Source organism: Stegostoma tigrinum, chromosome 1, assembly GCF_030684315.1.
Source record: "Stegostoma tigrinum isolate sSteTig4 chromosome 1, sSteTig4.hap1, whole genome shotgun sequence".
NCBI classification, from domain to species: domain Eukaryota; kingdom Metazoa; phylum Chordata; class Chondrichthyes; order Orectolobiformes; family Stegostomatidae; genus Stegostoma; species Stegostoma tigrinum.
This window is the reverse complement of record NC_081354.1, coordinates 23,719,124-23,863,302: the sequence shown is the minus strand read 5'-3', so window position 1 is coordinate 23,863,302 and position 144,179 is coordinate 23,719,124. Positions and strand designations below refer to the sequence as shown.

Genomic DNA, 144,179 nt, shown 5'->3' with positions numbered 1-144,179 from the left:
GCTGAACCAAAGACCCCACTAAGCTAGGGGGACAGTTTAGCATAGGGGATGAAGTTTGGTACAAGAGTGGCAGGAATGGCCCTCCATTGGTAGCAGATATGGTTGTTGCAAAGTCAGGACCAGTAACACATAAAGTTTGGGTCAGTGCAATGGTCCTGAATAAGCACATGGACCAACTGTAAGTCGTGAACATGCAAATAGTACAGGAACGAAAAATGCCCTGCTCCTCTGAACTGTCAGAAAGGCTCCCAGGACTCTCTCCATTAAGCATTGATGAGATTTCTGAATCCGAGACAGACGTGATGGATGTAGCCACATCAACACCTATGCCGGTGGAAGAAGAAAGTGAGTTTGCACCAAGGTAATCCTGGCACAAGAGGTGAGCTCCCATGTTTTACACATATTTTTGCTTGTATCAGACACTGAGTCAGAGGATTCTGATCCAGGCTAAATTGTCCCAGGAGACTCTCCAATAGAAAGGACTGACCTATGTCCTCTGACTCAGAGGGGGAACAGATGTAGCAATGTTAACAAAGTCAGCCAGGAATATGGTTTCCCTGACAGGGGCTTTTAATCTGGTCCAATCAGGGAGCCACAGCTGACAGATAAAAAGAGGAGCATCAGAGTTTGCTGACTATGATTACAAAGTGACAGAGTCAAGAACTTTCCACGATAAATAAAGGGGGAATTGGTAACGGGATACCAACCTCTATGGACTTTTTTTCACACAGGGTAGGCTGGGGAGATCTGAATGACTTATACAAAATTACAGGAGGTATAGACAAAGTAGCTCATGATAATCTCTTTCGCATGGCAACGTGCCTAAGACCAAAAGGAATAAGTTTAAGGTGAGAAGAGAGTGGTTTAGCTGAGATAACAAAGTGTGGAGCTGTATGAACACAACAAGCCAAGCAGCATCTTGGATGCTGCTTGGCTTGTTGTGTTCATCCAGCTCCACACTTTGTTATCTCAGATTCTCCAGCATCTGCAGTTCCCATTATCTCTGGTCTAGCTGAGGTCTGAGTGAATTTTTTTCACCCAGATGATGGCAAAGAAATGGAATGTGCTGTCTGAGAATGGTTGAGGCAGATCTGAACATTTAGAATGCATCTGGAATGAATACTTGAAATTCCAAGGCATAGTCTCGATATGAATCAAGTGCAGGTAAATGGAGTTAGTGTAGTTTGATGTTTGTTGGTCATTATAGACATAGACATATATAAGGGCCCATTTCTATACTGTGTGATTCTATGACTAGCCAAGAAAACACATAGAACACCATTCAACAGCTGAATGCAGGCACAAAAACAATGAATCATAAAATTTCAAAACGCTTATGACCTAAGAATACAAGTCAGTAAATTATTGCCACCATTAAAGCGTGAAAGTGGGACAACAATGCACTAAATTTGCAAAGTTGAAAATCATTTTAATTACCACCTTGCATTCTCTCGAGTTGATCTGAACAGACATTTTTGAAAAATGCATTATGTACAAAATAACAATTAAATTGATTGATACAATGCGTCTTTAAATTAGCCGTATCAACACTATTTTTATTAAGACCTTTTTTTTGCATAAATTAAGACCTGAGACCTAACTGAGACCACAAGATAAGCTCCACCACTAAAGAACTCTTGTTGGTTAGAACTAACCAGCTGTCCGAGTGTCCTAACCAGTACCAGAAGTGTTATTCTTAGTGTTAACACCATATAGCTAGTGTAGCAATGTATACTTACTCTTAAGTTTCATGCATCACAAAAGAAAACTGTCCATTTTTGACTAACGTAACTAGCTATTATGTAATATGGTACAAGACTGGTTTATTCTTTTTAAAAAAAGGGCCATTTCTGCCTAAAATGCTTTTTGGGTACTTGTCTTTCTCCACATGGTAACTGTAATCCCAACGAACAGCAGCTAAAAGGATTTGCATTGGCAAACCCACCCGAGGCATCCCAGATGTTCTGGCGAATGGAACTTTACATTAACCACATCTGTGTCCCTCTGAGAAGTCTGAGACTTGGATTTATGGAACTTGACAAAACTTTAACAAACTGATTAAAATATACTGTCAAACTTACATATTATTATTATTAGGTCTACTACTTCCTAATTTATTTTTCTAACTGACAAAAACAACGCTGTCTTTTCTAGGAGTGTACCAAGCTTGCTGTTTGCAAACCTGTCCGATTCTTCCACCAGTGCAGAATTACTAAAGATTGGGGCGATCTTTTAATGTAATATTTTAGTAAGCTTTGTTTTGTACAAAACATTTTTAAAAAATTAATAAACTTCAGTAATTTCGGCTATTAGAATAAAAGCAGCGGTCTACACTTCCGGCTACCATTCAATAAGCATCACCTGTCATGAACGCTAAAGTAAAATACTGCAGGCTCTGGAAATCTGAAATAAAAGAATGCTGGAAATATTCAGCAAGTCAGCAACATATTTAGGAGGAAAAACAGTTTTTCAGTGCACAGATGCTACCTGATTTGCTGAGCATTTCCAGCAAGATATTTATTTGGCATATTACTAAAATGCGACACTGAAGCTCCAATGTGCCTACAACTGATAGCTGAGCAAAGAAGGTAAGCAAATGCATGCCTAATTAATGAATCAGTTGGAAGGATTGCAAAATGACTACCTGTATGAATAAGGAAGTGCAAACTAAAGCATCAAATCAGATACCAAAAAAAATCAACTGTTTGAATTAATAAGAGAGAGAACAAGGTAGAAGTAAAATGTTAAACATTATCACGTTAATTTTTTTAAAAAAATCTCCAATCACAATTAAACCTGAAGAAATAAGATTCCATACTAGTAATAGCTAATTTCTGGCATTATGGAGTTTGATTGGCAGTAATGAGCACTTATTACATTGTTAACCTGGTACTTATGCTTGAAATGACAACTTTTTTGTCGTGAGTTCAATTAAATACATTCCAAGTATGGGAACTTTATGCTGTTCATGCATCTGACTGGGGATCCAGGTTATCAGATGCTGCCCTCATGAAGCTAATAGTAGAGTGGCCCAATTCCTTCAGCAACTTCTTGATTTCCAGGTTTAACTGCTCATCAATCGTTGCTGTTAGTCGGGCTAATGTCAAAGTTCTATATTGAGCAAATAAAGAAGGCTTTTGCATAACTGATTAAAACTTTCAAGTTGAAATCTCATTTGTATTCTGTGGTGCATTCTAAATGGTTATAAATTCATTTGTAATTGTATTTTGCAAAAGTTAATGGGGGATGGTGGGGAAAGTCTCCGGGCATGGGTAATAAATTCTGTGACAACTACCTTTATTTAAGTTAGGAGGCAGGTGTAAAGTGGTGTCTTTCAGTAGTATGAAGTATGTTACAGAGATGTTTTGCCAAATATACAAGAAAATAAATCACAAAACCAATGGGGACGTGCACCCATTTGACAGACTGGATAAATAACTGTTGCTTCTCAAGACAGAGATCAGACATTTCTTTTGTAACTGTGGAATGTGAGTAAACGTGCACAGGAGAATTTTTAAAAAATCAGGAGATTTTTATACTTCATTCTTTTCAAACCAACTCATACAAACATTTTTCATAATTCTTTCAGGATTAGGTTTGTCACCTCTGCCCCTGCAGTTCCATAAACATTAGTTCTGAAGAAGGGTCTCGAGCCAAAATGTCAAACTTTCCTGCTCCTCTGATGCAGCTTGGCCTGTTGCGTTCATCCAGCTTCACACCATGTTATCTCCTTCCACAGTTGTGTAGCCTCTTGCTTACCATGAACTAATGACACAGGAGATCCTCCACAACACTCAGGTTTTCAGTGGTATTGCTCATTACAAGATGATTAGGGACAGCAGCATTGTACAATGAAATACACAATCATGCTGGAAATCCGTAGGCATGTGATCTTGACAAAACATATCCTCCTAGACAATAGTCTCTTATTGTCACGTATACTCCATTTCAGGAGTACAGTGAAAAACTTTTACAATGTCTGCCTTTTTATGGTGACATCTTTAGGTACAAGTACCCTAGGTACAATTCTTGGGTGCAACACAGGAATAAAAGTAGGTGCTTAATTACAGTTTTGAAATTAAGTTAAAAATATTAAGGGGTTAATATTACAGTGTTCTAAGGCTAAGGACTGTCCCCTCACACAGGTCTCTGTCCAGGACTCGCTGCCTGCATGCTGCTTCCCATGTGCTGCTCCGGGCTCACAGCATACACACTGCTCCAGGACTCACTGCTTGCGGTGTTCTGGGCTCACGGAGTATGCCTGCAGGTCCCAGAGCACAAGGTTATGCTGCTACTGCTGGTTCCACCAGGTACTCAGCCCTGTTCACCATGGGTCTCGGCCTGTGTTGTCTCCTGAAGGAGCATCCATTGGTGATTCCAGCAAACTTTCCAGGGGCAGGAAGTATTCCCAAAGTTGCAGCACTGTGTCTCCTCGATGGAGGCATCTCACATGCTGACCTCTTCCCAGAGGTTGCAATGTGTGGTCATCTGTCCTCAAGAGTTTTCAGTTTCTTCTCCTCCTGACGAAGACAGATGTATTCATACATTTCCCCTTCATTTTTTTTAAGTCAGCATTGTTCTTCTTTTCAGCTGTAGACCATAATCAGCCCTTTGATGGGCTTGGAAGATGAAAATAAAATCTCCCAGAAAAGTAGATTTCATGCTCCCTTTCTACAATTGGTTTTGTTCTTGACAAACCTGCATGGAGTCAAAAGTCCAAAATTGGTCCAAGCTAGAAATGTGACCTCATTTCCAGCACTTTTGGAACTTTCTTGCCCAGGTTGTGGCAGGGATTTGCTGGAAGGGTTGAGGAATTTCAGGTCAATATGTTAGTTGAGATGCAGTGGTGTTGAAACAGTGGTAAGATCATAAAGTATAGATGCTTTAAGAAAGCTCAGCCAGAGATTAAACAAACAGAGATGAGGGAATTGCAGTTTGGAAGGTTGTTTCACATATTTGGCTGCAACACAGAACAAAACAGCATGAAATAACAGCTTATCTTTTATTTTCTATCATACTGATGACATGCAAATTTTGAAAATTTGCAATCTCAAAGCAAAGCTTCATGTGGCAGAAGGGCTACAGATTTGTGGGAACAGTGTAGCTCCAAGTTCTTTTCCATTTCACAAAACATCCTGGGATAGACATGCATGATCATTATCATCATTTGGTCCAAATCCTTCGTTATTGAGGAACACTGTGGGAAGACCCACAGTGTGCACGTTTTCAAGAAGCAGTTCAATACCACATGCTGAAGTGTAAATAGAGACTGGCAATAAATGTTAGCCATGTTCACACCATACCCCAAGAATCAAATTTCTGAAAGCATATGTTGGGAATTTGGTCAGTAGATCAATTCTCCTGAATTGATCATTAATTCATAAAACATGCATTTTTAAAATACTACATGTGCTGTGAGCTGTTTATATACAATAAGTAGAAATATAGATAATCGTGGAAGACAATTATTTATTGTAACAATTAGTAATTGATGCTGATGCTGTCCCAATGCATTGTTCATTGAATTCGAACTCAGAAGTGGTAATAAGTTACATGAATTTATATTTGCACAATGTCAGACTGAAATGCAGTTTCATCGGATGTACACACAAAACTAATGTGTATGGATGTATTTTTTGGATTGTATTTCTGTTTAATATGTTTTGTTACTTCATCTGTGTACCTACTTCAAACGCCAATAGAATGTGCTGACAGAGCATCATGAACTTCTCAAACGAAGCAAGGGTGATGTTAGAATAAAAACTTTCACACAGTAAGTAGTTAAGGCATGGAATGCACTGCCTGAAAATGTAACGGAGCCAGGTTCAATGTCTAGCATTCACGAGGGCATTAGATGATTACATGGATAGAACTGATGTGAAAGGATACGGAGGAAATGCAGGAGATGAGCATATGGACGTACATGGAATAGTGTAGGTTAGATGGGCTTCAGATCGGTATGACAGGTCGGCACAACATCGAGGACTGAAGGGCCTGTACTGTGCTGTAATGTTCTATGTTCTATGTTCTATGAGAACGGCACTAAGTAACAGAGCCAGTACAGGCATGATAGGCCAACTGACCTGCTTCAGCGCTATAATAATTCTATAATTCTGTGATTCAGTACTGTACAAAGCAATTAAAAATGAGATTTTCAAAGAAGTTGTCACCAGCTTAATCAAAATGGTGAACTGTAAGGATGATCTTAAAGAAGAAAAGGGAAGGGAATGAATTTATGGAAGGAGTTCCACAGCACAGCACTTGAGAAGCTAAAATCTTCACAACCAATGATCGCATGAAGAGAGGAGAGAATGCATAAAAAAGGCAGAGCTGGAAGAACTGAAAGATTGCTCTTGATTTGCAGCACTGATAGAAAGTTGGTAAAAGCAGACTTGGTTGCTTATTATTTTTGAAGAAGGGTCCTGACCCGAAACGTCAAGCTTTCCTGCTCCTCTGATGCTGTTTGGCCTACTGTGTTCATCCAGCTTCATACTGTGTTATCTCTTGATCGCTTATTAAGTCTGCTGGCTAATATTTCTTTGCATTGAATCAAAAGACAGGAAAATAGAACAAAGTGTAAAGCAGGCAGCAATTCACTACTGCCACTTCTTCCTGTTAACATACTGTATTAGGGTGGTGTCCTTATTTTTGTATTGTACTCAGACTGAGAACAATCAATTCTCCTGATGCTCTACATATTGTACTGAATAACCCTGTCTGATTTTGAAAGCAAATTTATTGTAGACAACTGATGGGGGCAATGTAGTTTTACTTGGTCTTGCCTCCAGTATCCCACCAATTTTTAGATTGAAGAAATCAGAACCATCTTGAAATCTAAACTCTATTTCAGTAGAACCAGAAAGATTCAGTTGCCAAACTGTGAATGCTGCAATGTGCCAGTTGCTGGATTCAGGCTGATTGAATATTGGGCAGCCCAAAGGCCACTGAAATGGCAAAGAAATAAATCTGATGGGGAAGGAAGCAGTGTGCATTGTTTTGCAATCAATGACAGAGGCAGTCCAGGGCAACAGCGACATGGTGTTTTTGGTGGAGCACTGATACTCCTCCTCGACCTACATCAATAATATGCAAATCAACCTTTTTTTTGAATATTTTGGTTACATAGTCAATAAACTGCTTGAAGAGTGCACAGCTGTGCACTGAACAGTTTTCATTGATCATGGCAGTTGTGGTCCATTGCATATCATAAGATCTGGATTTAGTAGTGAGCTATCTAAACGAGGTTGGTGTTTTGGTTTACCACTACAAAACCGTAAGATCTTTTCTGAATTGCAGGCCATCATTGGGTTGCAAACAGGTTCCAATCTGGAGTCGGCTTGCAAATCAATTTGTATGCTAGTTGCAAAACAATGCAGGACAATCTGAAGGAGCCATCCATAAGTACTGGAAATATTCATATGTTAGGTCTTTAAAATTACACTCCGTTGAGATCGTGTGCATGAATACAAGCATTGTAAGTCAGACGTTCATAAATCAGGGTCCCATTCATTGATAGAAGATAATCCACACAATGGTCAGCAAATATCACCAATCTTTATTATGTATCAACTATATATTGGCAAGAGTAAGAGAGGGCATCTCTGGATACCTGCACAATTTTATGTATTGTGACATCGTCATGACCTAGTTCTGTACTCACATGTTTAATGACTATTACTCGCATATTACTCCTTTACTCAACACATTTGTGATTAAGCATTCCTCCTTGGAAGCTGTTACTGCTCTAATCATGCCAATTTCAGCCAACTAAAATTGTCTCCTGACTTAGCAGTTTAGTACAACATCTCCATTTATTCTGCATACAAAAGCATAACTTAAGGCTGTACTTAATTCAGTATCGGAGATAGCAAAAACTGCAGATGCTGGAGCCAGAGTCAATACAGTGTGGAGCTGGAGGAAGACAGCAGGTCAAGCAGCATCACAGAAGCAGGAGAGTTGACATTTCAGGTCGGGACCCTTCACCAGAACCCTGATAAAGGGTCCTGACCCAAAACATTGACTTTCCTGCTCCTCTGGTGCTGCCTGACCTGCTGTGCTCCTCCAGCGCAATGCTGTATTGACTTAATTTAGCATCATTGATTCAAATTACTATTTTTTTGCTTGACACAATGTACAGGTATAGAACATGTTACTCAAAAGCAGCAGTGCGCGCTATCTACAAATGCACTGTAAAAGTTCACCGAAGATCCCTAGATGGCACCTTAAAAACCCAGAACTACTTCCATTTAGATGGATAAGGACAACAGATACATGGAAATACCACCACCTGAAAGTTTCCCTCCCAGCTATCCACCATCCAGACTTAGAAATACATCACCATCTTTTCACTGTCCCTGAGACAAATGCAACCAGATTCAATCGTAAAGTACAGCATTCATTTCATAGCATTCATAAATGCTGAGGGTCTTCATTCTTCCCTTCTGAAACATCACTTACATTTGGATCCACCTCAGCAACACTGCTGCAAAAACCTCTGTTCACACTTTTGCCAACTTTCACCAAGACTTTTCCAAAGGATTTGTTAATGGGCTCTTATTCTCCATAAACTTCAACTGATACAAATACCAGCTGCATCCATCTTGTCCCATATGTTCATTATCCTTTATCTTCACTGATCTATTTTGTCATCCTGTCTTCAACAGATTCAATTCATATGCCTCATTCCTTTTCTAGAAGCCCTCCACTTCCTTATCTGACTATAAACATGAAAGATCCAACGGATTACACAACCCATCCCCGTTAGTCATTTCATTCCAAAGATTTCTCTCTGTTTTTGTTCCTTCCAATATCCTTCATTAACAAAGTCTTCGGCTGCCTAAGCACTACCCAGTTCAGTTTATTGAATAAAATTCAGTCATCTTCTATAAATAAAACCTTCTTCGAAACTTATCTTCTTACCTATCATGCAGATACATGTCGAATACCTTACCACACATATTTTTTTTAATGTATATATTTTGTTTTGCATTCCAGAATCACTCACAGAACTTTGAAATATTTTCAAGGTTGCAAAATCTATGGAGTAGTTACAATGGGGCTTTAGTTACATGAGCTGGGATAGTTAAACTGCAAACAGCTGAGAGGAGCAAAATTTACCAAAGTATGTTCAGTAGGATTTCTTCCTTTGATCTGTATGCTTTCAGTACAATGAGAAAGGATGCATTTCCGAATCTCACTTTCTGAAATGAGGTCAGTGAAGTGGATCAAATGTCAGCCAAGGAACACTGAGGTCACAGCAATCAATTTACCAAAAGATTTTGATTCCCTTTGGAAAAGAGACAGGATTCATAAGTTCACAGAATTCCTTATGAACAATGAACAATCTAAAGAAAAATACTAAATCAGAAGAGGGTAATTTTCACTGGGGCAAAACAGACCTGCCCAGGCAATTCGAATCTATGTTTGGCAGGGAAAATCCAACAGAACAAGGCATTGCCTTTTAAAAGACAACAGTTGTGTTAACAAAAACAGAAGTTGCTGGAAAAGCTCAGCAGGTCTGACAGCATCAATGAAGAAAAAAATCAGAGTTAACATTCTGGGTCCAGTGACCCTTTCTCAGAACATTGCACAGTTAGTACTGTTAAGGTACCTTCTCAGGAAGAATAAAGATAGGGTAACTGAAGCTAGATCCCCCTGGAATAATAAAAGCAATAGACTATGAGATGAAGCAGAAAAACACTGATGATACAAGATAGAACTAAACTGAACATCAAAGTTACAGGGGCAAACAGTAAATGAAAATAAGAGAAGAAAAGAGAGAGTATGAGAAAAGCCTGGCTTTTAAAACGAATAGGAATCCACAATGTATATAATGAATGAAACAATAGTAAATTGAGCTGTGAATAAAAGTTGTGAAATGCAGAAGGATCTTTACATGAAGATGGATGATAAGTCAAAGGTATAAAAGCCACATTTTGCACCTGTCATTATTAAGGCTGAAAATGCTGACAAGGTTGTAGTGAAAGAGAACGCAGTTGAGACGATAGATGTGTTAACAATTAATAAAGAGAGAGGAATTGCAGGGCTGGGAAAAAGGGCAGGAGAGTGGCACATCTGCTCTAGAAGACAGCCAGCATGACAATGTTGGACTGAATTGTCTCCTTCTATGCTGTACCCATTTTCTAATTCCATAATATTGTTGTCGTTGCAATTATGGAGAAAGTATGCATTACAACTCAAAATAATAGTGACTGTTAAAGGAAAGCACACAAGTGGGAATTTACCTTAACATTCCTGCAAAGATGGTTATTGGAAGGATCTCTGACAATTGATGAAAGTATAAGAAAAAAACCTTCGAGTTTCCAGTCCTCTTATAGCAAAACATTTAAATGCACCATTTAGCATGTTACGAAGCAATGCAGAGCGTTGTTAAGCAAAAGATTCCCACATTCAATTCCTGCTTTGTGCTGAATTGATCACAGCAATGTAGGTTATTGCATCTTGACTTCATTGCTGCTAGATTATGGAGGAAAAAACTGACCAAGGATACTGTTTGAAATCACTACGTATTCAGATTTACCAGATTGGATGTACAGATGAACTTTGTTTGAATACCAGGTCTGTCTCAGCTGTAGGACCCTAACTTGGTTCTTTAATGTTAGGCTTACAACTGAACATAGAAAAAGAAAGACGTGGATGTATATAGCTGATTTCACGACCTGAAGCCACCCTAAAGCATTTTGCTGTCAATGATGTACATTCACTGTTGAAATGTAGAAGTCATGGCAACCAATTTGCAGGTCCTACATAAAGCATTAAGTTAAAGATTATCTACGTTGGGCATGTTGATTGAGTTATAAGTAATAAGCAGAATACCAGTACAAATCTCCAGTAATTTTGTTAAATGCAGCAGGAGATCGTCAGCAACAATCTAAGAGGGTAGTCAGGCAGTGCAACACAAAAATATTAGCCTATATTTGCATTCAATTTTGTAGAGTGGGCTTTTGGCCCACAGATTTCCCGACCCAGAGACAAGAACGCTGCCACTGAGTCACAACTTGAGCATGCATTAAGTCACTGGTGGAATTTCATCGCCTGTGACAATGTATCAGCACTTTCAAGAGACGAATGAGGTTTTTTTTTCTTTAAAGAAAATGAATTAGTTGAGAAATTAACTGTAAAGGCTGTGTCATCCGATAAAGCGCGACAGATTTGAATGCATATGGTTAACAAGGAGCCTGCTGAGTTCCATTCTGTCTTTCAAGTCAGCATTTCTAACAATCTATGCAAAACCCAAAGGGAAACATGATCATTTGAAAATATTAAAAGCTGTATTTACATATATGACATATGCATAAAATGCAACTGCTTTTTTGATAAAAGTTGTATTTATATATATGACATATGCATAAAATGCAACTGCTTTTTTGATAAAAATTTTCCATCAGGGAAACGTGGAAGGCTTTGGCAACAACTTCTACAGAAGGCAGTGTAAAAATGATATCAATATTTTCAAAACCAGTTGACTCCAGGTTGCAATGCCAACCTGAAAATAAAATACACACAAATTCAGCTAAAGTCTCATCTATCTTAAACATGGCAGATTTATTTTTCCCAATGAACGAAAAGTATTACTGAGCATGCGTACATAGGGGTGAGGCAACAACTAAATTAAATCTTATTGTAAATTTCAGTAAGTTACATAGCCTATTGCATCAGGCTCCATTTGGATCACAGTTCACCTATAGCATCTCAGTAAATTCAATAGAATTCGACTGGTCTAATTAATATCTCTCAGCATTTACAACAAAAAAACTGTGGGTAGCATATTAATGAATACAGAGGTATAGTGAATTTAATGCTGATGAAATGTGCTTATGCTGATGTGTGGGTAACAACACTTCTTTGAATTATGTCACGTTGGTACATTGTAGCAGATGTATAGATTGAAATGGATGAAAGTTCAAACTTTCTGGGGAGGGAATATCTTATTTGTTTGGACAAGCACAGATCAAAGCAAGTTCTGCATAAAACTGTAAACAACAGTGTTGCAAATGGCATGTGTGACATTTTATTCTAGAAAAATGAACACTGCACCCAAGAGGATAAACTGGCAACAAACAATAGGCTTCAAAATCTGTGCACGTCAAGAAGATGAAGGACTGAAACAGAAAGGGACAGAAAAGGGTGAAGACAGATGTGGAAAAAAAATTATGTTTTTCATTTCCAAGTCACACACGTTAATTAAATTTTCACGTTTCCTCTCAAGGAATTTGCTTATTTCAGTTGTTACTCCTATTAACTACACATCAATAATTTGGTTAAAGAAGTAGAAATTAAAATCCATTTTTCTGCCCAGTGCTTGTAATGAGGGACACATCCATGCCTTGCAAAAATTGTAACAGAAACATGCAGCACAAAAACAGACCTTTCAGTCCAACTCATCCCTACTGACCAGGTATTCTAAACTGAACTAGTCCTATTTGCCTGTGTTTGGACCATATCCCTCTAAACCTTTCCTATTCATGTAGCTGTCCAAATGTCTTTTAAATGTTGGAATTGTACCCACCTCAATCACTTCCTCAGGTAGCTTTTTCCATGCATGCACCACCTTCTGTGTGAAAAATTGTCCTTCAGGTCCTTTTTAAATCTTTCCGCTCTCACCTTGAGCCTGCATCCACTAATTTTGGACTCCCTTGCCCTGGGGAAAAGTCCTCAGCAATTCACCTTATCTATGCCCCTCATAATTTTATAAACCTCAATAAAGGCCACCCCTCAGACTTGGATGCTCTAGCCTATTCAGCATCTCCTTACAACTCAAATCTTCCAGTCCTAGCCACTTGCATGTACATCTTTCCTGCATTCTTTCCTGTTTAATAACATCCTTCCTGTAGCAGGGTGATTGGAATTGTACCCAGTATTCTAAAAGTGGCCTCACCAATGTTCTGTACAGCCACAACGTGACATAAAGTAATACAAAATGGAAACAGGCCCTTTGGCTCACATTGATCCATGCTGAACCTGGTGCCCACACAGCTAGTTCCATTTGCCTGTATTTGAAATCCTGCTAACACTTCAGTCATTTGCCCTGCCTTATTTCCTAAAAGAAAGTCGAGTTTTGCTCCTTCTCAAGTATCTACATTCACACACTGAATAAGAAAATTGTCTTGAATACACTTAACAAATTCCTCCCATTCCAAGCCCTCCACACCATGGCAGCCCCAGTTAATGTTTAGAAAATTAAAGTTCCCTCCCATTATAACCCACTTAATCTGACAAATATCTGAGATCTCCTTACATATTTGCTCCTCATTCTCCTGGGACCTTCAATACAATCCATCAAGATGATCATCCCTTTCTTATTTCTCAGTTCCACCCATTCAGCCTCATTGGACTGTTCTCCAGGACCAGTCTCTCTAAGTATAGCTGTAATGTCTTCCCTAATCAAAAACACCACACCCCCTCCACTCTTGCCTCCCTTTCTATCCTTCTTATAATATCTATACCCTGGAACATAATAGCAATGATATACCAGTCCCCTGCTCCATCCATGACCCAAATTCATCTGTGCGACAGCTGTCCCTTTATCTTAGGCAAGAACAAGGTGTTTCACATAACTGTGTAGAGAATATACAAAGCAAGTGGGTAAAGGGAGAATTATGAGTGAAGAAAGGCATGTTTGCAGAACAAACTTTATTTAGATGAATGGGTTTCCAGGTTGGCTAAAAAGCCAGAGGATGTTTCAAAGGTAGTGTGGGTGACCCAAAGAGATAAAGATAAAGACCTGAAAATTAATTTACAAATTTTGAGGAATGGGTACCTAATATTGATGAACAAGTACAGGAATGATGGTCAAATAAGATTTACTGCAAAATCTAAAAGCATTTGTGTCATGATTTGCAACCATTTCTAATAAATTAGTATGAAATATGTTGAACACATACTATTCACATATTTAAGAAACATTGGCCACCATGTCTTAGATACTGCAACACTCAAGGCTGGCTCCACAAGATAGCTACTTGGAATATGCCAGGTGCACAAACACTGGTCCCCAGCCAAATCCTCCAGCTAAAGGTTTCTGAGGAAAATTTTAAAATGAAAGCCTTGCATTTATGCTGTGTCTTTCACAATCTCCCAATGTCCCAAAGCACTTACAGCTAACTAAGTTCTTTTGAACTATAATCACAATTCTAATGTAAACAGAATTGCTGCTTTATGAAGCAACGAGCCACAAACAGTAAAGTAATGCTTACCTGATAATCTGGGTTTTATTTTTAATGAAATCATTTGAAATATAAATGTTGATCATGACACTGTGAAGAACGCTGTCTTTTTCTAAGTAATATGAAGAAAACTTTCACATCCACTCAAATGGACAGAGGTGACCTTGGTTGAGCATTATAGAGCTGAAATGCATTACTCTGTCAGCCCAGAGTCTGGACTCTGTGGAGCTGAGTTGCAGTAAACTGGTGGAGCGACTAGGGGAAGAAGCCTTAAAAGTTATTTTCATCTATTTGGAGAATTTGGCTGCTGGTTCTGGTAAACTCATGCTGAAGTTGGAACAACTTCTATTATAACTGAAAAGCTGATAATCTTAAATTACTTCCATGCCCGGTCATTCATGTCCTTTTGCAACATAGGTCTTAATTTGTTGAATACCCTTTTGAAATGGGAACTTCTTACAAAAATATCTTCTGACATCCTTTCGCTCTTTTTTTCAGTGCAACTCTCATGCAGCTGCAGAAGTACTATTGCTGAGCATGTCACCGGACTTTGTCAATGCCAGAGTTGGAACAGGAACAGCCAGTTGAACTTGAAAAGGAATTAACTGGCTCCCACCCAAAACTCACTGACGAGTTATGTTGTGTAAGCAAAACAGTTACTGGAGTATGTTGGTACAGATCTGCCTTCACTGTCTACACTTTCAGCGCTGATAATAAAATGTGAGGCTGGACGAACACAGCAGGCCAAGCAGCATCTCAGGAGCACAAAAGCTGACGTTTCGGGCCTAGACCCTTCATCAGCTCTCTGATGAAGGGTCTAGGCCCGAAACGTCAGCTTTTGTGCTCCTGAGATGCTGCTTGGCCTGCTGTGTTCGTCCAGCCTCACATTTTATTATCTTGGAATCTCCAGCATCTGCAGTTCCCATTATCTCTGATACTTTCAGCACTGAGTTGTGTTACAACCTGCTCCAGCAAGTCCCTTTGCCACTGGCTTTTCCAAGCTACAGCCAGCCATACCTGTTGGATAACTCAACTGTCCATACACTTCCACATCAAATAGGTCACTGTAGGTTTGTTTGCTTCAGAAAAAGGTTTACCATTTCTGAATGGAAATGGGGCGGTGATGGAGAAGGATCAAGTACTTCTGCCAGTCAGCCAGGACCCTGGCAGTGTCTGGCACTGTTGATGATAGCAGGCTGCCAGAGTGGTCTCTTGTGGTGCAGTGGTACCACTGAGCTATTAGACTGGGGTTCAAGTCCCCACTGCTTCAAGGGTGTACAACAACATCCCTATAAAGGTTGATTAGGAAATTAGCTGTAAGACTGGCAAGGGACAATCCTGCAGCCACATTTGTGAACAAAAAGGAATGTCAGCACTTGACCCATCACCCTCCTGGAGCCCGCTGATGCTGCGGGGCAGTAATGCAGTTTTGCTTTGGTTCAATGCAGTTGACACCAAGATAGCCCGGCGACAGTCATTCAGTTCTTTATCTTTCAACAGGGCAATTAACGTTTGAGCTATTGAAAACAATAGGACACATGGCTGCTGCACACCTGGCGATATCAGACTGCGTATTCAGGACCCACTTATCCGAAGGGGGTTTCGTGTCTCACTGGAGTGTGTCGCAGAACGCACCTTTTGCCCACAGAGCCGGATGAGTGGAAGAGCTGAGTTCAGCTGGTGCCAAACTAGACAGTCTGCCGCTGCAGAAATCTATTAACCAAGATATTTAGTTGCAATTAGCTCTGTTCTATGTCTACTGGCTGCGAAGTCTTGCATCTGAATGGTGCAGGAGAAAAGAGAGAGAGATGGCCTATGGATGAGTGAGTCACTGGGAACAGAAATACCTGGCGATCTGGTGGTCCACCCGCAAATTGCTTTGGTTTTATCGGAAGAAGGAGAATTGGTTTGCTAAATCTTCCAAAGTGGAAATTTACACGTAATTTGGTAATTTCGTGGTTACGTGCAGTCGGTGACTGCAATCTGCTTGAATTTGCTTTAAAAACATATCCGAGGAGCCACAGAACTCCTCCATCAACTGCTCCCTATCACCTCCGTCTCAATTTACCCCCTTTCATATTCTCTATGTCCTCTGTACCGTAAACACTGGTCTTCTCTGGCGCCCACTCCCAGACACTATAGACGGTCCGTACTAGGCTCAGTACACTGCAGGGACCTTAAATAAACAGTGTGTCCGCCAAATCAATTGATTAAGGCGAGTAAAAGAGTTGCCCCCGATCAGCGTTTATGTTTTTAATTCAGTGCTCTGCTCAACCTGCTTAACAGAGACCTGCCCAGCAGAAAGGACCAGACGTTACCAGGCGATGCTGAAAAAAGGATTCCTGCGTTGTTAAGAAGTTAAATACAGTTTTAAGCTTTTGTTTTTGTTTCAACGTTTTAACCTTGGGGGAGGGGGGTTTGAAAAGAAACCCGACCATATTCTTCGACCAGCAACTGTTCGACTTGTCAAGCCACCAAAATTCAGTTGAGACACTAGGTGGCGGTATTGATCCATTTCTGATGCACCAAGTTTTGCGGTTTGGCTTTGAGAAAGCAGCTCCATCCATCATGACTGCAAAGATTCGCACAACCCCTGAGCGTAAAGGTATTTGATGCTTTTTTTAATCTTCATACGTGCCAGTTTTCCTTCGATTTACATTTGGCTGAACGCAGTGACTCATTCCCCAAATCCATAGGCGGTCTTTGCTATTCCTTACACATTTTTTTTTCATTATTATTGGCATTCCGATCAAATGTCCCCTTCACACCAAAGGATCAAACATCTACATCATTGTACTCTTGCACTGCGACCTTCGAGGCTCCTGCTCACCATCAAATTTTATTTGTCCTGGAGACTCTCCTCAATAGAAGCCTCTAGCTCCACTCTGGGGCACTCCTGTAAAATTGCATTGCCATGGGCATTATCAATCGCGCAGGTTAAAGCTTACAGGATCAGAAACAGAGAGAGAAATAGATCATGCTGGCAAGCACCTGTTGGAGTCCCGCAAATGCAGGATACTTGCATCTTGCTCCTAACTCCAAGCCCAATTGCGTTTCAATGTTAAGGAATAGCTTGTTTGCAGGGTGCAGAGTTGCAAGTAATAAGCATGCAGCAGAAGTATGCATTGTCTGCAAGCAATTTTATCACTGCTAGGCAGTCTCTCGTCTCTTTAACCATAAGATTTGGCTTCAGAGCGGCTTTTATTCGTGTTTGTATATCATAGATTTAACAGCAGTACTAACAGAAGTGGTGGATCGTATCACAATGACTGGAAGTGACTACGTTTGCCGACGCCTGCCGAGAACTACTATACAGTGCATTTGGACGAGAATTGTGGCGTCTGGCCGCTGCTTCTCTTAGTGCAGCCGGGATTCAATCAGATCTCGACGGGAACAGGGAGAATCGGGGCGTTCTGCAGAAGGGGCCCTAATCTGGGACTTAACATTCAGCTTGACCCAATATTTGTGGCAAACTGAAAATGTAAAGCAAATGTTCCTTTCGAATCAAACCTCTTTGTGTCCACTGAAAGAATCACAACATCCATTCGTCTCTGGTAAACAAATTTCCAAAGAAATGTCATCCTTCCACGATTGGAATTATGTCTTGATCAGAAATACAGTACTGTTCGCGCTTGTGACTGGAAACCGTACTTGCAGTTACATGTTTAAAGGAGAATTACGTGTTCATCATGCATTATGTCCTTATGACCTACATATGATGGCTCCCCTCTGTTATTTACATTATACAATGCAAAGGAAACAAAATGTTTCTTTTTAAATTCAAAAATAACAATTATTAGATAAAAATCAAAGGTATCTATTATCTTGATTTATTTTCCGATACAATCAAAGGTTGCAATACTATTTTTATTTTACCAGTCCTGTCACTAATCTTAGTGATATCACTGAAACAAATGTTGAGCAAAAGATACAACAATAAATTTGATTGTATTAGGGAACTGACAGAATATAAAATGCTACTGGTTTAGATCCGTCAGTGGGTGTAAAATATTCATTACAGTATCGAGGTATAGACGTTTCTGCACACAAGCAAAAATATAAAGTTGTTTCAGAGAAGGGTCTAGACCCAAAACATCAGCCTTCCTGCTCTTCTGGTGCTGCTTGGCCTGCTGTGTTCATCCAGCTCTACACCCTGTTATCAAAAATGTAAAGTACTATTTTTTTCTCTGTAAATCTGGAAGCAAAGTAACAAATGTTGAAAACACAAGGCAGGTCAAGCAGCTTTGCTGGAGACAAACTGAGTTGCTGTGTTAGATCATTGACTTTCTCATCAGAATTGGGAAGTTAGAAACATAAGCAATTTTAAGCAAGTGTTAGAGGGGAGTGTGAGGAGATGATGAAAAGGAAGATGCAGATGTCAGGTGGAATTGATTGACAAAAGGGTTGATGTTACAGGTCCAAAGAAACCAAAGAAACAAAAGATGAGTTCACAAGAGGTGTGAATGGCACAATAATGACAGCTGCCCATCTGGGAGAGAAAGGAAAAGAAGAGGCAGTGAGTGAAAATGAATGGCCAAAAAGAAAACTAATTGAATGGGGGAACATGTCATGGTTTGAAATAGTTGATCACAATGTTGAGGAACTAGAAGCCTGTAAACTGGCTAATTGGAAAATGATGGTGCTCTTTCTCAAGCTTCTGTTGAGCTTCACTAGGAAGCTGCAGTAGGTTGAGGATAGCAAGTTTGTTTTGAGGCAGAGGCGCTCAACTAAAGTGACAAGTAACTTGGAAGCTCAGAAGCATGATTGAGGCTTGAATGGAAATGCTGTGCAAAGTAATGACCCCATCTGCATCTGGCCATTCCAATGTGGAGCTGATCACTTTTCATCATAATGTCGTGGCAGCATCAGATTCAGTGAACTAAACCGAATGACACACATACAAATCATTGTTTCACTTTGATGAAGTATTGAGGGCTTGGACATTTATTGTGAAAGGGTATCTCTTCACTTTCATGGTTAGGTACAATGGGAAGTGGTTGAGATGGTGGAAACTGAGTAACAAACCAAGGTGTGCCTGAGGGAGCAATCCCTCTGGAATGCTATAAGAGGAGACAAGGCATGTTTGATTATGACATAATTCCTTGTACATGACCTGCAAGTGGATTGTAACGCATAAACTTTTGCTTCAGGGCCAAGAGTGCTACCAGCTGAACCACAACTGACATAAACTGACCAGCTGAGTGGTTAAAAAGAAATCTGTTCAGACGATACAAGGAGTTACCAAAGACATTAGTGAGTGACAAGGAAGGAGGTGGTGGTGCGAAGGTTTTACTGTGAACAGACCAGAGTGGGGTGAGCCAGAGGCACAACAAACTATAAGGAAAAATAATTCTAATTTCCATCCATGTCCTTTTTCCACCAGAACTAAAAACACAAAAGTGTGAGCAAATGCATTTTCTTCAATAAAAAAACATGGAATTATCCCTGGATATCAAGGTAATCCATGCAGAACTAGATGTTGCGAATAAAATTCATGTGTTTAAGCTATATATCCATTATTTCAACATCCTCAATAGTGAGACCAGCTGAGGTCAATTCAAATATTGTGCAATTCAGTAGTTTTCAAGTTGCAAAGTTTTCTTTCATAAATAAACCAATGGTAAAACACGATTCAGATCAAAATATAAATATACCCACTGAGTTGAATATTTTGGTTCCAAAAATGTGCCTGCAAACAACATGCCATGACCCAACCATTGTGGGGTTGCAGGCTGTTGTGTGTAATTTTCCTGTGACACAATTCCCAACAAAGGAACTTGGGGTTCTTGTGCATGAAACACCGAAAGCTGGCAAGTACAGCAGGTAATTAGGAATGCTAATAGAATTTTGGCCCTTGTTTTTAGGGGGTTGGAATGATAGAGTAGAGCAGTCTTACTACAAGTGTAAAAAATGTATTGTTGAGATCACATATAGACGACTGTGAGCAGTTTTGGTTCCTGTATTTAAGGATGATATTTATTTCATTGCAGGAAATTCAGAGAAGGTTCTCTAGGATGATCCCCAGTGTGAATGGATTGCCTTATGTGCAAGAGCTAAAGCAGGTTGGGACTCATTGGAGTTTAGTAGAATAAAATGTGATCTCATTGAAACATATAGAATTCTTCAGGGGCTTGACAACATAAATGCTGAGAGGATGTTTCCCCTCATGGGAGAGGCTAGGACCAAATAGCATTGTCTCAGAATAACGAGGTGCCAGTTTAAGACTGAGACAAGGAGGAATTTTTTCTGTCAGTGGGTTGTAAGTGTTTGTAACTCATTGCCACAGAGAGTTGTGGGAGCAGAGTCTTTGGCATCTTCCAGGCTGAGATACATTCCTGATCAGTCGGGGAATCAAGGGTTAAGGGGAAATGCAGGAAATTGAACGTGAGGAATGTAGAAAAGTTCATTTTCATATTGAATGGTAGAGCAATCTCAATAAGCCGAACAACCTAATCCTGTTCCTATTTCATATGGTTTTGTGGTTTATAAGATGCCATTATTCCGATGTGTTCTGTATGCGTCACAAATTCATCAGTAACAGGCTGATGACGACTAGCAGACTACATGTCAGTGCAGACCTTATTGAGCAATGGCAAAAATACACGATATGGTTTCTAATGCCTGGTGTATAATTTGCAAAGTGTTTCTTCATTTTCAGTATTTGTTCAGCGCCAGTGTGCCTTGCCCAGAGTTAACGTGTTGCAAATAAAGGGAGCTAGCATGAGGAGGGAACATTTTTCCAGACAATCATTGAATAGAATAACGCAGCCAGCACCTTTCTGAGGATATTTCCTCATGGCGTAACATCTCTCCTGCGCTTTCAATCTACATTCGGGGAAAATACACATAAAATGGACACGTGCCGCTTGCGCAGTTTACATACTGTCAGAATTCCCCGCTGGCTGAAAAATTGATCTTTACACAACACTGGTCACCCTCAAGATTCCAGCAAAAGGGATTCGCGGGAGGTAAATGGACGTGACTCATTATTCGGTCGACCCTTTCCAAGTGGGGCTATGTCCGCCAATGGGTAATTTGCCGTTTTGCATAGACGGCGTGCTGTGCATTGCAATGCGTGTTACACTTCTGCAAAAAAAAGTATTCACGCACTAAGCGTTTACGCTTCCAAATCACAACTGATGTATGTTAAATAATATAGGAAGGTCCAGCTGTCTAACGGCAGCTATTATCACATTCAAATCGGAATAGAATGCATTACAGATGGAACACCGGGAATCCCTGATCGAGGCTTCAGAAAGCGAGGTGCAAATGCATGAAGGAACAATGAGACCACATTGAGCCAGGCTTGCACATACTCATGTGTAAATATATGCACATAGACACAAGACCATAAGACATAGGAGTGGAAGTAAGGCCATTCGGCCTATCAAGTCCACTCCGCCATTTAAATCATGACTGATGGGCATTTCAACTCCACTTCCCTGCACTCACCCCGTAGCCCTTGATTCCTTGTGAGATCAAGAATTTGTTGATCTCTGCCTTGAAGGCATCCAATGTCCCGGTCTCCACTGCACTCTGCGGCAATGAATTCCACAAGCCCACCACTCTCTGGCTGAAGAAATGTCGTCTCATTTCAGTTTTAAATTTACCCCCTCTAATTTTAAGGCTGTGCCCACGGGTCCCAGTCTCCCCGCCTAACGAAAACAACTTCCCAGCGTCCACCCCTTCTAAACCATACGTTATCTAGTAAGTTTCTATTAGATCTCCCCTCAACCTTCTCAACTCTAATGAGTACATTCCCAGGATCCTTAGCCGTTCATCATACGCTAAACCTACCATTCCAGGGATCATCCGTGTGATTGTCCGCTGGACACGCTCCAGGGCTAGTATGTCCTTCCTGAGGTGTGGGGCCCAAAATTGGACACAGTATTCTAAATGAGGCCTAACTAGAGCTTTATAAAGCCTCTGAAGCACATCGTTGCTTTTATATTCCAACCCTCTTGAGATAAACGACAACATTACATTTGCTTTGTTAATTACAGACTCTACCTGCAAGTTAACCTTCAGAGAATCCTGGACCAACACTCCCAGATCCCTTTGCATTTCTGATTTGCAAATTTTCTCACTGTTTGGAAAATAGTCCATGCCTGTATTCTTTTTTCCAAAGTGCAAAACCTCACATTTAGTCACATTGAATTTCATCAGCCATTTCCTGGACCACTCTCCTAAACTGTCTAAATCTTTCTGCAGCTTCCCCACTTCCTCAGTACTACCTGCCTGCCCACCTATCTTCGTATCATCGGCAAACTTCGCCAGAATGCCCCCAGTCCCTCCATCCAGATCATTCATGTATAAGGTGAACAGCTGCGGCCCCAACACTGAACACTGCGGGGCACCACTCATCACCGGTTGCCATTCTGAAAAAGAGCCTTTTATCCCAAATCTCTGCTTTCTGTCAGACAGCCAATCCTCAATCCAAGCCAGTAGCTGACCTCAAACACCATGGGCCCTCACCTTGCTCAGCAGGCTCCCGTGAGGCACTGTATCAAAGGCCTTTTGGAAGTCTGGATAGATAACATCTACTGGGTTTCCCTGATCTAACATACTTGTTACCTCTTCAAAGAATTCTAACAGGTTTTTCAGGCACAACCTCCCCTTACTAAAACCATGCTGACTTGTTTTAATATGACCCTGCACTTCCAGGAATTTAGAAATCTCATCCTTAACAATGGATTCTAGAATTTTACCAACTACCGAGGTTAGGCTAATCGGCCTACAATTTTCCATCTTTTGCCTTGATCCTTTCTTAAACAAGGGAGTTACAACAGAAATTTTCCAATCTTCTGGGACTTTCCCTGACTCCAGTGACTTTTGAAAGATCATGACCAAAGCCTCCGCTATTTCCTCAGCCACCTCCCTCAGAACTCTAGGATGTAGCCCATCGGGGCCAGGAGATTTATCAATTTTTAGACCCTTTAGCTTTTCTAGCACTTTCTCTTTTGACATGCCTACCATACTCAACTCTGCCCCCTGGCTCTCCCTAATTGTTGGCATACTACTCATGACTTCCACTGTGAAGACTGATGCAAAGTACTTATTAAGTTCTTCAGCTATTTCCTTATCTCCCATCACTAGCCTCCAGCATCAATTTGGAACGGCCCAATATCTACTTTTGCCTCTCGTTTGTTTCTTATGTATTGAAAGAAAGTTTTACTATCATTTCTAACATTACTACCTAGCCTACTTTCATATTTGATCTTCTCCTTTCTTATTGCTCTCTTTGTTATCCTCTGTTTGTTTTTGTAGCCTTCCCAATCTTCTGATTTCCCAGTGCTCTTGGCCACTTTATAGGCTGTCTCTTTTTCTTTGATATATTTCCTGACTTCCTTAGTCAGCCATGGCTGTCTAATCCCACCCCGGATAATCTGTCTTTTCTTTGGGATGAACCTCTGTCCTGTGTCCTCAATTACACCCAGAAACTCCTGCCATTGTTGCTCTACTGTCTTCCCCGCTCGGCTCTGCTTCCAGTCGATTTTCATCAATTCCTCTCTCATGCCCCTGTAATTACCTTTATTTAACTGTAACACCATTACATCTGATTTTGCCTTCTCTCTTTCAAACTGCAGACTGAACTCTACCATATTATGATCACTGCCTCCTAAGTTTTCCCTTACTTTAAGGTCTTTTATAAAGTCTGGCTCATTACATAGTACTAAGTCCAGAATGGCCTGCTCCCTTGTGGGCTCCATCACAGGCTGTTCCAAAAAGCCATCCTGCAAACATTCCATGAATTCTCTTTCTTTGGATCCACCAGCAACATTATTCACCCAATCCACCTGCATATTGAAGTCCCCCATGATCACCATGAACATGCCTTTCTGACATGCCCTATTTATTTCTCGGTGCATCTTGCGCCCCTTGTCCTGATCACTGTTAGGAGGTCTGTACATAACTCCCATTATAGTTTTTTTGCCTTTGTGGTTCCTCAATTCCACCCACACAGACTCCACATCTTCTGACCCTATGTCATTTAGTGCCATAGATTTAATTCCATTCTTATCTAACAAGGCAACCCCACCCCCTCTGCCCACCTCCCTGTCTTTTCGATATTTTGTGAATCCTTGGATGTTTAACTGACAGTCCTGAGCTCCCTGCAACATTACGCGTACAAACTCTTCAACACAAATCATTTCCCCCCTGCGAACTTGAGAAACCCGGAGTGGTTGTCTGGTCATTCGTACTTATCGCCTAAACAACAGGGGATCGGTTAGCTCAGATGCTTGGAAGGCTGGCTTGTAATGTACAGTAATGCCAACAGCGTGGGTTCATTCCACTGACAGCTGAGGTTACCCTGAAGATCTCTTCTCGACCTCTCTTTTGGCCTGAGTCGTGGTGACCACCAGGTTAGACCACCACCAGTCCTCTCTTTACATCAAAAGAGTCGCTCTCTGGGCCAATGGCTATTTTACAATGGCACGGGGACCCTGTAGTTTCACCAGACTCAATGCTCGTGTTCCTCCAGCACTGACCATAGGATCCGTACGTTGTGGAATCAGGCCATTTGGCCTATCAAGACCACACCAACCATCTGAAGAGTCAACCCTATCCCTGTAACCCTGCATTCCCACGACTAATCCACCTAGCCTGGATACGATGGGCAATTTAGCATGGCCAATCTACCTTAACCTGTACATCTTTGGACTGTGCAAGGAAACCCACGCAGACACAGGGAGAATGTGCAAACTCCACACAGATAGCTTTCCCAAGGATGGAATCGAACCAGGTCCCTGGTGCTATAAGATAGCAGTGCTAACTACTGAGCCACTGTGTAAATGAAAATTGTCTCTGACCCAAATAATAAAAGTGATAACTCCATATGGAGGGAAGCCAGAACGAAATAATGAAGTGGACCATGACCCATGAATGGAATATCTTGCAGACTTTTTTAAGATCATAATAAGGTGAATAGCCAAAGTCTTTTCCACAGGATAGGGGAGTCCAAAACTAGAGGGAATGGGGAAAGATTTAAAAGGGACCGGCGTGGCAACTTTTTCACGTCACAGTGTGTGGTGCATGCATGCAATGAGCTGACAGAGGAAGTGGTGATGGTGAGTGCAATTAGAACATTTAAAAGACATTGGGACAGGTACAAGGAGGAAATGTTTAGAAAGATATATGCCAAACACAGGCACATGGGACCAGTTCAGTTCAGGATACCTGGTCAGCGTGGATAAGATGGCCACATGGGCTGTTTCTGTGCTGTACGACTCTATGGTCAATTTAAATGTAAAGGAGCTAAATTTAATTCAACAAGAGAACAGCACATTTGGGTGAGTTGTACTCCTGAACTGGAGTTCATCCACTCTGACTGTTATTTTTTTCTGTTTTTATGTCTCCTTTGGGCGGCACGGTGGCTCAGTGGTTAGCACTGCAGCCTCACAGTGCCAGGGACCCGGGTTTGATTCCGGCCTCGGGCGATTCTCTGTGTGGAGTTTGCACATTCTCTCCATGTCTGTGCGGGTTTCCTCCGGGTACTCTGGTTTCCTCCCACAGTCCAAAGATGTGCAGGCTAGGCGGATTGGCCATGCTAAATTGCCCATAGTGTTCAGGGTGTGTCAGATTTTGGAGGAATGGTCTGGGTGGGATGCTTCAAGGGGCGGTGTGGACTTGTTGGGCCAAAGGGCCTGCTTTCACACTGTAGGGAATGTAATCTTTGACATCTTTTTGTTTTCTTTTAACCTCCCATCCTCGGACGGCATTGGCAATGTCCAGGGTAAAAGCCAGCACTGACTCCTGCCCTCAGCTTGGACTCAATTCCAGCCTCTGTCTGAATTCAAACTCCCAGCCTCAGCTTGGATTTGACTCCAGTCTCTGTGTGGTCTCCAACTCCTGGCCTCAGCCTGGACTAGACTCTGGGCATCAGGGTGGGCTTGATTCTGGGCCTCGGAGTGGACTCAAACTCTCAGCCTCAATGTGGACTCACCCTCTCAGCATTGGCATGGACTCGACTCTGGGCCTCAGCGTGGACTCAAACTCCCAGCATCAGTGTGGTCTTGACTGCCAGCTTCAATGTGAACTTAACCTCCCAGCATCAGCATGAACTCAAATTCGCAGCATCAGTGTGGACTCAAACTCCTGGCCTCAGCATCACATCAAACTCTTGGTCCCAGTGTGGACTTGGACTCCTGCCTCAGCGTGGCCTAAAACTCCACTCCTAGCCTCAGTGTGTCCTTGAACTTCTGGTCTCCATTTGAATTGGAAAATGAGCTTTGTATTTGAAGGTACCATATCAGTTAAACTAAGATAACAAAGTACGGGGCTGGATGAACACAGCAGGCCAAGCAGCATCTTAGGAACACAAAAGCTGACGTTTCGGGCCTAGAGCCTTCATCAGAAAAGGTCTAGGCCTGAAACATCGGCTTTTGTGCTCCTAAGATGCTGCTTGACCTGCTGTGCTCAACCAGCTCCACACTTTGTTACCTCGGATTCTCCAGCATCTGCAGTTCCCATTATCTCATATCAGCTAAGCTATACTACATAATCTCAACAACAAGGGAGTCACAGCAGAGAAGCAAATCATAAAGGAATCAAATAGGTGCAAAGTAGAACCTTACAGTAAATGTTCAATGATTGCTTCCTTCAAGTATTCACAAATAATTGCATGGACTGTATGTCTTCCCCAAAGGTATAATGAACAAAAGCAATAGGGTAATTTTAATTCCAGCAATTGTATGATGGTTGGCAGTGGTCATTATTAAACCCTGATTGATTCTAGTAAAATCAATGGAAAGTAAAATTGAGCTTGTGTTTAATGGGTGACCAATTTTATTTTCCTCATTTTGTGCCATTCCTACAACTTACAATTGTCCACAAGGACAAAGTCAAAAATGATGTGCAAGTCCTCAACAAGCATAAAGAATTCAAAACAAACAAATCTTCATTGATAACAAAGTGTGGAGATGGATGAACACAGCAGGCCAAGCAGCATCTCAGGAGCACAAAAGCCGACGTTTCGGGCCTAGACCCTTCATCAGAGAGGGGGATGGGGAGAGCGTTCTGCAATATATAGGGAGAGAGGGGGAGGCGGACTGAAGATGGAGAGAAAAGAAGATAGGTGGAGAGGAGAGTATAGGTGGGGAGGTAGGGGATAGGTCAGTCTAAGGAAGACGGACAGGTCAAGGAGGTGGGATGAGGTTAGTATGTAGGAGATGGGGGTGTGGCTTGGGGTGGGAGGAAGGGATGGGTGAGAGAAAGAACAGGTTAGGGAGGCAGAGACAGGCTGGGCTGGTTTTGGGATGCAGTGGGGGGAGGGGATGAGCTGGGCTGGTTGTGTGATGCTGTGGGGGGAGGGGATGAACTGGGCTGGTTGTGGGATGCGGTGGGGTAAGGGGAGATTTTGAAGCTGGTGAAGTCCAGATTGATACCATTGGGCTGCAGGGTTCCCAAGTGGAATATGGAATTCCATATTAAGCAGAGGTTCAACTGCACATCCGCCAATGTGGTATACTGTATCCATTGTACCCGGTGTGGCTTCCTGTACATTGGGGAAACCAAGCGGAGGCTTGGGGACTGCTTTGCAGAACACCTCCGCTCAGTTCGCCATAAACAACTGTACCTCCCAGTCGTGAACCATTTTAACTCCCCCTCCCGTTCTTCAGATGACATGTCCATCATGGGCCTCCTGCAGTGCCACAAGGATGCCACCCGTAGGTTGCAGGAACAGCAACTCATACTCCGCTTGGGAACCCTGCAGCCCAATGGTATCAATGTGGACTTCACCAGCTTCAACATCTCCCCTTCCCCCACCGCATCCCACAACCAGCCCAGTTCGTCCCCTCCCCCCACTGCATCCCAAAACCAGCCCAGCCTGCCTCTGCCTCCCTAACCTGTTCTTCCTCTCACCCATCCCTTCCTCCCATCTCAAGCCGCATCTCCATTTCCTACCTACCAACCTCATCCCATCTCCTTGACCTGTCCGTCTTCCCTGGACTGACCTATCCCCTCCCTACCTCCCCACCTATACACTCCTCTCCACCTATCTTCTTTTCTCTCCATCTTCGGTCCGCCTCCCCCTCTCTCCCTATTTATTCAAGAATCCTCTCCCCATCCCCCTCTCTGATGAAGGGTCTAGGCCCGAAACGTCAGCTTTTGTGCTCCTGAGATGCTGCTTGGCCTGCTGTGTTCATCCAGCTCCACACTTTGTTATCTTGGATTCTCCAGCATCTGCAGTTCCCATTATCTCTGATACAATCTTCATTGATAGATAGTTTCATTCTAGAGATCAGACAGCCCTGAAGAGAATTTTCTCAAGCATTGGAAATCATTGGCAAGGAGTCAATGGACACTGGAGCTGCATCACATAGCATTGGACAGAGGTTATTGAAATGTACATACTTCAAAAGGGTAACAAGTCATCTATAGATTCCATTGCATATGCAGCAATGGGATTCATATTCAGAGAAATATTGAGAGTCATCTAGAGTACAGTAAGTTCAGTCAACATTGATTCAGGAAAGAAAGATTCTGTCTGATCAATTCTATCAATGTCTTTGTGAAAATGAAAATCCAGTTGAACTATAAAATCCATATGATTGAATATGCTTTGACTTTCAAAAGGAATTTAATAAAGCTCCATATGAAGACCTACTGATTAAACTCAAAACTGTGCAAGTTCAAGACACAACATGCATTTGGATAAGAAATAGACTTAAATGTAGCAATTTCAGACTGCTGCAAACACAGAATAGAATATTTTAAGTTAGATAATGTCAACTTTAATTTTGACTGTTATTTTTAATATTCCTGAATGACTTGAATTTAGAAACTGAATTCTACAGAGTCAAGTTTTGAAATGCCACCAAAGTGAAAGGAGAAACTGAAGTGAAGTGCCAAAATTTTGCAAAATAAATTCAGCAGGACAGATAAGTAGTCAGAATGATGAAAGATAAAATCTAACACAGAAAGTATTAAAATGCCACACAGACAAAGAAAAAGCAACTTCTTTTGTAAGGTTAAAACAGCTAAACATGAAAAAAAGACTGAAGAGTTTTAGTGCTCACAGAACAGTAATCAACAAAAACAATGCGATGCTGAACCACAAAGGCAAAGGTAACAAAATACACATCAGAGGTGATAGTTATCAAAATTTATAGAGCTTACATCATGTTGCACCTTGAATGTCATTTGAGTACTGGTTACCATGAAACCATTGAAAGATATTCAAGCTGATCCCTAATGATGAAGTTTAAGTGATGATGAAACACTGCTAATCAACATCTGTAATATAACTCATTATAGAAGAATATAATAAAATGTGACGCTGGATGAACACAGCAGGCCAAGCAGCATCTCAGGAGCACAAAAGCTGACGTTTCGGGCCTAGACCCTCTCTGATGAAGGGTCTAGGCCCGAAACGTCAGCTTTTGTGCTCCTGAGATGCTGCTTGGCCTGCTGTGTTCATCCAGCCTCACATTTTATTATCTTGGAATCTCCAGCATCTGCAGTTCCCATTATCTCTCATTATAGAAGAATCTGGTTTTACAAGTCAGCACAGAATTGATACGTGTGAGGTGTATTTGTAGAGCTATACAAGATTGTAATAAAATAGAGTTAACTTGGATAATTTCTTTCAATTAAAGTGTCGCTGTAGAGCAATGCCACATAGGTTCAACACAGTAAGAAGTAAGTTAAGATGCATATCAGGAAATTTTTTTCACATTAAATGTGTGGCTGTATTGAATAAACCTCAGCATAGGTAATGAAATTAAAAAAGCTATGTGGTAATTTAAGAAATAATTGGATGGTGCATTTAAGGTCAGGTATTAAGATCCCTTACCATCTGTCAAAGAGGTCCACTGGAGCTTTTGGAAAGTTAGTTACTTATTATCAAGTTATTTATTATCAAGTATTTTTAATATTAGGAGTAAATGGAAACAACAACCCCCTTGTTCTTGCAATGTCAACCAGAAAGAGAAACTTTGTAAGTATGTAGATATATAGAACATCTTTGCTACTCTGCAAAATGTTGGCAGCGTGTTTTCTTGGATAAGCCTTCCACATCTATAACATTGCCATGTTATAAAATAATTTTGTTAAATAAAGGGTGTATTTTAAATGATTAGTTAGTATATACAAACATATTGACCTTATGAAGACTGTAAACTGATTAAATTTGAGAATTGTCACATATCCCAGGCCTGCATTGCAATTATAGTACTGCACTGAATGTAAGGCAAAATAGTTTGATATAAGGGCACAAGGGATGGATAACATGATGAAGTTTCATGTAATAAACAGAATGTTGCAAAGATGGTCTTTTTTTAACAATATTTTGTGCAGTGATGTAAAACAGCTATTATGAAGTATTTTTTAAATGTCTTTATAAAATTCCATACTTTTAGAAAGGAAAACAAGGGTTAGGATTCAGCATAAATTCAACTTTAAAAAAAATTTATTGACTAAAACTAGTTCTGATTCAAATATCTTCATGAAAGTTATTTTGAATTGTGCCATGAGCATGAAAAAAATGGGGTGTTACGAAAGCCTCATTAACTAGATGTCAGCACATTGGGAAACAACATCCTTAATCTTGTTATTAATGAGCAGACGCTGTCAATGAGCACTGTGGTTATTCACAGTGTTAATGAGCTCCATGAAAATGTCCAGTTTAATGATGCAGTTATACTGCACTGACTGGTTTAAAACTAGCACAATATGGAAACTGCTATGAGGCAGAGGCACTATGTTTACGTTTGAGTCTGCACCATTCTTCCATCACAAAACGTTGAAATATGCGTCTACTTTTTGCTTGGCCAGTATGTGTAGTTTAGAACGTAAACATTGTTTTCCTGCGTCTCAGACTGAACTTAGCATCAAAGGAACTCAGTACGTGAACACGATGTGCAGTCAAAGCTTGCGGCATACGACCAAAACAGAACTAGGAGATCATTGGCAGAAACTGGGCTTCTCTGATGTAATATTGAAATTTAACAGGCGATAAAGCTCCCGGAAGGTACAATAGCACCTGGGCATTTTAATTTAAGTATACTTCCACACCTTGCGTTGGCTGGACTTTAATGAATTGATGCCTAATAGAGCAGATATGTCAGAACTCATATTAGCACACAAGTTGTGCTGTCACATTGATATACACATGAAACTTTTTCTTACTGTCAAAAGACTGGCAATGTAACTATCTTTAAACATAAATGACCCTGCACACAAAGCAGTTGCCCTTTTTCATTTGGTAAGTATGTTGTAACTGTTAAATGCAAAGCGCGATTGAAGTGAATAAAGGTTCTTTTAATGTTAGGAAAAAGTTTCGAGGGGACAAGTAACGGAAAATTGACATCGTTCATTTGGTGAATGAATAACGGGGGCATTTACTCAGGAAAACAAGAAAAGAATAATGCCGAAATACTTATTTTGTCAACGGCCGCTACAAGTGCAGAAATGATCCATTGTTTGAAAGAGAAAATAATGCCAACAACTTTTGAACTATATTTGCCGTAGTTATTTTATTAGGAGAGTGATAGTGATTAAACAAAGCCGTAAGAGATTACTTCTATTTAAAACGTATTGGTGTCTCCGGCAGCCTGGCTTTCAAGGCCATATTCCCCTGTGTTGGGCGATGATAATTCGCTCATTCTGGAGAGTGATTTACTATGGATTTTATGCCACCGCCCGAGGAATTATTGTATTATGAATCTTCATTTATCTGAACTGAATGAGCTCAACTTCTACCTGCAGTCGGCTTTGTTCGGTGCTTTCCTATACATCCTCTCGCATTCGACTTGCAAATGCGTTGGCCAAATACGAAGAGTCAAAAACATCACAGGAAAAGCAAATGGCTCAGCTCATTTTTTAAAAAATAGTTTAAACACTGTGGTTAAACTCCGATCAATTATACTGCTGTCCTTCCATTAAAGTGTAGGTGACAGACATCACATGCGGGATTTTATTTTAAAATCCTTCCCCGATTTCAAGCTCATAAGGCGGCAGGAGAGAAAAAATAAATCATATTTTCTACTACAATCACTGCCTACAAGCTCACCTGGTTAATCGCGTTTAAAATAACGATAAAGTTTTAGCTGAAGAAGATCAATAAAGACATTTCCAAACACTTCATAGATAGTTTATGCCTTTCCTCTCATTCTGATACATGTGGAGCGCGTAGTCAGCACAGCCGTTCTGATTACTATATCCCAGTGCAGCGTTTGTTGTTCTGCTGGGAGTTCTTGCTTGAGGTCAAATGGGAGACTCGAGAATTAACACTGATGTGAAACCTGCGCACACTTCCCCAGTCTGAGAGGTGCCCGGAAACAATTGGCGTCTGTGTACCCTCGTGTAAGTGTGTGTCAGCGCAGATGAGAGCGACAGCAACCATTGATGGTGGAGATGGTTGTCGTCGGGGAGCTGACAAAAGAATGGGGGGGGTTGGGTGTTGGGTGAAAGATTTCACAGATGCGTTCTATGGGTTAAACATAACACGATCATTCAACAGTCTTTACTTTGAATTGTAGTCCAGTGCAGTTTTCATTCGAGCAATACTTACCTTGTGAAACATTTGTTTTGTAACCATGACACAGTCAATATAAATCAAACGCAATTAATAGATTCTGTTTTCCGCTGTCTGAAGACCGGTTCGTGAGATCCTGAGTAATTGGATGTAACCTCGTAAATTCTATCCAAATATGCCAACTGTAGTCCACCTGCCTCAGCGAGAGCTGAATTTTTATCATAATGTTCAATGCATGGTGCGTTTCTAACTGGTGACAGATCAACCTGGGTTTCTCACTCCTATACAACCCATGGTGTCTCTTCCGTCCAATACATTTGCAATAAAGATTGCAGACAGTCAATACAAGGCCATTGAGCCGGATTTGAGGGTTTCTAATCCAAACAATGCACTTCTGGAATCACTGCTGTTTGTTTTTTCAAGCCCGGAAGCATGTTTAGGCTGAATTCATTTAGATGATTGCAAGAGGGAATGAAGGTTTTTGCGTTGGACCCATACAGTCGCAGCGCTTACCCGCCCGATTGAAAACACAATGAAAAAAGTCACTTCCTGTTGGTTTATTGAACCTGACCGGAAAACTGACCAAAATTCTCAAAGCGAGACCAATGTAAAGGACATCCAACTGTCCACTCGATTTAAGTATTTACAATTGTACGTACGTTGTTTTGTTCTAAGGACCAAGTACAATATATTTTGAACAGCACCCACTTCTGAATCAGTTCGAGTCTGCAGTAGGCTTCGTTTGCTGCGTGTTTGCAGTGAACAAAACCAAAGGCTGCCTCTTGAACAGGTAGTCCACTCATTTTAGTACTAAGGACATGGGCAGTGCATCCGCTAATTACTTGACTTTTTAACCCCGTTTAAAACAAGGTTAATAAACAAACGTTAAAGCAAAATCAATAAATATTATTTAAATATTGTGAGCAACTTTGGGCCCTGTTTCGAAGGAAGGATGCGCTGGCCTGGGTGGGGGCCCGAGTGGGTATGGGGGGAAGGTTTGCAAGAATGGCCCCGGGGAAGAAAAACTTGTCATAGGAGGAGTGGTTGTGGACTTTGGGTCAGTACTGAATGGCACTTGGAAGCATGCGAGAGGATTGCATTGCAACCTACAGGTTACTGAGACCCCTGGATAGAGTGGATGTGGAGAAGAGTATTAGAAGAGACTAGGAGCGGACGGCAGAGAAGAGGGAGGGGAGGACCCTTTATAACTGAGATAAGGAGGAATTTCTTCAGCCCGAGGAACTTATTGTCACAGAGGCTGTGGAGGCCAAGTTATTGAATGTCTTTAAGACAGAGAAAGATAGCACCTCGATCACTAAAGGGATCAGGGGTCATAGGGAGGTGACAAGAGGAGGCTGACAAACATATCAGCCATGATTGAATGTCAGAGCATACTTGATGGGCCGAATGCCCCACTTCTGCCTCCATATCTCATAGCTTTATGGGCCAATGAAATTGCGCATTTTCACAGATTTGCCTCTTTTTAAAACGCACCAAACAGTGGTCTCTTGGATATGGAACAATCTAGTTCGACTGAACTTCAGGGTAAAGTCACAGTGGAGAAAAACGTTGCATGTTCAACCACAGATGAAAGCAGGACATACATGGTCAAATGAGTCACATTTTTGGATATTTTCACCGATGCGCAAAGAGCACTCAGAAACCTGGCGAGGCGGGATAAGCAAATACGAAACTTTTAAAATATTGAGTTGATCTACTTCAGTTCTTCCTGACAGTGGGAGCGACTAAGGGCAGTTTGACTTAGTCAAGATACAAGACAAGTCTGAAGCAGATTCAGTGAACAGAAAGTGTGGCAGGATCACAGGTGAGGTCAGCACGAGCTGCGATTCCTCAAAGAACTTTCAATTCATTCCCATTCAGAAAAGCTCCTGATCAAAGCACAAACTATTCGCCCGCCTAAGTTCTCATTTACTTAATGCGCTACTCTGGCAGCGTGGCGCACGCCAATCATCCGTTTTACTGTTCGCTTAGCTGCCACGTGGAAAGTTGATCCCAAAAGCTGAGCGACACTGCCGAGTGGGTAATCGAGGCATGAGCTCTCAAATTCCGTCTCTGATCTGCATTGAATTCAGCAGGAGTGCGTCGATCTCAGCGGAGGTGAACCACCACAAAGAATGTAGTAAAAATACTCTGGACATTGGAAATCTGAAGTAAAAATGGAACAGATAATAAAATGTGAGGCTGGATGAACACAGCAGGCCAAGCAGCATCTCAGGAGCACTGTGCTCCTGAGATGCTGCTTGGCCTGCTGTGTTCATCCAGCCTCACATTTTATTATCTTGGAATCTCCAGCATCTGCAGTTCCCATTATCTCTAAAAATGGAACAGATTGGGAATGGTCAGCAAGTTTCTGCACGAAGAAATGAGTTAACAATTCAGGTCAATGGTCCATCAAAACGTTACACAGGACAGCGGCAGAGATAGCGAAGAGGGAAGGAAGAATAACGGAGAGGTCAGCGGTAGACATCACTGATTGAAGCACAAAGCATGATGGTAGAAGAGGTCACAATGAAAAAAAAGCAACAGATTAGGAGTGAAATCGTCAGCAGCAACAGTTTTCTGATGGGGGCGGGGGGGGGGGGGAATGCAGTGTACACGACCTGAAATTGTTGAAAGCAACCTAGAATTTAGAAGGCTATGAAGTGCCTCGTTAAGAGTTTAAACATTGTTCCTCAAACTTCTGTGCAGAACCACAACTTGGGCTTTACTCTTAAGATTGAGAGACATTCTGTCCCTGATGTCACACGAGGCAGTCAAAACACATTTTTGCGTGTGTGCTATGGTGGCATGTTCTTTCCTGGAACAGATCGCCATCAAGTATTGAAGTGGGACATTAGAGCAGAGCTTCTAGTTCAGAATCAGTGTCCCTACCCTTTGTTCACAAGCTTTCCTAAATGCCAATTTTATTCCATTTTAAAACTTCCCACTGTGTTTCATGGAAGATATATGAAACAAAATTAGCAATTTCAGTAGAGAGATATCGGATAGTTAACCAAACTCTTGGCCCAAATGAGATAGCAAGGCATAGAGCTGGATGAACACAGCAGGCCAAAAGCATCAGAGGAGCAGGAAAGCTGATGTTTCGGGCCTAGACCCTTCTTCGGAAAATGGTCGATTTTAAGAGAGCTAGGTTGGTGGTTACTCGAGGGCAAAAACCTCGAATCTCCAGAATTTAATAGTTGCCCATCTGAAGGCACAGTTGTCAATGGTGGCATGATGGAAATCGGGGATACAGAACAGGCAAAACTGGAAGAGAATAAGGGTAGCAGAGAGCTATACCACGGCGGGGGTGGGGGGAACGGAGATAGAACGCAATAATCTGTCTTATCAATTGTATTGGTCTCAAGACTAACAGGACTAGGCAGATCCAAACTAAAATGTCTTTTCGCGGAATTCATCCACTAGCTAACGGCTATGAAAAGCGCATTTGTATAGAAGAAAACCCAATGGAGTTGGATTGGTTGTCCCATAATCCACCAGTCTTTTTGCCCTCTTGTCAAGGCACACACTATAATAATCATTTACAGAGCAATGTCCATGCTGTCACCATGAATGGAATTATAGCTGTCCCAAGTTGCTTCATAGCTAATTAAAGAGTATTCATAGTCACAATGTTGGAAACACAGCGCAAAACCGAATTTTGCACAGTCAGCTTTCACAATTGTGAATGAGATCCAGGCTTAGACTGTGTGGTTAGCAGCAAAACAGTGACATCCAGCCTTTAAAGAATATTGCTCATAAAGATTAATGGATCGATCTGAAATGGACTTTCCCTTGTGCAGTTTAAGTCTTGCAGCAGCCAAGTGGGAACTCCAGAGAAGAAATCCGCCAAGCTTCTCATCAAATCTACCAGCAAGTAAAATTTCAAGCCGTCACACCTGCCAAAAAAAACCCATTCAACTCATGGCATTCTGCCAAACCCTGTCTAACCAAGGTGCGGTAAAAATTTTTAGCGAAGGCCTGCTTTGCCGAGAAGTCGCCAATATTTAAAAAAAAGTAAATAGTGAGTCAACAAAGAAAACATTGTTTAAACATAACTCCACGCCTTTTATGGGATAACCTTCCATCAATTTCACTTTAATGTTGTCTTATTATTTTCAGATAAACACCTTAGGACGTTTTGCTGCATTAAAGGTGCTATATAAATGCAAGCTATTGATCGTTAAGTGGCGCAGTAGAAAATGAAATAAACTGTAAGGCAAAGAACGCGAGTGTTTTTGTGGTAGGGAGACAGGTGAAATAATTCACGGTCTAACAAATAAGTACTGGCTTCTCTATTGTCGATACAGTTACACAGTCAATGCGATTTGATAATTAGTTCAAACGGCACATATGTCTGGAATACTTGTTGACTGCTATTCCCGTTGTAATTATTCCGCTGCGCCCCAGATGGAATTTGGCAACCGTTGCAAGTGTGAAACACCATTTCAGAGAAGCGGCATCTGAATCCAGAAGACCGACCTGGCAACTCAACTCCCATACTAATATTGCTCGCTCAGAGTTGAAACAATGAAATCAGTGGTCAATCATTGCTATGAAAATAGTGATGAGCAGATCAACGTTTGCATCCACTGGTAGGATAATCTCCTGAGACTCCTCTGATTTGCCAGCTGCACAGAAGTCTTTCAGTGGCTGAGTAAATTGTGCTGACTTATTCAAGATATTTAGAAGATGTCACTGCAATCCTATTCTGCCAGAATCCCTGTGGGATTTTCCGATATTGTCGTTTCAATTGAAACTGTGTTCTCGAGCGCATGTCGGAAAAGCGTCAGCAACAATAACAGTTTGTTATTCCGAATTTAAAGAAGCTGGAACTGGGGTGGGAACTGGGTTACCGGAATCCTCTAACATTTTAATGGGGACGCTTGGTGACATACTTACTGCCCGAGTGACATCAGGTCAAACATGAGCAAATAAACGTCCTGTCGATTTTCTCCTCTTGCATTCCTGCCTGCCCTCTTCACTATCACCGGATGAACCAGTACTCTTCCATACTGAACACCATTTGAAGGAAGCACTGAGGTTGGCAATGGTAGAGAATGTATTCTGGGTGTGGTACTTCAATGTTCATCGCCATTACTGGTGCTTTCTGTTGGCTGAGTTGGCTGATTCCTAAATTACATAGCTGCTAAACTGGCTCTGCAGCAGTTGCTGAGGGAGTAAAGGAGAAACCTGTACTTGAACTGATTATCATAACAGTCTAACAATTCAACAGATAAATTTTTCAATGATAGTATCAGCCAAATGCATTCCTTGTAGAATTATTCTTGCCTTCACATCAAGGATACCCTTTATCATACTGTGTGGACTACTGATAACTAAAGATTTAGTACCAATGAGGTTCCACAGGTCATTAGCAACAGCAGAATTACATTCATCAAAATCTGTAAACCCATGGCCTGGCATACACCTCACTCTACTGTTTCCATCAAGTCAGGTGATTAACGTTTGTTCAATGAAAAGTGCTGGAGGATATGTCAAGAGCAGTACCAAGCATATCTAAAATTGAGATCCCAACCTCATGCAGCTACAATGCAGGAGTACTTGTGTGCCAACTATGCACCAGCAGCATGTGATAGACCAGTATGAGGGAACTCATGACTGATGGATCAAATCTAAGATCTGCAGTCTCACTACTTTCAGTGATGAATGGTGATGGACCATTAAACAACTCAATGAAAGAGAAGACTCTACAAATATTCCAATCAATAATGTTGGAGTAGCCCAAAACATCAGTACAAACAGCTGATGCATTTGAAAGCATCTTTAGCCAGAAGCCCAACAATGATTTTCAGTAACCGCAACATGTGCTATGTATAAGATGCATAATAGATATTCACATAAAATGCTTTGGCAACACCATCAAAAGCCATGACCAGTTGCATCTAGAAGGACAGGGGCAGAAAATGCATCAAAGCAACACCACCTGCAAGTTCTCTTCAAACTACCCATCATCCTGACTTGTCCCTTCACTGTGACTGGGTCAAAATCCTGGAATTCTCTCCCTAACAGTATTATGCATCTAGCTACAGCACAAGGACAGCAGCTGTTCAAGAAAGCAGCTCACTACACCTTTTCAAGGGCAACTAATGAAAAGCATAAATGCTAACCAATGAGTCACACCCATGTCCCATGAGAGATTTTTTAAAAAAGTAGTGTGTAGACAATGCAGTTTAGTATCCCCCGAGGATTCATTATCACACATATTAGCCATTAGCCAATTTAATTTCATCCATGTGACGTCAAGAAATGATTGAAGCTGCAGGATATAGCAAAGGCTATGGGCCCAGAATACTTTCCAGCTGTACTAATGAAGTGTTGTGCTCCAAAACTAGTTGCATACATAGTAATAGAGTCATGAAAATGTCCATTGCAGAAACAGACTCTTTAATCCAAGCTGTCTATACGGACCAGATATTCTAAATTAATCTGGTTTGATTTGCCAGCATTTAGCGCATATCCTGCTAAATCCTTCTAATGTATGTACCCATCCAGATGCCTTTTAAATGTTGTAATTGTGCCAGCCTCCACCAGCTTTCTTGCAGCTCATTCCAAACACACACTACACTTTGCATGAAATTTTGCCCCTTTGGTCCCTTCTAAATCACTTTAAACCTATACCCTCCAGGTGGATTCCCTTACCCTTGGAAAAAAGACCTTGGCTATTCATTCTATGCATGCCCCTCAGTCTCCTTCAGTCTCCAAAGTCCTAGGGAAAATAGCCCCAGCCTATTCAGCCTCTCACTGCACCTAAAACCTTCCAGCCAAGGGAACAGCCTTGTAAATCTTTTCTAAGTCATTTTAAGCATCACAATAACTTTCCTAGGGGAGACCAGAGTTGAATGCAATATTCCAAAAGTGGCCTAATCAATGTTGTATACAGCTGCAACATGTCCTGTCAACTCCTATACTCAATGTGCTGGCCAATAAGTGCAAGCATACTAAATACTTACATCACTCGCTGTCTACCTGCAACTCCACTTTCAAGGAACTATGAACTGGTACTCCAATGTCTTTTTGTTCAGCGACAGCCCCAGGGTCTAACCTTAAAGCGTATAAATCATGTCCTGATTTGTCTTTCCAAATGCAACACCTCACAGTTATCTAAATTAAACTCCATTTGACACTCATAGGCCCATTGACCAATCTGATCAATGTCTCATTGTATTCTGAGATAACTTTCTTTGCTATCCATTACATCACCAATTTTGGTGTCATCTTCAAACGTACAAACTGTACCTCCTATATTCACATCCAAATTAATTATATAAATGACCAAAAAAAACAGTGGACTCAGCATTAGCCCTTGCAGCACACCACTAGTCACAGACCTACAGTCTGAAAAGCAACCCTCCACCACCACTCTCTGTATCCTACCTTCAAGCCAATTTTATATCCACATGGCAAGTTTGCCATATATTCCACATGTGTTAACCTTGCTAACCAGTCTACTATGCAGGCCCTTGTTGAACACCATGCTAAAGCTCATATAGACAACATCTACTGCTCTGCCTTCATCAATCTTCTTTATCACTCTTTCAAAAAACTCAATCAAGTTAATGAGACACAATTTCCCATGCACAATACCATCTTGTCGATCCCTAATAATTCCTTGTCTTTCCAAATGCATGTACATCCTATCCCTCATTGTGTAGTGTCCCACTGCAGATATAACACTGACATTGACCCACCAATGTGGGAAATTGCCATATATGCCCTGCCCAGAAAGAACAGGACAAATCCAACCTGACCATTGCCTTAATGTTGCACTCGCTTGACAAAAATGTGCTCATAGCAGTTCACATTGTATTCTACAACGTACCACCAGCTTTTGGCCTTTATGCAAACTTGGTACAAAAATTGCTGAAAGATCTGAATTCAAAATCTTAACTTAGGGTGACTGCCCTGGACATCAGGCTACATACAGCCAAGTGTGGCATCAACATTAGGAAGATTACCATTGACCAGAAATTGGAATTGACAAGCCATTTAAATTCTTTGGCTTTAAAAACAGGTCAGAGCCAGGAGTTCTGTGGCACTAACTCACTTCCTAATTTCTTAATCCTGTCTACCAACTACAAGGCACAAGTCAGGGGTGTGATGCAATATTCTCTATCTGCCTGGATCAGTTCAGTTTCACCATCACTCAAGGAATGCAACACTATCCAGCACAATGCAAACAGCTTGAATGGCACCCCAACTATGACATTCAACATTTGCTTGATGCGTAATCACCAAGACACCTTCAATAGCTCCTTCCAAATCCGCTATCACTACCGCCTAAAAGGACAAGGGCAGAAGACCCATGTAAGCACCTTGACTTCTAAGATCCGTCACCTTGTCGCAGAAAGTTCCGAACTGAATTTACATCATTGCTTCTTCTCTACTGTTAGGGCAAAATCTCGGAACTTCATAACAGATTTGTGGATGTTTCCACGCCACTTGGGCTCCAGCAGTTCAAGAAGACAGTTCACCACAACTTTCAATAGCAGTTACGGGAGCAATAAATGTTGGCCACATTCCCTGAATGAAACAGGAAAAAGACTTGTCCCAGTCCCTGAAGCAAGCATCATTTACTCTGCACTCGTTCAGAGAAGCGCAATTCACTATATATTTAATCAACAGTGCTTTATAAATGCAGGATGTTGTAATGTTTGGCAGAAGCGCCTGTAACTAAGACTTGCAGCCACTGCTATCCATCGGTGGCCCGGCATCAGGACGTTTCAATAACGACCTCGGTTCGAGTCCAATTCACTGCCAATTCGTGTCGCAGCTCTCCATCAGCCCCTGCCCACGAGATACGGCTCAGGTGGAAAATTCAACAATGTTAAAAACTGAAAGAATTGCGAATTCTGGAAATCAGAAATAAAAATTAAAGCAGAAATTGCCGGAAAAGCTCAGCACGTGTGGCAGCACGTTTGGAGAGAAATCGGAGTTAACTTTTCGGGTGCAGTGACCCTCAGAACTGAGAACTTCCTCAGAACTTTCAACAATATTGTTATTTTGAACACAACTAATGTAAGGGTTGGAACTGGCGGGAGAAGGGTGGCTTGTAACTGGGCTACTGCGTGATTTCTATTTGCGTTAAGGTAAAAGCTAAAATAAGTCTGAATTGAGATTCGGATCTGTATTCAGGAAACATATAAAAATACCAGCCTATTTGGGATTAGATTTTGGGTTCGGGTCGGCAAACATAGTACCCGTTTTTTTGACAGAAATTACGAACTAATTTTTTAGGGAAAGAGATACAAAGAGTTTCGCCGAGGAGGTTGCATTCTGTTTTTGAAGTTATCTGGGAGAAGCGGCGAACCTCCGCGGAAATTCACCGCCACCACGTGTACAGACTTCTACTCTTGTCAAATGTCAACAATATCGTTAAGGTCAAGGGCTTCTTCCGAAAATTGACTCACACAAGAAAGAAAAAAAATCTCAGCTCCGCCTGTTGCAAAGAATGCACAATACCCAGCCTAAAGGAGTCATTCCTCCACTCTTATGTCAAATTGAAATGATTGCAGACATTTCTCCGCGGGGAGATTCACACTGTGGCGCTTCGGAGTCAGATAGGAAGCCGAACGTTTCGTTGTTATAATTCTGCATCGGAACATAATGGCCGTCTATTACAGTCTGTTTCAATGCCCCGGAGGACAACTCGTGGCATCGGTTAACTTTGGAAAGTGTCGGATTGTTTCAAAAACCCCCTCAGTTGAACTGTGAGGGCTTAAAAAACTGAGGCACGTTGTGCAAAACCAGAATCTCTGCCGCAATAGCGTGTGTCCAATAACTGTGCACTTCCCACGGACTTAATTAGAGGACGTGTGGTATCCTGTGGGAGATGTTGCTTAACACAGCTTGATTGATTTCTTGGACGCCGCCTTGTAAAAATGATAGCAGCCGCTTTCTTATCATGCATAGGACAGCGACGGTAATAAATCATTTCAATTTTGCTGTTTACCGCATTTTTAAATACCTAGAGATTTGCAAGAAATTCCAGTGGAAGGCATTCTGGTGCACGCCACACTTTACTGATCGTCACCGGTTACTCTATGAAATATTTATCACTTTTTTTTAGGCTTCAGCTATTTCAAGGGCAGCTCCATTTTGTTGCCTTCAATTGTATTCATAGATCGTTCACAAATCAGATTGTCCATGCACTCAAGATTCGGGGCTTCAAATGTAACATGTTTTAAAGAAGTGTGTTTATGTCCGCTGTTCACGCACCCACCTCCGATCATTCTGTTCCAGAGAAGTTCGGCCCAAATAAAGCCCCAATTTTAACACTCCCATAAATGCAGACAGAAAATACTCGATGTACTCAGCATGATTGGGTGACATCTGTGAAGGCGGAGAAGGAACGAATATTTCTTAAGGTTGTCGTCTTCAGAGAAAGCTGCTCAACCTGCTAAATACACATACCAGTTTTTTTAAAATTTCAGATTCTTAGCATAGGCAGTATCTTGCCTTTAAAATGTCATTTTAGTTTTTAAGAGATAGTAGGGACTGCTGATGCTGGAGAATCTGAGACAATTTCCTGAAGAAGGGCCTCGACCCGAAGCGTCAAATTTTCCTGTTCCTCAGATGCTGCTTGGCCTGCTGTATTCATTCAGCTTCACACCTTGTTATTCCAGTTTTTAAACTCAGATTTTCTGACGGCCTCACTTTCCATTTCTGTGAAATTTCCGTCAAGTCTATAATCTTCGGAGATCTCCACACTCTCCCAGTTCTGCTCTTCTACACTGCTGGTACTTTCTTACTCCAGGACTTGCTAGATCTTCCCTGTTCAGCTGCCTGGCACTGGAAATTGCTCTTTTTACTGTTAGTCTCATTTAAAAGCAAACGTTTCCTCACTTGACTTATTATCGCTTCGTTTGACTGGATGTCAAGTTTGTTTTATAACCTCCTTTTGAAGGCCTGCGTATTATTTAAAATACTGTGAGATATGGGCTTGCCAGTATTTATTGTCCATCCCTACCCCGCTTCCCCCACACCCCTCCCCCCAATGGGGCCTCCGAGATAATTTCAGAAGGCAGTTAAGAGCCAACTATAATACTAGGAAATTCAAGTAACATGTAGGCCAGACCAGATAAAGGTAACAGATCTCCGTCTCTGAAAGCCATTATTGAAGCAGCTGGATTTTCACAATAAGTGATGATAGCTGCACAGTCATCCTTACCCAGTCGAGTTTTATCATGCAGATTAAATTCACTGAATTTAGGTTATTATGTTCAAAATGCTACATGAATGTAAACTAATGTTGTGATAACGGTAATGTTGGCTTTTTTTAAAAAAAAGTGCCTGTGTTTGCTGAGTTGATTTCAAAACATTGTGTAAATATGAGCCCTAAAATCTAAAGAACATACTGGTATTTGTGTGTGTGGTGAGCATTTCTCTTTCTTTTACATGATGGCTGGTGGAAGTGAGGTTCGTTCCCTCAGAGTTTCACAGTCCCACTAATTTGCGATTGCTTACCTGTAAATTCCAGACCATCAGTATGATCTACGGGTCAGAATGTGTATTAACTTAATTATTCAACAGTACAAATCTGCAAATAGTAACATTTGAGTGACTAGTTACTGGACTAGATATTGTTCTTGCAATGTTGCACTAGGATCTTTAAAAAAAAGGATCATTGGAAGCAGTATTGGGACAAGGCCGTTTTCTTTTAATCCTTAATGGATTTGGGTATTTCTTGCCCATCCCTAAAACCCTGAAACTGAAAGGCTCGCTAGATCATTCAAAAGGGAATGAAGCATCAGACACATTTCTGTGGGTTTGGCCGAACGAGCAAGGATGGCAGATTTCTCTTCCTAAAGAGGGCGCGAGTGAGCCAGATGCTGCCCGTTCCCACCCCTAACCCCTCCCACCATAAAAAATTCCAGGTTTATTTACTGAATTTGAACTCCATCAGGGGCAGTGGCGGAATTCGAATCCATATCTTCAGAAATTGGAAAGTTCAATGTAATTGACACTTCACCATCACCCTTCAAATGGGTTCCAAAGAGAATATTTTCTTAGAAATACGTAATGGAACTATTATGGGTTTATCCCAAGTGAAGAATATCCTAAAGTGTATAGTTACACTATGGAATTTCTGGCGTAGGCAGGTATTTGCCATGTAAAATGTTTTGACATTGACATTGAAATATGAAACCACTTTTCTTATATTTTAATTTGGTGACATTCTTAACTGGCGCAAAAAGTTTGCCTTTAGGACAAGGTTCTTGCAGACATTTTGTGACATGCAGTTTTTTTAAGCCATAATGACAAATAATATTTATGGCAATTTCAAAGTGCATTGCAGCAAATAACATTTAAATTATATAAAATAAATCACCTGAGATTCGAGTGCTTTTTGGCTGCAATTGAATTGCATATACCAACAACAGACTAACAACTGTGAAACGTGATGTGCTGTTGCTCAAATCAGTTATGTCACTAGCCATACACATCCATCGAGGTGCACCCAAGTTGGTGATAAAGGAGCTCTGCTTCTTCTGGAAGCTAGTTTGCTAGTTTTTTCCGAGCGTAAAGACAACTTAAGCGTTCCTTCCTCAATAGTATTAAGCACATTGCATATAAACATAATATAAGTACAATTTCAGTCAAAGCAGAAAACAAAAATATCAATTTTGCACCAATGAGCATCTGAAACCTCTTTGCATTGATCTGAAAACAGCACTGTAATGCTAGACTGTTATGGAATACATTTACAGTAATACCAAATGTCAAAATAGATCAACTATGTGCTATGTAATTTTGGAATGGAATTGAATAACATTCTCTAATTTAGGAGACATCATAAATCATACAAGGTGATTCATTTGAATAAATTATATCAATCATAGGAATCCTTGAGGTTATGATTTAGCATTTAATTCACTCACTGTAATTTAATATTTGGTGTAAATGAGCATTGTATGGCTCTTAATTTATTTTTCCCTTTGTTTAGTTTGTTGTAAAATTTCATTACTTTAGACTGTGGAAAGATATAACATTCTTTTACAACACCTATAAAGTAAGGTTATTTGTAAAACAATATACAATGTAAAAAATGCAGCAATGTCACTACATATGTAAAGATGTTAAGAGAGAGATGAGTCATATGTATTCATAATAAATGCCAGAGAAATTAATGGTGAGTTTCAAGACATACTCAATTGTGTACCATTAAGTATCAAGCTTAAGCATTGGCAAATAGTTCACCAGGCCATCTTGAAGGCTCAACCAGTTGTTTATTGTTGTGGTAACAAAGTGATAGACCAAAATTTGTGCAGCACAACTGCCAAGATTAAAAAGGAACAGGAAAGGAAGTTAGACAAATCAAGACAGTAGTTATGTGATGCCCAACTTGAGTTTAAAGTATTATAGGCTGAAAAGATACTGAGAGAGCAACATAGTTCACAAAGTTCACAGAGTGTGGAAAAAAATGAAAGAAATGAAACCTGAGATCAATGCAATGAGGGTTGATCTAAGAAAATGACTAACGTCCAGAAAAGTAATGGCCAACTTCTTTGCTGTCAAGAGAATATTTGTCAGAACTACTGGAAGAGCTTCAGAAATAGCTTGGAAATTGTGGATAAGCATGGAATCTTTTTTAAAAGTTAAAGGTCATTGAAAGAGAAGACAAACCATCTGACACTTGATAATTCCAAACATGTGCAAAAAAAACTTCCTTACTATTAGTATCAGGACTTATGACTGCTTGGAAGGCAAAGCTGGTGGTACAAGGGACATGAAGATGTATTGAATGCAAAGTAACAAATATTCATCTGTTAATAAGTTTACTTTGCACCAAAGTATGACAACTATATGAAATACCCATATGAAAAGAAAAACTAATCCATGCTTGAATGTTTTCTCATGCTCTTGATTAAAATACTAGATTTAATTTGCTAGCTCAGTTAGCAAGCTAATGAGAGGGTGGTTCAGATTAAAGCCACCAGCATTAATTCAGTCCTTGAACAGTGGTGGTTCATGGAAGCCTGCACCATCACCTGGCCATGTGCAATGGTTGCTCTCAGCCAATTGTCTGTCAAATGGAGAAGTGTTTCTTACTTCTAACGTTATGGACGATTGCCCTATAGTATTCCATTGGAATGTTGTGGCTTGTTGCATAATGAGTACTGCTATTTTTCTTGCTGATGCAAAGTGTATTTAAGCACACAACAATGTATAAGTAACCATAGAATTGACAATGGTAGTTGTAACGTTAATTTTTCAGTTTTACTGATGTGGACCTTTTTCTCCTGCATGATGTATGATCTAGGAATTACTGGCAACATCAATACATTAAAGTATTTGTTTTCACTTCCTCACACTAGCTCATAGATCTGTGAACCACATGGTAGATTATGTTGAATAATGTATATTTGGGAAATGGTTACAATGCAGTCAACTAATTAAACAGCTCACATGGTTCTCAAATAGTCTAGAACTATTGCTTGAACCCTTCATTGGATTATTGCCTTGACATCACTCTACAATGCCATAAAATTTCATTTTGCTTTGTGGTTTTAATATTGTTTCAGTTCAAATTTCAGACAGTTGCTATCAGCGCTGACAGCAACTATCTACTTCTCTATATTATTGACGCAGAATGGAGTTCTTGTTGGAGAATTGATGATTTTTGCATGTTGATCATGAGGTGTATTTTAATTGATTGTGCACAAATGCAAAATTGCGTATATTTCTATCATGAATTAATTTATCATTGGTTCTTTATCCTTGATGGTTAATAGTTGTACCTGTTCTGTTGCTTTTTTAGATTTGAGAAATCATAGGACTATTCATGTGGATAACAACATTTTCACAATTAAACTTATTTCCCTTCTTCATTGTGCTATCGTTTTCAAAGACATGGCTTTTTTTTTGTTTATCACCTATTTCTTTTATTCATTCACTGATGTATTTTTGTGCCTCCCAGGCCTTCTAAATCACAGCACGCTGATTGCTGCCTTCATTCCCTCCTCCTTCTACCTGTCTTCTATTCAGTCCCTCCCTGCAAACTACTGTAATATCCTGGCCTTCTAAGTCTTAAAATAAATCCTAACTAAAAGTATGATTGATTCTTTGCCAAACATAACACTGCATATGCATTTCCCACACAACCGTTATAATCAGGATGCAAATATTTTGTGGACCAAAGATGGACTGTGTTGTAGAATATCCTATATTAAACTACCATTTTTTTTTGTTTCCCACAACAGTCCTACTGTATTTTTCAATTTGAATTGCAATTTAACAATAAATCTTGTCCTATGATCAAGTTTGTGCTATGGACTAATGTTCATTTAGAATTGGTAGCAAACTTGCTCATGTTTTAGTTCTTCCACTTAGGATTTGTAAATTTCAGAAACAAAAAGGGAGTGTGCATCTTAGCCAACTGTGCTAAAATAGAGGCCAGCTCAGAAATGTTCAAAATAAATGTAAATCTTCTGGATGGTAATACATTGTTTTTCAATTCCTTCACATTGCATTTCAAGAATTCCTGTCGATTTAAATGGAAAAAATACTGGAATTTATTCTAAGAGAAGCAAATTTACTTGTCCTTTAACAGATTATATATGAACCATTAGTAGGGATTTGCAGTCATGTTTTTGATACCAGGATCCAAGAAAATTGTGCCACCTTGGCAATAGCACACTTTCTCACAAAAATCAACTGCACTTCTACCTCCTACCTGATGCCAATCTGTGGGATGAGACTTTTTCTGCACGCTGGGAGCCAAAATTTGAGAGTTGGCAATGAACTTGCAAGACTGGGAAATTCTGGCTGCAAGATACGACTGAACTTGTTCAAACACACGCCTCTCCATAGATGGACTACGCATGAAATTAATACTACTGAGAACCGTTTACTTATCAGAACTAAAGGACCAATAATAATCCGCAATCGGCCCTCATTTCTGCTCAACTAACGAAAGGGAATCCTTAGAATTCTTGCCATAATGCTTTTGCAATGTTTTAGTGGCAATGCCCACCACTACACTTGCCAACCTCAGCTGGAAGATGCTGAAAAGAGACGTCTGAATATGAACACTGGTCTTGACAACACTCTTCCCCTTGTGCATTATTTTGATTCTGAACACGCCAGTTGTAGAATGCAGCGAATGCACAAAGGAGGGAAGCTTCAAGCTTGGCACCACCAGGATCTGTAATCAGTAGCAAAATTTTTTCGATTCTCGTCACAAAACGGAATCTGAATTGCGAAACGTCAGCGCGAGAATGAAGTTTTGGACAGTGTATTGTATGAATGCTCGCTATTTAAATCATCATGAAAAGTCAATCCAATTTATGCGCGGGATACATCTGTGCGTCTTTCCACTGTCCCGCAGTTCACACATACACACACATACATACACGCAAGTACGTGCTATTACTGAACTGGCAGATAGGAGGCATGAATACTCAACAGATCGCGCCACAGTCGGAGACTTCACCGTGTGTCTGTCCCTGCCCCAGTGAGGACATGCTGATTCCAGCACTATCTTCACCAATGAACGATTTCAACGAATTCTGTCAAAGACAGTTGACAAGAACTCATTATGGGAGGGGTTTTGATATAGTCGGAGAATAAAGGTCAATTAGTAAATATTCATTCAAAAAGAATGCCAGCTAAAGAGCCACTGTAGTTGCCTTTATGTATATACCGAGGCGCAAAAAGGAAGATTAATTCTCTGATCGAGATATTCAGATTCTATTTCCGACTGCGCCTATAAAAGGAACCACGAGGCACGTATCGATTGGGCGGTACATTAATATCCTGATAGACCATAATCTACTTTTTATTGATTAAACCATTCTTTTATAAACTGTCCGAGCTCTTCGCATCTCATATGGGAGACTGAAATAAAACGACGTTTTCTGCGTCCACGTAGCCCTCTTCCCCTCACCACACTACACCCCCCCCCCAAAAGCACCCACCTTCCCAAACTGTTACTGGACGCCGGATCAAATACCCACAAAAATCCGTCTCTATCCGCATCAGAAATAGCGCGAATGGCCATGTCACGAAGAGAGAAATCAGTGCACATCACAGAGAAAGCATCATTATTTGATTTTATTTATGAATTTTCATTTATTATGTGAATCGTGGCGTGCAAAATCGCTACCCGGGCGCTCTCTCAGTAGGCAGCCGCAGTGATCCAATACAGCCTCAAAGCTACCTGACTCTCGGGCACAGACGGCATCATTGCGAGGCTCCTCTGCTGTCGCCCGGTGGGCTTTGAGCATTTTACGCTGCAACTCCAGCGCCCAGCTCAATTCTGGGTGCTCTGCCTCTGCAGTTGACGGTGGAGCTGTTTTAGCGAGATATGTTACAAAGCAAACAGAAACAGTCATTTTCCCGGAGCACAAATCTGGTGCCAAGTGGAGTGCCGACTGCTTTCGGAATATTCTACCTTCGGACTCTTTCAGAGCAGGATATTTCATTGCGGGGAATGTCGGTGTCAACATGAAACCCTCTGCTCTCTCAATCATAACATTCCAGATCATTAAACAGTCGACGCGCCGCACAAAACTGCGAAGATGAATGTCACCCACCCTCTCCATCACAGTCACAATGACAAAAATCTTAGAACTGTAAGCGGCACTCAGAAATTTACCAGTGCTCGTGTCCGCTGTTAACACCGACCGAAGCCCCGTTTAAAGAAGCTGCATACCTCGTTTATTGGTCGTACGTGTCGTTCGGCCGGAAAACGCCCCCCCTCCCACCCGATTAAGGTACTCAGCAAAATTTTAGTGGGGGTGCATCGGAGCAATGAGAAGGGGGGATAATCCCTAGGATGCGTTTGGATACATGTCTGGCGTTACGCAAAAAATGTTGCAATTAAAGTAATGGAGCGCTTTCGGACTGTGCACGGCGATATTTTGACACAGTGCGCATGTTAAATCGCGATCTCGGGAAGGATTCTTCATGGGATATGTGTCACACATGCAAACGAAAATCCCGGTGCCACATCCCCAGTAAAAAGTGTGAAACCCCCGACTATTAACAATTTGCTTCGATCGGGTATTGATTAGTCCAGTGCTCTTGCAGGATTTTGAGTAAACCCCCAAGTAAGAAATGCAGAAATATCGGCCGCCTCCCTCTCACGGTCAGTGCAGGAAGAAGTAGATTGAGCTCAGAGAGATAGAGGTTAGAATCAGAGCAGCAGTCAACACCCCTGCGCTGGGACATGATCTGACTGCCATGGGCACCTGTATGAGCTGTGCAACTCTGGGCAAACCGACAGTCTGGCACCTCCTTTACCCGGCGGTGATTGTTGGTCGGGGCGGGGGGTGGGGGCTCCGAATGGATGGAGGAGGAGGTGGGTGCGGGGAGACTCCGCCCACTCCACCACCCATTGGGCGGCAGGCACCTGACGCACCGACCATCCTCAGCCAATCGTAGCCAGTCTCTGAGCGTCTCGGGCTGCCATTGGCTGGTGCCCAGAGGGCGCTATGCAAAAGCAGAGCGCGCTGAGGCCGGAGAGCTGCAATCTGTCAGGAGAGAGAGAGGGAGATCAGGAGTTGAACTGCTGCAACCCGGGGCGGGAGGGGGGTGGGGTGGACACAGAGGTAGCCACAGAACAGAAACAGGGCTGAGAGGGGGGGAGAGAAACAGGGGAGAAAGGTTAACAGACAGAAAGAAAAAGGAGGGTGAAAACAAAGCTCAGTAAGATCCAGATTAGCGAGGCGAACTCCACAAAGTGTTTGATGAGAAACTCTGGACTCGATCGCCGTGTTTACGCCGAAGAGATGACTGGCCGCTATGTCAGAAGATTTGATGAGAAGCCAAACCCCCCGCGGGAATCTCTTCAGCCAGGCCACTGCTGAATAGAGTGAGATCGAGAGGAGCAGCACAGTCACTAAAGGGAAGAGAAAGCAGAAGTTTGGCTCTCCCGGTGCGATGTGGCAGCTTGGCTTTTTGCGGACGGCGAGAAGAAAATGAGGGAGGAAAGCCAAAGCTGGACAGCGCGCGAGTCAAATCATTAAGAGGGTTTTCATTTTCTCATTGAATCGCTGAGAGAAGAACCAGGAATTCAAGAAGTTGAAGCAGCGGCGGGACGGGCTGTGGAAATGTTAGTGTGGTGTCTCCTGGTTTGTATCTGGTGGGACTCAGCCGTCTCTCAGATCCGCTACTCGGTGCCCGAGGAGCAGGAACATGGCACCTTCGTGGGCAACATCGCCGAGGACTTGGGGCTGGACGTGACCAAGCTGGCGGCGCGCCGTTTCCAGACGGTGGCCAGCTCCCGGTCCCCTCACCTGGAGGTGAACCTGGAGAACGGGGTCCTGTTCGTTAACGAGAAGATCGACCGGGAGGAACTGTGCAAGCAGAACCCGAGCTGCCTGCTGCACCTCGAGGTCTTCCTGGAGAACCCGCTGGAGCTCTTCCGAGTCGAGATCGAGATCGTGGACATTAACGACAACCCCCCTGCCTTCCCGGAGGCCGACCTGACGGTGGAAATCTCCGAGAGCGCGTCGGCCGGTACCCGCTTACCGCTGGAGAGCGCTTTCGACCCGGACGTGGGCAGCAACTCGCTGCGGACCTACCAAATCACCCCGAACGGTTACTTCGACCTGGATGTGCAGACCCAGGGGGACGGTAACAAGTTCGCCGAGCTGGTGTTGGAGAAGCCGCTGGACCGAGAGCAGCAGGCGCTGCACCGGTACGTGCTGACCGCAGTAGACGGCGGCTTGCCCCAGCGTACCGGCACCGCCCTGCTCACCGTCAGGGTGCTCGACTCCAATGATAACGTGCCGGTGTTCGGCCAGCCGGTGTACACCGTGAGCCTGGAGGAGAACTCACCTCCCGGCACCCTGCTGCTGCAACTCAACGCCACCGACCGGGACGAGGGTAAGAACGGAGAGGTGGTCTACTCGTTTAGCAGCCACGTCTCGGCCCGGGTCAAGGAGCTCTTCAGCTTGGAGCCCCGTACCGGTTGGCTGGAGGTGAAGGGAGATGTAGATTACGAAGAGAGCAGTTTGCACCAGCTCTACGTGCAGGCCAAAGACCTGGGCCCGAACGCGGTACCGGCTCACTGCAAGGTGGTGGTGCGGGTCACCGACGTGAACGACAACGCTCCGGAGATCAGCTTCAGCACCGTGTCCGAGGCGGTGAGCGAAGCGGCGGCACCGGGTACCGTGGTGGCTCTGCTGAGCGTCACCGACCGAGACTCGGGAGACAACGGGCAGCTCCACTGTGAGATTTTGGGCCAGGTCCCCTTCCAGCTCAAGTCCTCCTTCAAGAACTACTATACGGTGGTGACGGACGGGCCGCTGGACCGGGAGCAAGGAGACTCGTACACCATCACGGTGCTGGCCCGTGACCACGGCTCGCCTCCGCTGGCCTCCAGCAAGTCCATCAGGGTGCAAGTAGGGGATGAGAACGACAATGCGCCGCGGTTTTCCGAGGCATCCTACGACGTGTATGTGAGTGAGAATAACGTGCCCGGGGCGTACATCTACGCGGTGACCGCCACCGACCCGGACCTGGGCCAGAACGCCTACATCTCCTACTCCATATTGGAGTGTGACATCCAGGGCATGTCGATCTTTACCTACGTCTCCATCAACTCGGAGAACGGCTACCTCTACGCGTTACGCTCCTTTGACTACGAGCAGCTGAAGGAGTTCCGCTTCACCGTGCAAGCCCTGGACTCGGGAAGCCCAGCCCTTGGCTCGAACGCCACCGTTAACATCCTCATCGTCGACCAGAACGACAACGCGCCTTCTATCGTCTCTCCGGTAGCCCGGAACGGCACCTCCCGGGAGCTGGTGCCCCGCTCGGCCGAGCCCGGTTACCTGGTGGTCCGCCTGGTGGCCGTAGACGCGGACGACGGCGAGAACGCCCGCCTCACTTTCTACATCGCCCACGGGAACGAGCTGGGCCTCTTCCGGATGGACTGGAGGAGCGGCGAGCTGAAGACCGCTAGGCCCTTCCCTGCCGGAAACACCGCCCCTTACGAGCTCCTGATCGAGGTGAGAGACCACGGGCAGCCGCCACTCTCCGCCACCGCCACCGTTTTGGTGCTGGCGGTCGACAGCGCGGTGGAGCGACCCGGGGAGAGGGGTAACCGAGCCGGGAGTCCCAAGGAGAACGCGCTGGACCTGACCCTCATCCTGATCATCGCCTTGGGCTCGGTCTCCTTCGTCTTCCTCCTGGCCATGATCATGTTGGCAGTCCGCTGCCAGAAGGAGAAGAAGCTGAGCCTGTTCAGTTGCTTGGCAGGGGAGGGTTGTGCTTGCTGCCGACAGGCCAGGAACCGTAAGAAGAAGCTCAGCAAGTCAGACATCATGCTGGTGCAGACCAGCAACGCCAACGCCGCCCAGGTCTCGGTGGAGGAAGGTGGCTTCGGACACCACAGCCAGAACTACTGCTACCAGGTCTGCCTGACCCCAGAGTCGGCCAAGACCGACCTCATGTTCCTGAAGCCCTGCAGCCCGTCCAGGAGCACGGACACTGAGCACAACCCCTGTGGTGCCATCATCACTGGCTACACGGACCAACAGCCCGACATCATTTCCAATGGGAGTATATTATCCAGCGAGGTAGGTGGTCACAACCTGACTCATATCTCCAACTTTCTCCAACTGGTCACCTTGCTTCACATTTCAAACATAACCCACCCAGCCCCCACGCCTTTTGCTTCATCTCCTTTACAAGTTCACCTCTGATAAACTCACTACCTTCCCGTTGAAAATCCTCCGTTTGCACTTCCCCGGAGAGCTGCCTTCACCTGAAGTGCGGTCAAAACCGCACCAGTTGATTCCTGTCGTTTGGATCCAACATTCTGCGACTTGTAGCCGTGTTTGAAGAGGGTAACGAAAGTCTTTGGGTCTCCTGGCATCAAGGGAAAACGGTCAGACACTTCGTCCAGTGACCAGAAGGGGTTTGACAGGCACGGAGTCCCGTAGTTATTCCTCATTTAGCCGCTTCAGTCCTGACAGTCGCTCTCACAACCTGCGCCAAGATCACATTGTTCAGACTTGCAGCAATGGTTGGAGTTTGTGAGACTTCTGCATTACACTGTGTCGACCGAAGAGGGTACTTCTCAGAACCAGGACACCCACTATCAACATTCCCCGCTAAAACCACTCGTAAAGAGTGTCCCAACATTTGCCCTGCAAAAAAAAGTATCTTGTGCATTTTAAAATGTCATCTAGCCTTGAGCCCATACCAGGTGCAACTCCGAAGTATTCTGTAATTGTAGTCATTAAGAGGTCCGGGTGTCATATCAGTAACAGTAATTATATTTTCTCACCATGGTGATAGCTTCGATTAAAACTGCATGCGTCGGCCGGATTCTTGTGTTAATGCCTGTTTAATAAATAACGATTATTGACTTGGTGGTTCCTGCCTTACAGACAAAACATCAGCGGACCGAACTCAGTTTTCTAGTGGACAGACCCCGTCGAGTTAACAGGTGGGTAGCTACTTGATCTGGATCATCATGCAGCTTTCACGGTTGCTCCGTTTTGGATTCGGGCACTAACAGCAAGTGGTTCTGTTCACCTTCCAGTTCGGCTTTCCAGGAGGCGGATATAGTGAGTTCGAAGGATAGTGGCCACGGGGACAGCGAACAGGGGGACAGTGATCATGATGCCACGAACCGAGCTCAGAATTCTGGTGAGTGTGCTAGGGGCGTCTCGAAAGTGTTCCCTGGTCTCTGCAGAGGGGGTGATCGGGGAAGAGGCACATGCATTTTGCGCAGTGTAACAGAGAGTAAAACAAGCATCCCCCTCCCCCACCACCAAGCTCGGAGTAGGGGGCTGCATTACTGAATTCGCTCTTCCCTGACTGTGTTGGCGTTCTCTGTAAATGACCCAACTGCTCGTACGTATGAATGAATGGACATGTCAGCACAGCATGCTGATGTGTGAATATTGAATTAAGAATAACGTGTAGTTAACTCAGCAGCTCAGATTTCACCCCTGGTGTGTACCTTCATGCGTATTACGGTTGAGTCACGGACTTTGAAATAATTGTGTGATGTTCTGTTGAGCGAAATGGAGGAAGTGTGTTATTTACTGCTTATCGCTTTGCGCCGAATCCTGTTCCTTTGTAACATGTATGTACCGAGTACAAGCTGTCCTTGGAGAAACTATTCTCAGACTAACTTCCCCTTTCCCTTTGGGTTTCGTGGGGTTTTTTTTATCAAACCCGACTACTACTGCTCATTATGGAAAACACGTTTGGTGCTAACGGCTCAATGGCCTCTTTATTTTTTTCCGCCTTTAATGAATGTGCAATCCGAAACGAGTCCTCCAAGACTGGCATTCACCTCCATCATTTCTGGTTTGTTGGTGAACGTGATGGAATTTGGAAAGAAACGATAGTGGCGGGGTCAGAGAGTTGAGAAGGACACAAAGCAGTGAGTGGGCTTTTGCCAGATGTCCCCAGTCAGCTCTCGCTGGGGGAGGAGATGGCGGGGAGGATTAACTAATTCCCCGGAGCTTCATAAAATTCTCAAACCCCTGATTTGCACATTGCCTAAACCCGGCGATTGAATCTGAAAGTGTCGTTTTATTCGTGGTTAGCTTGAATGATCCTTGCTGCTCTCTTTCAAAATGTCGGGTTATTAAATTCACCCATAACACAGAAGATGGCAGTAACGCAAAACTTATCAAGCTCCGCAGAGCCTTTTTACATTACATTTCCGAAATGGAAAATTATTGGTCCGGATAACAAAAACTCCCAAATACATAGAATGACTTTTTTTGAGCCAGTCTGAAATAGCAGTCAAACCAATAACAGACAAGGAAAAGTACAAAATCGGTTCACTTGTTCAGTGAACCAGAAGTCTGTGTTTACCATTGACTGAGCAATCTTGAAACATTGCCAGTGAAAGCGTTGATTATCAAGTAATTCTGGAAATCAGTTCAACATTGGTTTTAACCGGATTAAGGGACGAGAGAACTGTTTTATCTTAGCATGAGCAATACAGGATCGTGCATATAAAGCTGATAATTGTCCTAATTCTGCTTTTTGAAAAAGCTTATCTGTGTGAATGTATAAACACGTTGTATTCTGTGCAATGTTAAACAAGTTGAGCAGATTTACAACACTAGGCAGGCAACCATTACAAATGGCTCTGGAAATTTTATTGTACGAGTGTACGCAGTACTAGATAGCTAGTTTGGCTGCAACAGCTTGGTATCCTTTTTTTTCTGCCAGCCATTGTCCACTGTGTTTTCCTGAACATTATGATAATCTGTTACTTTGGCACAAAAGCTCCACCTAATTTAATGCAATGTGTGCGAAATAATGCACTCCCTCCTGTTGGTGCTAGTGTGTTTGTCTGGATTAAAATAAATACTTCAACAAAGATTGCTAACAACCCATATCCCTTAATTACTCTAATTCCTAGTACTGTAATCTGAGATCACCTCACAGAAACACAGATGACAACAGCTACCTAAATCACTTAGGTGTGTTAGTTTCTGTTGGGGTTGGTGCCAGCCCTTAACTGAAGGACAACAACTGTTAGAATTTGAATTATAATGTGGAAAATGCCTAACAGAAAGGATGCCTAAACAAAGATGCTGGAGTTAGGATGGATTAGAATTATACCAAAGCTTTAAGATGAAAGATGCAACAGAGGAGAATGGTGATGTGGCTTTGTGTTCTTATGGAAACATAAGGGGTAAAGAGATGAGAATGGTTGAAAGAGAGAATTAAAAGAAATCGAGGCCTTCCTACCTGAAGGCTCTGGCACCAATGCTGGACAGAAGAAGGGATGGAAGGGGCAGATTAATGAAATAAAGGTGCCATATAGGTCCTGGTTGCATATAGGCAAAGACACCATAGTCTTAGCAGAACATAGGGTTGCTTGCTTATTAGAGAGAGATAACTGGTAGTAGTTTAACCTGAGGGTCACCATGCCTCAGGCAAGGGGAGGGGGTGGGAAGGAGAGACCTTCATTGTAATCTCAACCAGTGTGGGAATTGTTTGTGTTACAGCCCATTGCAAACCAGTATCATGCCAACTGACCACTGCAAGTCTATCTTCACCATGCAGGGATAAATATCAAACCAGACAATAGTTTGGGGAAATATTGGAAACGAATCAAGTCTGCAAAGTAAAATATAATGGGAGAGTAAGTCAAATGAATTTGGAAAATGAATTCCCTTAGTTCTCAATAAATATGGATCTCCATTTAAATCTGTACTACTTAGAATCCTGATAATAAAACCTCATCAATAGCTCATGTCAGAAAGAAACATGCACAAAGTTGTATCCTCTGGTGCTGGGCTGTCTTATATTGAATGGAACAATTGCCATACAAGGAAACAGTACTAATAACATATGACAAAATGGAAAATCCTGAATTTCCACAATATTAACCTGCTCTTTATAGAAAGAAAGAGCACCTAGATGATCTAAAGCAAGCCCTTGACCAGCCAGTTGTCTAATGTGTCTTCACATCTTTGGATTGATAGATTATATCCTTGTCAAGAAAGGAGGAACTTGAATTATTCAAGCTGCTCAGTTTCAAGAATTCAGGAAATTCACACTTGGTTCTTTTACACTGTTGATCCATAGACTTTGACAATATTGGTGGGGAGTGGTAAAATATTGGAGAAAGCGCCTATCGCTTTTGTATGAATGGAACGTTACGTTTTGGAAATCCTGAATGCAAATTTTCTACCAACCCAAGAGCTCAAATTGTGCTTGATCTTATAGGAAATTTAGCATCAAAGTTCAATGGCTATTAGGGAAGGCAACTTGAATGCTGGCCTCTATTTCAAATGAGTATAAAAGTGGGGACGTGGTACTTAAACTATGAAAGGGAATGTTCAGACCACAGCTGGAATACTGTGAACAGTCTGGGGATCCTTCTCTACAGAAAGATTTACCAGCATTGGAAGAAGTTCAGTGAAAGTTCACTAGCTGATATCACATGTATCCAGGAGTTTTTTCCAGAAACATCACATGCAGTATGAGACATCCCAGTACAGAGGATATGACCTTGTACATGATATGAAGAGACTGTTGTGTGAGGATAAGTTGAGTGGCTGAGCCTGTAACATTGGAATATCAAAGCATGAGAGGCAACCTGATTAAAGTATACAAGATTCTGCAGGAATGTAGCAGAGTAGATACAGAGAATTTGTTTCGCTTTGTGGGATAGTCTAGCATCAGAGAGGAATAATTCAGAATAAATGGGGTTTATACTTAAAACAGAGATGAAGAGAAATTTATTTTCTCTGAGCGTAGAGAATCTGTGAATTCTTTAACCCAGTGGACTATTGAAGTTGTGACATCAAGTATGTTCAAGGCTGAGGTAGACAACTTTCCAATCAATAAAGGAGTGAAAGATCATAAGGAAAAACTGGAAAGTGGAGTTGAAGATGATCAGACCAGCCATGATCTCATTAATGTAGCAGACTTGATGGGTTGAATGGTCTACTTCTGCTTCGACATCTTAAGGACTGAAAGAGTCATTGGCTGGAAGTAGAATTAAGCTCAAAGGTAACTTTGTGAAATATAGGAGATCCAATTCATATCCCAGTTGAAACCTGAGAAAATATATTGCTAGCATTTTGTTGGTCATACGCTTGAAGATGCTGGTGTTAGATATCCCCAATACTTTACCTGTCTTGAAATGCAGGAATACACAGTGTTAAGGGCAGCATTGTTTCAGTGTAGTTGGAATATAATACCAGTATGCTATCGTAGACATCAAATAGCTTATGATTATGTTTTCTGTGTATCTCATGCATTGATAAGCCATTGAATGACTTTTAAGGGTGTTAAAGTAGTAGGTATATTTGATACATGCATTTCAAATGCCACTTACAATGTTTTGTTTTCTCCAGTGTTATCTTAGTTGTGGTATTAACTGCATGAAATACAGGGCAACATCATATGTAGGAAGAAACATGATGGAAGAGAAAAAACAGAAGAGGCTCTATTATTTGAGATAACAAGGTGCAGACCTGGATGAACACAGCAGTCCAAGCAGGAAGGCTGACGTTTTGGCCTAGACCATTTTTCAGAAATGGGGGAGGGGAAGGGGTTTCTGAAATAAATAGGGACAGAAGGGGAGGGGTATAGAAAATTGATAAAGGAGAAGACAGGTGGAGAGGAGACAGACAGGTCAAAGAGGTGGGGATGGAGCCAGTAGAGGTGAATGTAGATGGGGAGGTAGGGAGGGGATAGGTCAGTCCAGGGCGGACCGGCAGGTCAAGGGAGTGGGATAGGGTTAGTAGGTAGGAGGTGACGGTGGGGCTTGAGGTGGGAGGAGGGGATAGGTGGGAGGAAGGACAAGTTAGGGAGGTGGGGATGAGCTGGGCTGGTTTTGGGATGCGGTAGGGGGAGGGGTGATTTTGAAGCTTGTGAAGTCCACATTGACACTATTGGGCTGCAGGGTACCCAAGTGGAATATGAGTTGCTGTTTCTGCAACCTTCAGGTAGCATTGTTGTGGCACTGCAGAAGGCCCAGGATGGACATGTCGTCTGAGGAATAGGAAGGGGCTTTGAAATGGTTCACAACTGGGAGATGCAATTGTTTAGTGCGAACCGAGTGTCGGTGTTCTGCAAAACGGTCCCCAAGCCTCCTTTTGGTTTCCCCGATGTAGAGGAGGCCACAATGGGAACTGCAGATGCAGTAATCCAATTGGCAGTTGTGCAGGTGTACATCTGTATGATGTGGTAAGTCTCCTTGGGGCCTGCGATGGGGGTGAGGTGGCTGATGTAGGGGCACTTCCTGCAGTTGCAAGGAAAAGTACCAGGTGTGGTGGCGCTGGAGGGGACTGTGGAGCAGACAAGGGAGTCGCAGAGAGAGTGGTCCTTCCAGAAAGCAGATAAGGTTGGGGGTGGGGGGTGGGAATGTCTTTGGTGGCCGGGTCAGATTGTAGATGGAGGAAGTGTCGGAGGATGATGCGTTGGTTCCAGAGGTTGGTGGGGTCGTACGTGAGGATGAGGGGGATTCTGTTTTGGTTGTTATTGCGGGGAGGGGGTGTGAGGCTTGAGTTCCAGGAAATGCAGGAGACACAGTTGAGAGCGTTCTCGACCACTGAGGGGAGGAATAGTCTGGTCCTTGTAAAATGAGGGCATCTGAGATGTCTGGGAGCAGGTGCAGTGGAGGCAAAGGAATTGGGAATGGGGGTGGCATTTTTGCAGGAAGGTGAGTGGGAGGAGGTGTATTCTAGGTAGCTGTGGGAATCGGTGGGCTTGAATTGGATATGGGTTTCTAGGTGGATACCAGAGATGGAAGGAGAGCGAGGTATCAGAAAAGGTCCAGGTGAACTTCAGGTTGGGGTGGAAGGTGTTGGTGAAGTGGATGAACTGTTCCGGCTGTTTGTGGGAGCACCAGGCAGCCCCGATACAGTCATCAATGTAACGGAGGAAGAGGTGGGGTTTCAGGCCAGTGTAGGTACGGAGGAGGGATTGTTCCTGAGGTGGGAAGGGTGGAAAATAGGGACAACGTTGAGAAAACTTTACCCCTCCAGACGTGTCCCATCTTTGCTCTTTTTTCTTGGTTTCTCGAACGTGTTTGGTTTTAAACAGATTCAAAAGTTCAATATGGAAGACGTTGCTGTATTTTCCAAAGCATTTCAATCGAGTTAAGGATTGACTCAACAAAAGGAAAATGTGCGTAGATTTGAAACGAAAGGCGAAAAGATTGCAAATTTAAATATTACAAAACAACAGGATGCTAGTCTCGAGGGATAAACAGAAGGTGAATTATATCAGCTGCGACCTGAAAAATAAAGAAGGAAAGATTTGTCAGTTTATAAGTTTCGCTTCATTAGATACGAAGAGCAAGACTTGTTTTGATATAAAGAAATGCGTTCACTAAACCCGGAAAGTGAAATTTGCAGATAATGTAGGGAAATAGTTAGTGAAGTCTATTAAACGTGTGTATTTATCGCAATTTGAGAATGCATAAAGCCCGCTTCACAACCGGGAACAAGAACGGGATCGTGCAAACAAGCCACGGAACCGACAGCCGAACGTGTTCCAACGCTGTACATAGGCATCCGCACAAGCTATATCAACTTCTGCCTTGGTTGAACAGGGCAGCACTCAAAGACCTTCGCCTCGCTGCGACTGGATTTCAGGACAACAGAAGTGTTTGTTGACCTTAGCAAACAGTGGGCGTTTGTCAGCCACACAAACGGTAAAGTAAAAGGAGCGGGATCGGGGCAAACAAAGCTACACCGCGGCGATCCAATAGCAGTAGGATTCTGCAGCGTAAATATTAGGCAACTTGGAAGAATTTTAGTATATGTCCCCCTGCTCGGGTGGTTGCACTTTAGGTATCAGGCCGCCGTTGAAATGCGGTAGACCGTTTGACTAACTCAGCTACAAAGTCTGAATCAAACGGCATGTGATCCCCCAATCACAGCCGCGAAGACCCCACACGTGCTGGTTGTAGTTGGCAGTTTTTTTAAAACGACGACGGTGCTGGCGATCCTGTTCCCAGCTCACGTCCGCTGTATGCAACAGCTCAGTGATCAGTAATTTGCTTTCAGATTTCTGCATAATAATTACTGATGTGGGACTAAGACGGGAGCCTCGTATTTGTATTGCAGTAGCTTCTTTAATTTGAACTGTATAGACATAAAAGCAATTTTGAAGACAGATGAGTGCATGATAAACGTGGATCGCCCCCCCCCCCCCCCCTCATCGCTGCCGTGCTGAACTGTCTACTCCCATTTGTAGCTCTTCAAGGCCTCTGACTGAGGCGGCGCCCCTCGGATGAATAGAGTCGTGACGTTGTGAGTTACTTGAGGATCAGGGTTGCATTGCGAACGCCAACTTTCATATTGAGTACAATAGAATGAATAGAGACAGCTCCTCCCTCACTGTGGTGCCAGGCCATGTTGACTAAATAAGCTGCTTCTTTCCCAAACGGGCTAGTGGTACAATGCCCCAAATTCGAGTTTAGTGCTTTGCTGTCGATGTGTTTTGTTTGTGTGTCTCATGGTGGCACCTGTTTCCTTGTTCCCTGTCTAACTGTTGAACCACTTGTCGGACCAGCCCGCAGGTCAGATTGGAGGGGAAAGGTAACAAGTGAAAGCTGAAAGAGAGTTGCTGCTTCGATAATTATACCTGATGCGTCCTCATTCCACGGTTTTATTGTGTTTTTTTTTGTAATATGGGTTACAGCTCCATTTTTCTGGCAAGAGTTTGGTTATCAATAAAGCTCATGTCAATCGAGCCTCTCCTTGTCAGTGCAAAACCCACTGGACTGCCAACTGTGTGTAAGAAAGCATTTTCGTGTTTACCTGGACAAGCGTTGTCAATAGAACATGCGGTAACAAGCGCGCGTCAATAGCATCTGCCTCCGTGTCAAACCGAAGCATGGAGTGTTTCTCCGTACAAATTAAATCAATTAACCACACCGTCCCTCAGATTGAGAAATACTTAAAATGGTTGTGTTCTGATTGCATTTATAATAGCCAGAATTGGTAATAATAGTGATCAGTTTTGTCCTGCCACTCAAAAGTGATATTTTGATCAGTTGACTGAGGGAAAGGACTTTGAGTGGATAGAATGCTTGAAGTGAAAAGTAAATCATAGTGATGTCAAGTATTTGCCTCAAGAGCCCAAAGAAGGAGTAAACTCTAATCACCTGTGATTTATTTTTCCATAAACCACCTAATCCCATTGTGTGCCCCATGAGCACTACGTGTTGACTGATTTTATGAGTTTATTTAAGGTTTTTTTCAGAACCATATGATGACTTTCTTTATTCTGTGGGGATCACCTGTCACAGAGAGCTGTTGCCTGTCCGATGATACAGAATTAAACTCTAATGCTTTCGGGAAAGATAGAGTTATTGTGATGTAATTTCAGGAGTTGAAAGCCAGACCAGCAAACAGCTGTGAGCAAGATGTTTTTTTAAATAGTTTTCAAGCAGTGGATCGTGTGTAAGATATTCAATAAGAAATCAGTGCATGGAGGTTGGTACATAAAATTCTACTCTCAGCATTATTTACCACATTGTAAGCTTCTAGTTTCGTAATTTGTTTGATCCCTATTATTATCAATAGTCTTTATGAATGTCTGATATGAAGATAATTGGAAAGTGTTTGTTAGCTTCCGTAAGTATATGATATTTTGTACATTGAAATGTTTTCTTAATTTTAATATGAAACCACTGTGATTTCAATTGATTTTAAAAGATCCATGTTGCTGGAGTGTAGATTTATATGCCTATTTATTTTTCATTAATGCACTCCAGCTACTTGTTTGCTTGAATACGCATCCCTTAAATAAAAACAGACCTCTAATAGTTTTAATAGCAAGGAGAGTTCAGTAATAATTAAATCAGGTTTTGTAGAATTATTCCCATGCCAACACTGCAACTGCCATTTAACCTCTTATGTCCTCTTTGTTTTGCTTCTGTTTTTACTCTCTCTGATCATTGTTTCCTTGCTCTCCTGCCTTAATTTTTCTTTTTTTTGAAGTGGAGGCACTTGGTTACATATGGTAGGCTTAGTGAACAAATATGCTTTGAATACAAGCAAGCTGTTCTAGTGGCACTGTACAGTGAGCCCTGCCTCCTTGCTGAGACAAATTGTACCACAATCTCATTTATTATTTCTAAATTGATAATATCATACCAGTCCATTCCATGTAGCTAAATAAATGTTCTAATCGCCCAATCCATCTTGTTGAGCTAATGATGCCAGACTGTATCTCGCTTTGAATTTGATTGGTATACTGATTGCGTTACAAAAAGAAGCTTTTCTTATTAAAGATATGAATGGACAATACAGGATAAGAAAATGGGAGTACTTTTGACAATCATAATTTTGATTGCTTTTTAAGTTGAATTTTGTCAAACTGTAATTTATAAATCATGTTGATTTGCAGCTGAATAAATTACACGTATGCGTATGAGGTAGTAGAAGATATCTGCCTTAGTTATAGAAAGAATGGTGCAATGGAGACATCAGTGGTAATAGCAATAGTGAAGATATACATTTTCCTTGAAGCCCTGGATTTATTTGAGTTTTGATTGTGCATTGCTCAAATGTTACTGTTCCACTAATCATGAATCCACTATGTGCTGTTATTTTAAACTGTATTCTTGGATCGGGTGGGATTGTCTGTACCTTACACTGCCAGAAATCAAAAAGGAATATTATTTGTAGGATAAGTCCTGCTACTTTCTTATTGACTTACTAGGTATCAGACATGCAATTCATAAGGATTCATACATTTAGCAATAGACTGCCACATGTAAAGTATTCTACATTTTTTTTCCATAAAAAATCATTTACGTACTGCCCGCGTCTATTGAGCTAAAAGCACAGGAGGATGTTCAGAGTGGCTGAATACAGGATTAGAGGGAATGCTTTTCCTCTCCAGATGTGTGTGATTTTTAAGAGGACAACTGCCCCTCAAAACAAATACAAATTAGCCAACATATGGCATTGCTAACATGACTGCAAATTACTTCTGATTAGGGTACCTTAGGTAACTATTTCTCCAAAAGTAGAATTATTCTCAAAAAGCTTTCTAGAGTTGAATCATTATTAATGAATCAGTGATTTTTTAAATGCTTAGAGGTACCATCTTAATTGAATTGCTGTGGGTTTGGCATCACTGGTCGCTGATGAACACAAAAAAAATCTGTTTAATGTACTCTGCGTGATGAATATTGTGTAAAACATTTACCTTCCCATGATTAAATTTTATGAAATATGGTACCTCACCAAGCTATATTGTTACACTCTCAACCCCTTCCTTGAAGCATATAAAACAGCTAATTACCAAACCAGTTTCCCTTCGGTCACACAGATATTTTACCCATACCTCTCTCCTTGACAAACAACTTATAAGTCACATCAGAAGTGTTAAATGTATCTTTGAGAGGGCACAGACCAACAACAAAAGCTCTTAGATTTGTGCAGAAATGCCTGCTGTCATCTCTTGTCTTTTTTGCCTTGTACTCATCAGCCATATGGTGGTGAGGCTCAGTTTTCAAGTCTTAATTTCAATGTCAAAGCTTTTTCTCAGCATCATCACAGTTTTTTTCGGGGACATGACTGTGATATCTGAAACAAGCTTGTAAGAGGAGTAAGCATTTTACCTGTTTCTGTCGGCACAGACTTTTTTTTTATTATGCTTGATAAATCTTCTCAGTGCAAGTCCCAGAGGAGAGAAGAGGCAGGTTGTAAATAGAGAGCTAGGTTTAATTACATGGCTCTAGGCACATCAGTAGCATAAGCACTGGTAGGTTGGCGACAGGGCTATTTGAGCTGGTATGAAATTATATTACATACATCTGTTCATTTCCTATGCTTGTACTAACTCGCAATTTGACAGATAAAGTGGATCAATTTTATGAACACCCGAGATGTAAGCACTTTTGTTTTGAGGCAGACCATTTTTAGGTAATTAAATCTTCTGAGGAAATTTCATTTCAGAAAATGGAGACTCCCTGTCAATTTAATTTTTTTGTGGGGAGTGGGATTTGAATACCTCTGAATATCGAGTGTTGGTAAGCAATAGGAGGATTGCTTTTGAGGATATACCTACTACCTTCACATTTTTAAACCTTAAATATCATCATTGTTATACTCATTTCATCTTCTGCTAGTGGTTAAAGTGCTTCAGGGCATTTAGCAAGCTGCATTTCCTTCAGACTTTAATTTTTGCCACTAATGTAAAAGGTAGAGCAGTGTATTCAAAATGGCAGAAAATATATGCAAATGGTTTTTGTTTTGCTGCTGTACTTTTGTTTTTTATTGTTTTATAAATGGATAGTTTACATTTAATAACATGAACCGAGCAAGAATGGTATCTCAATGCAGGAAAAAATTCTTAATTGGTCTATCGATTTTACACCTCTTTTTGTTGAAAATTATTTTCCTACAGTTGAATACAGCATCAGCCTATCACTGCATATTTACATTAGAACTGCTCCTCTTTCCAAAAGAAACTGTAATTCCTCTTGTAAGTTTGAACCAACAATGCCATCAGCAGGGGCCTTTTAAATCCAAATATAAAAACAATTAGAAATGTGAAAAAGTTATTGGAACAAATAATAAAGCTCATTTATAATCTCTTCAACTGTCGTTTTGAAAGTGCTTTGACAGTGAACTTCAGGACTGACATTTTCTTTTATATGTCAGTGTTCCATTGTCATGCACATGAAAGTTTGACCTTAATGGACATTGATTAGTGAATTCCACTGTGATTTTGACTTGTAAAGTGCTCCCAGTAATAAGGTGCCCCCGGTTATTTAAAATGTTCTCTCCATTTTTTTCCTGTCTTCTCCCCTTGCAGGCCGTTCACCGAGGTGCATCCTCCTCCAGCTGGGGGAGAGCAGGACGGTCCAGGATTCAGACTTCTCCACGACTGCCGTCAATGCAGCTCTGTGAGCGGCTGGCAGGAGGTGCGATTTGAGCAGGGTGCGTTGGACAATGACACTTCTCTCTCTTTCCCCTCCCTCCATACTCCCTCCCCGGGAATGGAACTTTTTGCTTTCACATAACACTTCTTCTAGGGGTCTTGTCGAGAACTGATGAAGTTCAACCAACTGAAGCATCTGATTTTGTGTGGTAGGGAGCCGTGGGACTCAGATTGTATGTATTTCTGGCTGGGAATGAAGGATCAAACTTCTTGACCTGCTCACTTGTCTTTGGTCTTTTTTAAAGTGCATCTCACCCTAATTAAAATGAAAGATTGCTTACCCTTTAGAGTGAAGCCCTCCTAAGACCAACATTTATACGGGAAGAAACTTTCAAAAGGATTAACTAACCTCAGATTGCAAAATAACTTCTGATGTGCCAATCCAATTGTCAGCACCTAAAATGAAGTTTTAAAAGAGCATTGCCACCTTATAATTTGCTTTGTAACATAATAACATCAAACAATATTCTCAGTCAGGTGGTGAATTAACTTGCCAAACAATTTCATTTTTCTTCTTTTATTATCTTTATGGTGATTACCTGTTAAATATCTTATCACTGTCCATTGATTGACCTGTGCTATTGTGTTGTATAGACCACAGTTGTCATCTGATTCATAATCATATCGGAGAGTGCTTGTGTGAGTTTCAGTTGTAAGTACTGGGAAATTATCAAAGCATGGGGCATCACTGCAGTTGAGCTTGTTCATATCCTCACCTAAGATCCAAACAAACCTCACAACAATATTAGAGTCGGAAGAAAATAGAAGCAAACTGGCAATTAATTTTAGCACAGCTTCCTGAGGCCAACTGCAACACTTCAAAACTGTGGCTCAGTTTTGCATCAGGCAGCAAATTTCGCAACCTTGCAAATAGGGAATCTTTATTTTTGTTGACAAACAGGAGGCGGGAAAAACACAGCAAGTCAGGCAGTATCTGTAATAAAGTAGAAATTTGGGTATTACCCTACTTCAGAACAGTTGCTGCCTGGCTTCCTGTGTTCGTCCAGCCTCCTGTTTTCTACCTTGGATTCCAACATCTGCAGTGCTTTTGTCTCTAACCTTTATTTTTGTAATTTTGTCTTCATCCAATAAGCTATGTTTGTACTTGGGAATTGAATACAACGTTGGGTACTCTGAAATTAAAGTCAGTATAGATAGATGCAAAATAAAAATTCCTCTGTTGTGTACTAGCAGTAGCTTAAGTGCTGAATTCAGATTGTACATCTCGTAAGATATGCCATTTTGCTAGAAGTTTCTGAGCAAGTGTTTCAGCGTTTAGCAAGATTTGTTGTTTGAAATCTCCAATGACAACAAAACAGATCTTGATTTATTAATGTGAAAAGAACTTTGATAAAATAAAATAGAAATTGCTATTATTTCCAACGTGGATAATGAACAGTGTTAGCCGCATTGAAAACACATCATAGGAATGAAGTAACTCCTATTTTGGTACCATTCAAAACATGGGACAATTTCTTTTGAGTATTAAAATAAAATATCAGTGCCATGCAATCTCTGTAACGAGATGCTATTAACCATATTATTATATGATGTTTTCAAAGGGTATCGCAGACACCCTATAGCAGGTAAAACTGTGATCATCAAACAAAGAATATATTGAAATCCATCTTCAGTATACTTCTTAGAATCCATAATCTTATGCTCAAATCTGCAATACTTAAAACAAAATGAAAATGAAAGTCAATGAATATATTGCCATTCATATTTAAGTAATAAAATCATCATTAACTAAATAAATATGTTATATTCTAGTGTTGCTCCTTCATGGAATATAGGGGTCATATTTTCTATCATGTATATTCACTTGCTTTTTGATCGTGGGTTCATGCAATTTCTGCAATAATATATCAAATGGTAAAAGATATCTTTTTAACTATAGACAGTTGTAACTTGAGAGCAAAGTCCACTTACTTGGAAAGTTACTGTATGCACAAATTTCTTCCCTTTACACGTCTGATGGATTGGATTTGTGATAAATGGAAACGCTTGATTAAAGACATCTAAAGTAAAGATTTTGAAGGAGATGGTAAAAATTCATTTGAATATATAACATATCAATGATCTTATTCTGCACACAGTTCCTTTCCTATTCAAATTTTTGTTTGCATTTATAACAGAAGCTGACTCTGTAATCTATTTTATAATGTATCACAAAGTAGTTACAGCCCAGAAGACCTGTCAGTGAATATGGTCCACACAAACATCTTCCCACCCTTCTTAATTTAACCCCATGGACAAATTATTTTCTTTCCTCCCTTAGAGCACACAGGAGATTAATCAGCCCCAGCCTTTGTCTCATTATCTGACACACTTTCTTTTTCAAATAATGATCCAGTTCCTTTTTAAAATTCCCATTTGACCCTGCCTCTACTATATTTGGAGGTAGTACATTTCAGACTCTAGCCATGTGTTGCATAGAAAAGATTTTTCTTGTGTCTGCATTGCTTTTTTTGCCCAATAATTTGAACTTGTGGCCCTTGGTTGTCGATTTTTCTCCCAGTGGGAACAGTTGCTTCCTTTCTACTCTGCCCAGACCCCTCAAGATTTCATATACTTCCATTAAGTCTCTGCTTATCCATCTTTTCTCCAAGGAGAGCTATCTCAACCCCTCCAATCTTTTTAAGTGACTGAAGTTTCTAATCTCTGCAGCCGTTCCCTTGACCTTTTCTGCACCCTCATTATGCCTTTGTGTTGGTCCTGAAGGGTGGTGGCCAAAAGTGGATGAAATACTCCCAGTTAGTACTCTTTACAGGGCTGACATAAAGACCTCGCTTTCGTCCTCCAAGTTCCTGTTGGGAAAACCTAGAATGTTGCAGACTTTTAACCACTTCTAAACCTGTACTGTCAATGCTCTATGTATAAATATGGTCAGCTCCCACTATTTATGTGCTTCTTAAGAATTTACCATTTTGTTTTATTTTTTCTTTGCTACTTGTCCACCCATTCCACTATCCTGTCTGTTTCTTTTTGATGTTTTTCACTAGTAATGTCATGATTCACAATACTTCAACGTTTTGTATCATCTCCACATTTTGAAATTGTGCCCTGGACATCAACATCTTGGTCAATAATATTTATTAAGAAAAGCAGGTGCCTAATACAAATCTGTGGGAAATACTGTTGTGAACCCTCCTGCAATTTGAATACCAGGCATTCATCACTACACTTCATTTCCTGTTACTCAACAAAGTTTTGTATCCATGTTGCAACCACCCCTTGAGCTCCATCTTTGCTTACAAGTCTGCTGTGTGGCACTTTATCAAATGCCTTTTGGTAGCCCATCCACAACACATTAATAGGATTATCCTCATCAGCCCTTTCTAATAGCTCAACAAAACCTCAAGCAAATTAATTAAAAATTATTTGCTCTTGACAAATCCACACTTTGTTTCTGCTATCGCGTTAACCCAACTGACTATTCAAATTTTCCTGAATGATCCATTCTGAAAGCATCCCACCACCAATGTTAAAATGATTAATCTGCAGTTGCTGAGTTTGTTTGCATACCCGGTTTTGAGTAAATGACAGGTGCACATCCTTCATGCAGTCCCTTTGTGATGCTGTATGCCCTATACACAAGGAAGGATTGTGATGAATAATCTACTATAGGAGGACAAGGAGGATTATATACACCAGACACATTGGGAGAGGTAGGCTCGATATATCAGCAATGGAAGGAGACAGCAGGTGCATCTGAGAAGGGGTGAGATATTCCAGTTACACCAAGGAGAAGGCATTGATGTAACAGGCCATTGGGAGGGGCCATTACAGTGGGGCATGGAGATTTCTGTATCAGGTACAACAGAAGGATATGTGATATACCAGTTACACTGGAATGGGGTGATGTACAAGGTAATTTTGGGTAAAATGTTTCTGTGCTATTTATATGAGCGAGTACTTACTTTCAGATTTGAATCACCCTCTGGGTAAAGTAGTTTCTCTCCAATTCCTTGCTGGATTGACTTGTGAATATGTTACACTTTTGATCCCTTTACAATCAATGTCAAAAACCTCTATCAGGCCAGTCTTCACTTTTTTACAGAGAAGATCCTGAACCTGTTCAGTTTTTCTTGATTGGAATAACCTCTTGCTTCTAAAACCATTCTTGTCACCCCATTTCTTACCCAGTGAAGACACTGCAGAACAGTGAAAGCGTGTGATTAAAATTTGACTAATTTTCACAGTCAGTTTTCATTAATAATAGATTATATTCATGTATTTTATATATATATTGGAATATGTAGTAAGAGAATAACTGAATGGGCTACTGAATGGTGCCCAGTGTCACTGACATCTAATCGTGCTGCATTTGGGAAACTACATTTAATATTTCTTTACTGTGTGCAAGGGAGGTTAATCAGTATTTTAATTCTAAATTAAAGAGAAATTTATTAGGCTTGGATGTTTATGGTGTGCAGTATATAAAGGGTATGGTAAGTGTTGAGTTAGTACAAAATACCCTGTAGATGTTAGGCCTCCAAAGAAGGAAGTAGCAGTAGGATTACGTAGTTAAAGATTAAAGATAGAGGTAATTGTTGGCATGCATACAAGTAAGTAAAGAACATGTCATTTGCTCTTGACGGTGTGGCATTAAAGCATTCCAAACATTTATTCTCGAATTGCTTTCTATTCTCCTGCTGAAATCTTTTGTTGAAGACTTTTCTTTGGACCTTGGAAGGAAGACATTTCAATGAAAAGGATGAAAGCAGTAATCTCATTGTAGAGCATGTCCACTAGCTACCAATTATTTGAATATCGTTGGTATGTTTGTAAACTAATCACCTCATCTTTTTTTACATTCTTCACACAGTGCTCAGCAAAAGAACATTTCAAACAAACATAATTAGAAATGTTCAACTAATATTCAGCAATTATGTTCACATCTGTACTGACATGTGGATATACTCTGTAAAGACCCCTTCTGACTGCCTGATGTCATAACAGCATTTCTGCTGCACTTTTGAACTGAAATAGTACACTTATGTAATTTGAAGTATTAATTTAAACTGACAACTTTTGTGTAAAGAAAATAGCAAATATGAAATTAAGAATTTGTCAAATCAAAACAAATTTGTTAAATAAAATCTAGGTGTTCCACCATGTCTGAGAAGGTGTTGTTATCAGATCATGGGTCATTGCTAATTGCCATTGTATATCTTCTACCCAAGTAGGCATTGGGAGAATCTTATATTCCGTTACGCCTGGGATATGTCACATGGCCCAGATTAACCTAATGCTGAAAAAGGAAGGGGAAAGTACATATTTAAAGTAAGCAAGGAAAATTGATTGTGTTCAATACAACGGGGTAAGAATGTATCTTTTTAAATTATCCATAAATGTATTCCTTCCTTGCAACAAAATTGTGCCATGTACCTCATGGATGTTTCACAAAAGTCCACCCTGAAGTTTGAGGTTAATCTTGCACTTTATTGTCTTTCTTGTTTGTCAAGTCTAAACCTGTTAAATTAATAAAGTTTGATGTTACTTTTAATGCTTACTGTGCTGTGTTCTGAAAGATATATTTAAAGAAAATGAGTGCTGAAAAATTTGAGGAAAATTGATATCGACAGTGAAGGTTAGAGCCTCTAATAGGAGTATTTCTTGTTCAAAGTCAAAACTCTTGCATTTGAAACTCTTACGGTAGTTTATGTGTAAGACCATAATTTGATGTGGCATTCATTCAGACAGATCCAGATTGACCCAGGTTTAATGGATTGTTCTTCTGCATTAGTTGCTCTCACCGATGGTCAGAGCTGGGATGTTCCAAAGTCCTTAATTGTCTAGCACTGTGCACGTTGATGGCTGCATACTTACATCCAATATGGTACTACTCTCTGATGAAGGGTCTAGGCCCGAAACATCAGCTTTTGTGCTCCTGAGATGCTGCTTGGCCTGCTGTGTTCATCCAGCGCCACACTTTGTTATCTTGGTAATAAGTTGTACATTGGTTTACCAGTGGAGCATTAGACCTTAGTGCTAATCATCATAATTTAACTTATAAAGCATTTAATCGCATGGGTCACCTGATTTGAGCTGAAGTGGTTGTGAAGGTGATCCAATTTAGGTCAGTATCCCTGGATGTTGAAGAGTTGAAAAATCAGCCAAGTATTTCCATTTTTCCAAGACCCAATGACCCCTGTCTGGTACATACATATCTGAGCATTCAGAGGGGATGAGATGGATGTCTGATTGTTAAATTAAATATGAATTTTTCATGGAGATTGAACACTTGTATGAGGTAAAGAGGAGCTGCTGGCACCTGTTGAACCATATTTTATAACAAGAATCTCAGCAAATGTGAGAAGGAATTAGTATGGGGATTATCCAAGTAGGTAAGCTCCAAGAGAAGCACCAGTACATGGGAGAAGATATTCCAGTGAGAATTAACATCTTCATGTGAAATGCAAACTGATGAAGGGAGACCATACTATGGTGATACGTCCCATTAGCTTTTGAAAAATTCTCCAGTTTAATTTGTATTATCTTCTGGTAGTTCACACAAGTCATTTGTTTTTCATTTGTGAATTGGATATTGTTTGTAGACTATTTGACAATAGGTGAAGCTCAGTCCTGATCACACCTACTGTGTTCAAACACACACACATAACATAGACACACACATAATGGAAATTGTAGTTGCTTATTCAGCTTTGTAGAGCACGGTGCTGAGATCAGCTGTATACTGCTATACTAGTTCAACTGAAATCATCTGGCAGTTGGAGCCAGCATTGTTTTAGATTTTAAGCATAGCTTCTTGTTTTTTTTTACTAACTGAGCCACTATAGAACTCAGAAACAGTAAGTAATTTTGATATTTATCTTTCTTCTTCACACTGCTGTGAGACAGCAGGCGATATTTTCCTGATTTTATGATGCTACATAAATGAAGGTGATTTATGATCATCAAAATTTGATGTGAAGTCATATAATCCACTATTATGTGGTTGAGAATTGTGGCGTTTCATTTTTAAAATGATCGTTGCCGTAATTTCCATTCTAATCTGATAGGTTATGACTACTTGGATTGGATATTCACTGTGCAACCGAAGTTTGCATATTCTCCCCGTGGATGGATTGACCATGCTAAATTGTCCATAGTGTTCTGGAATGTGTAGATTGGGTAGGTTATCGGGGATGGATCTGGGTGGCATGCTGTGACAGTAAGTGTGGACTTGTTGGGCCAAAGGACCTGTTCCACACTGTAGGGATTCTATGATTCTCACTGATATTAATTGAAAGATTGCTATAGCATAACTTCTGTTCAATTTTTTTTAAAAAATGCCTCGTGTTCAATTGGAGAAAAAACATATGCAAAGTGTTGAAGATTTCAGGCAGAAAGCTCAGCCTTTTTGAAAAGCACAGAGCTATCATTGCAGTGCTCTTCAAAATTATTGCTGCAAATTTCTTCGGGGTAATCCTTGATTTTCTTCAAGCAGCCAACCTAAATTGTGACAATAGTCTTCATGCCTATTATCACCTTGTTGTTCACATAAATAAAGTTTCCTGAATGGCAACTGACAAAAATTTCAGTCTACTTACAGGAATTAAAAGAAAGGGACTTCAAAACATTCATCTTGCATTCCACTTACCTTTTACTTTCTTTCCACAATTACCTGCTACTACTTGAAGTAATGCATTCCATATTCATAACATTTAAAACAAATTCAAATCTGCAAAGCCCTATCAAGTGTCGTAATGACTTAATATTACCTCATTGTTGTTTGATTACTTGAAATAATTTATCCCTGAAACAAATGTTGACAATCTGAAAACAGTTCATCTTGGGTGGGAGTTTACAGTGCAAGGTAATTATTCAATTCGCAGTCTCGTTTTTGTTGGCATTATTGTACAGTCGAACAAACAAGAATTTCATGGAAAATTGGTGTAAATTTAACAACAAATTCAGTTGCCCTGAATTATGAAGTAAATTGCTGCTTTATTGAGTATTGTTGAGCAACAGAGACAACATTCCAAAGTTTGAAGCTACAGAAGGCAAAATTTTAACTTTGCCCTTAGATCAAAGCTGGCGATAGGGGAGTGACTGACCATTTCATACTACAATAGAATTGGAAATTGAGCCGCGTACACGTCAGGAACCAAAGTGCTGCCATCATTTTTGGTCTCAGGGAAGCAAAACATCAGCTTTCAATGCTTGAAAGTCAGTAAAACCCTCTACTCATTTCAGAGACGGTATAAGGATTTAAGATGCAGCTTGCTCAAAAGCACAAGGTCGCTTCTGCACTCTTCTGAGAAAAATAAAATTGGCTACATTATTGACATCAAACAGAAGATAGTTCGCCTAACATTTAAAGTGGAATTGTTCTTACAACTGACATTAGTAATCCTGGCAAGCAGCATATTTAACATTCTGACTGTGCATAATACAATACAGTAAATCAGTGTCCAAAGTGACTTCAGAATCTGTTGCACGCCAGTTCTTATGGAATGTCTTATAACAGATAACCGAAAGAGGCTTTTTCACTGGCACATCACATTAATTCATTAGTGTAGTATGTATTTTTAAGTTGTATTAATGTACAATTATTATCTGTAATTAGAACTATCCTATTGTCTGTACTGTATGTGGTGCCTGCAGTATAAGTCACTCTGGGTTTAATAATTGTCATTCTTTACGTACAATATGAAAAACAGAGCAAAATTAGTGTTACAAGTGAACATGACACAAATGTGACCTTTCTACTTGTCTGCAACAAAAGAATGGTATCCTTTAAAAAGTGTATGTTTAAACTTACAATAGGTAAATCTGTAAGTGCCATTATCGAGAGGGAAGGCTCATTAGAATTTTAATGTTGTCTTGGCACTTCAAGTTTCAGTGTAGTGCTGTGTTTGGAAGATCTTTGTTCATTATTTCACGGGATGAAACCTGGAGGATAAATCACTGTGGGGTTGATTACTGTTTGGTGTTTATCTCAATGTACAGAACATAATTAAAGGCTAATTGTGAAAATTTGTACTGGAGGAATTTTGTGGGTGGGAGCGAATCTGTTTGAGACTCCAGTGAAATATTGATACATAACCTTTTAGAGTCTTCTCACCCAATTTTGAAGTGGCATCCTGCACTCCTCAGTAGAAGGTTAATATCCCTAATGCTGTTTATTTTGACTTATTTTCTTTTAGGAGCTGACCTCTTTTCCAATTGCACAGAAGAGTGTAAAGCACTGGGACACTCAGATCGTTGTTGGATGCCCACCTTTGTACCCACAGATGGCCGCCAAGGTCCTGATTACCGCAGCAATCTGCATGTTCCTGGCATGGACTCTGTGCCTGACACCGAGGTCTATGAAGCTCCAGAGCAGACTGGGGAGAAATCCTTCTCTACATTTGGAAAAGAAAAGTCACATCCATCTAATCTGGAAAAGAAAGAATGTGATGCACTTCTGCCCAACACACGTGCGCCTTACAAGCCACCATATTTAAGTGAGTGTTTGTCAAATCAAAATATTTTTGGTTATGAACTTTCTTGTGCTTTAAATGAAATCATTTCCTTTAGCGAAATTGAAGTTGGTTTTAATAAGTTTACATATAATGGATATATTGAGTCCATGCAAACTATTGTTTTAAACAAGGCTGACTTTTTTTTAGTGAAGCGTAATATGGGTTGATTATGAAACTGAACCAGATACTTGAATCCACCTGGATTTCAGTAGTTGAGTTGATGCCAAATTGTTAAATGTATTGAAAGTGGAAATAGAAGTTACCATACACTTGCCTCAACTCTGGATATATCTAAAGCATACTCAAGAGATACAAAAGGTCTTTGGGCACTTCTCAAATCAGATTTAATATAACATTGGAACTGTCCTCTATGTTGTCAAATCTAAGTAAACTGTGATTGCCTTCTCCAGAGGACACAGCATAGCTGTGTCTAAGAATCAGGCTAAGTCACTGCTTTGGAGTTGTATTGCAACTTTACTGAATTTTTTCATTATTTGTTTTTGTTTATGCTGGTCAGGAAGAGATCAATGCAAGAACATAAGATATTTTCTCACATGTTGCATGTAGCTTGATTTCATATGTATTTAATGTTTTTTAAGAATGAACAATTCCACGTTAAAATGGAAATATTCAAGCTATTTATATTTACTGTGAATTTTACAAGCTTTCCATAAATTAGTTGTTTAGTGTTGTTGCCCTACAGACTTAGGTAGCATTTGTTCCACTACTGTAGCATTAACTTATACTTCCAATGGAGTACTGTTCTGAAATCAGGTTCAAACAGTATATTGTAAGTGCACACTTGAATAATCTGTTGACTGGTGTCCAAATATCATTGAAATAGTTAAGGTTAACTAAGAGCTGAAGGTCCTGTTGGATTTTTGTTGATGTGAGCAATTGAAATTTGGATTTGGAGATCCTTGAATTTGTAAAGGCACTATATAACTGAACTGTGTGAACAATAATGTCCCAGATTTAATTGCTGGCCTGTGCAGGTATGGTTGGTCTCTGCTGAACAGTCAATGAGGTACTGCAATTATCACCGCACCCTTAAAAGAAGTAAACTAGGGCCTTCACAGTTAATCACTTTCCAGAAATTCCTGGCAGAAATGCTTATGTAGCTTGGCTTATCTAGAGTTGCTACATTCTGTAGTCTAATCACCATACTGCCTCGGAAGGGCCAGACAGGTGAAGGGCCAGGCAGGTATAATGAAAACTTAGGCAGGTTATCACATGATTTCTAGTATCCATGAAACCACTCTGATCAAGAAATCAATGGCACCAGGAAGGGCGGAAAAAGAAATAATCTTAATTGCAAAAGATAGAACTGCAAGAATGGACCAGCAGGGAACAGTTTTCCCCTTAAAAAATGAAAAGTTTCCTTTATAAGTGTTGCAACAATAAAGTGAAGTTGAAGTGAAATTAAAGATGTATGAATCTTTCATGTGGAAATGATGTGGTGCTCATGTCAGCATTGCTTAGTTGATAGCTTTCTGAATCGAAAGGTTATGACTTCAAATTCCGTCCAAGGCTTGACTGCAAAACTAATGCTGGCACACAAGTCCAGTACTATTGGATTGCTGCATTGTCTGATTGCTGCCTTTCAGGTGAGATGTTAAACAGTAACATAGGTAACACTTTTCATAGCAATGTGTTTCAAAACAGAGGAGTCATCCCTGCATCTTGTTTAATATTTAGCTCTCAATTTACAGCTCAAAAAATGTCCTTGTCGTATTATTGTTTGTGGAATCTTATGTTCAAACTGGCAGTCAAACATTGCACCAAAGACTCTTTGAACGTATTTAGTTGACTGTAAAGCGTTCTGAAGTGGCTATGAAAGACACTATATAAATGTTAGATTTTCTAGTTTTCAGATCTGTGTTGATGCTAAGTTTAGCTTCAGTTATACTGCATATTTTCTGCTGCAGGAGAGCCCAATCCATAATTGCCCTTTAATGTTGAAAATTACCCTACATAATTACACTTTGAAAAAAGAATGAGATAGATTTTCATCATCCTTGCTCCTGGAATAGTCTTGTGTCCCATAAGCATGTAAAAAAAGGAGTGGAGAAAAAAGTCAAATAAAAAATTTTTCCATCGCCTTTATCATTGGTAGAAGTTGTTCAATGATCACCTTCAATAAAAGCATTGCTCTATTTTGATGGGAATTTGTTGGGAACTGTCAAATTGTAATATTTGGTCAGCAAACAAAACAGGGCATGCCATAGGTTTTCCCTATAATATTATTGTCTACAGCCAATTTATGTGCTTGCCATTTGCTGATTTTTAAAAAAGCGTGTTTGCGCTTCTATGTTCCTAATTAGTGTATTACTGCATTTTAAATGTTTATATGCAGTGTTAAAGAATGTTGGCCAGTGACATGTGATTTTAATTTTGAAAATATCCATTTTCCTTCTACCCTGTCTCTATTAGTGAGTCATTATATGTTTGCACTTCTCCATGCATTCAGCTCCTTCTCTACAAAAAAACCCTTCAGTTTGGTATTCAGCTTAGACCTGTGAGATCACTGATTTTGCAAATGTTTTCTTCTGCAGAGTTAATCGTGTTAAAATGACTGTTTTAAGGCATGGCATGGTACATATTGCAAAGCATCTCCACAATATATATTTTAAAAATCCATTTTAAATTAATTTTGTGTCTAACACAACTGTACCTCAATGTTCATTCTTATTTCAATCAGACAGTCTTTTTTAATTTGGCATTCCAGTTGCTAATCATTTGTTTAATACGTTGGTCACCAGCATCTCATGGTAACTAGATTCAGAGGCACAGCCATTTTTGTCCTTGTATAACCCTCCATACTAAAGAGGCTGGTATTTTCCTGTCATATAGGGGAGAAAAAAGTCATTGTCATGATCCAAAGATATGAATGAAAGCCCCAAAGTGAAAAAAAATACAAAAGCCTTTACAAGAACAAGAGATAACACAGTGTGAAGCTGAAGGAGCACACAGGCCAGGCAGCATCAGAGGAGCAGGAAAGTTGACATTTTGGGTCGGGACCCTTCCTCAGAAATGCCCATTCCTGAAGAAGCGTCCCAACCCGAAATGTCAACTTTCCTGCTCCTCTGATGCTGCCTGGCCTGCTGTGCTTCTCAAGTTCCACACTGAGTTATCTCTGACTCCAGCATCAAAAGTTCTTTTTATCTCTTTACAAGAACAAATTGTATTTATATGGCATCTTTAATCTAGTAAATCATTCTAAATCAATAAGTATTATCAAACAGAATATGACATCAAGCCATATAAAGAGCTGCTAGGTCAGATGACCAAAAGCTTAGTTAAAAGTTTGAATTTGAAGAAGTGTACCTCAGGCAAGAAAGGTAGAGGAATGCAGAGCAGGAACTCCATAGCTCAATGGTGGAGCAATAAATATCCAGGGATAGTGATAAACTAGAGGAACATAGGTATCTCAGAACGTTTGAATAGGAGAAGATTACAGAGGTTGGGAGGGTTGAGGCCATGAACATATTTGAAAACCATGCTGAAAGTTTTTAAATAAAGACATTGCTTGAGCAAGATTCAGTGTAGATCAGAAAAGACAAGACTGCGTTAGGATTAGGTGAACAGTATTTAGAGTGTGTTCGGACGTGGACGTCATAGTCTACAATTAATCTTCTTTGTATGTATGGTGGGGAGGTGATGGCCTAGTGGTATTATCGCTGGACTATTAATCCAGAGATACAGCTAATGTTCTGGATACCTGGGTTTGAATTCTGCCATGACAGGCATGAATTTGAACTCAATAAAATATCTGGAATTAGGACTCTAATGACAACCAAGAATCCATGGTCAGGAAAACCCCATCTGGTTCACCTAATTCCTTTAGGGAAGGAAATTGTTATCCTTACCTGGTCTGGCCCAGATATAATGTGATTCCAGACCAACAGCAATGTGGCTGACTTTGGGCAATAAATGCTGCCGAGCCAGTGATGCTGTCATCTTGTTAATGAATAAAGGAAATAAAGGATATTGAACAAAGAGTCAGTTTCATTGAAGTGCTCATTGTTATTACATGTGTATTAATTAAAATTTTCCCTTGTTGAGAAATGATTGCAAAATGCAATAAACATTGGCCTTTTCTTTCTGGCATCTGGGTTGAAACTGAGATGAGAGTGATTAGACAAAAATTTGTTATATTTTCTGCTTCTTTGTTTCTGTTTAATTTGGCTATTATGTCCCTGGCACAAAACAGCCCCTAACCTTGAACTGATTTAGCTGCCCTTTCAACATGTTTACTGTAGGTAATTAAAAATAATGATACCCTGGAAACTCTCTGAGATTAAAGTTGGGGCTGAGAGACAGTATTAAGACAGGTGAAGGCTGTCCTGCATTGCTTTTATTTGTGCCATCCCTGGCCTGAAGCATGTTGAAACTATTTGATTGAAATGGAAAGCAGTCCTTTTCTTAGAATTGGTTCCTTTCACGTTGGTAAACACAAAGTTCAGACAGAATTTAACATTGTACTTTGATTACTGCGTCCAATGTACAAATATAGAAAAACAAAACATAGAAAAGTACTAAAATTAAAATGGAGACATTTAATAAAACATTGTTGTTGAAACTTAGACATTAGCAATGCCTGAAGAGATATTGATTACATATTATAGTTGATAGATGATGACATACACATGTCCATGAATGTAGACTGCAGTACTGTATTGGTATATTCACTTTTGGGGAAGGAAAGACTGACTTATTTGGTCATTATTAGAATGGGTGTGCAACATCCTCACTGATAGAAGGGTATTTGTTCGTGGCTCTCACAGGATCAGTTTTCATTCTTTATTCTGATCAATTATCTGGGGAAATGACATCAAATGTGACAGGCTTTTTGCTGATGACACCACCCTTTGCAGGGCCATTAATTTGTCATCAGTAAACAAGAGGGGATTGAACAATTGTGGGCAGATATTGGGGAAAAAAGACTGAACACTGGCTGACAAAACATCGGGAGTAGACTAAATCGATGAATGTGTTAAGAATTATATCCTCTGTAAAGTGCCAAGTGTTCTTCGATTACACGCATCTGGCTCTGCAATGTGGGTGATTAAGTCTGAATTAAAATGGGGCAGATGAAGATGTTAAGCTGATTGCAGAATTAGAATTTTTAAGCCAACAGGATATTGGTAAAAGCTAGTTAAACCAGGGTTCTACGCATTTGAAATCAGTGTTTGAACAGGGATAGAGTAATCTAGGCCTGTCAGCGTGAAAATAAAATGCATTCTTTGTTCTTGAGTTGTAACTACAGTAAAGCCATTAAATCTAATGGATCAAAAGACTTAACCCAGCTCCTCTCCAATATTCGTACCATTAAAAAATGTAGTATATCTGGGCCTAGGTCACATATTTGTGATGAAATCACTTTGCTGAAGCCTGAGACATATTTCTTTCAGAAACATAGCATTTACATCATTGCATTCTGTATCAATTCAAAATAAACTTTGCTGATTGTTTTAAGAAATCTTCTATATTGCTGAAAAAGACAGATTTTGTCAAAGCTTTTCATCTTGCACTCATCAGGCCAGTTTGCGAGAAATACCAATTTAAAGAGAACATTTTTAATACCGTATGAGAAGAATATTCTGGTTAGCAAGTGGATTCTGATTAGTAGAATTGTTGTCATGGAGAATGCATCATTTAGAAGATGACTGACAGTAACCACCAATTTTATTTAAATTTAAACCAGGCAGGTTGATTCTAATTTATCACGGCATTGTCTGAGGAATGAACCAGAGAATGGCTGTCACTTATTTGTTCAGTTGGAACAGGTGCAGTGTGTGTACATGTTATTTCTGTCTGCAAAGTGCAGGGCCCTGTGTCCTAATATGTATAGATTACAGTTCACAATGTGAACTCAACTCACAATCTTAAATTTGTCAATAAAATTATTAGCACAGTCAGGATTAATTCAAAAATGTTATTCAATTTTTGAATCACAGCTAATGTTGGATAATGTGTTTCGAGTTCTGCAAGCAAGGACAAGTTGGATACCGTTAGTACATTGCCTGGTTGCAGGCTGCTAACAGGACATGCCATTTGATACAAACTGGCCATCTTTGGTACATATGATCTACATGCTTTACATCATACTGGCACTGAAATTCATTTGTATGGTAGGCCCAATGTCGTTTTGATTTGACAGCAGCAACATGTAAATGGAGAAGATTACTTGGTGATAAGTGTTCCATGTTTATATCACAGCTTCAACGAAAACATGCCACGGATTTAACTCCTAAATGCCCAGCTATATTTTAAAGTGCACAAATGAGTAATATGGTTTCAGTGCCAATGAGATGCCAGAAGTGTAGGTCATACATCCCAGCAACTGACAGACGACATCAAAGAACACATCCATTTCCATAGTATGCTGACTATGTCGTTCAAGTCGTGCCTATAAAAATTAGAGTTATGACTGAATTATCCTATTTTTGGACAAAATGTTTTCTCAGGTGATATGGCACCCACTCTGACTTAGCCAATGATAATTTTGCTGAGACAATCATTCACCCTCCACCTTGTTAGATGTACAACCATATGTTTTTGCAGCTGCTCAGTGGAATCATGTGGTAGGCAAGAGAGAAGTAGTTGATGCTTTGCACCATTAAAGCATCAAACTTAATCAAACTCCACAGTACTTGAGATGCTGCAAACTAGGAACTTTCCTTCACACTGTAATCCTGAACTGTTTTCCCCAAGAAAATAGCTGAGAAAGGAAATTTAGCTCTTTGGTATGCTGACAGATATCTGGAAATGCTGGTGGATGGTTGATGGAAAGGAAGGCATTGATATATCCCTGTGACTGGCAAAGTAGGCCACACCACCAGACTCAGCCAGCTGGACTGAAATGGTGCACCTGTTCAAAGCAAAGTTCTAGGTAAACTGTAGTACACAACAGTGAAGGAAGAAGGTGAGTGATCTGCACTCTGTAAAGATAATTTCTTAGTCTTTACTGTGCTACCTCACTCTCACAGGACCACAGTTCACTTTAACTTTGTCACAGAGCATGCCTCTCATAAACCCCCATGACCGACATTTCTAGTTAATCTATGCGTTGTGTAAACAAAAAGACTCACATCCAACTCATCCTCTGAAAAAAGAACTAACCCTCTTTGCCTTTGTGTTCCCACTCAACTGCTGGGAACTGGAATACTGATCATTTCTCCTGGATCGCCACTACCTGCTCTTTCATCCACCATTATCATGCTCAGTCCCTCCATTTGTCTCATTGCATGAAAATTGAGCAACCTGCCAGACTGAGGTCTCCCCTGACTTATCTATTTTTCACCACTAGACTGTTTGTACTTAACCACCTAACGCCTTGTGGCCCAATCCATAGACAGCAAAGACACAAATCCCCAGATTTTAATAGAACCAATACCTGACTGGTTGGGGAAAAATGCCCTGGATTGAAAGTGGATGAGCCGCTTAACTGACCATATCCCTGATGGACCGCAGTTCCCCTTGACCCCACTAAGCGCTGGTCTGCTTTGATTTTTATATACCTGGTCATTTGGCTGAAGCATAGACAGCACGTTCACTGTATAAGCTGCTGGCATATACAGTTGGTGTGATGTTATCGTAGCACAGTGCCAGGCAGTGAATGTCCACCCCTTTGACTGTTCAGTGCTCTCAACCTTAATATTGCCATCTCTCCTTATGTGCTAAAAGATAATGCAAACCACAGAAGCTGGCAGTCTCCACCGAGTACAGTATAAGTGAGTACTCAGAACTGAAACTAAGAGCCATAGGATGCATGCACTGTGTATGTGCATACACGTGCGTTTGTGTGTGTGTGTGTGTGTGTGTGTGTGTGTGTGTGTGTGTGTGTGTGTGTGTGTGAGAGAGAGAGGATCTACGAAGTGAACCAACAGATTAAACACAAATTTTATGTGTTCCTGAGCTCAATAGTGAAGTCCTGAAGGCCTTGTGAGCTGTGTGTGTTCATCTGGGAGCAAGCTTGATGAAATGGAGAGGCTAGTATTTTGTTGTTTCCAACTTGCATGGATGATGGGTGCAGCTGAGTAGTGTCAATGGAGCATGAAAGGATGCTGTGGTGAAGACAGAATCAAGCTGCTGATGGCAGGTCATTGCTTTGACTTTAATATCAGGATTTGGTGCTGTCTAATTTATCGGGAAAGGAATAGAGAATTTGAAACTGCATAGAAATTAGGTAAGTTGGGCTAATAATGAAACACAACTTTATGAAATAGAGCAGTCGCTGCTCGCTAATGAGATTCTGAACTCACACTTTAAACCTTAAGAGAAAAGATAGGAATTCTTTTCTCAATATTATGATTCTAATGTTTTTGTTTTAACCATCTTTTCCTCCATTTCTCACAATTAAATAGGCTGATAAAGGGAGTGTAAATTTTCAACCGTAATGTTGAACATTAGTTGTGATTTTGCAATTGGATGCATTTACTCACTGATCCAGACGGCACTAACAATCACACCATAAACCCGTTTAAGATTATGAGCCACACTTGCAGAGTGACTAATTTGCGCTTGCTCAAAAAACATATTTATTTACATGTAGCATCTTGTTGTTTGTAGGCAGAAATTCAAAATTCTCCAGACGTGACACTTTTTTTCTGAGGAAAAGGATTATCACATCCATTTCAATAGCCTAAATGTTTTGAGCTGACTTACCTGGTTTGAATTTAATCACCAATTTAAGACAGTTAACACTTCCTGTGCATATTCATGCCAACCATAGTCCATCCCACTGGTATGACTTGTTGTGTCCTTTCTAAGGTGTTTTAGTTCTGGTCTGTGCTTTCATGACTCTTTTCAGAAATGATTTTTCTCCAAGAAATTTCATATAGTAGTGCAGTCAGTTGCAAAATTAGTGATCAGTAATACAGCAAGTGTTTATTTAGAGGTGTGGAAATTTGGGAATAAATGAGTGTTTACCAACTACAGCACCCATTCTTGAACAAAGTGGCTATAGGTAAAAGTAAATAAATTTTCTCCCTTAGTAATTTTGATTCCTTCCGACCTTCCTTTCTTGCCCCTCTCTTTTTTTTTCTCTCCCTGTTCTTCTTTCTTTCAGGACTATGGAGTAAGCCTGTTAATATTAGGAGATGAAATGATTGTTCACTTAGTCACAGAGTCATAGATATGTACAGCATGGACAGGCAGGGTAAGAGTTTGACCAAATGTAAGGCGAAAAATACGCATAAATGTTACCACAGGTTACATCACATCAGATATCATTCTGCCCCTTACTGGGTTGTATCTGGCTGTGTTTCCAGACAGTGAGAAATTCCCTTGTTGCTGCCTGGAAAGCTTTTAGAATTTCCAAATATTTATTAACTGCAGTGTTAAGAGATCATTCTGGTGTTAAACAATCAATGCGCCTATTTCTCAAGTTGTTAGCAACTTGCAAAGGTCAGCAAGGCACCAAGTGTAGTGTGGGGATTATTTCTTCTGTATAATTGACGGCCTTAAGTTTCCCCACAATGAAAAAATATGTTCTAGTCATGGATAGATGTGAGGATAGTTGTCACAGTGTTTCTTATCAGATTGTATTTGCACTGCTTGATAAGGTGTTGCTAACTTCCTGGAGGTCAGCTCACCTATCTGTGATCATGCTCACCTTCAGCTGCAGTTCTTAGCAGCCTTCACTATGGTATGGGAACAACCTCTGTTCATTTCCAACATAGAATCGTAGAGTCACAGAGATGTACAGCACGGAAAGAAACAACTCAACCATGTCGACCAGATATTCTAAATTTATCCAGTCCAATTTGCCAGCATTAGGCCCATACCTCTTTAATTTTTTCTCCTATTCATATACCCCTCCAGATGCCTTTTAAATGTTGTAATTGTACTAGCTTCCGCCACCTCCTCTGGCAGCTTGCCCCTCTGCCCTTAAACCTATGCCACCTAGTTTTGGACCTCCCTATCCCGGGGGAAAAGACCTTGACTATTCACCCTATTCATGCCACTCATGATTTTATAAACCTCTATAAGGTCATCCCTCAGCTCCATGTGAGTTTCTCACTGCCTGGAAATACACCCAGATACAACCCAGAAGGGGGCAGAATGATATCTGATGTGATGTAACCTGAGCTAACATTTATGAGAATTTATCTCCTTACATACATTCCAGTGAAAATTGCCCCAGGTGATTCAGCCTTTCACTGTAGCTCAAACACTTCAACCTTGACACCATCCTTGGAAATCTTTTCTGAACCCTTTCAAGTTTCACAACATTTTTCCTAGAGCAGAATTGAATTCCTAGAATTGAATGCAGTATTCCAAAAGTAGCCTAACTGATGTCCTGTGCAGCCAAAATATGCCTTTCCAACTCCTAATCTCAATAACTAACAACACTAGCAGTACCAGCAGCAGCCTGAGCAATTCCAGCAGCAGCAATGTTTGCATTCTCAGCCATGTACTGCTCCACAGAGTTTTTGGGGATGACAGTGGGATGGATAGTGGTGGTGTATGGATACAGAGCAGTGGGTCTGAGGGGTCAAAACCACAAATGAAGCGTCCACAGGAAAAGGATCAGTTTTATTGACATGTCAGAGTACTAGGACTTCAGAAAGCTTGTGCTGTCATGACAGGTTATTGCTGACTTCTAGAACAAGACCAGTTTTCCAGTGGATCATGTGGGTGTATGATGTCAGTGGGTGTCAAGATGATTAACACCGAAAAATCAAACCACCTTCACTCTCTACCTGCACAGCCTCTTCAAATCTTTATCTCCTAACAAAGTTGTGTGCATCTACTTCTGGAAGGAGACAACATTTTGCCTTAATTGGTCAGTGCATTGAGTATAGAAGTTGGGAGGTCATGTTGCGGCTATACAGGCCATTGGTTCAGCCACTTTTGGAGTATTGCACACAATTCTTGTCTCCTTCCTACAGGAGGGATGTTGTGAAACTATAAAGGGTTCAGAAAAGATTTACAAGGATTTTGCCAGGGTTGGAGGGTTTGAACTATAGGGAAATGCTGAATAGGCTGGGGCTATTGTCCCTGGAGCATCAGAGGCTTATAAAATCATGAAGGGCATGGATAGGTAAATACTGAAGGTTTTTTTCCCGGGGTGGAGGGGTCCAATAGGAGAGGGCATAGGTTTAAGGTGAGAAGAGAAAGATTCAAAAGGGACCTAAGGGGCAACTACAGAATGAGCTGCCAACGAAGTGGTGGAGGCAGGTACATTTACAACTTTTAAAGGGCATCTGGATGGGTATATGAACAGGAAGGGTTTGCAGGAATATGGGCCAAATGCTGGCAAATGTGAATAGATTTATATAGAATATCTTGTTAGCATGAACGACTTAGACCAAAGGATCTGTTTCCGTGCTGTATATCTCTATGACCCTAAAATAGAGATTTGTGCATGGTAGAAATGGTTTGTGTAGTGAGGAGGAAAGAACAAAAGTTGTGGAGGGTGACTGGTGGATATGGGTGTGCAACAACAATAGGATGATATTTAGCGTGAGCATTGTCTGTTTAGTATGAGTTGCCTGGACACAGAAAAATGATTGCAGCTGCAAGCGTGTTTTATTGCAGAACGTTATATGAGAGAATAATGGCAATGTCTTGAGCATGAGCTTGGCATTTGAAAATATAATCCCACTGACTTTTCCCAGCCTCCTGAAGTCCTGGAAACTTTGCAGGCATTGACTCCATGTTAGACCCTCCTGTTGCTCACCCCTTGGCCTCTTCCATGCATCTCTGTTTAGTTGGAAAGGCTGGCCTATTCCTCATAGCCTTGAGAGTGATCACCTCTAGCATTTGGATCTCCAGGTAAGAATGGGAGAGCTGGAGGGCAGGGGCACCATCCCAAGTGCTCTGTCTATTCTTGGTAGCTTCCATGATGTCAAACTACTTCTGACCCACACCAGTGCCCCTTCCATGAGAAATCCTTCCTTTGGCAAATTCAGTGCCACATTCCACCCACCCTCGCTAATCGTTCAGGTATTACAATACTGTGGCTCAGTTTAACAAGTCATGGCCAAGTTTGGGACAGCTCTTAAAAGGTTCCCAACCCATTGTTTTGGCTGGGACCAAGAGTTGAAGTTACTGTCCATAATCCCCAGTGGATGGCAACCAAAATTTATAATTTTTATGTCTCTAGATGGTAACTCAGATAAAACTTCAGCATATAAATCCATCCTTACAATTTGTACTGTTCAATTCTGAGATGTTCCTTCTCAAACATGAGTCACAAATAACAAAGGGGCCGTTGTGTTCTACAAGTTATGACTCATCTACACCTATACATATTCTTATTATTTCCAATGCAGATTGTTGTCTGTCTTACCCTTTCGAAGAATTAATAAGTGCAGCCGTATCATTTTTTTTCCAGGTATTTATTCCTGATATGTCGTGTTGATGCTGAAAACAGATCTTAAAATCTCTTGTTTCATTTGAAGCTTGCTAATATTGGGCACATGTTTTTGGTGTGATCACAATCTACTGCATATAAATTGCTCAAATCTACATAACTTTTATTTTGTATAACTTTAAACTGATTCATATTATTCCCTCAATGTCCTTTTCTTTGATCAAAACAAGTGTAACAATATGCCTTGTTGTTTACTGAGCTCTCTGATGCGTCACTGTTTCCTCAATGATATATATTCAAAACAAAATACAGCTTTACCTGTTCTAATAGCTTCTGATTGGAATAGTCTGCTGCACTATTCCCATTTCTTGATTGGATCTAAGAAGTTACTGGTTTACTGCGACCGTGGGAAACCAGAAGTGAATCTTAACAATACTATTCTCCTTGTTACTAATTAAATACTTCAGTGGAAGGATAGATATCTGTGAGAGTCCAAAACATTCTGATCTCCAGTTTTCATTAACTTCTATTACTTTGTGTTGGGACAGAGTACATAGAAACATACTTTTTCCAGCGAAACGGGGAATTAGAATGAGGCAACACCAGCAGAAGCTAAAATATTAGAAGTTCGGACTGAGAGTAGGAGAAATCTTTTACACAGAGGACTGTGAGTCTGTAAAATGTTTGATCAAAATTAATGACTGAAGCAGGGACCTATTAAGAACAAGTTGGAGAAGTTGAAAGAATAAAGGATAAAGGAATATGGGAACAGAACAAGCATATGGTTGATTTGATTTTTGTCACATATACTAAGATACAGTGAAAAGTACTGTTTTGCATGCTACTGGACAAATCATACCTTACGTAAGTGTGACTAGTAGAACAGAATGCAAAATATGGTGTTAATATAGCGTGAAGCTGAATGAACACAGCAGGCCAAGCAGCCTTTCAGGAGCACAAAGGCTGACGTTTTGGGCCTAGACCCTTCATCAGGCCCGAAACGTCAGCCTTTGTGCTCCTGAGATGCTGCTTGGCCTGCTGTGTTCATCCAGCTTCACACTTTATTATCTTGGATTCTCCAGCATCTGCAGTTCCCATTATCTCTGATGCAAAATATGGTGTTACAGCTGCAGAGAGATTAGAGAGAAAGATCACCTCTAATATATGAGAGGTCGTTTCACAAGTCTAATAACAGAAGGGTAGAAGCTGTTTTAAAATTTGTTGGTATGTGTTTTCAAACATTGTATCTGTTGCCTCATGGAAGAGGGTGGTAGAGAATACAACTGGGATGGGAGGGGTCTTGGATTATGTTGGCTGCTTTCCTGAGGCAGTGGACTACTCTTGATGTGAAGGAGGAAAAACAGCAAAACAAACTTGCTGTGCTGACTGGTCTTTTTACGTTGTGTAATGTTAATGTAATTCTATGTAAAATAAATGTTCAATATAGCAAGCTGATTTGCCCTGAGCTTACCTTTTTAAAAGCCTAGCTGGGAGAACCATTATATCGCCTTCTTTTCAATCCACTTGAATTATTTTTGGACTGTAGCCGTTGTCCACTAGATTTTGGAGGCCTGACTTAATAGCGTGAAGTCCAAACTAACTGCATCTTCTGGCCCATGCAATCTTTAGATGCACATCGATAACAATCCTCGAAACACTTTCCATTATCAATGTAAGCTGGATTCTAGCCACGATCTGTAAACATTGGCTGCATCTCCACTCTGTTTCTTCAGGTTTGCATATGAAATATTAAACTCTTTGAACACATTGGAAACATAGACTAAAAAGTATGATTGTTAAATTAAAAGAGAGATTAAGAAAAGGATAGAAATAATTACAAAATTGGTTAATGCTTGCACCAAATACATGCATGATGTTATGTGCAAGCAGATTTAAAACTTACTGAAAGGGCAAAAGAGATCTGGAAACATTCTTTCAATTACCATAGCAACCAAAGGAAAATTAGAAAGTGAGTTAAAACCTATGGAACTGTTCATGAGAATGTTTATAATATGATAAGCATCCAATTAGGGATGGACAACACATGCTGGCTTTGCCACTGTTGTCCATATCCCAAATGCAAATAGGAAAGAAAGAAATATCATGTGTTTGGATTTAGTAAGCACTTGTAAGTCATGCTTCAGGACTTGATCTGAAGCAAAAGGAGATAATTTTAACTTTAGCTGATGACAATGAAAATCAGGAGCTGTCTCTAAGAATTGTCTGAACTGATATTGTGCATTTTGCACAATTGCTAAATGTTAAGAGACCTGCATTCAGTTGAAACCACAATAAACTCTCTTGGATGAATGAATTATGTTTAAGCAAAGCATTGAAGATAATATTGAGCAAGTCGAATGCGAGGGCAAGGTTAACAGATGGAAAGCAGACAATTTTATTCCAACATTTTAAGAAGATGACAACATTTATGCTTAGCAATTGAGCATCCATTAGTCTTCAATCTATAATCAGTTAAAAAAAAACAAATGGAATCAATAATTAGGACCAAATGTAAGTGTGCTTGTATGAAAATTACCTAATAAATACTAGACAATATGGCTCCCAAGGGGGTTGTGTTCCTAACCAACCTTTCAGAAACTTTCAGGAGGCCAACATACCCAGCAATGAAGATGAAATGCATATGACAAACTGTACTCCAGTTTCCTAATGGCTTTTGTGATGAAATACTACATGAGAGACTGGTTTAACAATTATCTAGAATAGAATATAGATGTAGATCAGTAACTGGTTAAGGCAGAGAAAGCAGAGTTGTAACTGTAATTCAGGCAAATCAGAGATCAGTATTGAAGTGGATACTGTGGGATCCATGCTGGGAGCTCTTCCATTTCTGTATTACAGAAATAATCTAGATAAGAGCTAACTATTCATGATAATAAAATTTGAATATAAAATCAAATGAAAAGGAATTGTGCACTCAGAGTGGACAATCAAGATCTTAAAAAGACGAAAAGCATATTTTTACAAGTCTGAATTGCTTCTGATAACATATCTTGGGGAAAAATGAGCTCACGACATAAAGTCATCAATTTTCAAATCAGTATATTTACAATTGTTACTTTTTGGAAAATTGTATGCAATGTCTGTCTGATTTACAAGTATGCCTTGCCAGCAACCAAGATGCTTGACACAAAGCATTAACATTTAAAATTATCCTCAAGTGTTCATCTGGCTGAACAATGGCAGATGAAGCTCTGCAGTGTCAAATGCTGTGTTTTCGGAGATCTATACAATCCACCTGTTCAGGAAAACTTGCCTGCAAAGAAATGAAATAGATCTCAGTGCAATATTTGATTTGTTTCTCACCAAACTGATGCAGCAAAAGCTTGGAAAGCAAAATAAAGGAGTGTATTACCAAATCAAGAAAATTCATGTAGGGATTGTATTCTCTGGCAAGGCTGCATCTGCAGTAAAATGTCACAATTCTTGTTGCAATAGACGATAACCAGTTAGACATTAAGTGCATTGTGCAGAAGAACAACACATATCATTGGTGTTAGAGGAATAACTTCCCATGGGATGCATGACACAGAAACAGACAACTTAGCTCAACCAGTCAATGCATTTAGTTATTCCACTCAAGCTTCCAACCATATTTTTTCACACTAAATCTATCATAGTAGCCATCTATTTCCTTTTCACTCATATGCTTCTGTAGCTTCCTATTAAATGCATATAATTTACTTCAATCATAATGCATGGTAGTGACTTCCATGCTCACAAGACTTTAAGAAAGAAGTTTCTTTTTTATTCCCTGGTAACTATCTTATATTGGTCACCTCCAGTAAAGTCCTTCTCGAAAACAGGAGGCATACCTTTTGTATGCATTCAATCAAAGTCTGTCATAATTTTACATACCTATATTAAGTCACACCTTTTTTTATCGGGAGAGTAGAAACCCAGTATGTTGATTCTTTCCTGATATTATGTCCATGTATTTTTGGTATTAACTTTGAAATCTTCTCTTTACCCTCTGTCCAGTACCTCAGTATCCTTTTTTTTTAATGAAACGTGGTCTAACAAAGCTGTGAGAAATAATCAGACTAACCAGAGTAATTTTGAAAAAGAGACATTGAGAGTTACCTTGTAGAGCTATTTAAGACATTTAATGGAGTGGAGAATGTAAACATGAAACGATATCTTCCAATAAACTGTGATAACGGGACAAGAGGGCATTTGCTGAAGGTTGTGAAGACAGGTTTAGGACAGGCGTCAGGAAGTATCTCTTTACACCAGGTTACCAGGAAGATGGTTGAGATAGGACACTAACTAAATGCTGAGGAGAGTATAGGGTTGATATTCTGGAAGGATAAAATGACACCATTTACATATGTGGCTATTAACACATTATTGAATTAGTTGAAAGTGAAAGGAAGCTGGTGAGGGGTGAACAGAAAAAGTGCAGGAAAGTGGTATCAAAAAAGTAAAAAGCAAAAAACTGCAGATGCTGGAAATCAGAAACAAAATCAGAAACTGATGGAAAAACTCAATAGGTCTGGCAGCATCTGTAAAAAGAAAGCACAATTTATCTTTTGGGCCCAATGACCCTTCTTCAGAGCAGTATTAGAGAAACCTTCTCGAGGTAGCTTTGGTAGAGGTGGAGTAAACTATGTAGTCTCTGATGTCACGTGTATTCTATGATTCTAAATTGTCTGAAAATCTTTATTTACTGAAATGTATCTTTCTGATCTGATAGATTTACTCTCGTCTGAATGTTACATGATATTTAGTACACTTTTTCCCATGCTTGTTCTCAGTGTTACAATATTTCTCCTTTCCTGTTTACTTTTTTAAAAAAAATATATTATCACTGTTCTTCATTATTTGCTCTTCCCATTCTCTTCTCCAGTGTCTGGCATCTATTTCCTATTTCTGTCTCATCCTGCCAAACTGAATTAAGATGGTGCACTCTGCAATAAAAATACATTGATTCCACTCTGCATGATTGATTTCAAACTTCGTTTGCTCTATCTTTCACATTTGAAAAGTGCTTCCTCTGTGTTAAAAATACTCAGGCAATCTTTTTTCCACTTGCGTACCAGAACAGTGCAATTAAGGAACCGTGTTGAAAGATTTCATAGTTTCACTTGCACATAATCATATCAGGACAGAAATTATACCTTTTTGCTAAACACCAAGAGGGTTCAAAAACATATTCCATGAAGGAAGGATCCCTTTGGAACTATTGTTTTTGTTTAGATACCCTAATCTAATATAATGCTATGTCGATAAAACAACTATTTCCATGTTGGTATTTCCTGCAACTGCTAGACTTCTTATAGAAAGAATGATGTGTAAATTCATAATCTGCCTTTCATTGTTATAGCATGCAGGTACTCCAAATTATAAATCTCACAATTTAGGCAGCATGCTGCCTCACAGCACGAGGGACCGAGGATCAGTTCCATCCTTGTGTAGCTGTCTGTTTGGAGTTTGCACATTCTCCTCATGTCTGTGTGGGTTTCCTCTGGGTGCTCTGGTTTCCTCCCATAGTCCAAAGATGTGGAGGTTACGTAGATTGGCAGGGTTGGAGGGATTGGGAGCGATGCTGTTTGGAGGGTTGGTGTACTTGATGGGCTGAATGGTCTGCTTCCACATGGTAGCGGATTCTATGAACTCAAAAACAGTTGAATTTATACTAATGATATTTTGGAAGTAGCCTGGTGACTTAAACATTAACTTTCCATCTCTTTTTAATCTTCATAAACATACTGAGAGACGCCATAATGAAACTTAAAAGGGGAAAATCTGACAAATAACCAGCCCATTTTAGATAAGGTAAATGGAAATAAATCAGAGCACAGTATTAAGCAAACGGCCAATCTGTTCCTGAATTTCTGCTTTGGTGAGTTAAATTAAAGCCGTTTTTAAAATTCATCTGTGACTGTTGTTGTCTCTGGCTAGGGTGGCATTAATTGTCCATCTCTAATTGCTTGGAGGGAAGTTAAGAGTCAGCCACATCACTGTGGGTCTGGAGTCACATTTAGATGGACCAGGTGAGATGGCAGATTTTCTGCCATAAAGGACAATAATGAAGCATGGGCATTTTTAAAAATGTTAACCGTGTTATATGGTCGCTGTTAGATCGGATTTCTATTTCAGATTTTTACATTGAATCCAAATTTCATCATCTGCCATTGTGAGATTCAAACTCATGACATAAGAATATTAGCCTTGGATTGCTCCTTTAGTGACATTAATATTATGCCACCTCCCGTACTCGCTCATTCCCCCTACCTATTTGCTTTATTTCTTTCATGCTCTTGTTCTCTTTCCAAAACTATTCTTCTTCAGCCCTTCTCATTCCTTTCTAAGTGATGTTTACCTCTTTCTCCTCCTTTCTTTAATACCCTTCCTGTTATTGCCACTTCTTGTACCACCTTTTTCTATAATGTTAATAATGACACCAACATGAATTTATATAACACCTTTAACATGGTGAAATTTAGCGAGGTGTTTCATAATAGCAGAGTCACTCAAAGTTTGAGTCGTGTAAGAAGATGTTTGATCAAAGAGGCAAGTTTGATGAGGGGTGTTCAGTTAAGATTTAGCAAGGTCGAGATGTTCAGGAAAGGAATTCCAGAGCTTAGGGTCCAGGCATTAATAGTCTCAGCTGTATCATAATGAAGCTAAATCTCTATTACACACATTTTTATCATTTTGCTTTCTGAATTAATAGGTCCCCACTATGTTTGCCAAATCATATTTCAGAGAGGGAGAAACATGACTCTTACTTAAGTTGCCTACACTGTCTTAAATTGTACTTAACAAATGGTCAGTTTTGACTTTGCCTACACTGCCTTGAATTGTATCCAATAAACAGAGAATTTTGACTTTGCTTTAACAAATCACTTACCAACTAGCATTTACATTTGAACAGTAGTCATCACAGATGTGTATATTTTGTCAATAAGTTATATTATTTGAACTAGTGCTACTCTCAGCTGTCATTGAAAATAACGAATCAGCAAGTCTGAACCGAACAAAGCAGTAAATACTAACAAAACTTATAGTTCACACAAATGTAATTATATCTGTGAAACGTTTTGATGACTCTAGATGAAAATTACTGCTGGCCCAATATTTAATAAAATTAGTGTAACAGTTAAGGCTTGATCTTGATTCTGTATTGAGGTAATTCATCCCAGCCAAGCAATGCCACAATTTATTATAGTAGCCCAGATTAGGGAGATAAACTAATGGTCTCACTTACGATCAATACCTGATTGCTATGTCAGATAGCTTTAAGGGAAGGATCCAATTTGGCTCGAGAAATCTTTCTTTTTCAATGACCTTTGACAGTCATCACTGAGTTCTAAACATTCATAATGACCACTTAGGCAAAGCATTGGAGGATGTTCCACAGAGAGGACTTGAGGAAGAACATTTTCCTTACTGTACCCCTAGGAATTATCAGAAGTTCAGGCTAGTTAGAGTGCAAACCTGTAATGATTTTTTTAAAAAAATTCCATTCTTAAAATGTAATGAAAATTGTACACATTCCTTTAGAAAATTAGCTAGTTTTACTTATGTGTGACATTGTAATACAAGTGTTAGCAAGTCGGCAGCTCATTTTCCATATCCTAATTTATTCTTCCTACTGATGTAAATGGGAATATTAATTGGGAGAAAGGTAAAATGGTCTAGTAGCACATTATCACCCATTTCACACTGTCAAAATCACAACCAATCCCTGTATCCAATGTGCCCTATTTTACATTATTTACTGCATCTTAGAGATGCATGTAAATCTCCTTTCCCTTTGGGAAAGAATGATAAAGACTGGAAAAGAAACACTGGTGAGAAAAATGAAAAATGCTTTCATTCATTTGAAATCTATATTGAAGTGTATGGGAAATAATTTGATACAATGGAATGAATGAAAATTGTTTGGCATCTTGAAATTTTATGTCAGTGACCAAGAATTTTTTGATATATTGGACTTCTGTTCAGTTAGAAAGCCTGGCACAAACTGCCAATGTTTGTGTAAATTCTCACATTATGTCTCAGTGTATTCAAGATAATGCATTCAAGTATTCAACATGCCTGAAATTCTCCCTTCTATATATATCCCCGGCATTTTTGTAGTTTATAATAACCCTGCTACTCTGAAAAAATCTGAAATCAGAATACCATGATACATGATGCTTAGTTATACACATTAAAAACAATTTTCTGTCCCCAATATTGAACAAAATGATATCCTAAAAAACTTAAATTATTTATGTTGATTTAAATTAACAAGTTGTAACAAGATTGAAAGAAAAGAAACAATGCTATTCAGATCCTTTCATCCTAATTTCAAGGTGGTAAGTGAAATTAGTCTTCAAATCATCTACATTCGTAAAAGGTACTTTGTAACTTGATACTAAAAGGAAAGTAAATGCTTGTTAAAATGCATTGAATTAATCTTGGTGTTCGTGTTGTAGTAAATTCCCTTCATGGATTAACCAAGCATATGTAGAATATTGTTTACTTTGATTGTTACTAGCTAATTTCATATCTGTCTGTGATGGAATTTCTTTGCATTTTACTGGAATTGGTAGACTGAAAAAGGATAACAGAGTGATCTACTAGCGTAGTGCCGCTGGGTATATAATCATATGTCACAGCATAATTTCCAAAATTTCATTTCTGCCAAAATCTGCATTCCCTAATCTGAGGCCAGAGTTTTTGAGAGACACTTTCTTTCAGTGAAGAGCACTTGCAAGACATCCGAACTCACACTGCTTTAAGCACAAGGGATATGAGAAAAAGCCATGGAACAGGTCCTCTGAATTGAGAAAATGCTAGGTGGTATAGAGGAATGATGAAAACAGCAATGATAATAATTATTTAACACAGACAATACTGGAGAAACCCAGCTGGTCTGGCAGAATCTATGGAGAGAGAAAAACAGAGTTAATGTCTTGAGTCCTGTATGTCTTTTCTTGATTTTCTCTCAATTCCATATCCTTTTAAAACACAAGTAATTTATCATAATTTTTAGATTATATATTTTAATCTATCATGTGAAAGTAGACATCTTTAGGCCACAACCAGGATACTTTTGGAATGTGGTGAACTGAGAAAAGAACATTTTTTGGAGGCTTTTAAAGTTGGTGAGCAATGAAAAGTCTGAAATGGTGGAGTGGTGTCAGACGCTCCTCAGGTGTCAATGGCGATGGTAGGGACAAATAGGGTTGAATGGGTCAGGGATATTGTTTTTGAATTTGAAGATAAGCATCTTAAAGTTGATTCACTCAGGCACATGCATTTTGACAAGAAAAGGAATGATCATTAATGGAGCTTTGGGCTGGAGGAGACTTTGCCATTGTAAATTAGCTGAAGCTTAAGCAAGTTTGAAATGAAGAAACAAGTAAGGAATGGTTAACTGAGAATGTGAAGGCACAACACAGAAATGCTGGTGTGACTGAGGGAAGACAGTAAGGCATTAAATCATCAAGGGCGATATGCACTTTGGCAGTGACAAAAATGAAACATTATTATTTATCAGCTCCAAGGCTAACCTGTTGCTATCTGTCTGTTTCCCTCCACAGCACGGAAGAGAATTTGCTAGTCCCTTCTGTTGTTGCAGCATGATTTTGCACAAGCCAACGATTCAAAAGAAAAAGAACAGCTTTCCAGTCCGTCATCCTGGCCATTGAGTTGTGCATAATGTAGTCGATTCCTATAATATTGGAGACAATCATGCTAATAGTGGAATCGAATGCTCTCAGCAGGTCTGAGAATGATGCGATTTGGAGACTCTTTGGATGTGACTGGTGTGGTCAATTTCATGACCCCTGTGTGTGCCTGTTTACAGCACTCAAAAACTTTTACTGAGCTCCTAACTCTTTCTTTAATTAATGACCGCCACAGATCGGCACTAAAAGAAGCCGACTGTACAGAAACCAATCAGATGTGCATTACAAATGCAATATCACTGTTTTAGATGTGACTGTTTTTTCTATTTTTATTTGTGATGAGTGTTCCCAAATTGCGACAAGTTTTCAAGACTGTGACAGTGTCCTTCACACACACTCCTAGATCTTTTTAGTGATGAGCGCAGACCCACAATTATCAGAGCTCCTCAGTTCAACAACGTTCTGTAGTTTATACACAGTGTTATTTGCAAATGTGTTTACTGTACTCTTTCAGAAATTCTAAATAAAAAAAGTGTGCTGCTTTTTTTCATGAAGGGATGGTATTCAGTGAGGGGACAATTTAGCAACTCTCAATATCAATAATTCCAAGTGTCCATTTATCTATAATCCCATCCTTCACTTCCGCAACTGATTAAAAACAGACCAAAACAGATATTCAGAAAGCTGATCCATAATAACATTTAAAGTCAAAAGTAAATTTAAACACAAAAGATTTTTCTCTTTGCTCGACAACAAATCATTTTGAGTAACTTTTCGGGTACTTTCTCATCCTGAGTCATGATCTAGGTCTCAAGAGGAACCAACAATTCCACTGATGGACAGCAGAAAAGATCATTTTCCTTTATCTCATGCATATAATCTATGGATCCTTCTGCCATGATGTCTTTTCCACTTTCGAGGAGAAGAATCCTTTTAGGAATAAAGTTACCCCCAGCAAACCCATTTATGTGTAAATATGATATAAATTTTTAGAACTTCCTGGTATGATTGAAATACAATGAGTGAGAAGTAGGAGTGTATTTAAGAGCCATAACATATTGATATGATCTCTTAGGTATCCAACAGTCTATAGAACAAGGTTCCCAAGGTTAATCGCACCATTTGAACCCCGAGAGCATATCACATCTTTGGATGGAGATTCTTCTGTTAGTCAGCTCTTTTATAATATACAGGATCACTTTTCTTTTTGATTTTTGGTCAGATAAACTGTTAGACCAAACCTTATTTTAAGCTACCAAATTTAACTTTTTTAGATTAAAAGAAACATCAGATTAAGCTGAAAATTTGGGGAAACTTGACTTTTTTAAAGATAATATCTTATGAAAAAAATGGATGTTGTATTTTTCTCACATTGTTGAAACAGTTTATTGTCAATAAAAACTGTAATACATTATTCTATCCACACTGTAGTAGTTTATACGTGCTTAAATTAGTCAGCAAGACTTTGAAACATGAAATAAATATAACGCTACACAGCAACCATTTGGGTTAATTCAACAAGCAGTACAGAATAATGATGCAATTGTTTACAGTCATGGATTTAAAGTGCTATTCATTAAAAGTTCTGTGAACACCTTTTATGTCTCTGTAATAATGTTAGTCTAAGGCTGCAGATATTGCATTAAGTGTAGTTTGCTGTTGAAATGACTATCAATGCCTTTGCAACTTTGTGTTGCCAACAATAGAGACATATTGTTTCCTTCATTGGTTGAAGTGTATGATTTCAACAAATTAATATTCCAAGAGCTGAAACCATTAAATAATAATGCAAGTGAAGTCTCAAGATTTGTCAGAGATAGTAGAAGCTGCCCATGGTGGAGAATCTGAGATAACAAGGTGTAGAGCTGGATGAACACAGCAGGCCAAGCAGCTTCAGAGGAGCAGGAAGGCTGATGTTTTGGGCCTAGACCCATCTTCAGAAAAGGACCTTTCTGAAGAAGGGCCTAGGCCTGAAACGTCAGCCTTCCTCTTCCTCCGATGCTGCTTGGCCTGCTGTGTTCATCCAGCTCTACACTGTGTCATCTCTAAAGATTTGTCATTGGTTTGTAGCTTCCAGTAAGGAGTTAACAGATTCCATATCCAAGGTGTTTACTCTTTTATCGCTAGGACATCCATAGGAATACAACTCACTTAGCAAAACTGACTTTCAAAAAGACAAGAGAAGAAGAGTAGATTGAGCCGGGGTGGAGGTTGGGGGATCACATTCCTTTGTCAGCAATACACATGCAGTATGTGTAACCATGTTTTAAGTCTATGTAATTATTGGTGGGACTGTGTTTAGGATTATATCATGTTGGGCTGGCTACTAAGAATATGTAATTTTGGAGTGACTGCACGAAGATGTTTTAATGGTTACATGAAGATTGTACAATGTGTAAGACTAACAGTTAAAGATTGGGTGAAGTTATGCAATGGATGATGCTGCTGTATTCAGGGCTATATGATCTTGGGATGACTATGTTAAAGTTTACACGAAGTTGAATTGACTGGGTTAAGAATTAATTGTAGATATAACACAGAGTGAAGCTGGACGAGTAAAGCAGGCCAGGCAGCATTAGAAGTGCAGGAAAGTTGATCTTTCAGGTCGGGACCCTTTTTCAAAAATAGGTCATTTCTGAAAAAGGGTCCTGACCCGAAATGTCACCTTTTCTGCCCCTCTGATGCTGCTGGGTCTGCTGTGTTGCTCCAGCTCATTGTGTTATCTCTGATTCTAGCATCTGCAGTTCTTGCTCTTTCTAAGAATTATTTGTGTTATGCTACTAGCATAATGTAATTCAGATCTGCTATGTTAAATATTGTTTGAAGTTGAAGTATTAAGTGTAGTTAGAACAATTGCTAAGGATTATAATGTTGAGGAGCTTGGTTTCCAATGCAGAATCAGAGACTTAACACCCGTATGAGTTTTGGGTCCACATATGTGACTGAACCAAGGCATGTTTGCAAATTGCTTTTCAAATGCAGATTGGTTTTTAAACATAAATGGACTAATTGGGCAAGAGACCAGCTCAGCACCTAATTAGAAGCAACAAGTACCTCCAGTAGATGGGAGCTGCCTGCTAGGCACCAGTGATAAAAGCAGATAACAGCCATGTTGGGGACTGCTGCTGCTTTGCCAAGAAGATTACAAAGGTCCTTGGAAGTGGGACACAGTTGCTTGTAAACATGTTCAAGACAGGTAGGTACAGTGTTCATGTCAGTCCCACTGATTAAATTTAAAAGTTTTGTGAATAAGTCAATAAACCATTTGGTGAACTCAACAGCTATGTACTTGTGTGCACAAAAGTATTTGGGCTCACTTGGAAACTTTTTCTCAAAACATTCCATGATGAAAGCTTCCCCATTCTCCTTGTCAACCCTTTGAAAATTCCAGCTCGGATGATGACTGTAGAAATTCTGAAATATTAAAATTAATTTTTCCAACTTCATTCATGTTTACTCTCACCCTTAATTGATTTAGTTTAAGAACATTGCATGTTCTGAGTTTTACTCTTACGTTACTGTTAGAAACTTTCCTCAGAATTATTACTTCTTTTCAGGAATTTTTCCTTAAGCTGCAGTCTTTGACATCAGAAGGTCAAACTTAATATGAATCAAGTCTTCTATTTAAATGATTAATATTTGACAATTAAATAAAAAACCTAAAATATCAATTAGATTACAGAGGTATTTCCACACTGGTACAAAAGAAGAAGAGACTTCAAGCACAAACTATATTAAGCAGAAACCAGGTTTTTTCAACTTTTTCACTGATTGGAAATAATTTTATGCGTTTCCATTCTGGCCCATACCACTGCATAACTCCAGTAATATTTCTGTTAGATTTTCCTTCAAAGAAAATTGCACCTGAACAACTAATTAAGTGCAAATAGGCCACTAATGTGGAGCAAAAATTATCTTGTGGATTACAAGATGCTGGTCAATTGTGAGACAGTAGGAACTACCGATGCTGGAGAATCTGAGATAACAAGGTGTAGAGCGAGATGAACACAGCAGGCCAAGCAGCATCAGAGGAGCAGCATTGAATTCCAAGTGTTGGATACAATGGATATCTGGCTGAGGGTGCTTGTGGTGCAGTGTTAGTGTCTCTGACTATCAGCCAAGTGATGCAGGTTCAGGTGTCACCTGTTCCAAAGCTGTGCAATAAGATTTCTGAACAGATTGTTTCAGAAGTGTCTATAACAAATGTCAGGTCCAATACCATTTCTGAAGAAGCATCTAGGCTCGAAATGTCAGCTTTCCTGATGCTGCTCAGCCTGCTGTGTTCATCTTGTTGTCGCTGGTCAATTGTGCTGCTTTTTGCTGATATTTTTAAACAACCTGTTCAGGCATATTAAGGTCACAAGTGTGGGGAAGGTGGGACCTGTAGTTTTCTGTCCCAGAGGTATGGATACCACCAGTGCACCACAAGGCCCTATCTGATCACAATTTTAACCTCACTTCTTCACTGTAAGCTTTGTGAAAATTGTAACATGTGCTTAAACAGTCTGTGATTTTCATGCAGTTGCTACATTCATAGAACATTACAGCACAGTACATCGGCTCTCGATGTTGTGCTGACCTGTCATACCAAACTGAAGCCCATCTAACCTACTCTATTCCATATACATCCATATGCTTATCCAATGACGACTTAAATGTGCCTAAAGTTGGCAAATGTACAACCGTTGCAGGCAAAGCGTTCCATTCCCTTACAACTCTCTGAGTAAAGAAACTACCTCTGACATCTGTCCTATATCTTTCACCCCTCAATTTAAAGCTATGCTGCCTCGTGCTCGCCGTCACCATCCAAGGAAAAAGGCTCTCCCTATCCACCCTATCTAACCCTCTGATTATTTTATATGTCTCAAATAAGTCACCTCTCAACCTTCTTCTCTCTAATGAAAACAGCCTCAAGTCCCTCAGCCTTTCCTCGTAAGACCTTCCCTCCATACCAGGCAACATCCGAGTAAATCTCCTCTGCACCCTTTCCAAAGCTTCCACATCCTTCTTATAATGCGGTGACCAGAACAGTATGCAATACTCCAAGTGCGGCTGCACCAGAGTTTTGTACAGCTGCAGCATAACCTCTTGGTTCCGGAACTCAATCCCTCTATTAATAAAAACAAAAGCACTGTATGCCTTCTTACCAGCCCTGTCAACCTGGGTGGCAGCTTTCAAGGATCTGTGCACATGGACACTGAGATTTCTCTGCTCATCTACACTACCAAGAATCTTACCATTAGCCCACTACTTTGCCTTCCGGTTATTCCTACCAAAGTGCATCACCTCACACTTGTCTGCATTAAACTCCATTTGCCACCTCCCAGCCCAGCTCTGCAGCTTACCTATGTCTTTCTGTAACCTCCAGCATCCTTTGTCACTATCCACAACTCCACCGACCTTGGTGTCGTCTGCAAATTTACGAACCCATCCTTCTACGCCCTCATCCAGGTCATTTATAAAAATGACAAACAGCAGTGGACCCAACACCGACCCTTGCGGTAGACCACTAGTAACTGGTCTCCAGGATGAACATTTCCCATCAACTACCACCCTCTGTCTTCTTTCAGCAAGCCAATTTCCGATCCAAACTGCTACATCTCCCACAATCCCATTCCTCCACATTTTGTACAATAGCCTACTGTGGGGATCCTTATCGAATGCCTTGCTATATCCATATAGAACATAGAACATAGAACATAGAACAGTACAGCACAGAACAGGCTCTTCAGCCCACAATGTTGTGCCGACCATTGATCCTCATGTATGCACCCTCAAATTTCTGTGACCATATGCATGTCCAGCAGTCTCTTAAATGACCCCAATGACCTTGCTTCCACAACTGCTGCTGGCAATGCATTCCATGCTCTCACAACTCTCTGTGTAAAGAACCCAGCCTCTGACATCCCCTCTATACTTTCCACCAACCAGCTTAAAACTATGACCCCTCGTGCTAGCCATTTCTGCCCTGGGAAATAGTCTCTGGCTATCAACTCTATCTATGCCTCTCATTATCTTGTATACCTCAATTAGGTCCCCTCTCCTCCTCCTTTTCTCCAATGAAAAGAGACCAAGCTCAGTCAACCTCACTTCATAAGATAAGCTGTCCAGTCCAGGCAGCATCCTGGTAAACCTCCCCTGAACCCTCTCCAAAGCATCCACATCTTTCCTACAATATGGCGACCAGAACTGGACGGTCTAACCAAAGCTTTATACAGCTACAACAAGATCTCACGACTCTTAAACTCAATCCCCCTGTTAATGAAAGCCAAAACACCATATGCTTTCTTAACAACCCTGTCCACTTGGGTGGCCATTTTAAGGGATCTATGTATCTGCACACCAAGATCCCTCTGTTCCTCCACACTGCCAAGAATCCTATCCTTAATCCTATACTCAGCTTTCAAATTCAACCTTCCAAAATGCATCACCTCGCATTTATCCAGGTTGAACTCCATCTGCCACCTCTCAGCCCATCTCTGCATACTGTCAATGTCCCGCTGCAGCCTACAACAGCCCTCTATACTGTCAACGACACCTCCGACCTTTGTGTCGTCTGCAAACTTGCTGACCCATCCTTCAATCCCCTCATCCAAGTCATTAATAAAAGTTACAAACAGTAGAGGCCCAAGGACAGAGCCCTGTGGAACCCCACATATACACCACATCAACCGGTTTACTCTCATCTACCTGTTTTGTCACCTTCTCAAAGAACTCAATAAGGTTTGTGAGGCATGACTTACCCTTCACAAAACAGTGCTGACTATCCCTAATCAAATTATTCTTTTCTGGATAATTATAAATCCTATCTCTTATAACCTTATCCAACACTTTACCAACAGCTGAGGTAAGGCTCACTGGTCTATAATTACCAGGGTTGTCTCTACTCCCCTTCTTGAACAAGGGAAACCACATTTGCTATCCTCCAGTCATCTGGCACTATTCCTGTAGACAATGACGAGTTAATGATCAATGCCAAAGGATCGGCAATCTCCTCCCTGGCTTCCCAGAGGATCCTCGGATAAATCCCATCTGGCCCAGGGGACTTATCTATCTTCACACTCTGTAGGATTTCTAATACCTCTTCCTTGTGAACCTCAATCCCACTTAGTCTCGTAGCCTGTATCTCAGTATTCTCCTCGACAACATTGTTGTTTCTAGAGTGTATACCGTCAAAAAATATTCGTTTAGTTCTTCCCCTATCTCCTCTGACTCCACACACAACTTCCCACTACTATCCTTGATTGGCCCTAATCTTACTTTTGTCATACTTTTATTCCTTAAGTCCCTACAGAAAGCCTTAGAGTTTACCCTGATCCTATCCGCCAACAACTTCTCATGTCTCCTCCTGGCTCTTCTGAGCTCTCTCTTTAGGTCTTTCCTGGCTACCTTGTAGCCCTCAAGCGCCCTAACTGAGCCTTCACATCTCATCCTAACATAAGCCTTCTTCTTCCACTTGACCAGAGATTCCACCTCCTTCGTAAACCACGGCTCCCGCGTTCTACAGCTTCCTCCCTGCCTGACAGGTACATACTTATCTAGGACACACAGGATCTTTTCCTTGAATAAGCTCCACAAATGAATTATCCATTATACTCACTATGGAATATTAAATCTATTGAGGGGGTCTTATGGCACAATGAGACTAGAAGACCTGGGTTTGGGGAGATGGTGACATCGCTCTCATGTCACTGGGCTATTAAGCCATCACTTCAGACTGAATGTCTGGGAACATGGCTTTGAATCCCACCGTGGCAGGTGGTGAAATTTGCATTAAATAAAATGCTCGTCTAATGGTGACCATGTAACCACTGTTGGTTGTTGTAAAAACATTACATGGTTCACTGAGAACATCTGCCATCCTTACATGATCTGGCCCACTTATGAGTGCTTACCCACAGAAATGTAATTGACTCTTAATTGCTGTCCAGGCAATTTGGGCTGACCTCACCAGAATGCCCACATCACATGAATAAATTTAAAAAAGCCCTTGCTACTCTACAGTTGTGTCATATTTGAACAGGTTCATAAAAATATCCAGAAAATTAACTCTTGTCCTAATTGTGGTAAGCCAAGCTGTTTCAGTACAGTTTCAACTTGGGCATTTACCCAACAATGTAGAAAATGGCACACATATGTCCTGTGCACCTAACGCAAGACAATTACTATCCCTCTGGATTGTTAATAATACTCTTGATTATTAAACTTATTAATAAAGTGATGGAAGATGTTTTCCACAGCGCTATCGAGGAGCACGTACTCAGCAATAACCTGCTCCCTCATGCCCAATTCAGGACCCACCAGGGCTACTCAGCTCCACGCCTCATCACAAGCTTGGTTCAAACATGGTCGATAGGGCTGTATTGCATAGATGAGATGGGAGTCACAGTCCTTGAAATCAAGGCCACATTTGATCAAGTGTGGCGTCAAGGATCTCGAGCAAAACTGAAATCCATGGGGGATGCGGAAAATACTCCTCTGGTTGGAGTTACACCTGGCACATAGAAAATGGTTGCTGGAGGTCAGATCATCATAGATCCAAAACATGTCTACAGGGGCTTCTCAAGGAAGTGTCGTACACCCACCCATTTTCAACTGCTCCATCAATGACCTTCCTTCCATCATAAGGTCAGAAGTGAGAATATTTGCTGATGATTGTACAATGGTCAGCATCATTCATGATTCCTCAGCCATTGAAGCCATCCATGTTCAAATACAAGCTGACCTGAACAATATCCAGGCTTTTGTGGAAAAGTGACAAGTAACATTAATGCAAGGCAATGACAAATTTCAATAAGAGACAATCTAGCCACTGCCCCTTGACATTGTATCACGTTGCCAACACAGAAAACCCAAGTATCAACATCCTGGGAGTTACCACTAACCAGATTCATTATTAAATGCAATTACTGTAAGAGCAGGTCAGAGGCTAGGAATATTGGAGCAAACATCTCACCTCCTGACTCTCAAAAGCCTGTCCACCATCTTCAAGGTGCAAGTTAGGAATATTATGGAGCATTCTTGAGTTGCCTTGTTGAGTGCAACTTCAACAACACTTGAAGCTTGGCTCCATCCAGGACAAAAACTTAGTTGACACCACATCCATGGTCACTCCGCCAATGGTAGTCAGTGGCAATTGTGTACATTATTAACAAGATGTACCACAGAAATTCATGAAAGATCAAGTGACATGACAGCACTTGCAAAGACACAATCACTTACATCCAGAAGAGCAAGGATAACAGATACATGGGAACACTACCATCTACAAGTACCCCTCCCGACCACTTGGCATTCTGACTTGGAAATACATCACTGTTCCTTTACTGTCGCAAGGGCAAGATCCAGAAATTCCATTCCTAACAATATTGTGGGTAAACTGTAGCACATGGACTGCAGCGGCTCAAGAACGCAGCTCACCAGCACCTTCTCAAGGGCGACTAGGGAGAGGCAACAAATGCTGGCCAGCCAGTGACGCCCACATTCCATGTCTGAGTAAATAGCACTATTTTAATAATATGAAAAATGTTTATCAAACATAGGGAATCCTGGAGAAGCTCAGCAGATGTGGCAGCATCCGTGGAGAGAGAAACAATGTTAATATTTTGTATCCAGTATGATTTCATCAGACTCTTCAGTTCTCTCTTCTTCATTCACAGATGCTGCCAGACGTGTTGAGTTTCTCCAGCATTCTGCATGTTTGTTTAAGATTTCCAGCATCAGCAGTGTTTTGCTTTTATGTAATAATTGTAAATGACTATCATCAACATCTATTTCCCAGATAATGAACAAGTATAGGTACAAGGTCTCATTTTATCTTTTCATATTTGGATGGTTCTATAAGATTTTTCAAAAATTCTTTCATAGGATGAGGGTGTCGCTGGCTAGGCCAGCATTTATTGCCCATCCCTAATTGCCCAGAGGGCAGTTAAGAGTCAATCACATTGCTGTGGATTTGGAGTCACAGATAGGCCAGATCAGGTAAGGATGGCAGTTTCCTTCCCTAAAGGACATTAATGAGCCAGATGTGTTTTTCTGACAATGAACAATGGACTCATGGTCATCATTAGATCTACAATCATACAATTTTAAAAAAAAGTTTTCTTCTTGCACCTTTTTACTACCTTTTAAATGGTTTTTCTCTTTTTAATTCTTTCTTGCTGTACCATCTTTTAAAATTGAATTCCCCACTCTTATTCACCCTCCTTCCTGTGACCATTGAAATCTAGAAATACATTAGGTATTATCTAAGTTGTATCACCTCAAGGATGACATTTGATTCTTTGTGTGCAATGATAAAACAACGGCTGAAACAAGGAATGATTCTTAAGGGCCTTGACAGGGCAGACAATGTTTCCCCTCATGGGAGAGTTTAAAACTTGGGGGCATAGTCTCAGAATAAAGGGGTGCCTATCTAAGACTGAGATGAGGATGAATTTCTTCTCTCAGAGGGTTGTGCGTCTTTGGACCTTCTTGCCACAGAGATCTGTGGATCAGATTCCTCAGGTATAATTAAGGTTGAGATTAATAGAGTCTTGAAACTAGGGGAATTGAGGATTATGAAACAAGGGCAGGAAAGTGGATGTAAGGAAATTGGAACAGTCAGATCCTAATGAATGGCAGAACAGCCTCATGGGGCCAAATGACCTACTCCTGTTCCCATTTCTTATGGTCTTATGGTAATCTACGAGAATGTGAACATGATAGCTTGGGAGTAAGCAATGACTGAGATGAATGTCATTGTGATGCGTTAGAACATTTGGTTATGTAGAATTTTTAATATAACTTTGTTATATATGTATTCTGTGAAAGATCAACATAGTTTGTTAAAATACTGCTCACCTTGAAAATAGCCCAGGTTTGCCATGATAATTGATCATTGAGTGACAGACTGCTATTACATTAAAATTGACTTGTACACTGCATAACTGTGACTTACAACTTCATGTCATCCAATTTGATTGTGTTCATTCAGTTATAAGCCCAAACTGATTTTACAGCTTTACAGTTACCTTTCAGATAGGCATAAATTGAGTAAGTTTCCAACCAGAAGTGATCTGTGCACTCAATGAGTTTAAAGTGCCTTTGAAATTATTTAAACTTCAATTATAAAAATGTAAAGTCTTTCATCTTCTCCATTTAAAATCTGCAATTTTTGTTTTTTTCTTATTGGCACTGCTACTGCAAATGAGACTGTCACACATTATCAGGGTGAGGTGGATCACATTATGGGAGGTATTGGGGGTTGCAAGATTCTAGCATTGACATGAACTTATAGTATAAGCAGCAGACAATGAGTGTGTTCTGGTGAAATATTTTTTAGCTGTACAATAATTCTTTTTTCCATGCATTGCTGAAACCATTCATGTCCCAGTTTGCTCCTGGCAAGTTCAGTGCTGGTTTTTGTTTTATTTCCGATATGCACAAATTTGTTTTGTAGAAATTATTTCTCTCAGCATGCTATACAAAATTCCACAAGCAAAAAAACCTCAATTTTCATTTTCAAAATTTGAAATCCTAACATAGAAAGGTTAAAACTTGTTTGTTTATATGTTTCTTTTTTAAAAAACGCTCCTTAATTAATGACACTTAGAGGCAACTCTTAAAAACATGTATCAACGTATCCCCATTTCATGTGTAGAAATTGAGGTATATCAGATGTTCACAGATGACTCCTGTAAGAACTTGAGAATTATTTTCTTGTCTCCAGAGAAATAGAAATCTGATTCATACCTTTCTCCAGCTTCTTAAAGGCCAAAATCCAGAGAATATTATGGGCTCAACTCTTAAATCTGCCCACGGTCATTGATTGTAACTATTCCTTTCAGTTGTTAATTATTATTTGCTGTGGCCTTATTCTGAAAAATGCCCTGAAACTTTTTGCTGTTTTGTTGCATTAATTTGTCCATTGCTGGAAATAAACTTCCAGCTAAAAAGAGATTTTGACAACAGCCATTCAGTTTGGGAGGTATTTGTCATCAGCAAGGAAATGGGATAGCAACTTGTTGCCCTGAACATCCTCCCCCTATTAGCCACGTTCTTATTTTCCATTCGTGTTTTCTGCAACTAGGAGAAGAGCCAGATTTAGGTTATTTTAAGCATCTGTACCAAATGTAAATTCATGGTCTTAATTTTGCAGCAAATTCATGGTCTTAATTTTGCAGTCAGCATGCCATTGATCATGAAGAGTGCCTCCTACAAAAATATCTAGTGAGTTTTCTAGCAACATGTTCCTCTATTACAATACCAATTTATTTTTGGCAACTGCTATAGGCAAGGAATAGGGAAGTAATTGAGTAGTCTGAGCAGCTAATCTGATGGAAGAATTCTCATTGCTAGCAATGAAGACAGTGAAAAGCACTGATAATCCTTCATTTTATAGACATTTCATATCAGCTTGGTAAATATTGGGATTCACTTGTGAAAGGGAAACAGAATCTGAAAGATTTTTAGAAAAAGAAGTTTATTTTATATGTGTAGATATTTTTAAAATCATGGAATGGAAGGAATGACATTCCATACTTATAAAATTAGTTTGTGTTTAGTTCAATAATAATTGTAACTGTACACTCATTTAAACTCAGGTACACCCCATTCAACAAGATTTTCAATTGTTTATATCATGGAAACCATTCGGCCGACCAAAGGGCACCCAATGCAGACCCAGCCCCCTCGCCTATCTCTGAAACCTTATGGGAAATTTATCATCGCCAATCCACCTAACCTGCACATCTTTGGACTGTTTGAGAAAACCAGAACACCACGAAAAACTCATGCAGACACGGTACAACGTGCAAACTCTACATACACGGTCGCCGAAGTGTGGAACCCAACCAGGGTCCTTGGCGCTGTGAGGCAGCAGTGCTAAGCACTAAGCCACCGTGCCGTGTGTAAAAGTGAAATGTTTCACTAAATTATGGTCTTTCCTCCTAATTGTTTTTCTGAAGAAAACAACAGTACACTCAGTGGACGAACCAAAATTTCCTGACAGCCCAGTATGATGGCCTTAAAAGTTTCCCAATGGAAATTTCTCTGTTTGAGGCATTTGCAAGAAGAGAATTCATTAAGAACGTGTCAGATTAGCTGACATGATTTTGGTGCCCATTCACTTGCACAAGCAAACTCTCACAAATTGTTGCAATTATTGCTCTTCTGGTCATGTGCGATACCGTTACTAGTATTGGTGGATTGTCCAATGGGAAACCGCTATATATAGCGCTCAGCAAATAATTCATCCAGCTATCCGTACGCCAGCCTGAAGTTTGTATGTAGAGGTGTTAACCTCCTCGCTGTTGCACATGATAAATGTAGACAGAAACATTCGTGATATTAACAATTCCATTATGACCAACGGAAAAGCAACAGAATGGTTACCCCCTCCTTCCGCCTTTTTGGTTGATGCTAACATCTGTTTTGTTCTTAATATGCGCAATCTAGTATTTAACCGATTAACTGCTATGGTTGTAAAAAGATACACATGCAATTTTTTTTCTCCTGTAAATTAACTCAAAATGGATCAAAGAATTTTAAAAAGCTCCAGAGTTAATGTGTTTCCAACACATGCAGCCAAGAGACTCTTGCAATCATGCAGAAGTAGGCTACAAAGAGGGGAGCAGGTTAAATTATTTAAGAATGTTTTAAAAAAAACCGATAATATAAAGATCCTATCAGTTGTTGTGTTTGATAGTTTCAGGCTGTGTTCAGTGATATTTCCCAGATTCGGTGCAGGGTCAATTTAAAGTCTTGATGGATGATCTCTGTCTTTTCTCCTGAAGTTAGTAGCTGTTAGTTTATATTGAAGATACTGCACGCAACGTTAGGCTGGTCAGGACACACGGAATGGTTGGAGAGAAAACAAGAAATGGATCCCAAGTTCTTTCCCTCCTATTACGTCCTCAAACAGAGTTTGACTCTGACTCTGCAAAAGTGGTAACAGAAACAGAAATTGCACGAGAAACTCAGCATCTGTGGAGAATATGTAGAGTCGTTTTATGTGTAGTGACCTCTCACCAAAACTGTAAATGTGTTGTTTATTTCTAATGTAAAGTATTCATTTCTATCACAGGTGATAGAAATTTGACCAAACAGGTGGATGAGGGTAAAACGGTTGATATGGATTTCAGTAAAGCATTTGATAAGGTTCCCTATAGTAGGCTGTTGCAGAAAATACAGAAGCATGGGATTGAGGTTGATATAGCGGGTTTGGATCGGAAATTGGCTTGCTGTAAGAAGACAGAGGGTGGTGGTTGATGGGAAATGTTCATCCTGGAGTTCAGTTACTAGTTGTGTACCGTAAGGATCTGTTTTGACGCCAATGTTGTTTGTTATTTTTATGAATGACCTGGATGAGGGTATGGAAGGATGGGTTTGTAAATTTGTGAATGACACTAAAGTCGGTGGAGTTGTGGATAGTGCAGAAGAATGTTGCAGGTTACGGGGGACATTGATAAGCTGCAGAGCTGGGCTGAAAGGTGGCAAATGGAGTTTAATGCGTAAAAGTGTGAGGTGATTCACTTGGAAGGAGTAACAGGAATACAGAGTACTGGGCTAATGATAAGATTCTTGGTAGTGTGGATGAGCAGAAAGATCTCGGTGTCCCTGTGCATAGATCCCTGAAAGTTGCTACCTAGGTTGACAGGGCTGTTAAGAAGGCATACGGTGTGTTCCGTTTTATTGGTAGAGGGATTGAGTTTCAGAGCCATGAGGTCATGCTGCAGCTGTACAAAACTCTGGTGTGGCCGCACTTGGAGTATTGCGTACAGTTCTGGTCACCACATTCTAGAAAGGATGTGGAAGCATTGGAGAGGGTGCAGAGGAGATTTACCAGGATGTTGCCTGTTATGGAGGGAGGGTTTTATGAGAAAAGGCTGAGGGACTTGAGGTTGTTTTCGTTAAGAGAGAAAAAGGTTTCAGAGGTGACTTAATAGAGGCGTACAAGATGATCAGAGGATTAGATTGGTTGGACAGTCAGAGCCTTTTTCCTCAGATGGTGATGGCCTGTAAAATGAGTGTCTGTGAGGAGGCATGGGGGGCATAGCTTTAAATTGAGGGGTAATAATGTAGGACAGATGTCAGAGGTAGGTTCTTTACTCAGAGAGTAGGAAGGGCGTGGAATGTTCTGCCTGCAACAGTAGTAGACTTGCCAACTTTAAGGACATTTAAATGGACATTTATATGGATGATAATGGAATAGTATAGGTTAGATGGGCTTCAGATTGGTTTCACAGGTCGGTGCAACATTGAGGGCGGAAGGGCCTGTACTGTGCTACGTTCTATGTTCTACATGAAATCCATTCACAAACTTGCCAGACAGCCAGTTATCAAATATGATCATGGCAAGCTGAGAGTCCTTATTTCACATCCATTGTTTACAGTGAATAAGTGATCAATGGAAGACTCCTATCAGCTTGGACAAAGGAGATACGGCTCAGTCCATACCCAACTGAATAAACAAGTAAAATGAGTGTCTGTAAGGAGTTCTAAGGATGGACCATTCACACTTCAGCCCATTTCCACAAAAAATCATTTCCAGACAGCCAAACACTATTCTGTTGACTTGCAATTGAAAGGCGAAATTGTACAGATGTTCAGTTCTTTTCAGAAATATTGTTTAAGTCTCTGAAGCATACTGTTGTCAGTCCTTTTTCTTTGCATGTACTCTGTGGTGTAGCACACTGAGTAAATTAAGTCATTTAGCATTATATTTTTCTGACATTACTGAGAAAAATGTAATACCTTGTTATCATATTATACTGGATTATTCTTCTAAAGCATCTATGCCATATTTCACAAGGTACCACACCATTATTGGTATTCCTGAGGATCATCAGCCAGTATAGCCTAAGTGGTTGTATTCCCCATGATGCTACCTATTGCATTAACAGGCATATAATCTTCACCTGTGAATAGCTGTGGGCTCTGTATTGTAGTCTACCATATTAGAGCCAAAAATATTGCTACAATCTCCATGAGGATCCATAAAATCGAAGACCAATTTTACTAATTGACTCCCAAATAAAAAAATTCAGAAACAAGATTTCACAAAAACTGAAAGAATTACAGATGCTGTAAATTGGAAACAAAAACAGAAATTGCTGGAAATACTTAGCAGGTCTAGCAGCATCTGTGGAGAGAAATCAGAGTATGATTTCTAGGTGAGTGATCCTTGCTCAGAACTGGCAGGAGTTCTGAGTTCTGGTTCTGAGGAAGTGTCACTCGACCGAACACACAGTAATCTCATTTCACAAATACTTTTTCTCAAGACTCAAATGTATAAGTTTCTGCTTTCTTGCCTGATAACTCAAAATTATTAAGTTTCCTTTGCATTTTTCCCAGAACTGAGTAGTTCTCTTATGTGTCCCTTGGGGTCAATGTTTGTCTGACCAGAGCATTATATTGTTTTATTGTGACATCGCCTGGCTTGTACTCCACTGCCTTTATTTGATACCTCTGTTCACCGGCATTAATTGTTGAGCACCAAGTTGATAATACATCTATATAAAAAGGACTGACAACAGTATGCTTCAGAGACTTAACTCTGATCTCTCTCTGTTGGTGCTGTCAGAGCAGCTGAGCTTCTCCAGCAATTTCTGTTTTTGTTTTTGAAGCAAGATTTCATCTCTTGTCACTTTTATTTTGACACAAATCAAAATAAATTAGATAGAGGTTATTATCAGGCCCGAGCTATAAATTCCAAAGAGAATAGCAGATACAATAAAAGATATATTGCAGAGTCATTAGGCAGTCTGCTGTACCTGCATTGATTGATTTTAGTCACAAAGGTTTTTCAAACTTGGATCCTCCTCAAACAGCAGTCCCTTTTCTTCATCTTCACATGGCCTCGCTAATTTTGGATATTCAAGCACCAGGCAGTGAAAGAAATAGTTGAACAGGCTTATTAAATCAGGAGGGGCATGGATAGGGTGAAAAGCCACAGGCAGGGAGAGTCCAAAACTAGAGGGCACGTGTTTAAGGTGAGAGGGGAAAGATTTAAAAAGGACCTGAGAGATAACATTTTTCACACAAAGGGTGTGTTGGCGTGGATGACTTTGACTGAATGGCCTGTTTGTCTGACTTTTAAGTCCCAAATGTATTTTCTCATCCCTGATGAATCCAGCTCTCCTTTCATTCATTGTCTGTGCCTCTGTAATTTTACTTTCTTCCTGTGGACCATGTTAACTGGTCAAGGGTCACAGGGGCCAGGAATTCTTATTATCCAAAAATTATAATAACCCTCTTTACAATCGATACATTTAAAAACCAAAAGAGATGGTATGGGCCATACAATGCAAAGGTAACTGTGGTTCTGGTAAATCCATGTTACCAAGAATGAATGGAACTGAGATGTGCAAAGGCTCTGGAAAGAAGTACACTATTGTGTGGAAGATTGAATTAGTGGAACCCTGTTTATGTAGAAGCTGCTGCATGTAGGGAATCAGTTAATTCCTTGAAGGTAAGGAATTGGAATTCTGCCTGAGAGGTGTCTGAATAAAGAAGAATTATATAGCTGCCACCAATGCTGCACAGTTAGAATAGACTGCCATTTATGATTTACAAGACTTTTATGCTTTGCAATTGATATTCCACATGAAAGTTATAGTTTGGAACAACTGTGTTAATCTACATTAATTCTGATTCGGGTGTAAGTAAAAGTTAAAAAAAAAGAAACCTTATTTCATAATTATTTAAATTTTGGATTATTTAGTGAATTTATTTCTTCTGGTTTATAGGATTTCACAGGAATTATACAAGTATGATTAATAATCTTATGGAACACACAGTAATCTCATTTCACAAATACCTTTTCTCAAGACTCAAATGTATAAGTTTCTGCTTTCTTGCCTGATAACTCAAAATTATTAAGTTTCCTTTGCATTTTTCCCAGAACTGAGTAGTTCCCTTATGTGTCCCTTGGGTTCAATGTTTGTCTGACCAGAGCATTATATTGTTTTATTGTGACATCGCCTGGCTTGTACTCCACTGCCTTTATTTGATACCTCTGTTCACCGGCATTAATCGCTGAGCACCAAGTTGATAATACATCTATATAATTTAACTTAATCCTTGCTTATTTTATCCACTTCAGTATCTCACCCTGCTTTTTCCCTGAATATGTGCATTAAATGTCAGTTGCCATTTTTTGATTGATTATGCTAACCGATTCTCTGTGCTACCACATTCAATTTTACTGTCACTTCAAGCTTGCATTATTTCAAAATTTCATCAAACTGTATTGAGTTTTTGAATGCAATATATTGGTACAAATTAGAAGCAGCAATGATCTGAACTCCAATCCCTGGGCCAACCTATTCAGTACCGCGTGACCCCCTCAATCAGTTGAGATACCTCTACCTCTCATAGCAATTAACATTAGCTTTCTACCATTCAGCAAACTTCATATTTATTCCTAGATCTGTTCGGATTCCCACAGATTTGAGTTCATCTCACCATCTTCTGCATGAAATATTATCCATCTGAAGGTCTCTTTGTACGACACCATAGAGTTCATTCAGTAGGAAGCTGGTACTAATGTTCTCGATCCTTGTGCTATTGTATTAATACAAAGAGCATTACAACTGAATGTAATGGAATTCACAATAAAATGTTTAGATAACATCAGATAAAGTCACCATAGTTCTAATCTTTCATCAGTCCTACTGTCTCACTTGATAGAGATGACTGGTGGAGGTTTAACCTAAGAGGGTCACCACACCTCAGACAAGAGAATAAGCTAAAGAAAGAAGGTGCGTTTTGGTAGTGTTAGCTGGTACAGGAACTGAACATATGCTGTTAGAAATTTTCTACATTATGAACTAAACGCCCAGCCAATTGAGCTAGCTGACCCCCAAGTTATGGCTTCTTCACTACTCCCTGACTCCTGATTTATGGATTCCCAAAACGCCCCAATCTACTGTCACTGTATTCCCTTTTCCTGCACTTGTGTATTCATTTAAGATTCTGTTTCACTCCAAAGCTCCAGGGCATCATGGTGGTTCAGTGATTAGTTCTCCTGCCTCACAGTGCCAGGCGGCCAGGTTACGTTCCACTCTCAGATGGCTGCTTGTATGGAGTTTGCCTGTTCTTCCTGTGTCACCGTGCATTTCTTCCCACATTTCAAAGATGTGCAGGCTGGGTGTATTGGCCATGCTACATTGCCCATAGTGCCCAGGCATGTGTAGGTTAGGTGGATTATTCATCGGAAATGCAAGATTACAGGGAATAAGGTTAGGGGGTGATGGGTGGTATGATCTTTGGCGGGTTTATGTGGACTTTATGGGCTGAATGGCCTGCTTCCACACTGTAGGAATTTCATGAATCTATAAAGCTGGACTTCTGATGCTACGGAAATGCAAGTGTTTCTGGGTTTAGAATTGGTAAGGCTTTTCAATAATCTCATGTGCTGCTTACCTCTCCTGAACCCTTGGTGGGAATGATGGCTTGGGAGAAAATTCATGCAATACGGGTGGCTTTGAAAGTCATTTAAAAGAAAAGATGATTTGCATTTATGAACCATTAGAAATCATACTTCCATCACATCAGACGTTCAGCATTAGAGTGAACCTGAATCTTGAATGGAAATGTCAGTCTAGGAGCAGGAATTGGCATGATGGTAAGCAGGGAATTTGGGTAAAGGAAACACTATGCAGGTACAACGGGAAGGGGTCGCAACTCAAAGTTAGAAATGGGCAAGAGGCTGCAACTCAGAGGTCAAGGAGGAGGAACAGGCCAAAACGGAGAGATTGTATGTGGGGGAGAGACTACAAATTTGAGATCAGGGAGAAGGAAAGGCCACAATTCAGTGGTTGGAATCTGGAACGTGGTTATCAGGGCACATAGCAATGCAATTTAAATAAATTATGCAATGGTTAATGACATTATAACTCTATTAACTCAAGGTTAAGTGGAACAATTTTAAATGAGGAGTTACTACACAAAAAAGCTAGCTAGAAATGTACAAACAATAATTAATGCTTCTGTGGATCTGTGAAAAAGAAGACTTAACAAAATGAGTACTAATGTTAGAGGAATTGGGAGTGGAGAATTCTTAATGGAAAATAAGGGGGTGATAGACAAATTGTAAAGGAATTTACATTGGTCTTCACTATAAAGGATGCAAGTAACATTCCTGAAATGGCTACAATCAGGAAATAGAAAAAAGGAACTCAAGAAAATTACAACCAACAAAGAGTTGGTACTGAGAAAATTGCTGCAGCTGCAGGCTGACAAGTCCCTAGGTCCTGATGGACTTTACGCCAGGTTCTTAAAAGAAATGGCTAGTGAGCTAGTTGATGCATTCGTATTAATTTCCCAAAAACTAGAATCATAGAATCATACAGTACAAAAGAAGCTCTTCAGCCCACATTGGCATGAGTAGAAGATTGGCTAGCTAATACTGAAGAGAGGGAACAAAAATAAAACTCAAAGGACTGTAGATGCTGGAAATCAGAAACAAAAACAGACATTGCATATGTAAAGTGTAATTTTCTTATTGACAAGATGTAATGAGTAGTGTGCTGCAAGAATCAATGCTTGGCCCTCAACTTTATACATTTAAGACATATGACTGGATGAAGAATCCGTTATGATACAGTATGGTTGCTAAATTTTCAGCGACACAAAGATAGGTATGGAAGTAAGTTGTGAAGAGGATTTAAGGGGGCTATGCAGGGGCATATTAGTTAATGGAAACAAAAACAAATATCTAACAAATGGATGTGGGAAAATGTGAAATTCTCCATTTAGGCAAGGAAACATAAATGAAGTGTATTATCAAAATGGTGAGAGATTGCATAACTGAAATGCAGAGGGATCTGTGTGCCCTAATGCATGAATCACAAAAAAAGTTAGCATGCAGATCAGCAATCAATTTACAAAGCTAACAGAATGTTACCATTTATTGTGAGGGGAAGTGAGTGCAAAAGCAAGGAAGTTATGCTTCAGTTATACAGGGCATTGCTGAAACTATATTTACAACATTGTGCACACTATCTATAACTCCTAACTTTGAAATATGTAAATACTTTGGAAACAGTTTGGAGAAGGTTTAGTCGACTAAGCCTTGAAATAGGCAGGTTATCTCATGAAAAACATTTGAACTAGCTAGGCTTTTAAGTTTTGGAGTTTGGCAGAGTAAGAGCTAGCTTGATTGAAAGAAATGACATCTTGAGGCATCCTGATAGAGTGTTTCTTAAAAGGATGTTTTGTCTTGTGGGAGAATCAAGTGAAGTGGCCCACCCATTAGTTGCCAGTGGTTGATAGCAAATGCCCAATATGACAGTGGTTACCGTTTAAAATGAAGGGTCACCTATTGAGGGTAGAATTGAGGAGAATATTCATTCACAGAGTGGTTTTAGAACTGTTCCCCAAAAAGTGGATGAAACGGGATCGTTGAATAATTTTTAAGGCAAATATCTTGATAAGCAAAAGAGTGAAATATTATTTGGGATGTAGGGTAGATATATAAGCTATAATATTATTGCATAGTAGCTCCTAATTTGTATGTTCCTAAGAAGTGGCAAGAGCAAATTGTACTGCTGTTAATTCAGATGAGGGTTAAGAACAATTACTGTTTTGCTGTACTGCCAAGAATGCAAATTGGTTGGAAGCTCTATTTGTGCTTCTTTCCAGATGGATTCTCTTCTGTTATCACCCATGGGAATCACACAGTAATTCTATAGGTTTTATGCAGATAGAGTTTTTGTTGTTTAGAAACCAGGTGTGAAAGGCAGATGGCAGTGATGTCATATTGTCATGCTGGCATCTCCTGTTGTTTAGAGGGTGGAAGGGATCAAAAGTAAACTCCAATTACTAATCTGGGATCATGTTTACTTCCTTGCCACAGGAGATTCATGTGGTATTTGTGATTATCGAGTAAGATTTATGGTTCTAGGTTAAGGGTGTTCATCCACAGCAGGGCTTTTTGCATGAGTGGGAGAAGGCACATTTCAGTTTTTCTCTCACTTGGAAGTGAAGGAACAGAATGAACAAATTGTAAAAAGATGAGGCTGGTACAACAGTACACATGGATTAAAGAAAGGGATTCCAAAGAATCAATTGATAATTTCAATCAATGGGTAATCAATTAAAATAACAATTATAAAGTCCCAAGAAGTAGAGCTAACTAATGAAACAATTTTTTAAACTTTTCTTTTAGTAAGCAGAGCTACAGAAGGAAAGAGGGACAGAATAGGTCAAGAGTTCTGATCACCAGGGGAGGGGTGAAAATGAAAGGGACGCAGAGATTTGGGGTTATGTCTTTTTTTATTCATTCATGGAATGAGAGCATTGCTGGCTAGGCCAGCATTTATTGCCCATTTCTAACTACACAGAGGGCAGTTAAGAGTGAACCACATTGCTGTGGGTCTGGAGCCACATGCTGGCCAGACCAGATAAGAATGGCAGATTTCCTTCCCCAAAGGACATGATTAAACCAGATTGGGGTTTTCTGACAACTGGCATTGGATTGTAAACCAACCTAGTTTTCACCTCTTGTGGCAAGCACTCCATGATAGCCCCAAAGAGTTCCTATGATTGTGGGGTTGGAAGCAGGTTGCCTGACTCATTCTCCACCCAAAGCCCCGTTCACTTTCTATTTACGCTGTTCCACCTCACAAAATGCCTTCACACTCATTTCCACACACATGTGCTGCCTTGGTTAAGGTCTATTCCATAACTTTGACTGCAAAGGGTGAGTGCTTGTATGAGAAAGAATGAATCTCATGTCACCCTCCTCATGCCTGCCAACCGGTGACCCATTGCTCAGTTTGGGAACCTTGCAAAATTTTCCATGTGCACTTATTGGGATTTGAAACATGGACTGAAGACCAGATAGGACTCTTCAGTAGGCCACATTTTGGAGGCTTGTTGGACAAGCCCGTTCTACAGTTTTTACTAATCATCAAATAATTCACTTGTTATATACAAATTGTTACCTTGTTAAAGGAGCTCAGGAAGACATATTGCATTTTAAAATTCCTGGTGGACCTCTGCTGATTTTGCATCTCAAGGGTCTAGGCCCAAAACGTCAGCTTTCCTGCTGCTAAGATGCTGCTTGGCCTGCTGTGTTCATTCAGTTCCTTGTTATCTTGGATTCTCCAGCATCTGTAGTTCCTATTATTTCTTAGCTATCAGAGATGTAGGGTTACAGGGACAAGGTTTTGGGTGGGTCTGGGTGGGATGTTCTTCAGAGGGTCATGGAACACCTGATGGACTGAATGGCCTGCTTCCACACTGTAGGGATTCTATGAACTACAATACATAAATGAATTTTTAAAAAAGACATAGCAACCTCAAGTTTATACAGAGCAGGTTGTGGGAATCCAGCCAGGAGTGATTTGATTAAGTCAACCTGGGGTAACATAAACTTGAATGTGAATACTAGCAGTGGATGAACTGAAACAGGGGTGAAATTGATAACCATAACCAAGGGAAAGTGATCTTAATGATAGTATGAATATAAGACTGGAAGCTTACCTGGGAATCGAATGTGAGACCAACGTTGTAAAATGCTTTGCTTCAGAATGTTCAGGATGGAGATCGAGTTGTTAGCTGAGGAGCAGAGTTTGGAGAGTGTTTGATTAGCTTTAGTCTTTCCAACATTTAATTGGTGGGATTCCTGTTTATTCAGTGCTGCATGTTAGTTGGGCAGTCTATTAGATTAACAATGGTAGAGGAGTCAACAGACTTGGTAGTCAGGTTGAGCTATGTATTAGTTATCTTATCAAAGGTGCATGTAGATGGAAAAAAGAAGGGGGCTAAGGCTTAACATTCGGGGGACATCAGAGATAACTAATTGACTGACTTCATCATTTTAACTTGCTGTTGAAATGTTTTTGTCAGACTATCTGGTCGGCACAACATTGTGGGCTGAAGGGCCTGTTCTGTGCTGTACTGTTCTATGTTCTATGTTCTATGAAATTTATCTAATTAAAATTTTGATTGATCGCATGGAGTCACAGACACAGAAATGTACAGCTTGGAAACAGACCCTTCCACCCAACTCATCCATGCCACCAGATATCCTAAATCAATCTCATCCAATGTGCCACCATTTGGCCCATATCCATCTAAATCCTTCCTATTCGTGTACCCATTTTTAAAATGTTGTAATTGTACCGGCCTCCACAACTTCCTCTGGCAGTTCGTTCCATACATGCACCACCCATTGCATGAAAAAGTTGCTCCTTAGATCCGTTTTAAATCATTCCCTTCGCACCTTAAACCAGTGCCCTCTAGTTTTGCATGCCCCTATCCTAAGAAAAATGCCCTTGATGTTCAACCTATCCATAACCCTTCTATAAGGTCACCTGTCAGCCTCTGACACTCCAGGGAAAATAACCACAACCTCTCAGTGTAGCTCACATCCTTCAACCCTGGCAACATATTAGATTTTCTGATCTAGATTGCCATAATATATATTTCTAAACATCTAAATGGTAGTTAAATGTTCTTTATGATTTTTGTGAGCTTTCAATATTTTATTTTACCTTTGTATTATCTTAAAAATCTTTAGTCAGTATCATATCTTGAATACACAACTTGACATTCCTTTCTCTATAAATATTTTCACATTATGATTTCTCTTGTCCTTGGTTATAAAGAGCTTATCATATGAAAAATGCCATTGATTGTGCATGTTTCCACAAATCATTGGCTTTAGAAACTTTTTAAAATTGTATTTTTTTGGGCTCAGAAACCTTAAATGTCAAGAACTAGAGGTAAGATTTGCTCTGAAATGTTCAGAGTCAATGCCTTGGGAGCAGCAAATGATGATTCAAAAACTGTGTCATCAGCATCAGCAACATCTTTGGAATTCCTACAGCTGTTGCCACAAGAGAAAATTTCCAAGAGAGCTTTGAATTGGACATGCATCAAGGGTCTCACTGACTGGAATCTACTGAAAAGAGAAAGGAACAGCCATATTTGGGGCTGTGGTATTCTTTACTAAAAGGCACCGTGGAAAGGAATTTGATTTTGTAGAATCAGTGGACTTTGAATAGACATCAATAAACAGACACCTCTTGCGGGTAGAAATGAAGGCTGGGATTTTCTGGCCATTTTGAAGAGATGGCAGAGAGTGAGGAATGGGGGGAGAGGTGCAATGGAGAAGCTTAAAAGCATGCAGAATGGAGCCCTGACTCATCATTACAATTTGAGATTTTACAACGGGCATTTGGCATCATGAGATGAACGGGCATGCAGATCCAAAAATAAAGTAATTTGAGTACTTAAAGTGCCAACAGGTGGAGCCCTGGCAGATACATGAAGGTGGCAGAGAGATGGTAGGTCAGCAGCTATTGAGACAGTAGGCATTGACAGGAGGGCTGGGTCAGCGCAGTCATTTAATTTCGTTGAAAGCAGGAGAGTTCTGCTGATAAGGCTTTGTGGCCATATCACCAAAGTTACCGACAAATGGAGAACTGAGAGAGAAGTGAAAGGGTCTGGGGTGGGGTTATTGGAGGAAGCTCGTGGAAAAGAGCCCCTTAAGACAGGGAGTGCATAGCTGCCATGGACATTATATACTCAGAGGCAAACTCTCTAGTGGGGAACACCGGGGAAGAGGGAAGTGCAGTCATAGGGATCCAGGCAGCAGCAACCCAAGACCAGAACATGGAAGAATGACAGATTTCCTTCCTTGAAAGACATTAATTAACCAGATGAGCACTTCTGACAATCGACAATGATTTCATGGTCATCATTAAATGATTGCAGATTTTTATTGAATTCAAATTCCACCATCTGTCATGGCAAGATTCAAACTCGGGTCCCCTGAACATTAAATAAAAACCAAAAGAACTATGCATGCTCTAAATCAGAAACAAAAACAGAAGTTGCTGGAAAAGCTCAGCAGGTCTGGCAAAATTTGTGCTGAGAAATCAAAGTTAACAATTTAACAATGTCCAACATGTTCTGGCTTACTGACATTTCCAAAGGTACATCATCAGCCTGAAGCTCAGCATCTGCCAGACTCCCTACACCTCCAATTATCAGTGGTCTCAGTTGGCACAGGCTGCACTACTGCCTGAGTGTGTATGTGGTGCAGTGACAGAATTATGATCCTGAATCTAAGCATGAGTGGGTACCCTGTGACAGGAGACCATCTCCTCAGTGGACAATTTGTTGGAATGTAATGATGTTGCACTCCTTGATGTTCTCCCCCTCCTTTCCACAGGTGGCCAACTGTGACTTGAAGGGTGTTCTCCTGGATGACCTGTATGAGAGAACAGATTATATAAGATTATACTTCTAAACATGAGCTTTCATAGTCAGCTGGTATGTAGGTCCAGCCATATGCAATGAAGAACATGTCGACAACATATCTTAAGCTCTACAAAGATTACTTTGTGCCCTGTCTTGAGGCTATACACCTCCTTGTGCCCCCACTCACTGTGTGCAATGGAGTGGCTACCCACCATGTTGCCTACCATTTCCTGAGCTCTCTCTTTCATTGTAGAAGGATGATGAGACATGGGTCTCTTAACTGTGTGCCCACTTTTCTGGCAGGGACAAAGAAAGATAATGTTCATCATTTCACAGTTTTGGACAGAATGCCTAAGCAGCTGGTAGCTTCGTTGTCCCCATTTGGACCACCTGAATGTCTCCTCTGTTCCCCCACAATATCATGACTGTTCAAGAGTCACCACTGACAGATTTGGCACTTGTTCACTGAAATGCATTCATTGCTTTTCCAGGTGCAAGCTTACCCAATTGTCAATGACTAGGTTGGGCTCTCCCTTTCTAGTGTAACTGAGCATTCACTAGTTGCACTTATGAACACTTTAGGAAACTGAGTACTTCAATCAGTTCAAAAAGAAGTAATGTCTTAGCTTGCAGCAGTACAACCAAGTTCTCCAGATTACCTCATCACTGCTGACCTCCTTTGCAATCTACAATGAGATCATGTCCCTGTGGCCTTAGGAGACAGTGTCATTTGTTTTGGGAGAGCATATTACCCAGATAGACTGCAGCAGAATCTGATGAAGTGTGGAAAAAAATACTGAGGTCTTGCTTTCAGCATACGCACAAGGTTTCATACTTTGAGTATTCAAAATGCCTGCTTCAGTGACCGAAAAGGCTTCTCACACTGGAAAAATAAGACTAAGTTCAATGGTTCTAGTCAGGATTGCAGGAACCTTAACAAATATTTAAATGCCTATAGCATCACTCTGCCCACCTCCATTTCCAGATTTGGTGGGACAACCCCACCCTGCATGCAAATAGTTAATTTACTGACTGACTGGAGATTTTATTCGAATTGAATGATTGATTTGTGAGGAGCAACAATGGCCCATTGTGCCAATCCATATATCTGTGGCAAGAGATGCACATGGAGAAGACCAGGAAAGGGCGGGGGTGGGGGGGGGGGGGGGGGGGGAAGAGTTAAGTATTGGCCATGGAATACTAAGGGAGAGGGTGAAATTTGAAGAAAACCTTTTAACACTGGTTAGATTTATATAAATGACCTTTTTTGATTTCTCATCAGAGAACACAACACGTACCTTTTAAACAGTACATTCAGATTGTCAAACAGTTTATAGTTTGTTCATTTAATTTCCTTCAAAGTGAATGCTATTAGGCTGAGTAATAGTTGTGAACAATGAGGCTTAAATGCCTGATGATCTTCCTTCAAGCCTGGGCTCCATCACCATGACATTAAATCACATCATCTTGCATTGTGTAAATAGTAGGTGAACAGGGCATTGGTGAGACCACATCTTAAAAACTGTGTTCAGTTTTGGTCTCCTTCTTTGAGCAAGAACATAGATGCATCACAGGTTGTTCAAAGGAGGCTCCCTAGATTGATAGCACAGGATTGTTTTCACTGGATTTTAGAACAGCAAGGAATGATTTAATAAAAGTTTGTCAAGTCTTGAATGGTCTTAACAAGGTAGACATTAAAAGGATGTTTAATTTTGTGAGTGAGTTCAGAACTAGACACCTTTTAAAATTAGGGACCACCCTTTTAGGACAGAGGGGAGGGGATATTATTTTCTCTCAGAGGCTTGTGCGACTTTGGAGTTCTGTCTCAGCTGGCAGAGGAGCAGGGTCATTGAATATCTTTAAGGCAGAGGTTGATAGAGTGTGGTTAGGCAAGGGAGTCAAATTTATCAAGGATAGCTGGAACTCTGGAATGTGAGACACAGAAAGTTCTGACAAAATCTTATTGAATGTTGGAAGATGCTTGAAGAGCTGAATCGTGTTCATCTACTCTTAGTTCAGATGCTTATCACACATAGGCAGGACAATGAAGATGCTGTGGTAGGGATTTGCCCAGGACCATGGAATTAAATTCCTATGGAGTGTTAACACAATCTGTATCTGAGGCTCAGGTGTCTGACAGTATGATGTGTATACTGTCAGAATAAAAGCGACAACACTGAAGCATGGTCACTGCAGTCGGAACAAATGGATAGAAACTGGTCATCTCCAAAGCCAGCCCACAATTAACACTGTGAATAACCAGTCACACAGGTGATAGTAAGTTTCAGTCAAATAATGAAGGGGTTTGTACTTTTTTCTCCCTTTCTTCAATAATCAAACAACATTAAGATTGAACCGAGCCCTGTTGCCATGTACAGTTTATTTTCAGTATTCCAGGGTCCAAGAACCATTATAAGGAGAAAAAGAACTGAATTTCATCACCCGTCTCACTCAGCCCACATTAATCCTGTTGGAATCACCTTTCTCAATTCCTTTTCAAATAACTGACTAGTTCATGCAGTTTCCAGTCTGATTTTTTGACACAAACTCTCAGCTCTTTCATGCTCCCGAGCTATTCACATCACTTTTAAGACACAATCTTGTTCCCTTGGCTGCACATCACTTCCCCAAGAACTTCCAGCATTCTATTTTTCTCCTCTCTGCCAAACAAGAGAATGACCGTTTTGGAGTGATTTTCTCTTACTCCTATGATAACTATATCCTGCTAAAGCACTTTTAGCTTTTATTTTTGGACCTGTGAGCTGATCACCTTCTGACTCAGTATGCCTTCGTGTATGTACCTCTCCTTTGTGTCAACCACTACATCTTGTTTTAACTCATTTTTGATATTGTTTCCAGGTCAAGGGTTTCTAGGTCATATGGTCTAGTATTTCATGTTCACCAAGAGAACTAATTAAAATTTTAAAAGTCACTTTCTGATATTCTTGCAAATAATTAAACATTCCATTGACATTTTAAAGAAATTAATTATTTTCCTTTTTATATGTCGGGATTAAAGGCCATCACAGAAACCATCTTATACTGACAACACATTCTCTTTTGCACAAGGGAATGTTTTCTCTTTGCATTTTCATAAATAAAATACCTCTATCAGTTTATCCATTATTGGAGAACCATCTTCTCTCTCTCTCTCTCTCGCTTTCTCTCTGCCCTCACACCATCTCTATTACTTTTCTAATATTAAACCAGAAATATATACAGTAATTTAAAGTTTGGGAAAGCTTCAAAACAAGCATAGTGTAACTTCCCTACTTATCAGTGCCACCCTTCTATCAATTATATTGAATACTTAAATTGCATTTTAATTTGCGTGTTTGCTACTGCTATTTGCATCTTCTATTGAATGTTGTATTTGTACTCAAAAATCTCTTTATTCCTCTCAAAATTCCTTTGTTACTTGCCTTATCAATAAAAGAAATGATCTTTCAGATCAATAACCATTCCCAATTTCACTTTTTAATAGATTCATTAGTCCAGTTTCACCTTTACCCTTCAATAAAAAAAATCTTTAAGTACTTGAGAAAGCTGGCAAATCTGGCAGCATCTGCAGTGAGAGAAACAGAATTAATATTTTGAGTTCACTATAACTTCCTCAGAATTAAATAGTGCTGGATTAGTGATGGATTGCTATGCTGTGGAGAAAGGGAGTGCAGGAGCAAGTGGAACTGATGTCAATGTACTTCAGAGCAAAAAGTAAAGGGACTGCAAATTATATTGCAGAAGACGTTTAAAAGAGGAGTTTCAATGTGTTGCATTGACAATAGCCCCTGTAGATAGCTGAGAATAGAGGGCAGGAGAAAAGGTATTTGTTGGTAGCATCCTGCTGGATGTGGCAGAAATGACAAGAAATAATCCTTTGAATGCAGACACTGATGGGATGGAAACTGAGGACAAGATGACCCTATCATAGCTCTGGGAAAGAGGGAAGGAGTGAGGCCAGAAATGCAGGAGGTGGGTTGGATGTGGCTTAGGGACCTATCAATCACACTGGAAGAGAATTCTTAATTGAGGGAGAAGCAAGGTGTCAACAAACGTATCAGAAGTACCTCTTGTGGAAAGTACAGTCAAGGTAGCTGGGAATGTCTCTTTTTAATGGATATCAGTGAACAGCCTATTCTCAAGAGTAGAAGCAGAGAACTTAAGGAATTATAGGGAATAATCAGAGATGGACCAGATGAAGGTGAAAGAAGCATGAAAATTATAAGCAAAGTAGATGACTTTTTCCCATTCTGCATGAGAGCAGGAGAAAGCACTGATACAGTCATCAATATACTGAAGAAAAACTTGTGGGAGTGGATCCATATATGACTGGAACATGGAATGTTCTACATTCCTCAAAAAGATACAAACATAACTTGGATCCGTGTAGGGAAACTCCTTTTCTCTCTCTACAGATGCGGGCAGATCATCATTTCCGCTTTTTCTTTAAGATCTCCAGCAGTTGCAGTTTGTTTTTGCATTCAGCTTTTCTCTTCCTTCCTCAACAGTTTTAATCCCGACTTCTTTCATTGTTACCATTAAAAGAAATGGAAAACATTTTCCAGTATAGTCAAAGAGAATGGTACAGCCTCCTCCTACTTTTTATTTCTTGGATGCTCCTATTAATTTAGGATCTCTAAATCTCAGATTTCTCCTCTGTAAAATTGGCAAGAGTTATTACCTTATTTCTTTTTTAAAATAGCAAAGGGGTGAAATGTGATATTTTAAATTTGCACGATGTCTTTGTTCACAATACTTTCTATGTTTACACTTTTAGTTCAAGTGAAGTATTTAAGTCGCATTAAAATGAACCTCTAATCAATGAATGCATGTGTTTAATTCCATACCAATTGGGCATGCCTCCAGAGCAAGCTGTAATATGCAGATAAACCTTTGATGTTAGACTGTAGGATTTTCACATGCAACATAATAGCATGACGGAGAGAAAGAGAGTACTTGTGGTTCCTGTTCAATTGGGTCAAAATTCAGTTTTGTTCAGAAGAATTCTTGTTTCAACATTTAACATAAAATACTGAATAAACCCTATCCCAAATGATTTCTAATTCGATAATGGTTTAAACTTCGCAGTATGCACTAGCAGCAGGGAAATGCCCAAATCCAGTGCATAACTTAAAATGGTAAGTTGCACTGCCTGCACTTTTCTATTAATTGTCAGCAGAGATATACTCTACATTAGCCTTCTTTTACATGTTATCTACACATAATGCATTAAAAGATGCATGTGTCTTGGATTTCTGACATGAAATCTGATTCATGTTTTCACTCGTCTTATTTTGTCAATGTTATCAAAGATTAAAATTGGAAGCACTGGGGACATAATCTGTTTGCATGGTTCTATGTGTGGTGACCCTTGCAGACTGTTAGCTCTACAAAGGCAGGCAGGCTTGCAGTCACTTACTTCGCATACTACATAATGTACACAATGGGCACCCCTTCAATGGTATGGAAGCTAGCAAATGTCCTGGGTATTGGAAATGCATTAATGTAGCACCTCTAATCAAGAAAAGAAAGAGATAAAGGCAGACCTATGGGCTAATTAAAGTAATATCTGTCATTGGGAATCCATCATTAGAGGGGTAACATGATAGTTAGAAATTCATAGTAAAGCAACATGGTTTTAAGAAAAGGGAAATTGTGTTAAAATAACAGGAATTCTTTGAGAATGTAACAAGCAAGAAAGGTAAACAGAACTAATAGAACCAGTAAATAAGGTGCCACTGGTTACTGCACAAAAATGAGTGTGTAGGGGTCGGGATAATAATGTCAACATGGACAGAAGATTGGCTAACTAATAGAAAACAGAGGGTCATGATGAACAGGTTACTCTCAATGTGGCAAATTGCAACTGCATAGTGTCACAGGAATTGGTGGCATGGCCTCCATAACATAGCTGTACAAATTGTATTACAGCCAGATTTGCTGACAATACAACATAGGTAGAAAAACAAATTGTGAGAAGAATACAAAAAATTTTCAAAATAATACAGATAAGTTAAGAGACTGTCAAAATTTTAGCAGTTGGGGTCTAAAGTGCAAAAACGTGATGCTGCTTATTTTGAAAGGAAAAATAGAAAAACAGATTGCTATTTAAATGGAAGGACCTGTGTATCATCAAACATGAATCACAGAAAGTTAGAACTGCTACAATGTGGAAAGAAGCCATTTGGCCCATCATGTCTGCACAGACCCTTCGAACAGCATCCCACCCAGACTCAGTCCCCTATCTTATCCCTGTGACCCTGCATTTGCCATGGCTAATCCACCTAGCCTGCACATCCCTGAACATGATGGGCAATTTACCATGGTTAATTCAGCTAACCTGTGCATCGTTGGACTGTGGGATGAAGCTGCAGCATTCGACAAAAAGCTAAGTCAACATTGTGAGAATGTGCAAACTCTACACAGACAGTCACCCAGGGTTGGAAATGAACCTGGGTCCCTGTCACTGTCAGGCAGCAGTGCTACCCACTGAGCATTCATGCCACCCAAATGCAGGTACAGCAAGTAATTAGGAATATAAATGGAAGGCTAGCATTTATCAAGAGGGGGTGGGGCATAAAAGTAGGGCAGCCTTGCTTCAATCATACAGGGGTTGTGAGACCACACCTAGAGAATTTTATATAGTTTTTGTTTCATCACGTAAGTCAGGATAGATATTTTTCAATGGAACTCTTCAGAGATTCGGTTATAAACCTGTAGAGCAGGTGTGACTTCAACCCAGTCCTCCTTGATAAGAGGGACACCACCACTATGCCTCAAGACGTCATATAATTTTGATTCAATTTAATTTGATTTCTTATGGTCACATGTACCTAGGTTCAGTGAAAAAAGTTTTATTTTGTGTGCAGTACAGGCAGATCATATCATACAAAGTGCATTACAGTCACAGAACAGAACAAAGAACATAATGTCATGGCTGGAGAGAAGCTGTACAAAGAGCGAGATGAACTTTAAATTCAAATCTGAGAGGTCCATTCAGAAGTTGCATCACAGCAGGGAAGAATTTGTTCTTGAATCTGTTTGTATGCACATACAAACTTCTATGTACTTACATATGCTTGCATTGGATTCATTCTAGGGAATTTCCATTAGGCTGATTTGTGGGATGAAATAGTTGTCTTCAAAGGAAAGGTTGAGCAGGTTGGAGTGTTAAGAAGAAAGGGAGGCGATTTTATTTTAAATTGTCAGTTCTCAGGGGGTCATGGGAGAAGATGTGCCGAGAAGATCTTTTGCCTCCTAGCAGAATCTGGAACTGAAGTGAGTTTAAAAAAAAGCCTCCCATTTAAATAGAAAATGAGAAATTTCTCCCATGGGAAGTAGTGGAGGTTAGGTCATTGAATATATCAATGGCTGAGTAACTGAGCTTTTTAAACTAAAAGATCAAGGTTTTTGGGTCAGGCAGGATAAATGGAGTTAAGGGCTCCATCAGACAGTAGGATAGTAAATGCCAAATAGATGCGTGAACACATGAACAAGAAGCTGGAATAAGCCATTTGGTTCTTCAAGCCTGATCTGTCATGGATTAAGATCAAGGCTGATTCGATCGTACTTTCAAATCTATATTCCTACTTCTACGAGTAACAATATTTCACCTCCTTGCTTACCAAGAATCTATTCACGTTTGACTTTAAACTATGCAAGGACTCTGCATTCACCGTATTTTCAGAAAGACAATTGCAGGGACTCGCAACTCTCTGAGAACAAAACAATCACTTCATCTCTGTTTTAAATGGGTGACCATTTCATATTAAATAATGACCCCTAGTTATTGATTCTTCCGTAGGAGGAAACCCCCTTTCCACACCTAACCTGTCAAGATCTCCCAGGATCTTATATGTTTCAATCAAGTTTCCTCCTAATCTTCCACACTACAGTCAATGAAAACCTAGCCTGCCCAACCCTTTCTTGTAAGACAACCCCACCTATTCTAGGTATTAGTATAATAAATCACTTGGAACTGCTTCCAATGAGTTTAGATCCTTCCTTAAATTAGGTGACCATGCTGTATATAGTAATCCAGATGTGATCTTACCAGTTCTCTGTATAATTGAAGCACAATCTTACTATTCATGTATTCAATTCCACTTGCAGTGAAAACTTCATAATAATATTCTGTCTAATGTTCTAACCTGTCACCTGTCTTTGTTCAAGTAAGTGCATTTTGTTTAAGTTTGATATTTTCTGTAACCTTTGTAGCTATTCACAGATGGTGAGTGATTCCTTTGGACTTCTTCTTACACTGGACTATATCTCTTCTCTGTATTCTGAATTATTTTCTGTAAAAGTATATTAGACTTCCATGATTAATGCACAAAGATACCCCAGATTCCCTTGTATCTCTGAGCTTTGCAATCTTACAACATTTAAATAATATGCTTTCTTTTTGAATTTACTTGTGAAAATTGACAAATTCATATTTTCCCACATTATATACCATTTTCCACATCTTTGCCCACCGACTGGACCTATTGATATATTTTTGCACATCTTTATATCCACTTCACAACTTACTTTCTTATCCATCATTGTGTCATCATAACATTTTACCACCATATGTTCCATCCATCCATCTAATAAATTTAACTAACTTGCAAACAGCTGAGTTCCTAGCAACAATTCCTGTGCCATCTGACTTTTACTACCTGCTTTTATATTTCTGGCTAGCTTTCCCTCATCCTCTACTTCTTCCTCATCTTTTATTTTTTTCCTCCATTGTTTTCAAAAATATTCTGTCTGATGTTCTAACCTGTCACCTGTCTTTGTTCAAGTAAGTGCATTTTATTTAAGTTTGATACTTTCTGTAACCTTTGTAGCTATTCACAGATGGTGAGTGATTGCTTTGGACTTCTTCTTACACTGGACTATATTTCTTCTCTGTATTCTGAAACATCTCCTTAACTGTCTGCCACTGCATCTCTTTTGACCTACCTTTTTAACTTGCCAATTTACTTTGACCAGTTCTGCTTTCAAACCCTTGTAATTTCCCTAGTCCTCTCTCCATGAAACTGAACCTAAAATTCAGTCATATTATGGTCATCTTTCCATTGGGTGGCTTCATTGTGAGGTCATTAATTGATCCCATCGTGATGCGTGATATCAGATCTATTGTGAGTTTCTCTCTGGTTAGCCCTAGAATGTGCCACAGTGTGTGGGACAATGACATTCTGTGATTGGAAAAGACATGATCTAGCACTGTGGAAAAGTCTCAAGAACGCTGCTTAGCCTACATCTGCTATGACATTTTTATGTTTCAATGCCTTCTTCTTATTGAATATGAATGCAGATTGAGGCACCTGTTCTACTTATTTGCCTGTTTCTAGTACAATTATGGCTTCATTTAAGACACTCGGAAGCAGTATAATGTGAACATGACTCAGGAATGTAAATGTAGCTTACTAATAAATGCAAAACTACTACGATACTGAATCATATAGACTTAGGAGGTTCCAGATCAGATCTCAGGTAGGGCAATAGCCAGGATTTTCTTTAAAATTAATTCACAGGATGTGGCCATCTCTTGTCAGGCCAGCATTTATTGCCCCTCCCTAATTGCCCAGAAGGCAGTTAAGAGTCAACCACATTACTGTAGGCCTGGAGGCAGGTGTAAACCAGATCAGGTAAGGATGGCAGATTTCCATCCCTAAAAGGCATTAGTGAACGAAATGGGCTTTTCCAACAATCAACAATGGCTTTCTGGTCATCATTAGTCCTTTAATTCTATATTCCTTATTGAATTCATATTTCACCACCTGCCATGGTTAGATTTTAACTCAGGCAGAACATTAGCTGAGTTTCTGGATTAATAGTCTAGCAATAATACCACTGGATCATTGCCTCCCTTATGTAATTTCATTCAGCACTCTGAGAACACCATACTTACCATTCTTGTAGCTTCACTGCTGTTCAGTGATTCCTGCTAAGATGTAAGTACATCATTTATATTATTATCAAGATCAGATCTGATGACTTTCATAGAAAGTTAAAAAGGAGAAATAATTTGCTCCTTTGTTATCACCTGTTATGCAGTCTTTCACTAACATTTCTGTCCTAAGGGTAGGATTTTGGGTAGGGACTCTGATGTTCGTCTCAATTGAAGATTATAGCCTTACATTGTATGGGAACATTCACGTGGTGGAGATTTTCCATGAATTGGCCAATTTGAAACAAAAAAGCAGGTTGACCATTCAGTTCGGAGTAGCACCATAGCACATGTTGTTGTACAGTTAGGACACACAAAAAGAGCAACATTCAGCCATTTCAGTCTGCTGCTCTTAAAAAAAATATAATGAAGCTACAACCGCTAACCCATCATTTCGCAGGGAGAGCTCATCTGCATTGGCAATCCTCATCCAGAGCTGTGACCTGGCAAGCAATGATGGCCTCCAAGTTTCTGTGGAATGCTGGACTAATTGTCTGCCATTGCAATGTCACCTTAGGCATTTGGTTGAATTCCTGAAGCCTCAAATGGCTGTAGGACAATATAAATTTTCCAATTGGCCTCTCTCAATTAGTCTAACTGGCCTCTCTGATTGAGGATCTAGGCCCGAAACGTCAGCTTTTGTGCTCCTGAGATGCTGCTTGGCCTGCTGTGCTCATCCAGCTCCACACTTTGTTATAATTTACTAACCTTGGTTGGTTATCTAAACTTGCCTGCCTAATCTTACCTCTGGCAAAATGGCTGGAAGCTGGATTATGTTGACAGTTTGGTCAAAGGCACAACATTTGGCTTCCTTCCACCTCCATTCTAATCCCTATAATGGGATGAAAATCCTTCTACACATATACATATGGAATTGTATGAAACAATGAGGAAGGTCATAGTTTACTTTGGTCTAAGGACAATCATTGATGAAAACTTTATTCAAAGTTCCATTGGCAACATTTTCCAGTTGCTGTCCAAAATAGTTTCTTGGTTTTATAGGTCGGCGCAACATCGAGGGCCAAATGGCCTGTACTGTGCTGTAGTGTTCTATGTTCTATGTTCACTGGATGATACCTCTAATTTCCATGTTACTGTTCAACTGCAAATTGAAAAATGTTATCACATGAAGAAGCTTCATGGTGCTAAGGGATCACACTTTCTGTTTTGTAGTCACATGTAATGGCTAAACCTCATTTTGAATGATTAGAAGTTGTTAAACCACAGATAAATGATTAATGGATTTGGAATAATCCCATGAGTCATTAATATTTATGCAGTAAGCCATTCTATTATAGACAAGGTGTAAAGCTAAACAACCACTACAATAGCATCAGCTGCGGCCTCATGAAATTCCTTGCGAAATCAGTCCCATGAATAAATGATTTCGGCATTATGATCAAATAGAAGAACAAAGCACCTAACTGTGGCCTTTGTGGACCGGCTATGTTTGCATTAGTTGTTGAAAATGTAACAATTTAATGAAGTTTGAGAAAAAGTTTTTTTGATCTATGAAAGGTACAGCTAAACCATCGAAACAATTGTACATCACCTCTGCCATGGAAGGCTGGCAGAGGATATTGTAGATACCCACACTATTTTTCTTTCATTTTTCTCCATTTTTGGTGGAAACATAAATTGAGATTAGGGTGAGTTGAAGTTTGAAGAGCCGTGTGTTTTAAAAGAGAAACAAACAAACGTAGGGGTTTGCTGTTGGTGACTGGCCTGAAGATAATGTAACTTAATTGATGATCTGAAGAAGACTGTAGCTAACTTGACAGCAAATATTGCCATACCCAGGGCTGGCAGCTGGCTTATCAATTAAAGGAGGTCTAATGCTCACTGGCCTATCACAGAGGATAATGATTACAAATAAATAACAAAAAGGAGAAAACTACTTCTGACTGGTTTTTGGCAGGTGCAGATTGAATTTGGAAGCTTCAGGACTCCCTGCTATGTTATACACTCTCTAGTTTTCTATTCAGTTTAAGAATTGTTGAATGATCTGAGCAAAAAATGCCAAGCTGTAAAAGGTGAGTAAATAGTTATGGAAATATACATGCCTGTGAATAGATCATTATCCAAGCCCAACCACAGATCATTTATCACTTAAAGCTGTTTAATTTAAATGACAAATTACAATGCTTTTTTTAATCTTAAATTTATCCCTTAACCATATCAGTCAGTCTCTCTGAGTAAGCAGGGGAGAGAAACAAAGAACAGTGTGTTTAAATCATACATATTAGTTAGATTAACTTATTGTTTAGCCTTGTCCTTCTAAAGTTATACTATTAATAACAAAATGTTAATTTTTAGTTAAGCTAGAAACTTGTTGTCTAAGATCTGTTAATTGTAAAGTCTGCTTTGGAACATTTGGGTCACTGTATTGCAAATCCAGTAAAGCTGATTTGATTTGGCCTACTATTCCTGTGTCATAACACTATGTTATCATTTTTTCCACATGTCAGTTTGTCAATGAACAAGTCATGTCAAAAACTAACAGATGAATTTCCTGAATCTCAATAAATAGGCTGTGGCTCAAAGAAAGACTAGTTAGCCTTCAATAAATTTATAGAGCTAGATCCAGGTTCTAAAAATTTTTTGAGATAGGACAAGCCCTGTTTCTTTAAAAAATGTTGTGAATTGTTTTATGGAAAGTTTTGCTGATTGTTATGATCATCTTACTGCCATGGTGCAATTTGCCATAGCTGTCAAAAGGTGATCAGATTTTTTATAGCAACTTCTTTGCATTCATTGATGGGTCATGGATGTTGCTGGCTGAAAGAAAATTCATTCACTATTACTGACTACCATTGAGCTTGTTGGATATGGATTAGCCTGAAGACTCTTCATGGATATTCTTAATAAAAAATAGTTTTTCAACTTTACAGTTACAAAGCATTAATCAAGAAGAGAAAAACCACTAGGAGCATTTGCTATATTGTAATAGCTTTGAGTTAAGACAGAGTAACAGGAATACAAATTTCTTTACTTGGTGGAAAATGCTTTCTGCAAACTTGCTTTCTGAATCTTCAGTAGACAGAAGATAGCCAAAATGCTGATTTCCAATACTATAATGAGAGTCAAGAAAACATGCCTCAGTAAGTCTATATTATCACTACAAGGGAAAATTGAAACTTAAAATTGAAAATGATCATACTGAAGTCTTGTTGTCATTAAGCTTCAATATTTTTGGTTTTGCTGTAAAACATTTGTGAGCATTAAACATTGCAAAAATGACTTTGGGCAAGATCTTTCATTGCTCAGGATTATGCTCAGCTATGTCACCTCTGGTGAATAATATGGAACAGAGTAGTCTGGGGAACAGAAGCTGAAGGAGATTTTGTTTGTTTCAGTTGACGCGTGGTCAAATTGCCAATGGTCTGAACAACCATGCTTAACATAACGTCTGCTAAACAGTTTCTGCAAGTAAGGCCTAATGGAATGCAAAGAGGCATGGTTACCACAATTCAAAAGCCAACAAGGATTGGGGAAACTAAGCGGAGGCTTGGGGACCGCTTTGCAGAACACCTCCGCTCGGTTCGCAATAAACAACTGCACCTCCCAGTCGCAAACCATTTCCACTCCCCCTCCCATTTTTTAGATGACATGTCCATCATGGGCCTCCTGCAGTGCCACAATGATGCCACCTGAAGGTTGCAGGAACAGCAACTCATATTCCGCTTGGGAACCCTGCAGCCCAATGGTGTCAATGTGGACTTCACCAACTTCAAAATCTCCCCTTCCCCCACTGCATCCCAAAACCAACCCAGTTCGTCCCCTCCCCCCACTGCACCACACAACCAGCCCAGCTCGCCCCCTCCATCCACTGCATCCCAAAACCAGTCCAACCTGTCTCTGCCTCCCTAACCTGTTCTTCCTCTCACCCATCCCTTCCTCCCACCCCAAGCCACACCTCCATCTCCTGCCTACTAACCTCATTCCACCTCCTTGACCTGTTCGTCTTCCCTGAACTGACTTATCCCCTCCCTACCTCCCCACCTGTACTCCCCTCTCCACCTATCTTCTTTTCTCTCCATCTTCGGTCCGCCTCACCCTCTCTCCCTATTTATTCCAGAACCCTCACCCCATCCCCCTCTCTGATGAAGGGTCTAGGCCCGAAACGTCAGCTTTTGTGCTCCTGAGATGCTGCTTGGCCTGCTGTGTTCATCCAGCCTCACATTTTGTTATCAAGGATTCAGCCAAGCCTGCATTGTATATTGAACAATGGGAGAGTTGTTATGACCTGAAACTCATTCAGCCAGATTAGTAATGCTGGAGACATTATGTTTGTATCATCCCCAGTTTCAGCCAGACCCCTCGGCTCCATGGATTAATCATTGGGTACCATTGACTGAATTTGGAGAACATTCCAGAAAGCCTTATAAAGGAGGATAAGAAGGAACACCTGTCGGCAATTCCTTCAGTGAAGACTCAGCCAGTGCAGACTCCATGTGAGATCTACCTTTGAACCAAGAAGATCTGGAGTACACCCATCTACTGAGCTGAGTGAAGTGAATCCAACAGCTGAATCAAGTCCACCAGGATGGGTAGTATGTGTGCTTTTCAGGAAGTCAACCTAGTTTGAGGAAAAGTTAGTTGTATTTGTTGTGCAGGCATTGTTTCTTTAACTTCTGACTGGTTCCATAAAATTATGTTTGAACCACAAACTTTTGTTTGTATCACGTTGTAGCAGAACCTCGGTAAGTGAGTTTTATGAGGAATAAACTAGTTGAGGTGGCTGTATAAAATATCTTACAGACTATAGCTGACAATGAGAAAAGAAATAAGTCCTTAGATCATTCTTGGACACGATCTTAACTCATCCGTACTTGATATACCAATCAGCAAAGTCTATACTGTGGAAGCTACAGCGTGAAAAAGTTGTCCCTATATGTGAAAGTCATGAATCATGAAATGAAAGAGAATGATAAAGAGCTTTTGAACATATTTGAAGGTGGCTTCATCTTACTCTTATTTCAGGTGGACCAGGCTTTTAGGTGTCATTGTAATCAGGAAGGGACTCCAGACTGGTTGGTCTGTACATCGGCCATTCTGATTGACGTTGTCTGACAATTTTTGGGAGTCTATATTGCACTTTGCTATAAGGGAGAAATCACCTGCCATGCATCACAGTGGCAATTGTATCAGGTTCCAATTGTAGTTATTCTTCAGCAGGTAGACCCAACAATCACAGGCCTTTAGGGATTAATAATTCAGTGATATTCCCTGTCTGTTGTTTTTGTTTGCTGTCAGATGTTTTAGACATGGTCATTGTAGTGTAATAGAGTGATAGATAGTACAGTACTTTCCTTACTGCATCCTTTTTGGAAATGGTGCATTTGGTGAATTGGCAGTGATATGTTGTCTTAAGTTGACACTTCTACATTCTGTTGTTGTGTTGGCTTCCATAAATATTTTCATTACCCACTTAGCAGGATAGAACTTATTGCTAGGCCTCCCTCAGTTTTCCTGTTGTCTTTAGAGTTGGAGATATGTGTAGACAAAACAGCAGAAAATTTTCTTTTTAATTTTTGTGTGGGGGCTATTGTTGGAAAGCTGCAGTGGAAACTTTTCCTCAGTGACCAGTTGTTGCATAATGTTGGTCTCTATAGGTCATTGGCTTGACACAATCAGCACCTCTGCACTGGAAAAGATGGATTCTGTATCAAGCCTCTGTTTAAGCAATAGCAGAATCCTCTACTCCTCTCGCCATGATCCACAAATTTTCAGGCAGGCTGTTGACTGCAGGAAAAAATTGCTTTTCCAAATCCATCAGCCTTCTTCTGAAGCTTGGCCCTGGAGCGTCATCACTTGATTAGCAGAACTACTATACAACCATGCCATCTGGCAAGAAAATATCTATAGTGTCAGTTAGAAATGATAGCCCAGTGGTATTTTCATTGGACTGTTAATTCAGAGACCCAGGTAATGTTTGATGGATCTGGGTTCAAATCCAGTCATGGCAAGTGGTGGATTGTGAATTCAATAAAAGTCTGGAATGGCAAATATCTTGTTGATCATAAATCAATTATTGGAGTGAGGGAAACCAATCTGGTTCACTAATGTCCCTTAAGGAAGGAAAATATCATCCTTAACTGGTCTAGCCTGCATGTGACTGTAGCCACAGTGCAATGTAGTTGACTCTGAGAAATAAATGCTAATCTAGCCAGTGAAGTCCTCATCCTGTGAACGAATTAAATGAAAATCCATGTGGTACGGATAGTGCTCACTAATTGTTTGTGCACCCTGCTGTTAGAATTGTTCCTCTACCTGACCCTCTTCATTATGTATAGTGAATATTTCTAAGCTAGAGCCTGGCATAGTGTTGGGGTCTTCTTCGTTATCTTCCTCCCCGATTCTTCCTGGGTTTTATGCTGTCTCTCCCTCCTCTTCTATTTTGCCAAAAGATGAAGTGGTTCTTATTGATGATAACTTTCAATGATAGAACTGGAAGAGTTATAACATAGTGCTTGTGGTCATTATGAAACAATTTGTCTGATAAGAGCATAAACAGACCTGACAATGAGCAGAAGTCTAGTTGACTGAAGGTCAGGAACAGTTGCAATATTGTTATGAAGGCTGGAATGTCATATACCTATCGGCAATTTCCATCTGCTGCTCTCCTCATTATTAGAGCCAGTAGTGCTTCCTTAATGCAAGTGATATCATGCCATCATGCATCTTTTCCCCAGCAAGCTCCTATGGTGCTATCTCATACTGGAAGAGCAAGAATAAAGAGTATAAATGAATACTTTGGCAGGTATGCTTTTCTGTATGATGCCTCACGAGGAAGAACTGTGAGATATGTTTGTGTTAGTAAGATCTGTGAAATAGACAACAGTGCGGGTTGTTTGAATGGCAGTGAATAGTTAGATAGTCAATATGGTGTGCCAAAGTTGTGCATCTGGTGATATAGTGTTACAACTCAATTGCGAAGTGTATTCCAATTTGTGAATGGGATGATCTCATTTAATACTGGTGACATTGTCTTTCGAAGAAGCCATTGGTACAGTGGGCCTTCTGTGGATCACAGAATACCTGAAAAAGAAGGTCCATTTCAAGTCCATTGGAAGGTAATCAGATGTGGCTGAGTTGTTTTCTCCATCTATCTGGGCTCCCTGACATGCAATATACCAAAGCAAGTGGGAAGTGGCTTTTACTGGCTTTAAAAGCCTCCTGCCAGGATGTTGATCTCTCTGGTAAAATGGTAAGGCTGTCAGCAACACGTAACCCCCACCCCCCCACAACCACCAATGCCTTTCTACAACATTTTGCTATCCTTCCCCTATCACAAATTGTCACAGAAGGCCCCTGAGTCTTTTGTTACTAGTGCAAGTTGTAACTGAGTTTTACTTTTGCCACCTGTTTGTGATTATGGAAACATTGTGCAGAACCTTTTACCTTTGTAAATTTTTAAAATACTGTATGAAAAGCATTCTTGGCAGCAATCAGTTAATTTAAAAGGCAGTATATATTTTCTGTTGGCTTGATAAGGTCTTTCAGAGCTCTTCATTCTTCTTTAATTCTGAATGAACAAAATTGTAAATTTATGAAGTTATCCATTTTTATGTTCGTTTTATAGAGGAAAGAAATGAGGTAATGAGTAATTTATGGTACGAATTGATGTAATCTTGTTATTGTATATTCTAACAATTATTTTAATCGCACAGAGCAAAGCTTAGCTCTAACTATGATCTTTGTTCTTTTCATTTAATCTAGCTAAGAAGTCCTTTGAGCAAGCCTATTCAACTGAACTGTTCATTAACAGGAAGGCACTGCAGATATAAATTTATATAACAGTGCTAATCAGAATTGCATTGGCAATAGAATTCAACAGTATATAGTCACATAAGAGACTCAATTTTCATTTAACTTTGTTTTATAAATTGCATGTAAAGAAGGTTCAGTAATTTAGTTTGCTTTTATGATTTTATGCAATATACTATATCAGCAAGGGACTTAAGAATTCGCATCACCATTTGCAGTATAGATGCTAATAGACTTACATGACAGCATTTAAGAAATAACCTGAGAACAAGTGAAGCAGGCTGTAAGAAAAGCCTCCCCAGCTTGGCAAACATGCAGCCAGAGGATAAAGTGCTCATACTACAAAATGGATGTTGCCAAGTAAATGCATGAATGATAAGTTTTGTATCGCTAGCATATTGTAATTTTCCTATGGACACTGATAAGAAACATTCAAGTTTTAGTTGCCTTTCATTCCTAAACAAATGTCTGCCATTATGCATGATAACAAAGTGTGAAGCTGGATGAACACAGCAGGCCAAGTAGCATCTCAGGAGCACAAAAGCTGATGTTTTGAGCCTAGACCCTTCATCAGAGAGGGGGATGGGGAGAGGGTTCTGGAATAAATAGGGAGAGAGGGCGAGGCGGACCGAAGATGGAGAGAAAAGAAGATAGGTGGAGAGGAGAGTATAGGTGGGGAGGTAGGGAAGGGATAGGTCAGTCCAGGGAAGATGGACAGGCCAAGGAGGCGGAATGAGGTAGTAGGTAGGAAATGGAGGTGCAGCTTGAGGTGGGAGGAAGAATTGGGTGAGAGGAAGAACAGGTTAGGGAAGCGGAGACAGGCTGAGCTGGTTTTGGGATGCAGTGGGGGGAGGGTGCGAGCTGGGCTGGTTTTGTGATGCGGTGGGAAGAGGGGACGAACTGGGCTGGTTTTGGGATGCGGTGGGGGAAGGGAGATTTTGAAGCTTATGAAGTCCACATTGATACCATTGGGCTGCAGGGTTCCCAAGCGGAATATGAGTTGCTGTTCCTGCAACCTTCGGGTGGCATCATTGTGGCACTGCAGGAGACCCATGATGGACATGTCGTCTGAGGAATGAGAGAGGGAGTTAAAATGGCTCGTGACTGGGAAGTGCAGTTGTTTATTGTGAACCGAGCGGAGGTGTTCTGTAAAGCGGTCCCCAAGCCTCCACTCGTTTTCCCCAATGTAGAGGAAGCCACACTGGGTACAATGGTATAGTATACCACATTGGCAGATGTGCAGGTGAACATCTGCTTAATATGGAAAGTCATCTTGGGGCCTGGGATGGGGGTGAGGGAGGAGGTGTGGGGACAAGTGTAGCACTTCCTGCGGTTGCAGGGGAGGTGCCGGGTGTGGTGGGGTTGGAGGGGAGTGTGGAGCGGACAAGGAAGTCACGCAGAGAGTGGTCTCTCCGGAAGGCAGACAAGGGTGGGGATGGAAAAATGGCTTGGGTGGTGGAGTTGGATTGTAGATGGCGGAAGTGTCGGAAGATGATGCGTTGTATCCAGAGGTTGGTGGGGTGGTATGTGAGAACGAGGGGGATCCTCTTGGTGTGGTTGTGGCGGGGGCGGGGTGTGAGGGATGTGTTGCGGGAAATGCGGGAGTCGTTCAACGGCGTTCTCGGCCACTGCTATAATGCATACTGAGTCAACTTAGGTGAACAAGAAAAATACTGACCTAGGGAAGAAGTGCAATTTGCAGTTTAACAATTCTTGTATTAACTTAATTGATGCCACATTTAACTAATTAGATATGATGTACTTTATTGATAACACCAAGAGTA

At 40.4% G+C, this 144,179-nt stretch overlaps 1 protein-coding gene across 3 annotated transcripts; it reads left to right on the top strand.

Moving 5' to 3' along the window:
* The first annotated feature begins 51,191 nt into the window (after positions 1 to 51,191).
* On the top strand, positions 51,192 to 100,253 carry pcdh10a (protocadherin 10a). 3 transcript variants are annotated; one of them, XR_007247509.2, is made up of 6 exons: positions 51,192 to 54,212; positions 55,029 to 55,087; positions 55,184 to 55,290; positions 66,916 to 67,040; positions 72,234 to 72,330; positions 76,200 to 76,315. XR_007247509.2 is itself a non-coding variant. In XM_048530445.2 (5 exons), the coding sequence occupies exons 1-4, from the start codon at positions 51,741 to 51,743 to the stop codon at positions 67,008 to 67,010; spliced, it is 2,733 nt and encodes a 910-aa protein (XP_048386402.1). In that variant the 5' UTR covers positions 51,192 to 51,740; the 3' UTR covers positions 67,011 to 67,040; positions 76,200 to 76,315. The 3 variants fall into 3 exon arrangements, 2 of the variants coding, with proteins under 2 accessions (XP_048386402.1, XP_048386387.1); XM_048530445.2 differs by lacking the exon at positions 72,234 to 72,330; XM_048530430.2 differs by lacking the exons at positions 66,916 to 67,040; positions 72,234 to 72,330 and adding an exon at positions 98,400 to 100,253 and having other exon boundaries at positions 51,196 to 54,212; positions 76,200 to 76,499.
* Positions 100,254 to 144,179: the final 43,926 nt, after the last annotated feature.

Coding starts and splice junctions, on each gene's coding strand:
- pcdh10a (XM_048530430.2), top strand. CDS start 51,741: ATGTTAGTGTGGTGTCTCCTGGTTTGTATCTGGTGGGACTCAGCCGTC. Junction 55,088..55,183: donor AGACCCCGTCGAGTTAACAG/GTGGGTAGCTAC, acceptor TTCACCTTCCAG/TTCGGCTTTCCAGGAGGCGG. Junction 76,500..98,399: donor TTACAAGCCACCATATTTAA/GTGAGTGTTTGT, acceptor TTCCCTCCACAG/CACGGAAGAGAATTTGCTAG.